The sequence below is a fragment of the Haliotis rufescens genome, unplaced genomic scaffold (assembly GCF_023055435.1).
Source record: "Haliotis rufescens isolate VD_foot unplaced genomic scaffold, xgHalRufe1.0.p SCAF_3, whole genome shotgun sequence".
Classification (NCBI taxonomy): Eukaryota; Metazoa; Mollusca; class Gastropoda; order Lepetellida; family Haliotidae; genus Haliotis; species Haliotis rufescens.
In genome coordinates, this window is record NW_025964001.1 from 282,052 (window position 1) to 403,947 (window position 121,896).

Consider the following 121,896-nt stretch of genomic DNA (forward strand, 5'->3'; position numbering starts at 1 on the left):
TATCCAACAACACATCACGTATTGATAGACAGACCCAACAACACATCAAGTATTGATAGACAGACCCAACAACACATCAAGTATTGATAGACAGACCCAACAACACATCAAGTATTGATAGACAGACCCAACAACACATCAAGTATTGATAGACAGACCCAACAACACATCAAGTATTGATAGACAGACCCAACAACACATCAAGTATTGATAGACAGACCCAACAACACATCAAATATTGATAGACAGACCCAACAACACATCAGGTATTGATAGACAGACCCAACAACACATCAGGTATTGATAGACAGACCCAACAACACATCAAGTATTGATAGACAGACCCAACAACACATCAAGTATTGATAGACAGACCAACCAACACATCAAGTATTGATAGACAGACCCAACAACACATCAAGTATTGATAGACAGAACCAACAATCATATATTTTGTGATCAACAAGCACACATCTAGTATTGATAGACAGAGTCAACAACCATATATTTTGTGATCAACAAGCACACATCTAGTATTGATAGACAGACCCAACAAACATATACTTTGTGATCAACAAGCACACATCAAGTATTGATAGACAGACCCAACAACGATATATTTTGTGATCAACAAGCACACATCTAGTATTGATAGACAGAGTCAACAACCATATATTTTGTGATCAACAAGCACACATCTAGTATTGATAGACAGAGTCAACAACCATATATTTTGTGATCAACAAGCACACATCTAGTATTGATAGACAGACCCAACAAACATATACTTTGTGATCAACAAGCACACATCAAGAATTGATAGATAGAACCAACAACGATATATTTTGTGATCAACAAGCACACATCTAGTATTGATAGACAGAGTCAACAACCATATATTTTGTGATCAACAAGCACACATCTAGTATTGATAGACAGAGTCAACAACCATATACTTTGTGATCAACAAACACACATCTAGTATTGATAGACAGACCCAACAAATATATACTTTGTGATCAACAAGCACACATCAAGTATTGATAGACAGAACCAACAACGATATATTTTGTGATCAACAAGCACACATCTAGTATTGATAGACAGAACCAACAACCATATATTTTGTGATCAACAAGCACACATCTAGTATTGATAGACAGGCCCAACAACCATATATTTTGTGATCAACAGGCACACGTCAAGTATTGATAGACAGACCCAACAAACATATACTTTCAGACGTTCAAAGTTATGACCGGAACTGTTTACGTCCATATTAATTTTGAATCACTGTGGCAGGTCACAGTGATCGTCTGCTGTCAGAGCGCTACCCACAACAGAACACAGTCTGTCTCAATGCTGCTCCATTGATAGTACAGCAGGACGCAAATGCTTGGGATACTTAATCGAAGTGTTAAATAATTCAAGCCAACACTATCGGTGAATATTGTTTGACAAATGTGTGATTTATAGTGGCATCTAGTGTATGCTGCATCGGCTAAGATCGGATAAACAGACAGTTGTGTATAGAAGTGGGGTATTGATCTGCGTTCAAAGGCATTTTGTCCTGCAGGGTGTCCCACAAACTCAATACCAGCCGGGGCTGACGCTGCTGAAAAGCTTTCGGGGCTTCCATGTCGACCTCACGAATATCATTCTGAAAATAATTTCCACAATGCACACCTCCTTCAGTGGTAACAATAAATCTTATTGTTTATACATGTGGGATAATGTTTATACGTTAATGCACGTGCATAACACACACACACACACACACACACACACACACACACGCACGCACGCACGCACGCACGCACGCACGCACGCACGCACGCACGCACGCACGCACACACGCACGCACGCACACACTCTATCTATGTCGCTTATTCACCAACACTCTCTCCTTCTACCTCCCCACTCGATCTCTCCTTCTACCACACAGCCTCTCTCCTTCTGCCACACAGCCTCTCTCCTTCTACCACACAGCCTCTCCCCTTCTACCACACACACCCTCTCTCCTTCTGCAACACATCTTCTCTCCTTCTACCACACACACCCTCTCTCCTTCTACCACACAGCCTCTCCCCTTCTACCACACACAGCCTCTCTCTTTCTACCACACATCCTCTACCCGGCAACGCAGCCTCACTCCTTCTACCACACAACCGCTCCTTCTACCACACAGCCTCTCTCCTTCTACCACACAGCCTCTCTCCTTCTGCAACGCAGCCTCACTCCTTCTACCACACAACCGCTCCTTCTACCACATATCCTTTCTCCTTCTGCCACACACCCTCTCTCCTACCACACAGCCTCTCACCTTCTACCATACAGCCTCTCTCCTCCTACCACACAGCCTCTCTCCTTCTGCCACAGAGCCTCTCTCCTTATACCACACAGTCTCTCACCTTCTACCACACAGCCTCTCTCCTTCTACCACACAGCCTCTCACCTTCTACCACACAGCCTCTATCCTTCTACCACACCACCGCTCCTTCTGCCACACAGCCTTTCTCCTACCACACAACCTCTCTCCTTCTACCACACAGCCTCTCTCCTTCTACCACACAACCTCTCACCTTCTACCACACAGCCTCTCTCCTTCCACCACACAACCGCTCCTTCTACCACAGACAACTTCTCTCCTTCTACCACACAGCCTCTCTCCTTCTATCACACAGCCTCTCACCTTCTACCACACAGCCTCTCTCCTTCTACCACACAACCGGTCCTTTTGCCACAGAGCCTCTCTCCTTCTACCACACAGCCTCTCTCCTTCTACCACACAGCCTCTCTCCTTCTGCCACACAGCCTCCCTCCTTCTACCACACAACCGCTCCTTCTGCCACACAGCCTCTCCTTCTACCACACAGCCTCTCCTTCTACCACTCAGCTTCTCTCCTTCTACCACACAGCCTCTCTCCTTCTGCCACAGAGCCTCTCTCCTTCTACCACACAGCCTCTCACCTTCTACCACACAGCTTCTCTCCTACCACACAGCTTCTCTCCTACCACACAGCCTCTCTCCTTCTACCACACAGCCTCTCCTTCTACCACTCAGCTTCTCTCCTTCTACCACACAGCCTCTCCTTCTACCACTCAGCTTCTCTCCTTCTACCACACAGCCTCTCTCCTTCTGCCACAGAGCCTCTCTCCTTCTACCACACAGCCTCTCACCTTCTACCACACAGCTTCTCTCCTACCACACAGCCTCTCTCCTTTTACCACACAGCCTCTCCTTCTACCACTCAGCTTCTCTCCTTCTACCACACAGCCTCTCTCCTTCTACCACACAGCGTCTCTCCTTCAATGGCACAGCCTCTCACCTTCTACCACACAGCCTCTCTCCTTCTACCGCACCACCGCTCCTTCTGCCACACAACCTTTCTCCTACCACACAGCCTCTCTCCTGCCTCAGAGCCTCTCTCCTTCTACCACACAGCCTCTCACCTTCTACCACACAGCCTCTCTCCTTCTACCACACAACCGCTCCTTCTACCACAGACAGCTTCTCTCCTTCTACCACACAGCCTCTCACCTTCTACCACACAGCCTCTCACCTTCTACCACACAGCCTCTCACCTTCTACCACACAGCCTCTCTCCTTCTACCACACAGCCTCTCTCCTTCTACCACACAGCCTCTCTCCTTCTACCACACGCAGCCACTCTCCTGCAATCCACACAGCCTCTCACCTTCTACCACACAGCCTCTCACCTTCTACCACACAGCCTCTCACCTTCTACCACACAGCCTCTCTCCTTCTACCACACAGCCTCTCTCCTTCTACCACACGCAGCCACTCTCCTGCAATCCACACAGCCTCTCTCCTTCTACCACACGCAGCCTCTCTCCTTCTACCACACAGCCTCTCTCCTTCTACCACACAGCCTCTCTCCTTCTACCACACAGCCTCTCTCCTTCTACCACACGCAGCCACTCTCCTGCAATCCACACAGCCTCTCTCCTTCTACCACACGCAGCCTCTCTCCTTCTACCACACAGCCTCTCTCCTTCTACCACACAGCCTCTCTCCTTCTACCACACAGCCTCTCTCCTTCTACCACACGCAGCCACTCTCCTGCAATCCACACAGCCTCTACCTTGCCACACAGCCTCTACCTTGCAATCCACACAGCCTCTACCTTGCCACACAGCCTCTTTCTTTCTACCACACAGCCTCTCTCGATCCTTCTATTTTCTGAACGCAGAGGACATGGACACAGTTGACACGTATATTCGTTGGTCTTTTATTTCACCGTCAAGTATCCTAAATCATCCCCCGCACACACATTGGAGGAAACACTCTCCCCTTACACGAGCTGCACATTTGGCTGGTGCAATGCCCCCGTGGCTGATGATAGCCATGTGCAGCAGGTTTGTTGTGACCTCTGACCTCCCTGTCGTCGCGCCTCGCGTCGAAACAGGGCGCAGCTTGTCGCCTGCAGTGGCAATTAGGAACTACCAACTTAATTAACAGTTCAACACCGGCCTAATGATTGATTTTAAACAATTCCATTGATGTACAAGGACAATGATCAAGTACCCTATAGTGCTTAGTGAGATTGATAACGGACAATGCTGATAGACTAATATATAGTCCCAGAAATAAAGTCATTTTATTTATTTTTTAAATAAAAAATATAAAATAAAATCCAAATGCAGACCTGAACAATGCTTAATTTGCCAAATCATTCCCATCTTGAGTTGGATTCATTTTGTAAGTTATCCCCTAGAGTCCGGGAAATAGTAGTGTGCAAGGCCAGTGACCCGTTATACCGTTATACTGTTTCCATTACCAGACCAGATACACTTATAACACTTCCACAATGAACACATAAAATGTGTCCAATGCTTCAGTCGTACAGTGAACTCTTGCCGCCATGCAGATGTGGCCCTCGTCCGCCATTACAAAGACTTCAGTGCAATGTGTGGTAAATGACAACGGTGGAAACCGATATACGCAGAAACATGTTACACGAATTGACAGCCAATGACAGTAGAACTGCATAACTTGAGCATGTAACGTTTCATAGGACTTTGACACAACAAACATACATAAACGGCAACAGTATGCAATGTACCTGTTGTTGATACATAGCCCCGTACGAGTGCTCTCTCTCTCTCTCTCTCTCTCTCTCTCTCTCTCTCTCTCTCTCTCTCTCTCTCTCTCTCTCTCTCTCTCTCTCTCTCACGCATGCACGAACACTGATGCGAACTCGAATTGAGATTATATGTAATTTTACCTTATTAGATACAATATGCTTTTTAGTTTTTACATTTGACCTGTCTCATGCGAAGATTCTGTGTTAGTGCCATTGATGATTGATGACATGGGATAAAAGAAGAAAATAATCAAATAATAAAGAAATGTGTGTTTCGGCCCACCCACCCTGAGAGTCGCTCCTGCGGGTCTGTTGTGGGTGGTTGGGGGTAGGAGTGGGTGGTGAGTTGGTTTCGGGCTTGGAGTGGGGGGGGGGGGGGGGGGGGGGTGACTTGATTCTTTTTTACATTCAACTTCAAAGTGAAAAAGGGACCTTGCTAATTGTTATTATGTTCAACTGTGTGTAACATCAGATGTTCTATATTGTCATTAATTTTGACATATTCAAATTACAAAGAGCAAACATTCCTTATTTGCTTTTTATCACCGTTCCATCTCTTAAATCTCAGTTGTAATTACCTGTAAACATTTGCAAGTTATATGTCCTTGTCATGGGGAGACTCCACGCTCCACGCTGTATTCAGTGAAAGCGCTGACGGGGATTATTTGTGTGAATTGGGAGGGACGGATTCAGTCGCCTTGTATGACACAATCTCGCCAGCTGCGCTCGCGACTTCCAAATGTCTACATTCACCCATGGCGTGACCCATGGCGCGACAGGGCATTACCCTTCCTTGCCCTTTGAAGCATCTGTAAGTCCTACAAGCACGACACAGAGACCCTGGCCCCCTCCAACACCCGCGTCTTTCCCCCGCGCGGCCCCTCTATTGTTACGTGACAGTCATTCAGATTTTAATCCCAGCCCTGAAGATATAAACCTAGCAGGAAGGGCCCTCTGTTGTTACCCTGTCCAACACACGTGATACTCTAGCAGGAAACTGTGGACACCAGACATACAGGCACGTACAGGCAGTCAGACAAGACAAACATCCAGTTTCTGAAATGAACATATTTTACAGAAATAAATTTGTTAAATTATAGCTATAAAATATAATAAAAAGGATCCCCAGAGACTTTCTTCATTTCAGCCTGATACTGCAGTAATCTAGACTTGCAAAACATTATAGACTCGCATGGGTTTTATTGGATATATTTGTTTCAGGGTCTGTCTGACAGAGATGTGTATTGAAACATACAGTTAGATAGATAAGATAAGATAAGATAAGAAAATATTTATTGCAGAAACGTTCCATTACGGGACAGATGCAATTTTAAAAGACAAGACATTATGATTTATATATACATATATACAGACAAACATAATCTACATTTCTGTAGACACATACAAAAACAAAATAATCAATATTACATATTTTATACATAAAATGTCGACGGTTGATTATGAGGGGGTATTTATTGTTTGAAATTATAGATGTGGAAACAAATGCAGTTGATATTGACTGCTTCATTATTTGACAGGATGTATTGAAATAATTTGTCTTCATGACTATGGACATTTACATTTACATTTTGTCTGGATAGTTTTTCAAATAGTATATTTCTTTCTCGAGTGTGTTTAATACAATGAAGTAAGTAATGTTTTTCGTTATCAATGATTGAACATGTAGAGCATAGCCTCTGATGTAGTGGGGTTGGTGGCTTTGTGTGTCTTCCAAGTTCAATATTTAATTTATGGTTACTTAATCTTAGTTTAGAAAAGTGAACTCGATATTTTTTTACTTTACAGTTGCTGAGATAGGGTTCTAATTTTATTTCATTTTTAACTAGCCTATATGTCCTAAGTTTGTTTCCTGTGCCTCTTGTTGTATTTACATCTTGAAGAGATTCCTTGAAGAGGGAGTTGAATTTAGATTTGATTGTCTCTTTGAATATTGGTGAAAGCAAAGCTGAAATACTCAAATTGTGTTTTCCTAAGAATATATTTAGCTGGTAAACCCATCCTAATCGTTTTTTCACCAAATATGTACTTTCTGTAAAAGCGTTCTGAAGTATTATGTTTTTGGAAGAACAGACATGGTGATAAAAAATTGCTATTTTGATTAATACTGTGTAGATAAGGGGGTAGAGTCCTAGTTCAGCTCGGCTTGCCCAGTTATGTGTTGTTTTGTTGACACCTAATATGGATTTACAAAATTTGAGCTGCAGTTTTTCGGGGATAAATGAATCAAAGTTGTTCAGGAGGATTGATTCTATACCCCAGATTTCACTATTATATAAAATTACTGGCTCGATTAATGTTTTAAATAGTTTGCAAGCAAGAGCTATTGGTATATCTTGGTTCAAAATGGTGGACTGAAGCTTGTGGTAGGCCCCTAGGCCTTTTTTCAAGAGAGGTTTAGCACTGTTTTTAAGTTTACCATTTGCTTCGAAGCGTATTCCTAAATAGTTATAACTATCTGTAACTAGTATTTTTGTATCACCTATGGTCCAAGTATTCTTTTCTTCTGTTTTAATTGATTGTCCAAACACTACAACATTTGTTTTGTCACTATTAATCTTTAGGTTATTTGTGGCACAAAATACCTTTAGTCCATCAAGTAACACTTGTAGCTTTTGGGGGGAATCGGCAAATAGAACTAAATCATCGGCAAACAACAAATGACAAATGTTTAAACCATTGAGTGTTATATTATTGCTATCAGATTTGATATAATGTGGAAGGTCATTAAGGAATATATTAAATAATGTGGGAGACAAAATGCACCCTTGTCGTACCCCAATGTTGGATTTAAAGGATTGTGAAATGCCCTTGTCAGTTTTCACTTTATAAGAGATATCACTGTATAGTGATGATATTATTTTAAATATGTTTCCTGAGATTTTATTTGATAATACCTTTGTTAGGAGTAGTGATCTGTCAACTGAATCAAAGGCCTTTTGAAAATCTACAAAGCAAGTGTATAGTTTTTTCTTTTTACTTTTTGTAGAATCTATTAATGTTTTAAGAACAAATACATTATCTGATGTTTGGTAGCCCTTCCTAAATCCAGACTGACAGTGGTCTTGTAATTGATTTTTGTCCATGTGTTCCATTATTCTTTCATTAATAACCTTACAGAATAGCTTACCTAAGCAGCTGCTTAGTGCAATCCCCCTGTAGTTGTTAGGGTCAGTCTTATCACCCTTCTTATGTAATGCGGTAACAACCGAGGCTGCCCAGCTCTGTGGAAAGTGACCACTATTTAATACGTCATTAAACAGTTTAACCAATTGGTCTATCAATGAACAAGATATTGATTTTAAAAGTTCGTTACTTATGTTATCTTCGCCAGGACTTTTGTTTGTTTTGAATTGTTTTATACAAGTGAGAATTTCATTAGCTGTTATTGGTTTATTAAGACCGTCACATATATGTATATCTCCATGTCTTGAAGAATTTTGTAGAGGATCCAGAGAAGATATTTTTGTTTTAGTGTTGTAAATATTCCTGAAGTGGTTTGTTAGCTCCTCAGGATCAGGATAAACAGATTCCTTTTGGGATGAGGTTCTAAGTTTATTTAATAGTTTCCAGAATTTTTTGGGTTCCTTTTTTGACAGGGTTTCCAGTTGTTCAATGTGATTTTGTTTATAGATACGTTGTTTTCTTCTGAGTAACTTCTTGTATTCTTTTTTGGATACAAGAGCCCTATTTTTAATTGATATATTGCTTTCTTTATTGAACTCTTGATATTTTTGTTCCATATTACGTTTTGCCGCTTTACATTCAGCATCATACCATTGGTTTTTTGGTACATTTGATTTATTTTTGCAAGGTTTTGTTGACAATTTGTTGACAGTTTGTAATATATCAGAGAAGGCATCAACAAGCGCTTCACATTCAGAACCATCTTTTGGACTGGAGGTTAACATAAAATTGTTTAAGGCAGTTTGAATATTGAAGTTTGAGGTAGCATCGTTAACACATGTGTGGCTGTTGGAATGCCAGCGTCTTCTACCCCTGTATTTAGTAAAGATTACATTTGTGGCCTTATTAATGTTTTTGTTCATTTTAGGGAGTTGATCTGTGGTTACTGAAAGTTTAAGGGATAGCTGGCAGTGATCTGATAGCCATGTTAATGGTTTTATGTTGAAATATGAAATATTTTGGTAGATTCCTTCTGTGACTAACGCGTAATCAACAACGCTATGACCATTATACGTGTGACATGTAAAGTTGCCAAGTCTGTCACCAATAGTTCGCCCGTTTAATATTATTAATTTACAGCATGTGGCTATATCAAGGAGCGATTTCCCATAATTATTGCTTTTAACATCAAGACTACATCTTGGGGTTTGTATGTCTGAGGCTATATCACTGGGTAGGTCTGGCAGGTGATCTATGTTTGTATTATCAATACATTCATCCTCGCACGCTGTACGGGCATTAAAGTCCCCCCCCAAAATGATCTCACCTAAATTAGAGAATTTGATTATTTCTTTAAGGAGGATGTCAAATGGATCAATATTGCATTTTGTCCAAAATGAGGACCCTTCTGGCGGTATGTAGATGGTACCTATATAAATATCTCTCTTGGTGCAACATAATGTTCTATCTATTTTCACCCAGAGAGAAAAAAGGCTAGATGAAATCACATTTACATGGTGTTTAAGGTCGTTTCTACAGAGGAAGGCTATTCCACCTCGACTACTGTTTCCAAAACTATGTTTTCTAGATACACTAATGGTATGAAATCCATGAAAGCAAACATCACTTTGGTTCTCCCAAGTCTCAGTTAAACCAAGAAAGTCATAGTTTTTCAGTTTGTCATACAAATCATTATCTTTTGTATGATGGAGTCCTTGTATGTTCCAAAATGAAAAGTTCATATCACACTGGGTATACATCATTCACAGAATAATAAAAACAAAGCAAAATATAGCCTAATGTGGCACAGGCAGGAAAAAGCACGGTTTGCTGAGCTGCCAGGTTGGTCCGGAGGAGAGTCATCATATATGCATTGTACAATCTTGTTTTGGTATTATTATGAATATAATCCACATGGAATTTGGCACTTGAGGATGGTATGATATAATCCTTGGATACATGAAAGTAAGGTGTGTTAATATAACACAGAAAGTTGATGGCACATCAAACCAATATGGAGAATAAATATACTCCATCACTCTTTTCAAATAACTCCAGAGAGGCACATACGGAGTTTGCGGATTATGTCCTGTGCTGAATCACTTGTTTGTAGTTGTGATGGTGGCGATGACCACCATATGGAGGCGGGGTCCATGGACGGGTTCAGTTGAGCGCTTGGTCCTATCTGTGGGGGGACAGGCCATGGGGGTGGTACCTGGTGCCCAGGAGGTGGAGGTGGTCTCAGTTGTCCATTCCTGCTGTCATGGGATGTATGATAAGGGGGCAGCAGCTGTATCTGCCAGGGTTGCTGTGATTCCTGGGGTTGATGTAACATTAGATCAGGATTTACATTTCCAAACTGGGAATGATGGTGATGTTTGTTGTTGTTGTCACTGATCTGATGCACTGGATGACTTGTAGGCTGAGGTCTGGATGCTTGTATATCTCTTAAGTTCGATGACAGAGGTGGAAAATTAGTACGATCAAGTTTTGGCGGTATCATCAACGAAATGTTGTCCGTAAAGGAATTGACGAAAAGATGGATTTTGTGTTTGCTTGGGTGGACCTTATCATGGTACATGTTTTTCTTAGGAGCTCCTGAGGCAGTAATGAACACACTGTCATGGTTAATAACGTTGTGTTTGTACTTCTGTCCAATACGTCTTATTGTATCGTTGCCTTTTGCAATGGACTGGAACAACATTCCACGTGTGGAGCTTGGCACCATCAGAGACAAGTGTATCTTTGCCCTGGGGAATGCATTTTGACATTTCATTATCAATTTTTCATATTTGTCTTGGTCCAGTGAGAAATGTGGTGGAAGCCAGCAGTCGTTTACACCAACATGAAGTACCAATGTCTCCACTGAATGGTTAACTTTGAACTTATTGAGTTCTTCGAGTAGTTGTTCAGTGGTTGTTCCAGAGAAACATACAAACATAGAGGCACGTGCAGAAAGTCAGACATACAAGCACGTAGCGACAGTCAGACATACAGGCACGTAGCGACAGTCAGACATACAGGCACGTAAAGAAAGTCAGACATGCAGACATACATGCATACAGACATGCAGTCAGAAAAGCAAACAGAAGGTCAGACAAGCAGACAGACATGCATACAAACATACAGACACGTACAGACATACAAACAAACATGCAGCCAAATACAGACAGACAGGCATACAGACACCTACAAACAGATACACATGTAAGTGACTGTCTAGAAGCTCTGTGCGTGTAGTGTGTGACATTATGTATAACTGGCTGCAGTAACTGTGCAGTATGCAGTATTGTGTATGGTTAGGTATCTGCATTACGATGCATTATGTGCAGCTGACTGTGTGCTGTATGCTACATACTGTGTACTATTGACCAGTATGGTGCAGCACGTATAGTTGGCTGTGTTTAAAGGACTGCATGTTATGTATGTATAACACGTTTATAGTACATAGTGTGGAACTGGCTTGTGTGCAATACGTTATAAGTTGTAGAATTGCTGTGTGTGCAGAATGGTACGCTATGGGCTAGAATGATTGTACTGTGCCATACAACATATATTTTATATTTTAATTAAGTTTTATTGTATAATTTAGTGTATCGTGGACCTGAAGGCCGGATAGTGCATGTATCTTATGACATCAAACACTGTTTGACTGTGTATAGCAATATGTGACACTAAAATGTCCAAATCACACGGACAAAACAGACACGCACAGACAGATATTCAGACAGGTACAAACATACATCGACACATACAGAGAGACAGACAGCCATAGGATTATAACATGTGACAGATTAACGATAGTCATATGATATATATCGGGTGTTCTTTAACTTCTTTTGAGTAGTATATACACACATACACGTACTAACATACATGCACACAAACACAGACGTGCAGCTAGACATACAGATTGACATACAGACACTTATATACGGACACACAGACACGAATACACTAGCCTTGCCCCAAGGCTGTACTGAAAGCAAAGTCCATGGATGTGTAGTAATTCTATCCTTCTAATATAGGCAAGTCTGAATACTCCAGTCTCTTGTAGGGGTAACTTGTTCTAATTAATTACATAATTTGGAATGATGATAACTATTAATCATTGGATACTTGTGCAAGTTTACGCATACACATACAGATACATACAAACACATAGACAGGAACAGACTTAAAGAATGATTACAAAACGGGATTTATTTTTAAAGGTGAAGAATAAAACGGTGTCATGATAGAGAGATGGACAAAAGCAAGATGCCCATACAACCCCCCTCCATCCCCTCCCTCGCCCAGGTGGGAGGGTAACAGCTGTCCCCGTATTCCGCCCTGGGGTCGGGGGAGTGCCCGGTAATACAGAGTCTGGGTCGCATAGCATGAAGTGCGGCTCGTGTCGCCCAGTATCGCGGCCTCGCTCGCCCGCTGACATAGGCTTCAGACGGTCCGTACGTGCTGCTATTCAGTTCAAAGTTATCTAGCAACAAACACACTCGTCTCGCGATTTTCAAGGATATTGATACTGAAAGTGAACTCTAAATGTGTAAATATGTAAACGAGCTCACAAGGAAAATTTGAGCAGTATTTCAGGAGGTTTCAATCGTAAAACCATTTACATGTATATCCAGCTGTCATTCTCACACACTGTATCGATATCAGACTATGAGGTAGGACAGGAAACGTGTTTTCCATTAAAAATATCTGTTTGATCCAGAATATCAATTTCCAGATCCAAAACCCTTAATGATAGATTTTTGTCAATTTCGAATTAATAGTACATGACTTTGACATTAATACATCATTGGTTGATATATAAATATATTAATGCATATACATTTATATTTACATTTACAAGACGACTGAGTATCACGTTGCCATCTACAAGTTGTAATTATGTCGCCTTACACCATGACTGTGGAATATATATATTTTATGGACCCAAACCAAACTAGATTATAAACAGCAAGACTAGCCAGATCTATTCTGTGTTTGTAACCAACATCAGGGAAATGAATTAGAGGAGAGACATGTATTGTGTAATAAAATATTTCATAAGCTGTACGTTATATGGTCTAGTAAACACGGTACACATCTCCCCTTCACTCGAAGGGCTCCTGGCAGACTTGCACATGTCTCTAAGGCAATATTTATCATAAGTTCTAGATTCTGTAAATAATTAGAACAAGTTGTCCCTATAAGAGACTGGAGTCCTTAGACTTGCCTATTATGAGGTTAGAATTACTACACATCCTTGGACTTTTAGGCAATATCTATCATAAGTTCTAGATTCTGTAAAAAAATTAGAACAAGTTGTCCCTATAAGAGACTGGAGTCCTGAGACTGTCCACATATCTAGACTTGCCTAGTATGAGGATAGAATTACTACACTTACTATACACATCCATGGACTTTTCTTTCAGTAGGATAAGATAAGATAATATTTATTGCAGAAACGTTCCATTACGGGACAGATGCAATTTTAAAAGACAAGACATTATGATTCATATATACAAATATACAGACATACATAATTTACATTCCTGTAGACACATACAAAAACAAAATTCAGTAAGGCCTTGGAGCAAGGCTAGTCTCATGGCTCTTCCTCAGCCTCCAAAGTGGATATGGACTCCTCGACCTTCCGTAGGGGAGGGCGTGGGATGTGGGGATGGGGGGGGGGGGGGGTGTTAGGATAAAGTTGTCACTCCCGATCTAACTGATATAGTCAGTCACGCAGGTACGGGACTGAGGTGTGTGTATTTGAATAATTGATTTACTATCAATATGCGCGTTTCTGTCCATCAACATGGCGCCGCCCAGGTACGCCGAGCGCGACGCGAGGGACACAGGCAGTTTACCTGTCAAGTCCAGGTGATCAAAACATATAAACAAAGGTGTAAGCAATCACAGACTGGCGAAACCGAGTTTCATCCATTTCTTTGTGGAGATCACCACAACATTGGCAAACAGGACGTACAACACCACTGTACCGGCATGGTCGTTGCGACGACGACGTTACATAGCGAATATTTTTGATTCCACGGTTCGCTCCGATTGAGTTTCTGGGTTTTGTTACAATACCCGTGATCGTGGATTACACCAAAGTGGTAAACGTCTGAGACCTGCATCACTTCAGGCTTTCCTCCCGACGCGCCGTGGTATAAATGGAATACTGTTCAGAGCGGTGTTAAACCCAATTCACTCACTCACTACTCTAATTCCCTCTTCGCTATCAAGCCTATGCTAGATGAGGACCCTGAAAGTTTTTTTGTTTGTTTGTTTTTTTTGTTTTGTTTTTAACGCCGCACTCAGCAATAGTCCAGCTATATGACGGCGATCTGTAAATAATCGAATCTGGACCAGACAATCGAGTGATTGACATGAGCATCGAACCACGCAGTTGGGATACGATGACATGCATCAACCACGTCAGCGAGTCTGACCACCCGATCCCGTTATTCGTCTCTTACGACAAGCATAGTCGCCTTTTACGGCAAGCATGGGTTGCTTAAGACTTATTCTTGTCCGGACCCTGAAAGATGAGAAGGAAGTATGTCAATGTCATATTTATTTGTATAGTTGGATGTCATGCATAACTGCACAAAGCAGTTCTTCCTTCAGTCCCACGTGACGCTGGGTGGTGCACCTGTGACGTGAACCCTGCCGATACACAAGTTATTGTCTCGGTGTTGGTGTTGTTCTAATCCCGCGGTCTGTTCTCTCGCCTCACCAGTGAGACGTGGACAACATTAAGATGGATGTGACCTATTTGTTCATTAGTGGCATTTCAATCTCCTGACAAGTACACAGCTGGGTCAAACGCAAGCGAATATGTTTTATCACCGTTTCAATTATTCAGATACGTGTTATAAGAGATCTTTGTGTGTGAAGCTTGATGTTCGGTCATTCACTGAGATGCATAAATGGCACGCACCTGCTCAGACTTGCCATGAAACGAGTCAGTGTTTTTTTACGAGATATCAGTATTGATACATTTATAATTCATAAATAAAACTACAACTGTAGGTCCAGTGGCGGTCATCCAACAAAGTGCTTGCCTGGCAAGTCAAAGGACTGGACTAGCAATGCTTGTTCAACCCAACACAATAACACTCATTAGGAATCGCGCTTCACTGGCGACCATTTGGAATAAGAGCGAAGGTCACGTGATTCAAGAGGGACACTTTTAACAATACACTCTTGTCTCAGACAAAAATCGATATCGTTTTGAATTGATCGGTGAAGCCATTACCCTGTTATTACAAACGAACGTGCGCCTGTCAACGTGAGCGCTGAAGACAAGCAGGAAGGTGGACCAAGTTCACGAGATGAATATAGACAGACAGAATTGCTTTATTTACAGCATACGTATGTGAAAATAATTTTCAAACAATAAAATCAAAGTTTGGATGATAAAATGTGATAGTCATAAAATCGGTATATACGCATGGAAATAGAGCGACAAAGTTGATGGCGTCTGTAAAACATATCTCTTATCATGAAACAGTCTTTTTCACGACTGCGGGATTTTTAATAGTAAATAAATTAGTTAGCGATGAAATGAAATTGGTATATAGGCACAGGATGACGCCAGATCTAAGATCGGCATAGCAATGACATTCTTGGGGAAAGTGTATTTAAAGATTCCATGTTCTTGCTGTTTGTTTGTTTGTTTGTTGTTTAACGCCGCACTCAGCAATTATTCCAGCTATATGACGGCGGTCTGTAAAATAATCGAGTCTGGATCAGACAATCCAGTGATTGACATCATGAGCATCGATCCACGCAATTGGAATCGATGACATGGATCAAGCAAGTCAGCGAGCCTGACCACCCGATCCCGTTAGTCGATTTTTACGATAAGCATAGTCGCCTTTTACTGCAAGTATGGGTTGCTGAAGGCCTATTCTACCCCGGAATCTTCACGGGTCCTAAGTTCTTGCAGAAGGGGCATAACGTTGTTTCAAGAGGGTTTGGAGGTCTGTTGTAAATATAAATTGATTCATTATAGTTTGCTAATTCCTACGTATGAAATAGCTTATATTGTACAGTGTGCAGCGCGAGACGAGAACATACACGAGACGTTTATGGGGAGTTGAGCACATGACATATACAGGGGTGGGTGGGGGGTGGGGGGTGGGGTGGAGGGACAGGTCTTGCTTTATATTTGTATTAACTACAAATGACAAACATATCTAAAGTACGCCATGACACACTATACTTTGTCTGTCATACCTGAAACAAGTATTTCCTATACAGCCCATGCAGGTCTATACCATTTGGCAAGTCTAGATTACTGCAAGTTAAGAATGTCTCTTGGCTCCTTTTTATTCTATTTTTAATAATAATTTAACAACTGTAAGTTTTTGTAAAATATGTTCATTTCAGAGACTAGATGTTAGTCTGACATTATATTTATAAGGAAGTTAGGGACCATGAATATTTTCTGGGATATATTTATGAAATTCTGTGCTGAGTCTACACTACAAAACATATCCCCCAAAACATTAATGAATCCTAACCTTTTTTGTTCGGTATCAATCGCACTCCTATTGTGGTGACGCCAGTGTTCGCTGAAAGAGTGTGTTCGCAATGTCTGGAACACTCAGCCTTGGCCATTCGCCGGTTCGCCATCAACAATGTACAACCGTCGGTGATAATGTGAAATATATTCAGTTCTAATAACATCAAGCTCATCTAAATGGATATATTGTATCTCAAAGTACGTGTTGTGCGTGTGCAACGTAATACAAAGGATATACAGCGAAAGGACAATGTTTTGGAGAGGCAAGGCGGACATATTGACGACCTTGTATTACACCACACCATGCACTAGCGTTCGACTTCAAGGAAGTCATCACGTGGACTCGCGTCCAAGGTCAATAACTCCGTCGTGCATCTGGTTGTCACTGAAAAGCTCGCGGGGTGTGATATTCCGTGGTCCTACGTGAGTTGGTTACGCCGACAACTGCTTGGAAGATTGACCTGGCCTGGGTCATGTGAATGGTCAGTCGCGGCTTTGCTCAATCTCTGTTACCACTTTGCTAGCTGTGAAAAGTCCGGCTCAAATAGGCGAGAGCCTATCCTCGAACACGTTCTCCGCTTGTTCGTCCGTGCGGGGAACCAAGAGCAAACGGTAGCTTTGTTTGTTTGAGACCCCAAAGGCAGGCAAACAGTTTCACACTAAAAGCTTTTAATGATATAAAGTTCTCTTTGACCGAAGTAAGACCTACGTTAGCCCTGGAATATTGCTGCGTGTAGGTAATGAATGTGTACACACGTGTAGTATTTCAACAGCACCTGAAAGCCTTGGGACTGATGGCCGGTTCGGCGGTATGCATGTGACGTCCGACCAGAGCAACTGATATATTTAAAATATTGGCGATGTTGACGCCAATGTATGAAGTATATAGACGTAAGGGGTGCTATAAGTGGATATGCACACGCATGCAAAACGCTGATGCTCTTGACAGATGGAAATCTGTGATTGACATTAATGTACGAGCAAGAATGCCGCCGTTTAGCTAGGCTGTTATAATCCGTGTTAGTCAATCCGTTCCCATGTGCCATTTCGGTCCCACGGTAAACGACTATCTCTTAAACCACCGTAGCTTGTAAATAGCCCATGGTAAAGTGAGTGAATTGGTTTTTACACCGTTTTCAGCAATATTCCAGCAATATAACGGCGGTGGACACCAAAAATTGACACACACATTGTACCCATGTGACGGGTCTTCCGTGTGACCAGCGAACGCTTTAACCACTAGGCTACCCCATGTTAAAGGATCACATTCTACGAGCTATAGTGTCTCTTTCTCTGTGCCAGACCAGACTTACAATTTACTGACGTTTGGTTTGGCAACAATAATCCCATTTGATAACGAGAAACATATTTCCGATCCTTGTTTTAAATCTAATTATTCTGATTAATTTGTTAAATGAACTGATCGAGTGAGTGTGTTGGGGTTAACGCCGCTTTATACATTGGATTATTTTACTGAATGAAGCAAGCCTTTTTTCATTATTATTGTTGTTGTTGTTGTTGTTATTATTATAATAATTATACTGCAGGTATCCAGGTACTAGTATCTGCTCAAATGCGGTTGTATTTGTTCCCCGATCAGTGGATCCGTTTGCATTCCAGTTATCATTCTCAACTCCCTTGGGAGTATATAACCCAAGCTGCTTACGGGCACAGGGAGGTATTCACACCTCCTCTGATGGTTTCTCGTCTTGGTGAACCCTACGCACAAGCAGGGGTATATGGTATATGCTTTCAGTCAGATCCAATTTCGCACCTACGATAAGTCTATCTAAGGGCCGTAACTTAAAGTCTGTCTCACAGTCCCTGAAGCATAATATTTTCCCTTCCGCCCAATCCTTTAAACTGTAATATATATATATATATATATATATATATATATATATATATATATATATATATATATATATATATGCTGCAGCCCTAAACGAATCAAGTCTAGATTGTATTCTCCCATTTCACTGTGGATCCTTTTAAATTTAAATGAGTATTTGCTTGTTTCTTATACATTTTCAGAGACTAAGTGTTAGTCTAGGTCGTAACGGTCTCAGAACAATTTGTTGCAAACACGTGCCGCCAGTGTGGTCGAGCCGTCTCTGCCAGCTTTTCAAACTTTTTTCGCTATATGGCTGAAATAATGCCGATGCGACAATAAATATTTACTTACTCACTTCAAACTTTGGGTTCCGAAGTGTCGCGTTGTCACGTCACGTGATCACATTCTGTTCATTGTTGTTTTTGTTGTAATGTTTAGTTGATACATATGATACTTCGAGTAGTGTTCATCAAACTGGACATTTTCAGTTTTGGTAACTCGAAGAAATTCGTCATTTTGATGAGTTTTCATTATCCTCCTTCAAACTATTGTTATATGGCAGTGTAATTTATTGTTAAACAATGTTGTAACTGCATTACGTTGTTTCTATTCAGATTCAGCAGAAGTCCATTGCATTGTATTTGGACAATGATCAGTTGTCAGGAAATTAGTACTATTTTATGTAAGCAGTGGCGATGAAGTTATTATGTTTTGATGCTCAAATTGTCTGTAAACGTCCGGAATAGAATGGATGGATGATATCCTGTGATGTTCTAATGACACAGGACTGGTCAAGCAATGCGTAAAAAGTTCTGGAAGCTGGTTAGACTATATAAGTGGAGTGAGTGCGTGCCTGTCATCTCATATCTCATCTCACATTTCATCTCACATTACATCAAGACTAGGTTTCGTGTTTCACTTACCACCCCGGATTCCTAGCCTGGCCTATCCCGGAAGCTTGACCACTGTTGCGGAAATGGTGAGTGAGTGAGTTAAAATTTAACCTCGCATGGACATTATTTCAGCCATATAGCGACGATGTTGCGGAAAGGTGAATTATTATCACTGAACATTTTTATATCACCACTGCCGTCATATTTGGTATTTTATTCTGCCATTGAATATTGTACTTCCGCTCTGTTGCATACTGTCATTGTAAGTGGTGTGCAGTAATTTGTAATGATTGGTAAGCCAATTTGTAATGATTGGTAAGCCAGTTAATTGTGTAATACAATTGTTGATTGTTGCCATTTGTTGGCTGTTTGTAGGTTTCACACTCAATTCATTTTCATACAGATTTCTGGTTTAACTAAATGTTTCAGTTTGGGAACCGACACGTAACACTATACATATATATATTCGACAGTTATGGCATTAACATGCGCTGTAAGTAAAGAGTAATAGAAGTATACCGTATTTCCTCAGACAGGCTCCGGCAACCAATAGGTGCCAGCTATAGGTTCTACTACACCAAATCAGTACCAGTTTGGAGAGTGCGGTTTTCGTAGGGAGCCTTCAGTGCAGATCGAGAGATATCTGCAGGCTGTGATTGGAGGATATTCTGTAAGATTTTTATGTCTTTCAAATGTACATCCATCCAGTTATTAAAACTGACCATGTTTTTCTATATTTAGTACTGTCTTTTTCAACATGATGACTTATGCTGAATGTGACCACAGCTATTTTCAAGTAGGTGACATTTGGTGCGAAACTGGGGGTGGTGTGTTTAGCTTCCGGTACTCGGAAAAGGAGCTGGCTAAGCTAGTCATTTTTATTTTTTTTATTGCTGCTCTAAGGCCAAACTGTGCACACACGTACAGGTAATAGCTGTTGAATGCTTAGTTATTTTAAAAAAAATCATAACGTTACTATAGAAGTCTATGGGAAAACATTTGGTTGTGTGTAACCTATAGGACGAAGCAGTGGGGTCTCGTATATGCGGCCGGTGTAGGTTAGAGCTGAATTACTTCTCCCCCGTGGAATCAATTCTATTGTATGTCAATCATATAGTGACTGTAGCTTTAATATGCAACACCGCAGTTGAAAATTTAAGCCCCTGGTCTACATAATGACCAGATTTCCGCCGGGCCGCCATTATAATTACCCTAGCTCCGGGATTGAAAACTTAAAAATAAACGCCGATCGATGCTCTTATTAGAGGAAATACGGGTATATATGCTCATCGTGCTTTGAAATAAGCGAAATACTGTTTCTTTTTCCCTTTTTATCGTTCTCTATTAAATGAAATACTGTCATAAAAAACAGTCCTTATATCTCCGGAAAATATACAACATTTAAAAAAATAGATTTATCAATCACGCGGTGCACGAACCTGGCTCCGATACATCAAGGAATTCCACAAATAAAAATCTGTATGACCCGCGAGTGACCGATAGCTCTTCTTGTGATATAAAGATATATAGTGACCCTCAACCAAGAAAAAATGTCGATCAGAAGATCTCTAAACTAGGAGAATCTTTGTTTTCCTCGTCACGCGCCAAGGCTTGGCTCGAGATTGGAAGCACCGCCAGTGTAATCATACTACTAAACAACAACACCTTTCAACAGAAACAGAGAATACAAGGAGCCGAATAAATTATCGATGTATAAAAGTTATTATCCTAAAGGTACTGTCTGCACAATGATAAACAGTATAAACATATAACACATCACCCCTCCACACTCTCACTGACTGAGCGTGTGTGATTGTGTCTAGTGTTAACACCTTGAAATCTCCACAGGCTGGCATGAGCGGGTCGTAGCCGTGATCGTCTAGTGGTTAGGACTTTGCGTTGTGGCCGCAAGAACCCCGGTTCGAATCCGGGTCACGGCAGCTCGCTCCTTTTTTTTCTTCTTTTTTTTTTTAAAAATATTTTCTTTTTAATTTTGTTCTGACAATTTAACCCATGCAAGATCCAACGCCGTCCCAGTACTAACAATACGCCTTCCTTTATTTAACTATTTTTAGATGTAACAAAGGCGTTTCAATTTTAAACAACATCTCTCTGGCGTCTATAAGTTAGTACTGTATGACCTGCGATCCTCAGATAGTATAGTCTTACAAACTATACGCGCTACTTGAATATATGGGACTAAAGTTTTGACAAAGTAAGCTTGGAAACTACTTAGCCATATATTGCAGGGTTGTCATCCACGTGTTTGGAGTCACATGCTTTACTAATAGTTGTTCCATCTTCTCTTCCATGACCTGGGTGATTAACATTCTAGAAGATTGCGACATCAATAATGTTTCATAGATGCAGGGCACTGTATAGACACATGTTGTTAATGTACATATCCTACTTTCGTTTCTCATTTTATAGAGGGGCCCGGGCCATTTTATATTAAATAAATAATTTCATGTGAGAGAATAATCTTTTTTTCCGTTAATAACAAAACTTATATAAGTTCGATGCATTGTTTGCGGAAGAGAGCACCATGCTATGATATCAGGGTGTCATGCTCTGGCAGCATTGATCACCGGAAGAACGTCGTGTTTCTGCTATAGACGGGATCTCGGTCTACACACAAACACTTTTTGTCACGTGTCAGGTGTAGCCGTATTGCCATGGTGAAATAGGAATGCCTATTTGTCTCGCCAAATCAAAAGAAACATTTATATTGGCAAAAAGCTATTATCGCAGCTGCCGCGCGGTAGACATGTGATGGCTGCACGGAAGTCGGCAATATGGTGGCACATCCACAGCGGAGGTAGCGACGTCAGCTTATAATGTTGATGACAACCTTGAAACAATAACAATTATAGCATGCTAAACCTACAGTCGTGTATATCAAATATGTAACTGTGATATATTACATGTTTATACAGCTTGTCATATCATGATATGGCGCACGGATTCCGCTGTCGATAAGGAACCGAATATGGCACACTTGTCGCTGGCTTTTATATCCTAGCAGGAAGTTTGAACACACTCGATGTCACCGTAGTTTGTTTGCGTCGTTAATGGGATGTGTTTTATATAAAATGCTGGCGTTGGTGGGCATGGTGTAACGACATTATGACATTCTTGATAAATTGAAACACTAATATCTTTTTTTATTCCCCTCTATAATTAAAAAAATCAAAACGTCTATCTTTATGAGACTAGGTCAATGGCGAAGTGTAATCACGGACTTGTTATATAGGTCCGTGGTGTAATTTACTGAAGAGATGATTGTCGTTGATTGAGCGAACTTCGGCAGTCTTTTTAAAACGACAAGTCGGTTGTATCTTTTTTAAGGCGGCTGTGTAGAATTCCCACCGCTCCCGTCAATTCGACTTATCCGCTGCCGACATAATACACTCCCGTCAATTCGACTTATCCGCTGCCGACATAATCAATACACTCGCGTGCATTCGACTTATCTCCACAGGCAGGCATGAGCGGGTCGTAGCCGTGATCGTCTAGTGGTTAGGACTTTGCGTTGTGGCCGCAAGAACCCCGGTTCGAATCCGGGTCACGGCAGCCCGCTCCTTCTTTTTTTATTTTGTAAAAAAATCCATATATTTTTTAATTTTGTACTGACAATTGTTTTCATTTTTCATTTTTTTTATAAACATTTTCTTGTAAGGTAAACATGTAATGCAAAATCCAAAGTCTCAGTATTGACAATAACACTAACATTAAGTTTAAGACATACATAAAGAATGTATTTGCATAACTATATTACGTGTTGCAGCATATCCCTTCCTTCATTTAACATTTTTAGATATGACAGAGGCGAAGAAGCTGGGTTTCAAATATTACAAAAATCTCTCGAACGTCTTTAAGTTACTGCTCTATGACTTTGATTGAACGAACTTCGGCTGTCTTTTTTAAACGACAAGTAGGTTGTATCTTATTTAAGGCGGTTGTGTAGAACTCACATCACTCCGGTCCCTTCGGCTTATTCAACGACTCGGGTCCATTCGACATATCTGCTACCTACATAATACACTCGGGTCCATTCGACATATCTGCTACCTACATACTGCACTCGGGTCCATTCGACGTATCCACTGCCTACAAATTACACGCGGGTTCGAATCCGGGTCACGGCAGCTCGCTCCTTCTTTTTTTATTTTGTAAAAAAAACATATTTTTTTAAATTTTGTACTGACAATTGTTTTCATTTTTCATTTTTTTATAAACATTTTCTTGTAAGGTAAACATGTAATGCAAAATCCAAAGTCTCAGTTTTTGCCAATAACACTAACATAAAGTTTAAGACATACATAAAGAATGTATTTGCATAACTTTATTACGTGTTACAGCATATCCCTTCCTTCATTTAACATTTTTAGATATGACAGAGGCGAAGAAGCTGGGTTTCAAATATTACAAAAATCTCTCGAACGTCTTTAAGTTACTGCTCTATGACTTTGATTGAACGAACTTCGGCTGTCTTTTTTAAACGACAAGTAGGTTGTATCTTATTTAAGGCGGTTGTGTAGAACTCACATCACTCCGGTCCCTTCGGCTTATTCAACGACTCGGGTCCATTCGACATATCTGCTACCTACATAATACACTCGGGTCCATTCGACATATCTGCTACCTACATAATACACTCGGGTCCATTCGACATATCTGCTACCTACATAATACACTCGGGTCCATTCGACATATCTGCTACCTACATACTGCACTCGGGTCCATTCGATATATCCACTGCCTACAAATTACACGCGGGTCCATTCGACATACCCGCTGCCTACATATTACACTCGGGTCCATTCGACATACCCGCTGCACACATATTACACGCGGGTCCATTTGACATATCCACTGCACACGTAATACAGCGGGTCCATTCGACATATCCACTGCCTAATTACTGCACTTGGGTCCATTCGATATATCCGCTGCCTACATAATACACTGGGGTCCATTCGACATATCCGCTGCCCACATAATACAATGGGGTCCATTCGACATATCCGCTGCCCACATAATACACTGGGGTCCATTCGACATATCCGCTGCCCACATAATACACTGGGGTCCATTCGACATATCCGCTGCCCACATAATACAATGGGGTCCATTCGACATATCCGCTGCCCACATAATGCACTCGGTTCCATTCGACATATCCGCTGCCCACATAATACACTCGGGTCCATTCAACATATCCGCTGCCCACATAATACACTGGGGTCCATTCGACATATCCGCTGCACACATAATACACTGGGGTCCATTCGACATATCCGCTGCCCACATAATACACTGGGGTCCATTCGACATATCCGCTGCCCACATAATACACTGGGGTCCATTCGACATATCCGCTGCCCACATAATACAATGGGGTCCATTCGACATATCCGCTGCCCACATAATGCACTCGGTTCCATTCGACATATCCACTGCCCACATAATACACTCGGGTCCATTCAACATATCCGCTGCCCACATAATACACTCGGGTCCATTCGATATATCCGCTGCCCACATATTACACTCGGGTCCATTCGACATATCCGCTGCCCACATATTACACTCGGGTCCATTCGACATATCCGCTGCCCACATATTACACTCGGGTCCTTTCGACATATCCGCTGCCTACATATTACACACGGGTCCTTTCGACATAGCCGCTACCTGCACACTACGCTCGTGTCCACTCTGTACGCTCGGGTCCATTCGACTTATCCTCTACCTACATACTACATTTTTTTCTATTTTCTAATGGGGATTTTATAGTGTTAATACTCAAGTTAGTGTTAGTGCCAGGTTATCGTTTGGGTTACGGTAAGGGTAGTGTTATGGTTATAAGTTGTGGAATAGAGCTTACTAGTGTAAGTTAGTGTTAGTGCCAGGTTAGCGTTTGGGTTACGGTAAGGGTAGTGTTATGGTTATAAGTTGTGGAATAGAGCTTACTAGTGTAAGTTAGTGTTAGTGCGAGGTACGTTAGTGCTAGGTTAGCGTTTGGGTTACGGTAAGGGTAGTGTTATGGTTATAAGTTGTGGAATAGAGCTTACTAGATTAATTTTGTTTAATAAGAATTTATAATCTCGTTTTGGTTTAATAAAATACATATATTCCACAGTGAGTTCTTAATGGAACCATTAAGTTACATCGTCTTAAACGACATATCAAGTTAGAGAGGTTCGCGTTGGCGCATTCCTACCCATGATTGAGAGAAGAGGAGCTGTTGAGTAAGTTCCTCTACCCTAATACTAAGCCTACCCTACCCTAAGATCTACACGTCGTGGAGCACCACCGGGGACGACGCCCAGCTCGCACAACGTGGTCAGTGTTCAACGTTACAATTAGGACCAACAGATCACGTTGACCGTCAGTTCTATTTCTTCATGTATATCTGGAAATGTAGTGCAGTAATATGTGCGTAACATTTTATTAACGCTATCTTTTCTAGTTCTAAGGTTGGCATGGGCGAATCAACCATAAATCGGAGATTTGTAGCCTCGTCCATTTACTTTTTGACTGTGTACACTAGGCTAATAAATAAGTTATGTGCATGTGTGTTTAATGAATATTAAATAAATATATCTATATTCTTTCAGCTTTAATTGGAACTCTAACATGTCTCAGTTACAAAGGTATTCTGTAATCGAACTGAATTTCTTTAATGAACGACCTTTTATATGATTCATGATATTTTTTTATAAATGTGCACCATATCGAATCACATATTTAACCAGCACCTGGTAAGCGCGCGCACACACACACACACACACACACACACACGCACACGGACGCACGCGCACAAATAAACATTGTCCTCTTCAAAGTTCCCAGCTGCATAAAACAGTGTAAATATGCGATTGTAAAGGTGTGAGTTGTTGAAAAGAGCATTAAATCAATCTCACCACTGTCATTCTTTTGTTTATTGAATAGCCCTTGCCTTGACATGGCGATGTGTCTGTCTGCAAACGGCGGCCATGTTGACACATCAGGGTCACGTGATGTAGGTGGGAGGCGGATGCACGCCTCAAATCTGACAGATAATCGAATATCCCGTCATGCACAGCGACCGTGCTTGCCAACTGCTACCTTAGAGGTGTATATAAGAATGGTGAGCAAACAGCCTTCGGCCGAATCAATGCGTGATCAGGTCTTGGCTAGACCGCACAATTTAGTTGGAATGGTTTGAGAGGTCACATAAAGTTGATCACGAACCCCAACAATGCAGCGATATATACCCAGAGAAAGCCATTATGGCCCTAATGTGTCTACCAGCAATGACGAGTCGTTCGGTCCATTCACCATTCTGACAGAGCAAACGACGATACTTTAACACTTGTACTTATTACATATTGACCGTAACAAGCCTGTATGACCGGTCGTGTGTTCTTATTGGACCCTTGTCTATACGAGTGGTATCCCCCGCAGTCTCTCCTCCTCCTCCTTCTCCCCCCCCCCCCCCCCCCCCCCCCGGTTTAGTACAATATTCACAATTATATCACGGCATGTAAGCCATGTCAGGTGAGTCCGAAATGATGCAGGTCTCATATGTTTACCACTGTGTTGACAAACGTAGAAACATACTCGGTGCGACACTTCGAACCCGCGATCATAATTTTGGGCTGCCCAAGGGACGCAACTCTGTACACAGAATTGCGGCGCCTTAGACGACTGGGCAATCCGTGCGTCACATGTGTTACTGATACGAATTCGAATGACTATATCTATTTTAAATTATTAAGGATGTTTCTAGCTAGAAGATAAAACAACATCGGTAGAATCTGGGTTGATAAATCATTTATTGCCTACACCTACTTCATGCGATGCGGTTCAATATCGCCCTGCCCGAAATCAACTGAAAGAAAATCTTTATGCGTTATTTGATTTATAGAATAGCGAGCTGTGAAGCAAATATCGCGGTGGCGTCTCGGCAGACAAAGATAAGAGCAGTACTTGTGACTTTGTGCCGCAGTAAATAAGAATCTGGGAAGTATTTAGGATAATGATTTAACTTTCTTAGCTACTGAACAGTATTTCATCTTGTATGAACAGAATTATCGCATTTTCTTACATTATACGATAGTCCTGTGTATAATCTTGTAGCTCACGTCGCCGATGGAACGGGTCATCTTGTATGGAGAATTAATAACATGAATAATTCAATGACATACTCATTTCATAAATTCAAAATTATTTCATCACTGTATTTTTAATTGATGTATTGATATAACTTATGGACACGAAGAAATTATGCTGATTACTAGTATCAAGCATTTGGTGTATGATGTATGATTTTCATTGATAATTCTCTTAAATTGGATGGGGGCACAGGCCTGCGCTCAGAGAAACAATATTCAATGTCGTCGTTGTTGGTGTCGTTGTTGGTGTCGTTGTTGTGTACCTAATCACTCGTTACATTTGCAGCAACTCAGTGGAACAAGTTTCTTTTTCTTTTGTGTCCTGTTTGTGGTCATTGTCATGGTCCACCATTCTCTGTAACGCCAATAATATTAAGATTGTAATAATCTTACTGAATTTAATTCTTTGTTTCCATTGAATTAATATCAAACGTCAGCACCAGAGAATAACCAGTATCGGTCATCTGATATTGGGCGAAAAGGCAAAATATTTGTTTTTGCCATCTCATCTTTCAACTCAATTTGAAGGATAAAACAGAAGGCTAATCCTGTAAATTAGTACTTTAAACTGAAGTAATAGATACTTATCCAATCCAGCATATACAACTGTATTCCAACGATCTCCCGTAAGGGAGAGGAAGCGTTCTTTAGCTGTAGTTTACATCTCCAGAAACTGAGTAAATTGGGTCGTTAATCCGAAAAGTAGTTTTACCGATTGATTTTCTATATCAACTGACCAGTATAAGGGTGACCATCGGTCAGTGCGAGAAGCCTCATTCTGGGGGGCTTCGGGGTTTTGTAACCAGGAATCAACTTGTGATGTACGTCTTCATTTCAAGGCTTAAAACCACCTCCGGCCATAAAATGCACTTCCAAGTTTGTAATGTGACTGAAGAGACCTACCAGCTTGAGTTTAAGAATCAATATGCTATGTTCTTCCGAACCGGAAATAAGACACGTGATTGTCCATCAGGCATCTCGGACAACCGGAAAAGGAAATCAATGGCATCCATTTTGACCAATAGTAACTATGACCATGGTCAGTAGCCTGCTTTGTCGACTGAGTGACCGGCGCGGAGCGGTAGTTGGAGGAATTAGGGTAAGGAAATTTGTAGTTTGATTGAGGCCTGATCTCTCCAGTTTGACAGATGAAGATCGCAGGACAGGAGCTTGAACTGACCTCCTACAATTAAGCCCCAACTCGGGCACTTCCGGTCACTGGTCCGCACACGCGAAGAGAGATTTACTCCGCCATAACAATACACAGTGAGAGAGAGGAGGGGGTTGTGAGTGTGTGTGGTGGGGGGGGGGGGGGGGGGTGTTGAGGGGAGAAAGAGTAGGAGAAAAAGTGAGATGTAGAGAGTAGTGGGGAAGGGGAGGGGGAGGAGAGAGGAGCGGAGAAGGAGTATGTGTGTGAGAGAGAGAGAGAGAGAGAGATTCGTGCAGTCTCCCTGTCTGCCCCTATCCCTCTTTGTCCTCACTCTCCCTGTCCTCCCCCGTCTAAACGTGTTATCTAAACTTACAGTTTTAACATCAGTATGAAATCAGCATATAATTCATTTGTCTCTTTTATTTAACATCACCTGCTCTTATGTCATGTGTTGCATTTTCTGTTTTTAAAGTTTGATATTTTTACTAGAAACGTAAAGTATTTTACATTGTTTAGCTTGACAAACAATTCCCCGACCGTACATGTACGTCTCTTTCACCTCGGATTACCGATAAACCTGGTTGAGCATGAGTAGATACGCCAACCAATCAGCTACCTGATTATGTCATTGCCAGAGCCAATATTTGCGGCCATGTTGGCATCGTCGTATACGGCCATGGCGCGCCCCTGTGCTCTGGGCGCAATGTCTGGTATGCAAAGTGTTAATAACTACCTTGAGATAAAATCAGGACGGTGGCTACATTGGCAAATTGATGACACCCCAGTTGGACGAGTGCCTTGGGTCTGGTCCCAGACACATTGCAGAACGCAAAAAGCACCTCCCAGCCCTGCCTCATCAAAAGTGGCCAGTTTTACACAGGACTTGGGATTTGCTCGTGTAAATTGGTCCAGACGCCTCAGTAATATTTATAAAAACAAATTAAATCCTTATTGGTTTCTCTCCGGCGAGACATTAGTGAGTCTGTCTAGACCGGTCAGAACTGCATCCTCCGCTGGCCAATTGACCCCCTCATCTGTCCGGCGAGTGAGGGAGTTGGGTTTAACGCCGTTTTAAACAGTATTCCTGTTCCTCGTATATCACGGCGTATCAGCCTAATGTGGGAGGGAAGCCTGACGTGATGCAGGTCTCAGACGTTTACCACTTTGGTGAAACCCACGAGCACGGGTATGGTACTGACTAACCTAGAAACATCATCGGGGTGAACCGGGATTCGAACCCACTGTCATGGTGTCTGGCGTGCCCAAGGGACGCAGCTCTGCACAGACGACTGGGCCACCCTTGCTCCACTTTCCGGTGAGACATTAGTGAGTCTATCAATCAAAAATGATCAGAGCTGCTTCCTCCGATGGCCAATTGACGCCCTCACCATCTCTCGGTCTGGGGGGTCAAGATCTCCACAGCCAGGGTTGTTCACTTTAAGCATACTTGGAATCCCCCATCTTTTCATGACAGTGTATATCAGACACAGACTATCGCCGTGTTACGACAAAAACTTGTAAGCTCCCAGACAGCGAATCTACATATATAACGCCAGGTTCCACAACTATGTAAACCCTGCCGCAGACTGTTCCAAATAAACGCCTTTGTTAAATGTCTCCCATACATAAAACATTCATACTTGTTGATGAAACAGATCTCAGAACCACATCGTGCTTTCTTATTTTTCAGTCATGTCGAGCCTTTATGACTTTAACCAGAAACGGGGCGGTGTGGTAGCCTAGTGGTTAAAGCGTTCGCTCGTTGCTCTGAAGGCCCTGGGAAGATTCCACACATGGGTACACTGTGTGAAGCCCATTTGTGGTGTCCCCTGTCCTGATATTGTTGGGATATTGCTAAAAGCGGCTTAAAGCCATACTCACTCACTCTGTTAAAGCCGGTCACTGCAGAAGGTACAATCGGAATGTTCAAATGAAGAGCCATCATCTATGAGACTAAAGCTAATCAGTGATCAGACAAGTGTAATAAACATCCTGTATTTTATAAAATCACAAAATATTTTTTGAATCATAGGAATTGTTTATCATGCACGACCTGTACCCGCCCCTCATCCTCACCATTGTACGCGCTGTTGGCTGTTAGGGTCACTTAGTGTCATCACAGAAATGTCATCTGTCTTGTAGAATAGTGTGGGACTAAGAACGATTCCTTGACCTGCTCACGTTTGTAAGGAAATTATTATTAGTTTTATACCAATTAATTACATTCAGAAAACAATGTCTACAATGCTACTCCTACATTATTCAATACGAATACAAACAACTCTACTTATGTTAATGAACAATCTAGTGGGGAATTATTATAGCTGTGTTACCAATCTCATTTGACTACTTCCACACTCAAGGTTTCAAAGAATTTGATTTCCTTTCTACTACAGTAAGGAGCGATGACGCAACTCACTCACTCACTCATGGCTTCTGCTGTGATACTGGTAATATGTCTCCTAGACCCCAGAGAATAAACAGAAAAAGGAGTCCAACTCAGGTCTAGAATGAAGTCCTGAAATTAAAGATTGCTCTGGGCTCCATATGGATTTTATTTATTTTGTAGATATAGATTTTTAAATAAGATAACTTATTCCGGGACTCAGTGTCAGTCTACGACACTGGCAGTAACGGCCGACGTGTTTATATTCTATCAGGTGTCACGGCAGTCTACGACACTGGCAGTAACGGCCGACGTGTTTATATTCTATCAGGTGTCACGGCAGTCTACGACACTGGCAGTAACGGCCGACGTGTTTATATTCTATCAGGTGTCACGTCAGTCTACGACACTGGCAGTAACGGCCGACGTGTTTATATTCTATCAGGTGTCACGTCAGTCTACGACACTGGCAGTAACGGCCGACGTGTTTATATTCTATCAGGTGTCACGTCAGTCTACGACACTGGCAGTAACGGCCGACGTGTTTATATTCTATCAGGTGTCACGTCAGTCTACGACACTGGCAGTAACGGCCGACGTGTTTATATTCTATCAGGTGTCACGTCAGTCTACGGCACTGGCAGTAACGGCCGACGTGTTTATATTCTATCAGGTGTCACGTCAGTCTACGACACTGGCAGTAACGGCCGACGTGTTTATATTCTATCAGGTGTCATGTCAGTCTACGACACTGGCAGTAACGGCCGACGTGTTTATATTCTATCAGGTGTCACGGCAGTCTACGACACTGGCAGTAACGGCCGACGTGTTTATATTCTATCAGGTGTCACGTCAGTCTACGACACTGGCAGTAACGGCCGACGTGTTTATATTCTATCAGGTGTCACGTCAGTCTACGACACTGGCAGTAACGGCCGACGTGTTTATATTCTATCAGGTGTCATGTCAGTCTACGACACTGGCAGTAACGGCCGACGTGTTTATATTCTATCAGGTGTCACGTCAGTCTACGACACTGGCAGTAACGGCCGACGTGTTTATATTCTATCAGGTGTCACGGCAGTCTACGACACTGGCAGTAACGGCCGACGTGTTTATATTCTATCAGGTGTCATGTCAGCCTACGACACTGGCAGTAACGGCCGACGTGTTTATATTCTATCAGGTGTCACGTCAGTCTACGACACTGGCAGTAACGGCCGACGTGTTTATATTCTATCAGGTGTCACGTCAGTCTACGACACTGGCAGTAACGGCCGACGTGTTTATATTCTATCAGGTGTCACGTCAGTCTACGACACTGGCAGTAACGGCCGACGTGTTTATATTCTATCAGGTGTCACGTCAGTCTACGACACTGGCAGTAACGGCCGACGTGTTTATATTCTATCAGGTGTCACGTCAGTCTACGACACTGGCAGTAACGGCCGACGTGTTTATATTCTATCAGGTGTCATGTCAGTCTACGACACTGGCAGTAACGGCCGACGTGTTTATATTCTATCAGGTGTCACGGCAGTCTACGACACTGGCAGTAACGGCCGACGTGTTTATATTCTATCAGGTGTCACGGCAGTCTACGACACTGGCAGTAACGGCCGACGTGTATATATTCTATCAGGTGTCACGGCAGTCCGTGGAAGTGTGCAGTGCAGCTGTTTTAGCTCCTGCTGTTAACACACTGCTTGTGACATATGTTTGCATGCGTAGCCTATAGGTAGTGCAGGATGTACTGTGTTCTCTGCTGTGCCACATGTACAGGTATTAAACAACGTATGTAATATGTAAAATATTGCCAGCATCCAGATGACAGAATGTCAGAAGACTCGGGGGGTCGATTTAGAGACTGCTGTAACATAAAATATCATGTACAAAGAGCCTCAAAATAATGGTGTGAAACAAAAGTTAATAACTTATGCCAATAAAATATGTCGTGGGGTCTATGTCATGGTGTCTATGGCATATTCCGGGTATTCGTAAGAATTGTATTGTTTGTTTGTTTGTTTGTTTGTTTGTTTGTTGTTTAACGCCACACTCAGCAATATTCCAGCGATATGACGGCGGTCTGTAAATAATGGACCAGACAATCCAGTGATTGACACCATGAGCATCGATCCACGCAATTGGGATACGACGACATGCATCAACCAAATCCCGTTAGTCGCCATTCCCGACAAGCACCGTCGCCTTTTACGGCAAGCATGGGTTGCTGAAGACCTCTTCTACCCCGGATCTTCACGGGTATGAAGTCATCAATGATACAATGACCTTCAGTACACCTGTGTATGATAGCCAGTACTACAGTACACGTGTGTGTATGATAGCCAGTACTACAGTATACGTGTGTGTATGATAGCCAGTACTACAGTACACGTGTGTGTATGATAGCCAGTACTACAGTATACGTGTGTGTATGATAGCCAGTACTACAGTACACGTGTGTGTATGATAGCCAGTACTACAGTATACGTGTGTGTATGATAGCCAGTACTACAGTACACGTGTGTGTATGATAGCCAGTACTACAGTATACGTGTGTGTATGATAGCCAGTACTACAGTACGAGTGTGTGTACGATAGCCAGTACTACAGTACGGGCTAGTGTATGATAGCCAGTACTACAGTACACGTGTGTGTATGATAGCCAGTACTACAGTACGAGTGTGTGTATGATAGCCAGTACTACAGTATACGTGTGTGTATGATAGCCAGTACTACAGTACGAGTGTGTGTATGATAGCCAGTACTACAGTACGAGTGTGTGTATGATAGCCAGTACTACAGTACGGGCTAGTGTATGATAGCCAGTACGTGTGTGTATGATAGCCAGTACTACAGTTCACGTGTGTGTATGATAGCCAGTACTACAGTACACGTGTGTGTATGATAGCCAGTACTACAGTACACGTGTGTGTATGATAGCCAGTACTACAGTACACGTGTGTTAATGATAGCCAGTACTACAGTACACGTGTGTGTATGATAGCCAGTACTACAGTACACGTGTGTGTATGATAGCCAGTACTACAGTACACGTGTGTGTATGATAGCCAGTACTACAGTTCACGTGTGTGTATGATAGCCAGTACTACAGTACACGTGTGTGTATGATAGCCAGTACTACAGTACACGTGTGTGAATGATAGCCAGTACTACAGTACACGTGTGTGTATGATAGCCAGTACTACAGTTCACGTGTGTGTATGATAGCCAGTACTACAGTTCACGTGTGTGTATGATAGCCAGTACTACAGTACACGTGTGTGTATGATAGCCAGTACTACAGTACACGTGTGTGTATGATAGCCAGTACTACAGTACACGTGTGTGAATGATAGCCAGTACTACAGTACACGTGTGTGTATGATAGCCAGTACTACAGTACACGTGTGTGTATGACAGCCAGTACTACAGTTCACGTGTGTGAATGATAGCCAGTACTACAGTACACGTGTGTGAATGATAGCCAGTACTACAGTACGAGTGTGTGTATGATAGCCAGTACTACAGTACGGGCTAGTGTATGATAGCCAGTACTACAGTACACGTGTGTGTATGATAGCCAGTACTACAGTACACGTGTGTGTATGATAGCCAGTACTACAGTACACGTGTGTGTATGATAGCCAGTACTACAGTACACGTGTGTGTATGATAGCCAGTACTACAGTACGAGTGTGTGTATGATAGCCAGTACATGTGTGTATGATAGCCAGTACTACAGTTCACGTGTGTGTATGATAGCCAGTACTACAGTACACGTGTGTGTATGATAGCCAGTACTACAGTACACGTGTGTGAATGATAGCCAGTACTACAGTACACGTGTGTGTATGATAGCCAGTACTACAGTACGAGTGTGTGAATGATAGCCAGTACTACAGTAAACGTGTGTGAATGATAGCCAGTACTACAGTACGGGCTAGTGTATGATAGCCAGTACTACAGTACACGTGTGTATGATAGCCAGTACTACAGTACACGTGTGTGTATGTTAGCCAGTACTACAGTACACGTGTGTGTATGATAGCCAGTACTACAGTACACGTGTGTGTGTGTGTGTGTGTGTGTGTGTGTGTGTGTGTGTGTGTGTGTGTGTGTGTGTGTGTGTGTGTGTGTGTGTGTGTGTGAATATTCAGCACACGGTGTGTATGAGAGAGAGAGAGAGAGAGAGAGAGATTTAACACACGGGTATACCAAGGACGTCAAGCTTTTATGCTTTAGGTATCCTGAAAACAGAATACTGAAAATAGACATTTGTTTGATCTTTTCTATGTACCAATCAGCGTACAGCTAACGATGAATCAGCACCTATACACACGGCTTGCTGTGTTGTAACCCAGAGGTGTCAGTGCTGTTTAAACACGCAGGGTTACGGGCATGTAAGTAATGCTAACACACATTCATGGCCTTGTTCCAGAGAGAGTGAGTGAATATGGTTTAATGCTGATTTTAGCAATATTCCAGAAATATCACGGCGTGGGCCACCAGAAATGGGCTTCACATATTGTACTCATGTGGGGAATCGAACCCAGGTCTTCGGCGTGATAAACGAACGCTATAACCACTAGGCTACCCCACCGCCCCCGTAATTCTAGACACATCGATATATGCAAACCCACGTGCGTCAACAAAATAGAATAATCCATTTCATTTTTCACAGCTGACTACTATCTTAACGGATCATTCTCAATCAGGAAACATCGACTGGTTCGAATCAGGAGGGTCTGTGGCCAGAGGTCAGAAGGTTATTGCGGGGGCGAGACATTGGTGTCTTATTCTGACACCCCAACAAGTGCCAGGCATCTTGCATAATCTCCCCCTTGTGTGTTGACTTAGTGTCTATCTTCCCCAGCACGGGTTGCAGCGTGCTGGTGTATCTCGTGCCCACCACATGTAGATACCAGCTCGCCCGTGGGAAAAATGTTCCTGAAAAAGAGACAAATAGAAAACCTCACTGAATGGCTTCCGAGATCAAGTATATCAAGACGAATTGATAAAGGTTACAAATACCCGATGCTTGCTGAGGATGTTTTCACTTTTATCACCGAATCTTCGTATATTTGTACTTTGAATACTAGAGGGCGATACTCTATTTATCATCCGAAATCATTCTTCAAACCTTTTCTGTTTGTCTTGAGTGAATAGTCAAGCTACAAGTTCATGGGGGGTAGAGATTAGTCATGTCATTTTATTGTGACGTCATGGCAACCGATGACGTCACAATGGTCAAGCAAAGATATCTCACCCAAGCTTGACCTCGCCCAAGCGATATCTCCCGTCGAAGTCAGATTGGGATGATAAAATGTTTTAACTAAAATACCTATATTCCATACAGACAAGGCAGCAAGTGACATTCGATTTCTTTGTGGTTTGCTTGAACTCAGCTGTTGCGAACTATCTGGACGGGGTCCCACGTGGCCTAATCGCCCAAGGTGCCACAATTCGCTGTGCCAAACTGACTCCCTTTAGGGGCGTCCGGACCCCATGATCATGGGTTCGAATCCCGGATTCGATCTGATGATGTTTCTTAGTTTGCCGGCACCATTCTTCTGCTGCCATGTTTCACCAAAGTTGTAAACTGGTAATGTCTCCATCACTTAAGCGTTCCTTCCACACTGAGCTTACACGCAGTGATTTAAGGGACGCCAAGCAGTCTTAAACCCATCTCAGTGCCACCGGTACCTTCGACTGGCGATTGTCATGGTAGTTGTAGTTGTTTAACACCGCACTCAGCAATATTCCAGCTATATGACAGCGGTCTGTAAATAATCGAGTCTGGACCTGACAATCCAGTGATTGACATCGTGGACATCGATGTACACAATTTACGAGGCTGCAGCAACCATTTCAGCGAATCAGACCACCTGATCCCGTTAGTCGCCTTTTACGACAATGCTTCCTCGCATCTTGATAACGTAACGTGGCCACGGTAATCAGCTGCACTCAATGTATCTACTACTGTTTTGCATCGTGCTGTAATCTCAACGTACTGCGACGGTAAAAGTTTTAGTCAATGGTGCCTGTAAGGTCGTATATTATAGTTTATCATCCAAAACTGGCTCCCACAGGAGATATCGCTTGGGTGAGATCATTGTGACATCATTGGTTACCATGACGTCACAATCATGTGACATCTCTAATAGCTCTGCTACTGAAGCTGTAAGCAGTACTTTTTACGCTTAAGACACTGCTAATTACTGTCTACAAACTGAAAAAGTTGGAAGAATGATGTTGGATGATAAATAAAATCTCACCCTCGTGTCTTTTGATATCAAATATATCAACACTCGTTGATATATTTGATATCAAAAGACACGAGGGTGAGATTCTCTGTGAAACTCCATTTGGAAATCCCCACTTCTGGACGCTTAGTGTCGAGAATGTATATTTCTTACACATCTGTGGGGGAGAATAACCTGGCTGAGACTGGTATCAAACATATGTGTGAGACCGAATTCCAGCGCCGTGATTGGCAACTTCAAGTGATGACCGGAGGTCAGATTATGACGGACTACTTTCCTGATGGTTATTCACTGATATGTTACTCGTGCTGCAGTCGAATACCACTCGGTCTGTGTCGAAACGCTATGGTTAAAGAATGTTTGATACAGGTATTTGTTTATCTTATGTAGTTTGCATTAGCATCATCATCTAGATAATCCACAGATATAGCTGAAACTATTGTTTGTTGAAGGTCGCACTAATTATGAGAAGTAAGCGGTAAGCCGAATGACGTTACTCATGAGGGTTGTGTTATGTATTAATGCGCCACGGCGATCATAAGAATAGACAAAATAAGAATCGATACAATGCTAAAATGGTGCGATTTTAGGGTGTTTAAGAAACATATTGCTGCAGTCGTGACCGACATATACCATGTGTCGTACAACTCGTAAGATAAATGGTATCTGACAGAATCTCGTGTCGCTATCTCCATTTATTTACATATGTCACCAAGCCGCTTCCACACTTCCACGGGAGATATCGCTTGGGTGAGATCAAACGATATCTCCTTGGCGATATATCTACAGTGAAATTGCATCACTATATTTTGCAAACCATTGTGACGTCGTGGGTTACCATGACTTCACAATCAAATGCTAACACTAATCTCTGACCCCCTGATGCGGCAGCTTCAGTTATTGTGGATGATAAATAGAATCTCACCACGCGTCTTCCAAGCTCATATATATCAAGACTCGTTTAAAACAGTAAATTCACCCTCAGCAAGCCTCGTCTTGTTATAATTGATCTCGGAAGACAGTCCGGTGAGATTTAGACTCGGCTCCTGTGTACCTAAACTAGTAAGCTAAAAGCTCAAAGCTTGCGACGCATACCAACAGTATAACCAGTTTTTTTCTGTATATTCACATATGATTAGCTTCTCATTCAGACGAGATTTCGAGAGAAACAGTAGTGTTCATATTAACGGGGTTTGGCTGCATATACTATATGAACTGTCGTCATACGTTTTCACTACAATGAAAAATACATTATAAATCATCCGTGTTCTGGCTTGAGCCAGACTGATTCTGATAAGCCACAGTGATGGAGTTCCCCGTTCTTGTCCAGAAGCACACCGTCAATACGTCCGGACGAGACGTCATTCACTCACAAAAGCGTATTTAAAGGGTTAACATAAAAACAAGGATCGTATGTTAGGGAGGATTAAATGAGTTTACACCGGTCAGACGATTCCTTTGCGATAAACCTGGGATTTGTCGAGTTGATTTGCATCCGACAATAAACCTGCCACGGGGGATGTAATGCGTTTATTTATTGTAATAAAAGAGAAATTTATTCATAAAACGTTCAGACATCGGGTCATCATGTTCAATGAAAGCGCTCGTCTTTCCCACGCCATCTTGTATACTTTACCCACTGATGCTGATCGCAGATACCACCACTTTCTCATCTCCTCGGTGTCCTTATAGCGGGGACTCCGACGTGGTTCCCACATCGATGTACAGAACGACATTGGCATTTCTATACAAACAAATCTATAATTAATCATGTTTTTTTGTAATTTAAAAATGTCTTAAAGTTTTTTTCAACCTGACATTTGTGACAGTGTCGTCATACAACACTGCTTTGTTTTACGCCGCACTCAGCAATATTCCAGCTATATGACGGCGGGCTGTAAATAATCGAGTCTGGACCAGACAATCAAGTGATCGATATTGTGAGCAACGATTATGATCCTTGGTCGGTCAGCACCTCTGCTTCTTGGTCTAACCAACCGACATTGACGCACTCACTCACTCATTGCCAATACATTACTGGAGCTGCCTGGTACTTGTCTCATATTTCAATAACAATTGAGAGCTGTCGCGAGTGCTCATACCAAGGAATATGACCCATATATTTCAACCACATAAAACTACATAAAACTTGGGTAAAAGGCTTTGTAAATGTATGCTATAGGCAAAGGCATAGCCATCAGTTTATTTGCATGACGCTTTATGTCAGGGCCGTATGCAATATCTGATTTGATAAGCGCTGTATGAGACGAGGTTTTAATCGTCTATTTGTATAAACACCTAAAAAGGAACGTTTTTTCGCCGCCATTAAATTTGAGAACTATACAAAGTGAGCCGTTTTATTGAGAACGATTATATCTCCCAGAAAAGACATCCTGTCGTAGAAAAACCTGACAAAATAGGCGCTCACACTGTTTACATTGTTTGGGTGAATATTACATTGACGTCGCCTGCCTCCCCGGTTGTCGCCGTCGTAGTTTGCTCTCGTACAGACCCATTAGCTTATAGTTAATTAAACACTTACCTCCATTCCGTACTGACCCCTTCTCAACTTCTCAACTCTAGGGGTTGTCCCCTTTTCAGCTCAAGAACGTTGAAAGATTTGAGGGTTCCTTAGGAGGTAGCAGTGAGGCTTTAATCAATCGCTTTCTGTCTCCTGTTAAAGCACCACATTGCCAGTCAAGTCCCATGACACAGTTTCAGCTTGACAAGGCAACAGTATCACGTCATGTTTAATGGTATACCAGAGAGTTGACAAGGTGACGGTATCACGTCATGTTAAATGGTATACCAGAGAGTTGACAAGGTGAAGGTATCACGTCATGTTTAATGGTATACCAGAGAGTTGACAAGGTGACGGTATCACGTCATGTTTAATGGTATACCAGAGAGTTGACAAGGTGAAGGTATCACGTCATGTTTAATGGTATACCAGAGAGTTGACAAGGTGACAGTATCACGTAATGTTTAATTTGTAAACCAGAGAGTTGACAAGGTGAAGGTATCACGTCATGGTTATTGGTATACCAGTGAGTTGGCAAGGTGACGGTATCACGTCATGTTTAATGGTATACCAGAGAGTTGACAAGGTGACAGTATCACGTCATGTTTAATGGTATACCAGAGAGATGACAAGGTGACAGTATCACGTTATGGTTATTGGTATCCCAGAGAGTTGACAAGGTGACGGTATCACGTCATGTTTAATGGTATACCAGAGAGTTGACAAGGTGACAGTATCACGTCTTGTTTAATGGTATACCAGAGAGATGACAAGGTGACAGTATCACGTCTTGTTTAATGGTATACCAGAGAGATGACAAGGTGACAGTATCACGTCATGTTTAATGGTATACCAGTGAGTTGACAAGGTGACGGTATCACGTCATGTTTAATGGTATACCAGAGAGTTGACAAGGCGACGGTATCACGTCATGTTTAATGGTATACCAGAGAGTTGACAAGGTGACGGTATCACGTCATGTTTAATGGTATACCAGAGAGTTGACAAGGTGACAGTATCACTTCATGTTTAATGGTATACCAGAGAGTTGACAAGGTGACGGTATCACGTCATGTTTATTGGTATACCAGAGAGTTGACAAGGTGAAGGTATCACGTCATGTTTAATGGTATACCAGGGAGTTGACAAGGTGACAGTATCACGTCATGTTTAATGGTATACCAGAGAGATGACAAGGTGACAGTATCACGTCATGTTTAATGGTATACCAGAGAGTTGACAAGGTGAAGGTATCACGTCATGTTTAATGGTATACCAGAGAGTTGACAAGGCAACGGTAATAGTCATGTTTAAAGGTATACCAGAGAGTTGACAAGGTGACAGTATCACGTCATGTTTAATGGTATACCAGAGAGATGACAAGGTGACAGTATCACGTCATGTTTAATGGTATACCAGAGAGATGATAAGGTGACAGTATCACGTCATGTTTAATGGTATACCAGAGAGATGACAAGGTGACAGTATTACGTCATGTTTAATGGTATACCAGAGAGATGACAAGGTGACAGTATCACGTCATGTTTAATGGTATACCAGAGAGATGACAAGGTGACAGTATCACGTCATGGTTATTGGTATACCAGAGAATTGACAAGGTGACGGTATCACGTCATGTTTAATGGTATACCAGAGAGATGACAAGGTGACAGTATCACGTCATGTTTATTGGTATACCAGAGAGATGACAAGGTGACAGTATCATGTCATGGTTATTGGTATACCAGAGAGTTGACAAGGTGACGGTATCACGTCATGTTTAATGGTATACCAGAGAGTTGACAAGGTGACAGTATCACGTCATGTTAATGGTATACCAGAGAGTTGACAAGGTGACAGTATCACGTCATGTTTAATGGTATACCAGAGAGATGACAAGGTGACAGTATCACGTCATGTTTAATGGTATACCAGGGAGTTGACAAGGTGACGGTATCACGTCATGTTTAATGGTATACCAGAGAGATGACAAGGTGACGGTATCACGTCATGTTTAATCGTATACCAGAGAGTTAACAAGGTGATAGTATCACGTTATGTTTAATGGTATACCAGAGAGTTGACAAGGTGAAGGTATCACGTCATGTTTAATGGTATACCAGAGAGATGACAAGGTGACAGTATCACGTCATGTTTAATGGTATACCAGAGAGTTGACAAGGTGACGGTATCACGTCATGTTTAATGGTATACCAGAGAGATGACAAGGTGACGGTATCACGTCATGTTTAATGGTATACCAGTGAGTTAACAAGGTGATAGTATCACGTTATGTTTAATGGTATACCAGTGAGTTGACAAGGTGACAGTATCACGTCAACATTCTCTATGTAGGTTGTCTCTCCTGAACATTCTCTGTGTAGGTTGCCGCTCCTGAACATTCTCTATATAGGTTGTCTCTCCTGAACATTCTCTGTGTAGGTTGTCTCTCCTGAACATTCTCTATATAGGTCGTCTCTCCTGAACATTCTCTGTGTAGGTTGTCTCTCCTGAACATTCTCTATGTAGACTGTCTCTCCTGAACATTCTCTATATAGGTTGTCTCTCCTGAACATTCTCTGTGTAGGTTGTCTCTCCTGAACATTCTCTATATAGGTTGTCTCTCCTGAACATTTTCTGTGTAGGTTGTCTCTCCTGAACATTCTCTGAGTAGGTTGTCTCTCCTGAACATTCTCTGTATAGGTTGTCTCTCCTGAACATTCTCTGTGTAGGTTGTCTCTCCTGAACATTCTCTGTGTAGGTTGTCTCTCCTGAACATTCTCTGTGTAGGTTGTCTCTCCTGAACATACTCTGTATAGGTTGTCTCTCCTGAACATTCTCTGTATAGGTTGTCTCTCCTGAACATTCTCTGTGTAGGTTGTCTCTCCTGAACATTCTCTGTGTAGGTTGTCTCTCCTGAACATTCTCTATGTAGGATGTCTCTCCTGAACATTCTCTGTGTAGGTTGTCTCTCCTGAACATTCTCTGTGTAGGTTGTCTCTCCTGAACATTCTCTATATAGGTTGTCTCTCCTGAACATTCTCTATAAAGGTTGTCTCGCCTGAACATTCTCTGTGTAGGTTGTCTCTCCTGAACATTCTCTATGTAGGTTGTCTCTCCTGAACATTCTCTATATAGGTTGTCTCTCCTGAACATTCTCTATATAGATTGTCTCGCCTGAACATTCTCTGTGTAGGTTGTCTCTCCTGAACATTCTCTATGTAGGTTGTCTCTCCTGAACATTCTCTATGTAGGTTGTCTCTCCTGAACATTCTCTGTGTAGGTTGTCTCTCCTGAACATTCTCTGTATAGGTTGTCTCTCCTGAACATTCTCTATATAGGTTGTCTCTCCTGAACATTCTCTATGTAGGTTGTCTCTCCTGAACATTCTCTATGTAGGTTGTCTCTCCTGAACATTCTCTATATAGGTCGTCTCTCCTGAACATTCTCTGTGTAGGTTGTCTCTCCTGAACATTCTCTATGTAGGTTGTCTCTCCTGAACATTCTCTATATAGGTCGTCTCTCCTGGACATTCTCTATGTAGGTTGTCTCTCCTGAACATTCTCTATGTAGGTTGTCTCTCCTGAACATTCTCTGTGTAGGTTGTCTCTCCTGAACATTCTCTGTATAGGTTGTCTCTCCTGAACATTCTCTATATAGGTTGTCTCTCCTGAACATTCTCTATATAGGTTGTCTCTCCTGAACATTCTCTATGTAGGTTGTCTCTCCTGAACATTCTCTGTGTAGGTTGTCTCTCCTGAACATTCTCTATATAGGTCGTCTCTCCTGAACATTATCTGTTTAGGTTGTCTCTCCTGAACATTCTCTATGTAGGTTGTCTCTCCTGAACATTCTTTATATAGGTCGTCTCTCCTGGACATTCTCTATGTAGGTTGTCTCTCCTGAACATTCTCTATGTAGGTTGTCTCTCCTGAACATTCTCTGTGTAGGTTGTCTCTCCTGAACATTCTCTGTATAGGTTGTCTCTCCTGAACATTCTCTATATAGGTTGTCTCTCCTGAACATTCTCTATGTAGGTTGTCTCTCCTGAACATTCTCTATATAGGTCGTCTCTCCTGAACATTCTCTATGTAGGTTGTCTCTCCTGAACATTCTCTATGTAGGTTGTCTCTCCTGAACATTCTCTATGTAGGTTGTCTCTCCTGAACATTCTCTATATAGGTTGTCTCTCCTGAACATTCTCTATATAGGTCGTCTCTCCTGAACATTCTCTGTATAGGTTGTCTCTCCTGAACATTCTCTTTGTAGGTTGTCTCTCCTGAACATTCTCTGTGTAGGTTGTCTCTCCTGAACATTCTCTGTGTAGGTTGTCTCTCCTGAACATACTCTGTATAGGTTGTCTCTCCTGAACATTCTCTGTATAGGTTGTCTCTCCTGGACATTCTCTATGTAGATTGTCTCTCCTGAACATTCTCTATATAGGTCGTCTCTCCTGAACATTCTCTATATAGGTTGTCTCTCCTGAACATTCTCTATGTAGGTTGTCTCTCCTGAACATTCTCTATATAGGTTGTCTCTCCTGAACATTCTCTATATAGGTTGTCTCTCCTGAACATTCTCTATGTAGGTTGTCTCTCCTGAACATTCTCTATATAGGTCGTCTCTCCTGAACATTCTCTATGTAGGTTGTCTCTCCTGAACATTCTCTATGTAGGTTGTCTCTCCTGAACATTCTCTATGTAGGTTGTCTCTCCTGAACATTCTCTGTGTAGGTTGTCTCTCCTGAACATTCTCTATGTAGGTTGTCTCTCCTGAACATTCTCTGTGTAGGTTGTCTCTCCTGAACATTCTCTGTGTAGGTTGTCTCTCCTGAACATTCTCTATATAGGTTGTCTCTCCTGAACATTCTCTATATAGGTTGTCTCTCCTGAACATTCTCTATGTAGGTTGTCTCTCCTGAACATTCTCTATATAGGTTGTCTCTCCTGAACATTCTCTATGTAGGTTGTCTCTCCTGAACATTCTCTATATAGGTTGTCTCTCCTGAACATTCTCTATATAGGTTGTCTCTCCTGAACATTCTCTGTATAGGTTGTCTCTCCTGAACATTCTCTATGTAGATTGTCTCTTCAGTATGTGGTCTGTAGGACCGTGTTCCGTTGGTAATCAATACTTCACAGTTTTTTCCATTTCATTTTTTATGCATCCCGGGAAACAGACAAGTGTTCATCGAGATTATGTCGAGTCTTACAGCGAGCTGAGTTACACACAAATACCATTACAGTGAGTGTGACCTCACGACGCGAAGCATTTATAACAGCATTTCTATAGTCAAGTCACATGCATCCGGAGATTTTAGTTTTTTTATGTATATTCCATTTCCTGACTGGTCCTTCATAGACTGTAAGCTGCATACTTCACACCCCAGGCAGGTGCTCTCTGTTCTGTCAAAGTACTGTTCTGTTTGTTCCTGAAACTGCAGAAAGCGAAACGGATTTTGTGTGCACAAAGTCCACTTTTCGTACGCGGTTGTAGTTAAATATGTTTACTCTTAGTTAAATTATTTTCCTTGGAGTTTGTTATGAGAGTTATAGTTCAGGAAGGTCACACAAGGAAGCACTTTATTATCCTGCTCAAAACTGGAATAGAACAAACGAACAATTCTGAGAACAGTCTTCTTTTATCGTCTTCCCACCGAATCTGTTCTCTAATCTGTGTAATGCAAACTTAAATAATCTGTCTATTTTGTTGTTATCTCGACCACCTACACCTCAGAAACAGATCATTGTACGCGCAGTACAGTGATTCGGGGTAACGTGCTGAAAAACGTGTCTACCCTTCACCTACATGTACTCTATCTTACCACTGTTGTCACCTACACGAACTACCTACACGAGTCGATCCTCTAGGTCGGTGTTAACTGAGTCGATCCTCTAGGTCGGTGTTAACTGAGTCGGTCCTCTAGGTCGGTGTTAACGGAGTCGATCCTCTAGGTCGGTGTTAACTGGCTCGGTCCTCTTGGTCGGTGTTAACTGAGTCAGTCCTCTAGGTCGGTGTTAACTGAGTCCGTCCTCTAGGTCGGTGTTAACTGAGTCAGTCCATCTAGATCGGTGTTAACTGAGTCAGTCCTCTAGATCGGTGTTAACTGAGTCAGTCCTCCAGGTTGGTGTTAACTGAGTCAGTCTTCCATGTTGGTGTTAACTGAGTCAGTCCACCAGGTCGGTGTTAACTGTGTCAGTCCTCTAGATCGGTGTTAACTGAGTCCGTCCTCTAGATCGGTGTTAACTGAGTCAGTCCTCCAGGTTGCCGTTAACTGAGTCAGTCCTCCAGGTCGATGTTAACTGAGTCAGTCCTCCAGGTCGATGTTAACTGAGTCAGTCCTCCAGGTAAGTGACACCACGACACCAGTGAGGCATCTTTAATGTTCAACACACACGAGGCGGCGGTTAAACACAACACTTATTTCACGAGACCCGTGAAGATCCGGGGTAGAATAGGTCTTCAGCAAGCGATGCTTGTCTCCCCGTGAAGATCCGGGATAGAATAGGTCTTCAGCAACCCATGCTTGTCTCCCCGTGAAGATCCGGGATAGAATAGGTCTTCAACAAACCATGCTTGCCGTAACCGGCGACTAGGCTTGTAGTAAGAGGCGACTAACGGGATCGGGTGGTCAGGCACGCTGACTTGGTTGGTGCATGTCATCGTATCCCAATTATTTACAGACCGCCGTCATATAGTTGGAATATTGCTGAGTGCGGCGTTAAAAAACAAACAAACAATTTATTTCACGTCTTTATCAGCGTGTATGATGCGACCTTTTAGCTGCGAGTCTGATACCTGCCATTGATGTACATTGAATGGCTCTCAGTTGTAACGTGCTTCTTACTTCGTTCCCGGGTCAGGCACGGAACTGTGTGGACGTGCTGCAGCACAGAGACCACAGCACAGGTGTTACGGAGTCTTGTTGTGATGTCAGCTGATCCAGGAATACACGCCAGCAGCGTTTGGGAAACAGTACTGTATTGTTGATTTTATATTAACTTCATTACGCGAATGTGAGACGCTGTCATATTGCCTAGCACGACATTCGATTCGTATTGACTTAAAAGTCGTTGCCTGAAAGGGTAACACCCGCCTTTGTAACACAGAATACAATGTCGATACCGTCAAAAGCATGCGTGTATGCATGCCTGCTATCATACGTTTACAGGTGAGTCAGTGAGTGAGTGAGTGAGTGAGTGAGTGAGTGAGTCAGACCACGCATGTCGTTGATGTTTACATTATCACTATGAAGAATCTCATGAGCACTGGTATGCAGCGGTCAAACAGGCTTCACAATGACGATTTAACGAGCGCTTCAGTGAATATATTGTAGTATCGTGTTCTTTTGTTCGTTGCCTAACGCAACACTCAGCAATATTCCAGCTATATGACGACAGTCTGTAAATAATCGAGTCTGGACCAGTCAATTCAGTGATTGACATCCTGAGCATCGATCCACCAGCCGATCCCGTTTGTCGCCTCTTACGACAAGCATGAGTTGCCATTTACTGACCATCAATACCTTCACTTGATATATTGATGAGACTCACAGTCACACCCGGCGAGAGACTGGTATGATGATATCGCAAGGTAAACAGGTAAACAGGTAAACAGGTAAACTGAATGCTTCCAATACAACCGACCTTTTGTCACAACCGTTTCTTCCAAAGAACATAACTCCAAGACCGTGTCTCTCTATATAACATGACTCCAAGACTGTGTCTCTCTATAGAACATGACTCCAAGACTGTGTCTCTTTATAGAACATGACTCCAAGACTGTGTCTCTTTATAGAACATGACTCCAAGACTGTGTTTCTCTAGAACAGTACTCCAAGACCGTGTCTCTCAATAGAACTTTACTCCAAGACTGTGTCTCTCTAGGACATTATTCCAAGACTGCGTCTCTCTATAGAACTTTACTCCAAGGCTGTGTCCCGCTATAGGACATTATTCCAAGGCTGTGTCCTGCTATAGGACATTATTCCAAGTATGTGTCCTGCTATAGGACATTATTCCAAGTCTGTGTCTCGCTAAAAGAGATTATTCCAAGGTTGTGTCCCGCTATAGGACATTATTCAAAGGCTGTGTTCCTCTAAAGAACATTATTCCAAGGCTGTGTCCCTCTATAGGACATTATTCCAAGGCTGTGTACCGCTAAAGGACATTATTCCAAAGCTGTGTCCCGATATAGGATATTATTCCAAGGCTGTGTCCCGCTATAGGACATTACTCCAAGAATGTATCTCTCTGGAGTACGTTACTATAAACAAAAGAAACGAAGTCCTCATTTGTATAGCTCCTCGTTATCTAAATATATCTAAATGTCTGAAATATGTCGTTTGTTTTTTAAGGTATGACACAAAAACTTTATCTTCAGATACAAAAGGAGTTGAGAGCCCGCCTGGAATTACTTTTGAAGCTCTGCTGGGAAATCACCGACAGGGTCGAAAGCATTTAAGGTCAAAGGGAAGCAACTCCAATTCAGAGTAGTTTCAGGTGATGTATTGAAACGCTTCTATAAAAGTTTTCTACAGTTCTCTCCCTTGGATTAGAGAAATCAAGTTTGACATGTGTTATCTGAATTGATATGTGGTTTTCTGTGAAATAATTTACTGACAGATTAATAGTGACAGTATTGGATGTTTCAGGTGGAATAGATCAGCCGTACAGTGATCTACTGCAAACCGTACAGTGACCTGAATGTAGCACTATACTGGGTTTCAACATGGAGGACATACCTGGGAATTTCGGACCCTGACTCAAAGGATCTAAGCGGTTAAACAGCTGTTTATAACTGACTTATGTTTTTACTGTTGTTGCCATAAAGATTGTGATGCTGTTGATCACGGGTATGGCGTCGACATCCCAAGGATCACAATCAGGCCAAGCTGGTATTCGAACCTACGATCGGTAGATCCTGACACGGCTATGGGTCGTTCCTCTGCACGGCGAATTAATGCAACTCCACAAGACCACTGGATATCTGGGACCTGAGGTCACGTTGAATCGAGAACAAGTCATAGTTCATTAGTAATAACAGCTATAGTTTATTTCATAAATGTATCAACCGTGAACCTTGAACACGTCTATGACACTCCATCATTGTGACAACGTTAACAGAACAACACTCTCCTAGGTTCTAGTCTCTAACAACATAACGTGTTCTACTCTGCCCGGTGGCGTCTCCCGTGACGCGACACGACGTCACACCCTGTGCGACGTCAACCTTCACGACGTCAACCTGCACGACGTCACCCTGTACAACGTCACACTGTACGACATCATCCTCGTAGTAGCTGCCTTTATCGTGTACCATGTACGGAAGATGTCAAAACTTCATAATGCCATTTACAAAATTTCAAATATGTAAGTATGATTGCCAAAATATGCGAATGTAGAACGAGTTGGGTTGTACATAAAATAGAGTCATAATCAATAAGATTGTATTTGGCACAGACATTCCGTTGACCACATGTTTTAAAGTGGCACTTATAGGGTTTTTTCAACAACGTTTGAATTAATGCTGGTAAATCGGACAGGGTCAAATGTTATAATCGCACAGGTAAAAGTCATGAAAAGTGATTTGATCTAGAATCAATGATTTAATACAGTGTGTCTCGGCGTGTTTCCAAGGTGATCGTGCATGATAATTCTCATGATTTGACATTTTTCTTAAACTTGACCCTGAATAAGAGCAACCTTGAATAGGGTGACTGAGTATTGTTTTACGCCGCCTTTTGCAATATTCCAGCAATATCATGGCGGGGAACACCAGAAATGGGCTTCACACATTGTACCCATATGGGAAATCGAACCCGGGTCTTCGGCGGGACGAGCGAACGCTTTAACCACTAGGCTACCCCACAGCCCCTTTGAACAGAGACATATCACGTTGGTGCAAATAGACAATCTACCCGCACAAAAAAGTTGAGTAATCTTTAACATCACACAAACCTGTATTACCGTGACCTTGAGGAATACATCCTCTACGCTAATATCAATAACTATAAATAATAAGAAAGGAACCTTAGAGTAGTAATCTGATGTCCGACCATTATATACAATCCCCTTTCAGCATATTGACAGTGGACTTCTTTGCTTCGCGTCATTCATTGGAGAAGAGTCTCAAGAGAACAAGGAAGAAGACTACATGTCAATTGCTAGGTATTAAACAAGAAATATCAATAAGTAGATCGATGAAATAACAAAACAATTCTATAAAACCAAATTGGTTGTCATAAAACGCTTAAACTACAATGAAAACATTTCGGTTATCGATTTAACACGCGTATATTGTTTCGGCGAATAAAGAACGTGCAGATTAATTTACACTTTCTGTGATATTCATGAACGTCATGTATAACATTGAAACAGTTTTTTTAAATTAAAGTTAAAACAGAAATGTACATCAGATAACAAACACACTGTTATTAATACACAGGTGGGTATCTATCTCACCTGACAACTGCTCAACGGTAAAAGTTACAATACAAACTATGTAACCAAGGTAACGGGAAGGGATGTTTGTACAGCTGTGGTTTCCCTTGCACATATCGTTGCAGGGTGTCAATACAGCTCCGTTCGAAATGACTGGGCAAGTCTTTGTAAGAATATAGAACGTAAGACATGTAACTTATCTCGGAGATTTACTGTCAAAGAGAAAGCTAAAATGGCCGTTGTTTTCCATAAAGAGCTTTCATTATGTATTAAGAATTTTATTTAATATCGATTTTTTAAGGTTTGTGTGACATCCTTCTTGTTTTGTCTACGGATTTTGATAGTGGATGATTTGATCGGTATCTAAAAGAAATTAAAAAGTAAAAAATCATGCTTGATTTTTTTAATCATCTTAAAGTTTGATTTAGTTCGATGGTTCTAAAAAAAGAATAAAATACCTTGGCCTGGTTTGGGTCTTTGTATTATAAATCTAAAATCTGACAGCGACATTTCATTGTCATTTTTTTATCAAAGCAATCTTTACCGTTGGCGATAGTATAAAAAATACTTGCCATTCTGCTTCTTTTTTTGTTTTTTTTCCCAAATTTTCGACTTTTCAGGTGGGCTTACCGTAAACCAAGTACCAACATTTGAGGCCTGTCGTGGGAGGGTACTGCTGTGTACCATCATGTGAGGCCTGATGTGGGAGGGTACTGCTGTGTACCAACATGTGAGGCCTGATGTGGGAGGGTACTGCTGTGTACCAACATGTGAGGCCTGATGTTGGAGGGTACTGCTGTGTACCAACATGTGAGGCCTGATGTGGGAGGGTACTGCTGTGTACCAACATGTGAGGCCTGTCGTGGGAGGGTACTGCTGTGTACCAACACAGGCATGGACTATGTTCATCACTTAACAAAGCAGCGCCCAGACATTTGAACCGGACCTATACTCCGCCCTGTTGTTTACAGTCATGACAACGTACCAGTTCACTTTCACGCACGATGAATGTGAATTATGGACAAAATGGCGATGATGAATTGATTTTTTTCTCCAATATCAGGTCACACTACAGTCATTAAACTCACGTGACAATAACCACAGGATCAGACACACTGGACTTTTCATCCGTTCAGACCTGTGACGTACGTTTAGACCAATGACGTTCAGACCTGTGACGTACGTTTAGACCTATGACATTCAGAGCAGTGACGTACACTCTGTACGTTCAGACCTGTGACGTACGCTCTGTACGTTCAGACCTGTGACGTTCACACTGTACGTTCAGACCTGTGACGTACACACTGTACGTTCAGACCTGTGACGTTCACAATGTACGTTCAGACCTGTGACGTACACACTGTACGTTCAGACCTGTGACGTTCAGACCTGTGATGATTATTCTGTACGTTCAGGCCTGTGACGTACGCTCTGTACGTTCAGACCTGTGACGTTCAGACCTGTGACGCACAAACTGTACATTGAGACCTGTGACGTACTCTCTGTACGTTCAGACCTGTGACGTACACACTGTACGTTCAGACCTGTGACGTACACACTGTACGTTCAGACCTGTGGCGTACACTCTGTACGTTCAGACCTGTGACGTACACTCTGTACATTCAGACCTGTGACGTACACTCTGTACGTTCAGATGTGTGACGTTCAGACGTCCCGCCAGTCATGTAATGTTCTAACAATGGCGTCATTGTGATAGCAGGCCGTCTACAGAGGGTTAAAATATCATATATTTAAAAGGTGAAAAAGAAATCATTATATTTCACGTCAATTACATATATAACAAGAATACAGATTTAATAAAAAGATAATAAACACGGGATGTTAACGTTATGTGGCCATGTTAACATGCAGTGATTGGAAGAAGAAGACTGTGGTTGCCCTGAACAGTAACATCGGTGAAACTTGATGACATAGGAGAGACGGGTGATATTATACTGGCTGCCATTGGTCGAAAGGTGTCATATTTATAGACATCCCGTACTCCTACAAGGAGATGTCCTAACAGTACGATTATCGTAAAGACAGCTTGACGCTGCATCAGTGGATGGTGTCGCTTCAATCAACATGATCCGCAATCATGACACACACTGTGTCGAATGAATAACAACAATTAAAATTTGGAAATGGAAACAGTTTTTGGCAATTCTCCATCCTGATAGTCCCTGCAGACTAAGATATGTAAGTGTATACTAAAGTATATTTCACTGCCCAAATTTGCATATGGTGGCAAGCTGGTATAATACTGACTTGAGTGGTTAAAGCACCTATAACATCCCTGAAAGGTAACGGTATACCGTGGCAGGTGCACGCTCTTCTGATTTCGTCAGAAGTCATAGCAACTATTTGACTTGAACGGCAAGCTACTGTTAAACTGTTTATGTTGCAATATTTGGCACTGGTGTCGCGATAACATTTAAGCCCATATTAAATTTTGCAAAATTTAAATTAATCTTAAGCATCACTGCGAATTAAATTAACATTGCTTTCAAGCCGAGCTGCTGTTCAGTTTAGTGTCATTGAATTGTTAAAGTTTAAATGCTGTCCCTGATAAGGTCATAGTATGACAGTTCGTACGGGATAAATATTGAGAAATGGTTTTGAGACGGAGTCACATTTAAAGTTAATATGACACGTGAGAACCCAAGACAATAATCTGCCGCGAGAGGCGTGATTGCTATTCTCCAGTGAGTTGACTTGGCAGTAGACTTGACCTACTTTCATCACAGCGACTCGACTCGGTAAGATATCATCGCGGATTTATTGAGCAGAAATCATGGAGGATTCACCGGTCATAGGCGATTAAACGGACGACCGAAAGGACTGAGAAAGATCAAATTTACGCATGATTACATTTCAATTAAAGTCTATTGGCAATGACAGGAATCAAGTCACCAAGTTGTCACGTTACCATGGTTACGTATATATCTCATCAAGTGCATGAGGCAGAAATATTGTCAAGAGAGCCCATCTAAGCTTATTAATGGACCGGAAATAACGCGGCCGCCATCTTGACTGGTGACGGCTTCTCTGATACGCACCGCAGGGGCAGATGCAGTCGGTTCTTTTCAATACCGATATTAAAGATACTTAGATCATTGATATTTATAAACGAAAGTTGTTATTTTAGCCAATAAGAGAACAAGTTCAACAAAAAACACACACACACATCTATTGAAGACTAGTTAACTGCAACACGAAGGCAGGGTCACTGTGACGTAACACTGATATGAGCTAATGTCTAGATGATGCAACAGTATTGACTTTAAGGACGAACTATAAACACATCTATGCGAGAGAGGACTTGCTGACAAGACTTGTAATAATCGGAGTTAAGGTGAGCTATTTGTATGTCACACTATGTACAACCTCACAATGAGAGCAGCGCGTTCCTCGTACAGTCCGTCAAACATTGGACATACTGTACACACAGCGTAACCTAGGCCACGCGGTGCTCTCATCGTCAGTAGGTGGCGAAGTTTGGAATTTTTGGAATTTGTCACTTCCAACATGCAGCTGTGTCACGGTTTCTGTAAAGTGTCTACGTTTATCGATATAATATTTAATAATTTTATTTACCTGTGTTGATGCTAATCCTCACTATAAAGGCTGTGAAGACGTTATAGAGAGCCTACGGTGGGACGGTCTCGCGTCTGTTTTAAGCATTAACATTGTGAACAGTTGGTGTCATCACTGATTTTCAGAGGTCCTTTCATATATTTTCCACAGCTATTTGCCCTTTAGGCTAAGTGGAATCTGTTTAGGCAGACAATCTAGGCTGGTTATTCTCTTGCATTGACAATTTATATTTCTATGAGCTTAGTGATATCTCATTTTAGCTAGATTCAATTACATAAACAAGGAAGTGAATTGTGTTCACATTCTATCAACGTTTGACTGTCTTTCAAAGCATGGCCGTTAACCATAAGTATGTTCAAGAGTATAGGGCCAGTAACACGTGCCAACGGTGTTACACAGATTATTGTCATATGGTTGTGAGAGTGGACGAGACCACTATGCTCTGGTATTGTTGTGGTGTGATACCAAATATATTATGTTGTGTGCCGCTGCAGCTGGTATTGTTGTGGTGTGATACAAATTATATTATGTTGTGTGACGCTGCAGCTGGTATTGGTGTGGTGTGATACAAGATATATTATGTTGTATCACCCTGCAGCTGGTATTGGTGTGGTGTGAAACAGAATATATTATGTTGTGTCACGCTGCAGCTGGTATTGGTGTGGTGTGAAACAGAATATATTATGTTGTGTCACCCTGCAGCTGGTATTGGTGTGGTGTGAAACAGAATATATTATGTTGTGTGACGCTGCAGCTGCCATTGGTGTGGTGTGAAACAGAATATATTATGTTGTGTCACGCTGCAGCTGGTATTGGTGTGGTGTGAAACAGAATATATTATGTTGTGTCACGCTGCAGCTGGCATTGGTGTGGTGTGAAACAGAATATATTGTTGTGTGACAATGGACATCGGGAACTATACACTGGATATTTCTTTCATCTCCTGGATACAAAAACAAAATGTATATGTCGATATTTGTAAAAAGTAAATGAACACTATCTGTAGAAAACCACGGACAATTCTACAGACGTGGGATCGGCCGTGGAGGCTTGTCTGTCACTGGTTCTGACAGTGTATAGACGGCACTATAGCTAGGTAGAGGTCTGAACGTGTATCTCGTTTGTCTTCATGACCAGGGGATTTCATTACTCAGCAAGGAGTAGACACAGACATGAAGCTGGCTGTATTGGAAGAAAGAGTCTCGACCATGCATTGTTAATTTAAACACGTTAACTGGAACCTCTGTGTCACGCTTCCTTTACATCTTTATACATGACAATATGTCCTCGTTATATAAATCAAAGAGTTTTGACTTTTGAGAATACAGCCATTCCTGAACTCTCATTCTGACCTCAGCATTAAATATGTTTAGTTTTAATTTTTTGTTTTGAGGAAACACTGCTTCTTGGGACCTAATTATACATGATAAGTTGGATTTGGCCAGATTTATACATATGATCTGGAATATTATAAGAACTATTTTGGTGTGATATAACATGATAAGTTCCATTACCATTTTATCCAAACGCATTGAGCAAGCAAATGGATAGAAACCTCTCCAAGACCATTTGAACCACTTCAGTTACACTTTGTATTATTAACCTATTGACTGTCATATTGACAGAGAATGTACCGAATATCCTAGTCCAAACAGTTGTAGTTAAAACTTATTGTATAAATCTATTGTTAAACCTTATTGTATAACGTTACACTTTGTCATATATATCCACTGACTGTTATAAAGCCAGTGGGTTGACGGCGGATGTAACTATTGCCCAGGGGGCTAGGTGTGACAGTTGGCCCGTGACCCCCTCCGTGGGGACCCCTTCCAGCAGTTGTAGTTGACGGACTCCTCGGACAGACACCTGTTGCCTCTGTATGCCTGGCTGAACAGGTGGATCTTCCCCTCGTGTTGGTCCAGGTAGTTGTACAAGTAGTCGTCGGCAAACCGCAGCATCTGCCTCAGACTGAGCAGCGCGGGAATGTCCACGTTCTGGTCCAGCTCCATCTCCTTCTCGTAGTTCTTCACGGGAAGCACGTGCGCACGTGGCAGGCCGACCAACTGCGCCACCTGGTCCACTAGTTCCCCGACTGTTGCGCTGCGGAAGATCTGGGAGAGGTCGCTCTCTACCAACAAACAGGCGCGGTCTACCTTCGTCAGGAGAACAACCTGGGGAATACCTGAAATGAAATTAGAATCCACATCCAGAACATTTAAAAAGCCACGCGATATACCATGGTCAGATTGAGACCAGGACCCCATTGCACAAAGCGGTCTTCGGGCTACGACTCATAAAGAGCATGAGAGTTACGATCGCCTTAGTGCTAAGATCCCTTTGTGCAACGGGGCCCAGATATATTAGTCATTTCCAAGCCTCCTCTGTTGCTGGTCTTAAGACGGGACTTAAGGGATCGGGTGGTAAGGTGACTTTATTGATTGCGTGGTATCGTACCCCGAGTGGGTCCAATACCTCAACACTCGAGTTCTTACAGGCCGCTGAGACATATCTGGAATATTACTGACGCGACAGAATTTATCTTACAATATCTCCCCAAATGTCACAAAATGATTCGTGCTTTTTGACATCCTACATTGTTGACCAAACCAGACGTCTTTACTTCAGTAATGATGAAAGGTACGTCCATCAATGACTGTCCAAAGTCTACGTACCTCTCTGGTTGGCTCGCTGCTGTATTGACTTGATGGTTTGTAGAATCTTGTCAGGGAAGACATCCACGGTACAGCCGTCGAGGACGAAGGCGATGCAATGGATCTTGTCGGCTAGGATCGGGCTTTTCTTGTAGCCGGCCGAGTCCGGGGAAATGGGCACTGCAGGGTTGAACTGAGGAAGGAACACAACATGAACAGACTGAGTTCGACGATGCAGGTGTCATGGTAGAACTGGTTTGTTGGATGATTGGTTGGTTGAGTGAGTGATAGGATGGTGAAATGGGTGAGTGAAAGGTTGGGTGAGCGGTTGAGTGAGTGAGTTAGTTTCTACTCCGCTTTTAGGATTATTCCAGAAGTATCCCGGCGATGATATCTCACAAAGCAGAGGCTTAACGTTGTTTTCCCATAAAGGGAAACGAGCCGGTTCTTCAATGTGACGAACGAATGCTTTAACCACCAAATAACACTCAACCGCCCGTTTTAAACGAAGAAAATATCCGCATGTTGAAATGGGGACGTGGTCCCATGTGGCAGTCTCCCTTAATGGGAGTAAAGACACTTTGGCACCTTTCCATCAATACAAACGATCGGAGACTAGTTTGTCTATTGATCCAGGTGTAGATGTATTTGGAACCTTTTCTTGTACAATATTGACCATTAACCTCACATGGTCGTCAATACGTCATTACCACAAACAATTAATCTGAAGTAACATGAATCACTAAAAAGGCTTACAATATTACTAAAACATTTACAGCAAAACATTTATCGAAAACGTGAGACAGTGTATACACGGATCAGGTGTTGTATTGAGATTGCATGGACTTTGTTCTTGGCCTCATCACGAGTTGCACTGACCTGGTATCTGAGTTGCACTGACCTGGTATCTGAGTTGCACTGACCTGGTATCTATCTGGCAGATGTCCGTCCAAGATGGCGACAAGGTCACTGTCGTCCATGCCCTGCCCTTCTTCCAGTCCACGTGTATCACACAGCCGGAACTTGAGGGGCATGCACGACTCCGAGGACCGCACCTTGTACATGCGGAACTAGAACAGACAAGTGCCTCGTTACAGTTAACACTTCATCCACCTGACCTGTTACCATAGCAACTGTTCGTATGCGTACAACCTTTCCATGGCGTATGCAAAAGCATTGATATATTATTCTAAAAAAAAATTTAAAAAGTAAAATAAATAGTGTAAATAAATCATGTATTGTTTCAATTAATATTCAATGAAACCTTCAAGCCACACAACCGTATGTGCATTATAAACATAAACAACGATTCATATAATATTTACACTAAACGTATACATATTTAATTGCATTGGCCTTTTACTTGCGCGAATGCTCTATGAATCTATGGAATATTCAACAGATTCAATATCTAAATTGTCGCAAAGTATAATTAGGTTTGGCAAAAAGATTATAAACGCTATAAAACGTCACGGGGCTGAAAACAGTCGTGGAAACACTGCAAGCCTGAGGTCCAAAGCACAACTGTGATACCCGTATCAAATACAGCACCGTCGAATAATCATTTCTTGTTTCTTTCAGTTAAAGCCACCATCCAACAGGGTGTATACTTTCTTTCCATCGACAGTTTATTAGAATATAGCCAAAACAAGAGAGACCGTAATATTTGTGTTACTACGCCCACTTTGAGATTTACGGTATCAAGCCCGTAGTAGCGTTTCTTACAGTGTGGAAGTAGGACCTAAACATACACTTTTGTCGCGTAGCCCGTTATCCCATGTCATCAATGGCTCTGATTCAGAGGGGCGGTCGGGTAGCCTAGTGGTTAAAGCGTTCGCTCGTCACGCCGAAGACCCCGGTTCGATTCCCGACATGGGTACAATGTGTGAAGCCCATTTCTGGTGTCCCCCGCCGTGATATTGCTGGAATATTGCTAAAAGCGGCGTAAAACCATACTCACTCACTCACTCTGATTCAGAACCTCCACGGGAGCCATACCAAGGACAACACTAAAAAGCATGTCGTGCATATGGAATTGCATTGAGTCTAAATTTGGTTTTGCAGCACACACAGATAAAAAAATCGTTGGAAAAAGGTGGTGGTTGGACGGACCTGCCGCTGGGGCCTGGGTCCGTATTGCCTCACCACGACTACTACACCACGCCAAGCAATATCAGAGCCGACACTTCCATGGAAATGTTGCTCATCGTCCATCTTGTTCTGTTGTCCTTCCACTCTACATCTCCTCCAGGACCCCGACAACAATCCCGCCATCATTCAGTAGTGCCATTGATCAACTCTCAACACTCACGCTGCTCTTTTATATGTTACGTTCACCAAGACTTCTTTCCCCACTGCCGACACCGAGGTTTGGTTTTATAGCAAATTACATGAAACCAATCCAGAATGATGTATGAAAGCGTGCATGGTTTCTGGTAAAGCCCGATTAGACTGCTGCTATTGATTGTAGCTGTTTCCACCTCCAGGGGCGCTGGACATCGCCATCAGATGGAATATACTTCATGGGCAATGTTCCCGACGGGAATCAATGAGTACATGGCCTGCTATTATCACGGCTAACTGACAGTCCTCCCGGTTAACTCCTACAAACAACAGATATGTCGGTAGAACATACACTGTAGAATATGCTATGCCGCGTACGGATCTGTTACTGCAAGCGGCTCAAGGCTTTATTGCAGAAATACTTAAATGTCACAGGCCTATACACATCTGTATGGGTAGCAGATGTACACAAATAATGTTGAATGTTTATTTCACTTGGCTTATCATTTGTTAATTTCACTGCAGGTAATATATAAGCTGTTAAGGACATTAATACATTGATATTTACAGACGACATTAATTCAATAAACGTTAATATATTTGAATGGAGCTTGGTATTACAGAGAAGACTTTGATGAAACGGATACATGAGTACAAAGTGGTATTTGTCATATCTGAATTGTAAATTACATATTTTACACAGTCTGAATTCCTTCGGGATTTTGATAGATCTTCCTGTTTCAATATTTGAGGCCTAGTGTTTAAAGCGTTCGCTCGTCACGCCGAAGACCTGGCCCATTTCTGGTGTCCCCCGCAGTGATATTACTGGAATCTTGCTAAAAGTGGCGTAAAACCATCCTCGCTCACTAACTCACTAAATCTGGAAAATGCAGTTCTATTCTGAGTCTATATTGAGTCGCATTATTTACTTGGAGTCAGCAGTCGTATTAATTTGGAGACCCCTTAATTTTAAGGTTTACGGTATTTATTAGCTAAGCTACACGGTGGGATTACATCCATTTTTGTAAGAAACTGACCCACTTGATGTACGACATGTGTACCGTCTCAAAAGCAACATTGCCACTGTGAGTTACATGTGTTACCCAAGGTCGAGGGATGTACAAGAACGCCCGTAAAATCCCGTACCCCGCAACTCACACATGTAACGAATTTATCACAGCGAGTTCACAAGGAACAAATATGAAATGATAGCTATCTTGAATGGCAATTCAAAGTACGAAGATGACCAATAATGACGAAGTGAGGTCATCAGTACATGCTGGCCAGTCGAATGGTTCTTTACAAAACGGCGACTTGCCAATCAGATTGCTTGATTCTGTTTCGAACAAGGAGTGAGTGAGTTGGGTTTAACGCCGCTTTTAACAGTATTCCAGTTATATCACGGCGTGTCAGCTTTATGTGGGAGGAAAGCCCGAAGTGATGCAGGTCTCAGACGTTTACCACTCCAGTGAAACGCACGAGCACGGGTATGGTGCTGACAAACATAATCGGTTCGAACCGGGATTCGAACCCACAATCATAGGTTTCTGGCGTGCCCAAGGGACGCAACTCTGCACAGCGAATCGCGGCGCCTTGGACGACTGGGCCACCCGTGCCCCCTCGAATAAGGATACCATTACAGGCGGGATCTGTGTGGTGAGGTATCGTACAGAAATGTGTGGATTGAAGGTTACTGAGTATACATATTTGTAACATTCAGGCATACTTCATGAAATAGATACAAGATACCTAGTTCCTGGGAGAGAACGGACGACGACTACTACGTCTGTACGACGTTTGGCGGCTTCCTTCTCCTTGTGGAGACATGACATAAAGTAGACAGATAATTTGCCACTTTGTCATCCCGAGGTCTTCTAGTCTCCCAATAGCATGTGGGTGTCTATCAGTCCTGTTTTTGCTCTCGGACCCATGAAGATCCGGGTTGACATAGGTCTTCAGCACCCCATGCTTCCCGTAAGAGACGATTATGCTTGTCGTAAGAGGCGACCAACGGGATCGGGTAGTCAGGCTCGCTGTCTTGGTTGATGCTTGTCATAGATCCCAATTGCGTGGACCGCCGTCATATAGCTGGAATATTGCTGCGTATGGCGTTAAAAAACCAACCAACCGCCCAACTTAACCTATAATCATCTTGATCTCTCTCTTGAATGCAATTTTTTTATACTGTTAATCTTCCACCTGCCATATATATTCTGAACCATGTTCATCACTCAGATAAGTCCCAAAGAGGGACAGGACAGCCGAAATTGCTAAGGCGACCTCTTAAGCACTAAAGCAACAAACGTCGCCTCTACAGTAAAATACAGAAGGTGTTATCCATAAATTGTCTACTTATTTCTCAACTGCTAAGACATTCCTACCAAACAAGACATAGTATCAGTCAGTGTACGTGGTGTGGCATTGCTCTCATATCAACCCTTCATTTCGTTCACAGTTTCTATATTGCGTCAATCATCACACTGTCCAATCCCCTACTCCTACTCTGCTAGCTAATCCCGGAAGTGTCATGCCGACTCACACCAGAGTGACATCCGTACCGCCACAGTGTCAGTGTTCCGGGGTAATGTATCTGGCGGTAATCTCTCAAACAGATAAAAACGTACAAGATAAATAAGCAACACAGAGAAAAATATAACTGTGATACGTTATTATTTAATCGATGCTCCAATCAGCGTGTCTCATTACCACCGCCGGCCGCCAGGCCCCATGGTGGGAAACAGCGTGCAGTCAAACAAACAGGTTAATCATTATCCAGTGATAGCGTTTATGCCTCTTTTCCCCATGTCCCCAATGTTAGCGATAACCACGTCAATAAACTCTGGCTGTCGGCCTTTCTGCAGAGTGTACTGGAATTTAAGGGAAGGAAAACCTAAAGCAAATATATATGATATACTGGTGATCAGCTGGAGATAATTGTGAGACGATTCCTCTTGAGAACTCGAACTCAAGTTCACAAAACCAGAAAAATAATTCTGAGGCAAACGATTTGTAAATGATAGTCGCCAAAGCATGCGGTAAGATACTCTATTTCAGAAACGTGTCCTAATAACTTTTAAAAGCCTTCTAATTTCATCTTTTTCTGAAATCCAGAACCAGTTCCCGACTGACATGGACAGCCTCCACGACCGGGAGCTAGACACCCACCCTTCTGTTAATGCCCTGCTCGTAAAAATGTTGAATTCCTGTTTCCGGTGTTTTCCAACTTACCATGGTAGTTAGGCTATGTTCGGCACTTCCGCTGCAGGCCTGACTCGTCACGTGACCTCTAAATATGGAGTTAATGGTGTTGAAGTAGCTGGACTTGCCGGCCCCGACGGCCCCGATCATCAGGATGTTGACATTGTTCACCTTAAGGCCTCCGAGCGGTGCATACAGGTCAATGTAGGACTTGAGTGCCTGGAAACACACAGATTATGCCCATAAATATCGTTGAAAGGGATAAAAAAAACTACATCGTGTGGACCGCCAGCGCAAACCAATACACTTACATGTATATGTATCCATTGTGTGACTCTTTGTTAAACTGACCCGTGAAGATCCAGGTAGAATAGTTCGTCAGCAACCCATTCTTGCCGTAAAAGGCGACTAGGCTTGTCGTAAAAGGCGACTATGCTTGTCGTAAGAGGTGACTAAGGGGATCGGGTGGCCAGGTTCGATGACTTGGTTGATGAATGTCATCATATTCCAATTGCGCGGATCGATGCTCATGATGACAATCACTGGATTGTCTGAACCAGACTCGATTATTTCCAGTGTGCTACTGTCAGTCAATGTATGAACCATTCATTACCACTGTCTGAACCGTCGTGTGTACCATTGTCAAACCATTGTGCGTTTTCTTTATGTGAAGGTGACGAGTATTCTTAATTGTTCAGTCCATGTAATACTGTCTTCGCAGGGTATGGGTTTTTCTTCCATCAACACTCAGACTACGTATGTATGCATGCGAAGCATCTGATAGCGCATGACATAGTGTAACGTGTACGTTTGTCATGCATCTATGCACATATGAGGAAGATGTGTAGTGTTTACAAATATGGAAGAAAATCGATGAAGGACTTGAATGGTCCTTTATGGGATTGATGCTTTCATTGTGTTTCTTTGTATGATGCAAAGGCCAAGTGAAACATCCACTGTTGATTTAAGCAAGCGCAGTTAACATGAAGTAGGAGAAGTATTGATATAGAACTTATCTCTGGAAACAGATACATTAGAAAGAATAAGTGGAAGTGGTCTGAGGAAAGTAAGACGCCGTCGGAATGATCTGTGTCAGAAATTGCCCCATATACAACATAAGCAAGATTGACCAACTCGTATCACTACAAAGCCCCGAGGCCTGCGCCCGGTACCTGCTCTGACAGACTGGATCGTATATCGTCTGACAGACTGGATTGTATATCGTCTGACAGCCTGGATCGTATATCGTCTGACAGCCTGGATCGTATATCGTCTGACAGACTGGATGGTATATCGTCTGACAGACTGGATGGTATATCGTCTGACAGCCTGGATGGTATATCGTCTGACAGACTGGATGGTATATCATCTGACAGACTGGATGATATATCGTCTGACAGACTGGATGATATATCGTCTGACAGACTGGATTGTATATCGTCTGACAGACTGGATGGTACATCGTCTGACAGACTGGATGGTACATCGTCTGACAGACAGGATTGTATATCGTCTGGCAAAATGGATCGTTCATCGTCAAACAAACTGAAATGGTTCATCTGAATGATACATTTTCTGACAAGCTGGATGGAACATCGTCTGAAAAACTGAAATGGTTCACCGTCAGGCAGACTGAAGGCCACTTCGTTTGAATGGTTCACCCCGTCTGACAGACTGAAGGATACATCGACTGAGGTTTTCGGTTTAATGGCTAGGATACATCAATAAAGTAAACCGCTGTCTAAAAAGTGGCACGGCACATCGATTTGTAACGTGCTTGAGGAGCGAGATAGACAATCACTGACCTATTCATTGGGTCGGTGAGCACGTTTCAATGATTAGCAGCATACGCACTGGTGGCTCCATCAACTCCACTGGCTCCACAGAGACTGAGTGCCATGGATAGGTGGAACATCGCATTTAGTTTTGTCTGAACAACTAGGGGATATTGTCGAACGTGTAATCATATCGTGGTGTCGGCAGTTGCAATGCTATAAGATGAAAGTAAGTCCACCTGGCAAGTTCCATCTGTTGCAACATCAACTGATCTCACTGATATCGAGTCCAGGTGTTGCAACACCGTCGGATCTGACTGATAGCAAGTCGCCCCGTAAAGATCCGGGGTAGAATAGGTCTTCAGCAACCCATGCTTGTCGTAAGAGGTGAATGACGGGATCGGGTGGTCAGGCTCGCTGACTTGGTTGATGCATCTCATAGTATCCCAATTGACTAGATCGATGATCATGATATCAATCACTGGTTGGTCTGGTCCAGACTCGATTATTTACAGACTGCCGTCATAAGCTGGACTATTGCTGAGTGCGGCATTAAACAACAAATAAACAAACAAATAATAGCAAGTCCACGTGTTGTACCACCATCTGATCTCACTGATAGCAAGTCCACGTGTTGTACCACCGTCTGGTCTCACTGATAGCAAGTCCACGAGTTGTACCACCATCTGATCTCACTGATAGCAAGTCCACGTGTTGTACCATCATTTGGTCTCACTGACAGCAAGTCCACGTGTTGTACCACCATCTGGTCTCACTAATAGCAAGTCTACGTGTTGAACCACCATCTGGTCTCACTGATAGCAAGTCCACGTGTTGTACCACCATCTGGTCTCACTCATAGCAAGTCCACGTGTTGTACCACCATCTGGTCTCGCTGATAGCAAGTCCACGTGTTGTACCATCATTTGGTCTCACTGACAGCAAGTCCACGTGTTGTGCCACCATCTGGTCTCACTAATAGCAAGTCTACGTGTTGAACCACCATCTGGTCTCACTGATAGCAAGTCCACGTGTTGTACCACCATCTGGTCTCACTCATAGCAAGTCCACGTGTTGTACCACCGTCTGGTCTCACTGATAGCAAGTCCACGTGTTGTACCACCATCTGGTCTCACTGATAGCAAGTCCACGTGTTGTACCACCATTTGGTCTCACTGATAGCAAGTCCACGTATTGTGCCACCATCTGGTCTCACTAATAGCAAGTCTACGTGTTGAACCACCATCTGGTCTCACTGATAGCAAGTCCACGTGTTGTACCACCATCCGATCTCACTGATAGCAAGTCCACGTGTTCTACAACCATCTAGTCTCACTAATAGCAAGTCTACATGTTGAACCACCATCTGGTCTCACTGATAGCAAGTCTACGTGTTGAACCACCATCTGGTCTCACTGATAGCAAGTCCACGTGTTGTACCACCATCTGATCTCACTGATAGCAAGTCCACGTGTTCTACAACCATCTGGTCTCACTAATAGCAAGTCCACGTGTTGTACCACCATTTGGTCTCACTGATAGCAAGTCCACGTGTTGTGCCACCATCTGGTCTCACTAATAGCAAGTCTACGTGTTGAACCACCACCTGTTCTCACCGATAGCAAGTCCACGTGTTGTACCACCATATGGTCTCACTGATAGCAAGTCCACGTGTTGTACCACCATCCGATCACGCTTCATATTGTCAAGTCCACGGGCTGCAATACTAGTATGAATCTGATCTCACTGATATCAAGGCTACGTCTGATCTCACAACCACTAGCCAGGTCCACGTGTTCTAACACAGTTGATCTCACTACTTGTCGTGAATAGTCAGTTGGTCACCAGCGGAAAAGAGGCTTAGTTTAGATTTTCGTTCCCACATTTTCCTGTATACCCCAAACCTTTTCTATTGCAGAAAGGAGGTATCTGTACCCAATTCTCATGGGGTAGTAAACTTGCAAGTGTGTGCGTGAATGTTCAGGGGGTCAAAATTGCATTAATTGAAGGGAAAATGCATAATTTGACAACATTGGCTGTAACATTTTTATTAAGTCATTAAACTATCTAAATTATGTCTTTGATTACAGGTACTATGTTCGGTTATCTGAATTTGGCAAACATTTTGTTTCATATAACTGTTATTCTAATTCGAATTGGGACAATAAAACCACTATAACTGGGTATTAAAATCTGCCTGAACCATTGTACTATCCTATACAGAAACCAAAATGAAAATATATTACATAGGGGCTGAGATATTGTATACAATGTTTACCCACCCCCAAAAACCAATCTTGACGAAAACTGCTTATTGAGATATGGCGGTAGATTATGTTGATGTAGTGGATGAGTGGAATAATTAGTAAACTCATAAAGAAAAATGATGTTTCAAGTTTTTCTGTGAACATCTACGGTGGCCATCTTCACGTTCTTCCCGCTGCTCTTACTATGAGACTATTTGGACAATTCTACATTTCTCCAAATAGCCATCTGCGATAACGCATCAGTCACATCCTGTTTTAAATTAGACCTTTGTCTTTCCAACCATAATTACATTATTTACGCGTCAGTGATCAGTCAACTATTCCATAAAACATTCCAACCGCTGAAAGAAAAATCTAATGTTGCTGCTCTTTCGAGGATGATAAATCAGCAATTTCACGACCCAATTAATATCCTCGTTAAGGGTCTACATTATCACGTCATGGCCCCAATCGGTCATATTTAGCATATATGATATTTGAGCTACATAACACTTGCCCTAATGGAGGCGTCGGGTGACATTTATACGCTGTTGCAGTGCCATTAAGCGTAGCAGCCATTTGCACATACACACAAGGCTGAGTTATATTGCAAAGAATTATGGCTTGCACATGAAAGTCGATTCATTCGGAAGAGGAGCGAAAGCATTACGATGCTTGGGAGATTAAATGCACCCAGCCCGGTCAAACATCAAACCGGATCCCTTGCAGCTCACAGACCCGGCATATTACAGAGGACGTTACGCAAACAGGAACGCTTTCCTGGAATATTTATCGACCGTTTTATCCCCAATTTAGAACTTAGGGATTTATTCAATTATCAATGAGAATATTTATGGCTAATTTCAAAACTCATAATCAGACATACCAATTATTTAGATTATCTGTTTATTAATCGATGCATTCTGGGAACGTTATATTCGATTGAGAGGGGAAGTGGTCAGCTAAAGGTCGGCGTTATATGTTGACTGCAGTGTGTTCTATCATGTCGTTCAAGTCATTTTGTATACTCATTATAGTTGCTGCTTGCCACAACGAGTTGATTATTGTTTTCTGTGAAGGAAATATATTACATTATCGTCGCAAACAGGCAATTTCCCGGTAATGATCCCAGAGACTGGCTATACTCGCTCTATGTATTAGAATGTGAGTTAAGGCTACCCAGTCAATAACAACCAGCTTTGTCCGCCACGTATTTCGATCATGCTATAATACAGCTTGTTACAGACGCGGTGTTCAGGTGGAGCGAGGGATGAACCATTGGCGATATATCAGAGTATATCACACAACAGATATATCTTCAACAGATCATTAATGACGGAATGCTCCTGGATATCTCCAGCAACGTGAAGGGCGGCACGACAGATCGTCATGAACCGGATTTACCGTACCACACGCCAAAGTATTATTGTTCTATATGTGGACGCAATGGACGCGTTTGATTGTTTGTTTGTTTGTTGTTTAACGCCGCAGTCTGTTTGTTGTTTAACGCTGCACTCAGCAATATTCCAGCTATTTGACGGCGGTCTGTAAATAATCGAGTCTGAACCAGACAATCCAGTGATTAACATCATGAGCATCGATCCACGCAGTTGGGATACGAATTGAGATGCATCAACCAAGTCAGCGAGCCTGACCACCCGATCCCGTTAGTCACCTCCCGCGAAAAGCCTAGTCCCATCTAACGGCAAGAATAGGTTTACAAACATGATTCGAGGTGAGGTCAAATGAAACGTCGCGTTATATAGCGACGTGCACGTGTGTGTCTGAGTGGCTGTCTGTCTGTCTGCTTGTGCGGATTACTGCCGGTTTTAGAGCCAGCCCACTGAGACACCATGCCACAGTGTAACTTGGATACCCTACTCAGCCACCGTATGCTAAGTCCGAGCGTCAGGCAGGGTAACAACAAATGCCATCTTTTAACGTCTTTAGGTATGACGTTGTAAGGAGAATATACCGCCGACTTTCCGTTCTAAATTTATAATGAGCCAAATATCATTCAGTGATTGTTCATGCACTCTATTATTAATACACCGATCAATGGACCAGTATGCACACGACTTTCACTCTCAACTCCCTGAGGAGAATACCACTAGATGACTACTATCTGAGACAGAGAGTTCGCCTACCTTGGTGTTCAGTTCAGGTAACTTCCGCCACGGCTCCTCGCTCAAGTCATTGCTGTCTGAAATAGAAGAACAAGACGTCATTGCCGGCAGCAACATCGCCTACGCAGCAAAACCCACGGAGATACGTCAATACAGTCAACAAAAGGTCGAAGTTGCGTTTAGGTTTGCTGCAATTTCAGAGCAAATCAACTCAATGAATCTACTCAGTGAAACGTTTCAACGAAACTACTCCATGAAGTTGAAGCGAACCAATCGACCTCCGACATGCTTTTAAATGAAAAAAAGCTAATTTCATGTCTTCCTTTAAACGCGATCAAGGAACATATTAGGAAAACAAGTGTTATAATGTATGAGTTGGCCAAGCAATGGCCAAGGGACAGCAACACAACCGTGTATGGTCTATATCCATGGTGTTTGATCCAAAAGCCATACTTCCATCGATGCTCCCGAACTTGTCAAACATTTGCTAAACGCAACCAAAGAACGATGCCATGTCGAAACATTGCTCATACTTCGAAATCAAGATCCCTGTCAGGATAAGCACGAATCGGGGCAGCCACTAGATCAGGGTAGTCTCTAGTTCAGGGTAGTCGCAAGTTCAGGATAGTCTCTAGTTCAGGGTAGTCGCTAGTTCAGGGTAGTCTCTAGTTCAGGGTAGTCTCTAGTTCAGGGTAGTCGCTAGTTCAGGGTAGTCTCTTGTTCAGGGTAGTCGCTAGTTCAGGGTAGTCTCTAGTTCAGGGTAGTCCCTGGTGCAGGGTAGTCGCTTGTTCAGGGTAGTCGCTAGTTCAGGGTAGTCTCTAGTTCAGGGTAGTCTCTAGTTCAGGGTAGTTGCTAGTTCAGGGTAGTCTCTAGTTCAGGGTAGTCTCTAGTTCAGGGTAGTCGCAAGTTCAGGATAGTCTCTAGTTCAGGGTAGTCGCTAGTTCAGGGTAGTCTCTAGTTCAGGGTAGTCGCTAGTTCAGGGTAGTCTCTAGTTCAGGATAGTCTCTAGTTCAGGGTAGTCGCTAGTTCAGGAGAGTCTCTAGTTCAGGATAGTCGCTGGTTCTGGGTAAGCACAATTAATATCATTCCCCTCTTCCAACGAGAGGCACGACAAGCACACTAAGACGATCCCTGCCTGGTGAAGCGACTCACAGATCGGGACGTAATGTTCAGTGCTGATCAAAGCCCATGGCTCACATTGATGAAAGGTTTTATTCGGTTTTCTATATATAGACCCATCTTCATGTAGGTTCCGTGTACTTAAAGCACTGGGAATCACTGAAGACGGCCCTTTTATCTAATCACATAGCGGATCTGCCCTCAACATAGAACTGAGAGAAACGAGAACTAGCAAGTCATTTTACTGAGTGTAATTGGTATACCAAACTGTATGTTTGTTGGTTGGTTGTTTAACGCCAGACTCAGCAATATTCCAGATACAATACGGCGGTCTGTAAATATTCTAGTCAGGCCAGACAATCCAGTAATTGACATCATGAGCATCGATCTAGGGCAACTGGGATACGATGACATGCATCATCCAAGTCAGCGAGACTGACCACCCGATCCTGTTAGTCGCCTCTTGCTACTGATCTTCACGGGTCCACGGCTGCAAGTGTAAGTGGTTTGTAGAGATGATTCCCTATATCTGTACCAATGTCCAGGGAAACCAGCAGACCCCACTGAACCTTAGTGCGGACTCAAACCCGGACCATCGTCATAACAGACTGACACCCTGACCATTCGACCACCCAGCCAATATACATTTACCGCATATTCCCAACACCACGATACAGAATGAATTAATAATTGACAACAGCATACGTGAGGACAATTCCAGCAATTGTGCTCATTGCGTCCCAAGAGAGGGAACTATTATTTCTCTTTTACGTTTTTAAGAATGGACTGAATAACTTTCCCTCGCGGCTCCACGGCTCACAATGGCGCACGCGAAACCGGGGAATGGTTTGCAGCGTTTCTTGCATTAACTAATTCTGCAGGCAATTATTCCACGGAATAATATAGGCCGTTTGTCCCCGAAGACAAGCCAACAAATGTATTACCTCATCTGAATATTCTCCGCGCGCCGTTAGCCTCACCTCCAACTATGAAATCCGTCCACGGCATACTAATGTAAGACTCTGTCATAGTAATGCACGGTGGAGACACATTGGTTATCGCCTAGAGGATATAGAAAAGTTAATGTGAGTAATGACACATGACTCGTATGATAATAACCAGCTGTATATAACGCCAAGGCGGCGTACCTTCCGCTGTAACAGGAGGATATAATGTAGGGCGCCCAACCACACCTCATCCTGCCCGCGTCATCCATCCCCGCCGATACCAACTAATTCAACATGACATTTAACAAGAGGATTAATGCCCTTTTCTGAATACCCGTATTAAGTCACTTATATTTGCCTACAGGGGAAATGCCCATATTCAACAGCATGGCTTTTGTAATTACAGTTCCTGTGTTTTTTTATATATAAGATTTGCTGACTACGGACAGAGTTCTGTTGGAGACAGTTTTGGTAATCTGGAACAGAGCCACGCCCTCCACTGCCCCGGGGGACGGGCTTCTGGTGATAAATCTCCCGTATGGTACCAGACTTGATCGACGGCAGGCTGAAGCCATAAAAAGCTCCATAGTATGATTACATTGCTTTGGTATGGGCAGGTTGAGTTCCGTTGATGGCAGCTAATACCTCAGTTCAGAGGTATTATCTGAGTTGGTTAATATGAAGAGGTTTCCTGTGTTGGATGCAGTAGTTTATTCTGAAGCCATCTGACGCCGTGGTTTATGCCTCTAATTCGGTTAGGCTAATATTTGTTATGGGGCTATACGTTACTTTAGTTATGTCTGTTCTTTACCATACCGACCCCTAGCAACTGTCGAGGTGAATATCAGAGTACCCACGTCAGACCCTGAATGTCACAGTTTAATAAAAGTGTCAGATTCTTTATTGAGTCATATCCTCAACGTATAGAACATTGGATGCTGATCCTACACATAAGACAACCATTCCGCCACAAAATAAAAATCCAATTCGAATTGTTTTCTTCTGATTGAAAAGAATCTATCCACGCATTGATTAACCTAGGGATGCTTTAGCCATCAATCTACATGATGCGTCTACTCTGTCAGACCCCATCCTTTCAGTGTAGGGGTGCATGTCTGCCTTACTGTCAGTATAGTATCGCTGGCTGGTCTGGGGGGCTTGTTGCGCTGGGCTGGTATCGACAGTGAATGTCAGTGTCCACTTAACCTGATTGAACCGCCGTACTCTGCATGTCGGACACTAGTTTTGAAGGTGGGGTTAAGGTTGAGGGGTTGGTTAGGGAAGGAGTTTGGTTAGGGCAGAAGAAGGGGTTAACAATTGGAGTGGAGTCTAGGGTTGGGTGATGTAAGGAGTTGGGATCCGGGTAGGGTGGGACGGGTTGAGGATGGGAATGTGGCTGGGAGTGGGTTCCGAACTGGGAGGTTGGGCTAGGGCTGGGGTGCCGAAATGGGTTAGAGGCAGGGTCAGGGCTGAGGGTTGGGCTAGGACAGGGGTGTGGAGATGAGGCTAGAGGAGGGGTAAGGCTTGGGTGAGCGCGCGTCATATCGATCTCGACACGGGTCAGGAATGTAGCCACAGGTCGGGAGGCTGACAGGAGATGGAAAGATTCAGTGTACGAATTGGACACCAACCTCTACATACATAGATCAACACGACGGCGCTGTGAGCAAACAAACACCAACCTCTACACACATGGAGAGGATGTTCTGTTTCAAGGTTACGGGCGTTGGAGTTTCAAGAAATGACCATGATGGCAGATTGACGAAGAGTTAAGCATTGAAAAACGAGAATCCTACGTACTGATTGAATCTATTTGAAAGTTTCATCTTTGCATGCGTATTGAGGTGTTTTATGTACTCCCTATGTATTCCAGTCAGGTCAGTTTGGGCATGAATGTAATAACGTGTCTTGTCAGTAGGACGCAGATCTATTGGCGTCACGTTAACTCATGGCTTTCGACCAGGACACCGTTCCACGAAGCGATCTTAGCGCTACGACTATCGTAAGCCAGTGTTAAAGTATGGGAGTTACGATCACCTTAGCGGTAAGATTACTTTGTGGAACGGGGCCAGGAGAATAATTCAACACTGATACGTGAAAGTCGGGATCTCTACAGAAAATGGTTGAAGTGATCTCGTATTACATAATATACTTATCCATTATCAATGTCAGTTTGTGACAGTTTGCGCTAAAGTGGTCGAGATGCCAAACCATCCCTAAGATCCTACATACCTATACATGACAACTACTTTATTGTTTGTGTGCAAACGTAGCGAAGGTTCCCTCGACGAAAGTGCTATCATATATATGAACGATCAGGAATGTTGGTATATTCACTAATAGAAATAATCAAAAATATATTGAAATCAATGGTTGCACTTTCAGATATATTCAGACCTTGCCGTATACACGCCACCGGCATGCGGTCAGTGAGAAGTGCAAGAAGCCGGAGTTGTGTACCTGTGACAAACCACAAAATAGCAGCTACAAGATATAGGGTCACACCCAGTGTCAGTACACTACAGTAAACTACGTTTATAACGAACACACTTATAATGAACTGACCGATTTAACGAAGTTATGTTTTAGTCCCGGCCATTTGTTGTACATTTGTATATATGCTGTATATATGTGTGCGTTTGTGTGTGTGTGTGTGTGCCTTTGTGTGTGTGTGTGTGTTTTGTTTGTTTGTTTGTTTGTTTTTGTGTGTGTGTGTGTGTGTGTGTGTGTGTGTGTGTGTGTGTGTGTGTGTGTGTGTGTGTGTGTGTGTGTGTGTGTGTGTGTGTGTGTGTGTGTGTGTGTGTGTGTGCTGTATATATGTGCGTGTGTGTTACAGGGAATATGTATAATCCCTGAAATTTTCAGTGAATATATTTAATGTCTGATTCACTCAGGGAATTTACATAATCCCTAAAAACTTTCAGGTATTATACATAAAAAAGTTCGTTCGAGGAAGAATTCAACAATGTCCACTGTAAATACCCGTATAAAACTATACACACATTTCAAGCCAATACATGTAGCTACACATTGAAGTAAAGATGAAGAAAATCGAAGCCGTTCTTATGGAGCTAGCGTCTTCAGAAGCTCAAATTATCGTTTTTCGATTCCTAGCCAAAATCCCTGCTCAGAATTTGTACCGCCCCTGTGTGTCAGACGTTTTGTTCTGACGTCTGCACGAAATGAATCGGCCCAAATGCCTGATACAGGCTGATCACTGAGGGGATCTCTCTCGACAGACCTGCTCACACTGAAACAGCAGAAATACGTCTCACTGTCGACAGACGGGATTCTAAACACACTTGTGAGCATTTTATTAACACAGCATACACTAATTACAGTAATGGAATATCTACATCGAATTGGCTCCGTCTCCATTGATCGCATCATTTACGCTGGCTGCAGTACAGTAGGAACAGCGTGCTAGAACCAGTCTTGTCAGACAGGCAGACAGGCATCCAAACACAGAGTTCCGGGAACAGAGAAATACATTCACACTGGAGAGAACAAGGGGTTTCATGAGGATGTGATGTGGGTGGGGAGTCGGGTGTTACTGGTTGACGAGGCCATGTACAGACTAGGAGGGTAAAGAACACGACAATAGAGGATACACTACTTACCGGGAGTGTAATAAAGACAACGTACACTACTTCAGGGTATACACAGGGCATACACAGGGTATACACATGACATACACAGGACATACACTGGACATACACAGGACATACACAGGACATACACTGGACATACACAGGACATACACTGGACATACACTGGACATACACTGGACATACACTGGACATACACAGGACATACACAGGACATACACTGGACATACACAGGACATACACAGGACATACACAGGACATACACTGGACATACACAGGACATACACTGGACATACACAGGACATACACTGGACATATACAGGACATACACAGGACATACACAGGACATACACAGGACATACACTGGACATACACAGGACATACACTGGACATACACTGGACATACACAGGACATACACAGGACATACACTGGACATACACAGGACATACACAGGACATACACTCGACATACACAGGGTACGGGTATATGTATACACATGTGAGGAAGCAGGGGAAACGGTGAAGTGTTGGAAAGGAAGACAACGATAATACGCCAGGAATGAGGAAGCGGAGAGGATACCCATATGAAAGGGAGGTGCTCCGTCATACATACCACCATGGAGACGATCCATGACAATTGCCATCATAAAAGCCAGCACGTAAATGTGTTCATTGATCGCGCAGAGTCTGTGACACTGGGGATTAGGATATGCTTTCTGTCAGGCCTCGGTACTCGCCGGAAGGTCCCGTGAAGAAAACACCTGGATCGAAACACGGCCAAATGCCATAGCAACCGAGCCCATGGCAGCCGAGGCGACAAACTGTCCGTGTTGACACAAGGATTTGTATTATTAGGAGATGTCCAAGCGTCCATTGTTATCGGCTCAGTCCTGTTTATTGGATTGTTTATTCGACCACGTTAATGACAATTAACAGTTGCTAGCCTTAAATGACTACGTACAGGCGTAACTCTGAACACCAATAGTGTGCACAACGTGAGGTGAGGTGAGGTGTGTGTGTCTGTGTGTGTGTGTGTGTGTGTGCGTGCGTGCGTGCGTGCGTGCGTGCGTGCGTGCGTGCGTGCGTGCGTGCGTGTGTGTGTGTGTCTGCTTGTACATCACCGGGCTAATGCCAGTTTTATAGCTATCCCACTGAGATACCATGCCGCAGTTTAACATGGACACCCAATTCAGCACACATTCCTTGTTTTAGCCCTTTAATGCCGACGAGCACCAGAGAAGGTAACAACAAGTACCATCTTGTAACGTATTTGGGTATGACGTGGCCGGGGATCGAACCACCGTCTTTAGACTCTCAGGGCAGACGCTCAATCCACTGGACCACAGAGGCGGTGCGTTGAAACATATTGGGAGCAGAGAGCAGCTAGTGCTGTATTCTTGTGCAGGAGGATCAGACATCCAATATAATGTGAATACGTATTTGAATTATTATTTTCTGTTTAACGTGACACAGTTTTTATATGTTTCATACAATACGTCACGGCGAACACATATCGGGAGAGTATGGTGTATTAGTGATAAGTGAACTCGTCATTGAAGTTTTAATTCTACACACACGCACATCTTCAACAGGTGATATTGTTCGTCAAGGTGGATTATCACTTGAGAACATAGTGTGACGCTAACAATGAGAGCTACGTTTCAGTGAGACCCGTGAAGATTCGGGATAGAATAGGTCTTCAGCAACCCATGCTTGCCGTAAAAGGCGATTATGCTTGTCGTAAGAGGCGACTAACGAGATCTGGTGGTCAGGCTCGCTGACTTGTTTGTTGCACGTCATCGTATCCCAATTGTGTAGATCTCATGATATCAATCGCTGGATTGGCTGGTCCAGACTCGATTATTTACAGACCGAAGTCATATAGCTGGAATATTGCTGAGTGCGGCAAACAAACAAACAAACAAAACGTTTCAGTGAGTGAGTTGAGACGAACTCCATGCGGAACAGTACTTCAGTCATATCACGGTGACTCAGTTTGGTCTGGGAGGATCTCAAGTGACAGGTTTTATACGTTGTTTTAACTCACGAGCAGGGCAGGGCGCTGACAAATCATTAAGAGGGCGAGTCCTGGATTCCAACCCTCGATCCTAGAACGGGGTCCAACCCCACGAGTGTTGAGATATGATGTGTTCAAGCCCAGACGTGATGCGTGGATTCAGGAGGCAGCGATGGATGAGGAAGATTATGCGGAATAATAGAGTCGGAAATTCAAACATGGCGGCGCCACGATTCGCAATCAGAACCATTGAGCAAAACCGTCACGTAAACATTTGCCGCGGAGATTTCCACTACTTCCAAGTCTGTTTGATGTTCCCCGTGGAATTAAATCTCTTGGAAGCAAATTTACTTGTTTACATTGATGCTTGACAGTGAAGCAATTGATAGTTTTGAAACATTAGAATACTTTGCCTGTTGCTTGTTAAACGCGGATCTTGACTTCACAAATGAAGTTTAGCTGAAATAAATGAGATTCGCCTGCTATCTAAAAGCCAGGCCATTAAATGAGCTCCGATCAAATTCACCTTCTCATCCCCACAGCAGTTACAAGGAAGTGTCAAAGCAAACTGTTTTTCATTTTCTCGAAAGTTCCGATCGCTCGATTTACCGCTCTCCATTGATTCCCGTTCCGTTTTTGTGTTCCCAGTTGGAGGTTCTGTGATTGGCGAGTTACCCGTCATTAGCAGTGGACATGGCCACTCTCCCCATCTCAAGCCCCCTCCGTGTCCTCATGGCGTAGCCTGGCAGAAATACTGCAATTATTGTGGCCGCCATGACCGAGCATTAGGCCCAGCGCAACTGAAGGCTATATCAATATACTGTGGTATTAAGGATAGTCGTTAGGAAACTAACACGTGTTTCCCATTCTTCCTTCTTCAAAAGATCATTACATCAAAACGGGCATCTTCATTATATAGCATCAAGGAAGTGAGATTTCATAGTAATGCTTGGAGAAAACAGCTGACTTACGGCCCTGGATCAATATGACGACGCGAAGATCAAATGTCGCCATTACGTATGATACGAGATGATAAATAGTAAATGGAAAGATCTTGAGAGAAATTAAGGATAAAATCAATATGTTCTGTCTCAGCTTTGAAATCTCTGAAACCCTGTATTCATTGACATACGTATATCAGCCGGCAAGAATAATCCAGTGCATCAACAACCGAAGTAAATGTGTTTGAGACAGCAAGCACCTGCGCATAGTCGTGCCACCCACAATCACATGTGTCTCACTCACATCCCCCCCCCCCCCCCCCCCCCCCCAACACACACACACACACACACTAGCGTAGAGCTACACGTGGGAGGAGGGGGAGGAGGAGGGGAAGAAGGGGTGGGGTACAGAAGCATTCGAACCATCTTACTTGGATGAGTCACGACACACGGTTGATCTATAACCCGGGTTTACATGGTTTTGAAGGAGCTCACACTGCACACATAGTGCCACAAAGATGTAACCATAGCTTGTCTCTTCTGTATTGGGTTTTGCAGATTTGGTATCGATCGTTTAGACAAGCGCCTGCATCTGGTTAGTATCAGTCTAACATATTCTTGAAACACGTTTTGCAAAGAAGTGAGACTAGTTATTAAGATACATGTTTTGCATGGGTGATCGTATTGTGAATAGAATTGGTTTCTTGGGAATAAAACATTGAAATGAGAAGAGAATGAAAAAAGAATTTTGATCGTTAAGATTAACGCCTGCTCCAGGAGGATCATTCAGCAGCGTCAGTTCCAGAACGGCAGTTCGGAATTACCAGCCATATCTTTGCCATTATTGATGACATAATAGGGAGGAAAGCAGACCATGAATTTAAATGGACCTGATTTCAAAGTGAAAGGCATACGTTTTAGAGTGAAGGCAAGCTGGCTGATGCAGACGTTAAGATAGGAAGATTTACTACACCGTATTGACGAGTAGTCCCCGTGAGTCCTGCTTGACGGCAAGAGTGAGTGTGATAACGTGGCGGAGACCCTCCCCGCCGCTCCAGCCTTACTGGGCGTTATATAAGCAGCGAGCTCCGCCATTACCTAGCGTGAGTCACCGTGTGGTCAATACACAATCTGTATGAGTTATTGTGAATCTGGAAGATGTGATTGAATAAGGAAGGAGAAGTCCTTAATGGTAAATTAATCAAGAAGCGAGGCCATATTGATTGGTAGAGTTGTGCCTCTGTTGACCTTTTCAATTCTCCGGCCTGTGATGAACAGTGACCAGATATGGAATACAAGTCCGAAAGAGATGATTGTTTGAGAGAATATCTCGAGATGCGTCCGTTTGTCGATAACAGTAGAAAGGAAATGGCAGTGACCTGAATAGTACATTCTATCCCCAGGTCAAGTACCTGCCCTGTATGGCCTATCTGGGAGCAGGGGCTCAAGCTGGTGACAGACACTGTGGCTAACCCCAGTCGTGAGCTAATTCTACTGATTTGGTTTGCAATGACTTTGATAATGATGAATGGGTACTGATGAACGTCCTTCACGCTTGCATGTGGACACACACCTCTGTCCCCGGAGTCTGGAGTGAAGCCACAGTCACACCCTAAAGGGCAGGGTGTGACGAGAATCTCACAGTGCCTCGGCTGACTATAGGTCAGCAAAACAGATGGTAGCAGTTTATCAAATATTGACTTTCTGAAACAGTAATTGTTAATGATAGAAAGTAGCATGCGACAGGGAGAGTGTGTGTCGTCGGACTGTTTGTCTCTGTGTCGTGTCAGTATCAAGAACTGCTTCACAAACGGTCCTTGTCTCCACCTTCAATGAAAGCCCACAGTAGCGGTCCACCTTGAGAAACTGAAATAAGGCAGTCTATGTTGAAAATACACCTACACCGTACTGGTATCAATGTAAGACAGTATGCACGTAGACATCTTTATGTAATTTATGACTACACTACACTGGGTGTAAGCTGTGTTAATGTATTAACAAATATGTTACCCTGTAGAATGTTGTGAATACAAACACGGCTGGAATCCCTAACAAAGACAGGAACAGAGAAGCAGGTCAAAATCTGACACAAATCTCATATCCTGTAGTATCTGTATGCATAGAATCATGTTAATCATGGCACCTCCATAATCGTGATTTCGGTTTTGGTTGATATCCCTGGCAAAGATTGAGTGACATAGCTGTAGGAATCAGCAGTTAAGCCTTGTAGAGCCTTGGCATGACGACTGTGAACAGAAGCACACTCCGACCCAGGACGGGATGCAGCAATGTGTGTCTAATCATCTCCTGACATTAAGCCTTTGATTGAATAAAGTCTTTAATGAATAAAGTCTTCATTTCCGATAACTGAACGAACGTTCTGCTGGCACCAGAAAGACAGATATTTTTTGCAAGAAGTCTCTGGTCATATCCTATTTCCTAGTCGTGAAATTTGCAAGGAAACGTGTTTCATCTGACAACGCTGAGAACATGAAAGAGTAATCAGTTAATATTTTATTGCCACTCCGGGTTTGGCTTGTCCAGCGTCCAGATCAGAGCTTCAGTCTGCTATTTACAAGTGGAACTCCAGATCATGCTCATCCCTGTTGAAGATGTTTGCTCTGTACAAGAGGTTTGCACACAATTAGAACAAAAATATGTCCATTGATAAATCAATCGGCTTCAAATAACTGTATTTGTTTTATGGAAAGATGATAAATTCATGTTTAAACTGTAATTGATTTGTGAGTTAAAAAAACATACACGTTATAAGACGTGTCAGTTTAATCCATCCAAACGCCAAACGGTATTGAAAAATCGTTGACAACGTTTTCCAACCGTGAAAACATATGCTTGTGTGAGAGAATGGTACAGGCCTATGTGAAGGTTAGGAGGAATATTATACCCGTGTACATATTGAAGATTTGTGTTTGTTTGTCCTTGCATTTCCTTTTCGCAAACTCTGATTTTCTGTGATCCATTCATATAGTTTTCAGCTCTATTTTGCCTTTTACGCTATAAGGAATCTTTTTCGGCGAATACTCAAATTTGGTAATTGTCTGGCGTTGACGTTTATATCTAACAGCCGATGTAGATTAACTGATGAAAATACACTGTTCAGTTTTGCGTCTCCTTAACCAACTCATTCATCCCCTCCAACAACAGAAGCACTGAAAAATACAATAATGGTTCATCTGTCTTTGAATCGATGACTCAAGCATGTCGTTTAGACTCATGTTGTCAAGACGCAGGCTGCTCACGATGGTGACACAAGGGGCACTGGACAATGGCGTCATCTGGTGGCGCGTGGAGTGTTTGGGTGGTCAGCGAGAGTGGACATGGTCGATACCTCATCATGGACTGTACACAACGTCCTCTTCATCCCCCATCAACATCCGTTGTGTACTGGGACACGCTCCTCCGGATCTGTACATGGCTGAATGTGCGAGAATAGTGGTGCACAGACTTGTAGAGGATGTTAGACAAATACGTTGACAATGACGCCGTATTTAGCAAGCTTCCAGCATCTTGACGACGGGAACGCCAAGAATAGTAATCTGTGGACTTTGGTGATGGTTCAAAAGAGCAATAAAGATAAGAAATTATTTTGGAGAAATGGCCACATCAACTCCTGAAAACTGTTTTCTAAAATATTGACATTCTTAAAAAGATAACTTTGTTTAGCGATTCCAGCTTTGTAATGTTTCAAAAAGGGGGTAATGCAGCCGACAGTTAGAGTATGTCAGGGGGCACGGGTGGCCCAGTCGTCTAAGGCGCCGCGATTCGTTGTGTAGAGTTGCCTCCCTTGGGCACGTGAGAAACCTGGGATCGTGGGTTTCACCAAAGTGGGACACGTCTGAGACCTGCATCTCTTTGGGCTTTCCTTCCGCAATAAGTAGACATGCCGTGATATAACTGAAATTCTTTTCAAAGCAGCGTTCAACCCAATAAAGGGTAAAATATGAAGAATGAGCTGTGATTTATTGACATGAACTGTCAATCCCCTAACAATTTTATTTTGTCGGCTGGAAACATTGTAGACTGTCAACCGCCCGTCAGCTAACTAAATCACGATTTTTATCCAATTTCGAACTTTTGAACCGCCCCCTCGCTGTATCAAACAAACGGGACTCTCACGTAAATCTCATTTACGTTCACAATGAAGTTGACGTTACAGCGGGACTATGCTCACCAGTCTGCGGGCGTTCAGAAGCTAATTCCCTGTGTGAAACCGATGCTTTGTTTTCATGTAATTAGGGTAACGATTTGCTGTTAGATTGATTTACGTCATATAAGTGACAGCTGGCAAACAGAGTGGTGGGTAAAGAACTGGATTCAAATTTGTTGGGACTACCACTATAGCCCAGGCCAGTTGTCTTTAATATATACCTCGACATAACTGCAACAAGGAGTGAGTGAGTGAGTTGGGTTTTACACGGCTTTTAACAGTATTCCAGTTATATCGCGGCGTGTCAGCTTAATGTGGGAGGAAAGCCCGAAGTGATGCAGGTCTCAGACGTTTACCACTTCGGTGAAACCCACGAGCACGGGTATGGTGCTGACAAACCTAGAAACATAATTGGGGCGAACCGGGATTCGAACCCACAATCATAGGTTTCTGGCGTGCCCAAGGGATGCAACTCTGCACAGCGAATCGCGGCGCCTTAGACGACTGGGCCACCCGTGCCGCCTGCAACAAGGATTATTCATAATATAATGGTGTTTCCGATTAACAGGCCAACGTTATCACGATCCGATAAATTTGCAAATGAGGCCATATAGAAGGATCTACTTTTAAAAAGCCCCATGCATCGATGTGACGTTTACATGCTAAAACATATTGTTAGACAAGGGCCTCCCGATGTGTGTGTAATTGCAAATTCTAATAATAAATAGGGCAGTTTGTATAGAGACGGGAACTGAATGTTACCTTGACCTTTGCTAAACCTAGTTTTGTATTCATACGCGGGTGCTAAAGTTAATTCAGTGAGTGCAAATATTTTATGCAAGACAAAAATCAAATGATGACGATTGAAGTTATGCTGACGATTGTGTGTTTACTTATCGAAAATATATTATACTAGGCAAAGATTCGCATAAAACAACTTTAATAAATCTTATTAATGATATTAAGTGTACAGAAACACAAACATTTAATAATATCAATCATTCGATCATTAATATCATCCAGGATATCTGATCCCAGTTATAGCTTCCCAAGAGATAACTTTCAGTTCTCTCCAGAAGTTGCGTCCAAATCATTCTGTGCAGGTAACAATACATCAATTCAGACATCAAGAGAAACACATTTGCAGCCTTTTGCAATACTATCCCGTTGAAAAATGTCAGATTGGGTTGATGTGTGACTTTCACCATCCACAATCAAGCTTAAGCCGAGTATCGCCTTCAGAGATTTATCGACTAGTATAGACTCGTTGATTTTGCCTTGAGAGGCTTGTTACTCTCGAGACCAGATGGGTCAGAGTTGGAGAATCACTCTGTCAAAAACGAGTTTCAAAACACATGGATTCCCCTCATGGTAATGGCTTTGTCTGCGAGGTCGATAATCCGAAGGAAAGAGGATAATGGTTTCCAATTGACAGGAACGTTAAGAGGAAGCAATATTTTATTTAAGTTATTTCTACCATTAAAAACCCGCCATACGGTGCTAGAATTGTGAGATGATCTCTGGAGACAGCTACGCACAATGGGTTTTAATCAGCCACTTTAGGTTAAAGTGACGTTATTCCGTTTATTCACAATATTAGCACTAAAGGATGCTTGAGACCTATGACATTTAAGCTCTGGAAACAGAGACTTAAAAACGTTGACTGGGGCTATGTCTTTCTCGTAAATCTAAAACATAAAACAGTTGCCGATGAAATAATTTCAAGTGATTTAGATCAGCCATGTGCGGATTTCGTTCAAACATAATTATGAAGGTTTTTTGCAATTAATCAACACGCTTTATAAAATGGTGCAATCATCGGTGAAAGGTACGTGCTGGGAATTGGTTATGCGCGTTCTTTATAAAGGTAGGGTCAGAGTGATACTGCAGATTGTGCATGTCACCACAAGCCCGGGAGTGGAGGGGGGAGGGGGGGGGGGGGGGGGGGGGTGGAAGGGGGGCGACACTACTTTCTTGTTCCCAGCTCGACAAACGCAAGTCGACAATCACGTCACAATTAGATTTTAAGATCATCCGATTTATCACGCCAAAGACAGTAATTGCAAAGATTTCCCGAAGGCGTTGGTGTTCTTCACCCAATGCGAAACATCCATGAAACTGCGACTGTGGTAGAGATAACATGTTTTCACTCGAACGGTTTGTTTGTTTGTTTGTTTGTTTGTTTAACGCCGCAGTATGCATTATTCCATCTATATCACTACGTTTTTAAAATTCTCGTGATTGGACCAGACATACCAGTGATTGATGTGGTCGTCTTATCATCTGGGGATGATGACATGAAATCAACTGACTGCTATCAACTGAATGCTATCAACTGACTCCTATCAACTGATTCCAATCAGCCGATTTCATTGTAGTTGTCAGGTTTTAGAGTCAATTCAAAAGTTGACAGTACTGATGCATGGTTCTGGCAGATGACTACCTCAGTTAACATCCTGACCTTGTTTGCCATGTCTCATATACTAAGTACTCTGATCAAACAATCAATGGTTAATCTTTGACACAGGGACCTGTGGTAAATGTGCTGCATCCAGCAATATATCTCTTTTTGTACATAGTTTTATGGAGCTTTGGAATCTGGACCAAAAGAGGAATGGACATGTCTCCAGGTTATAGAGTCAAGCCAAAGGTCGATGGTACTGATGCGTAGACTTTGGCAGATCAGTTAACGTATTAGCGTTATATGTGGCGCTTAAACGGACCCAAACAACAAAGGGAGATAGCTGATAGCCCTGAAGACAAGACAGAACGATGCAACAACACGCACCATAAAGATGTCACACCTAGTCGTGCTGCCAGTAGCACTGTAGCGCACCCTCACGTGCCGACCCCGCATCTATAACCACCTGCCTGTACTCCTGACAGTGACGACTCGAGTAGGAAGCTTTACTTTACACAGTGTACGGGCAGGGTGACAGTGTGATGAAGAGCGCACAGCCACGCTCCACACAGCCTCTACAAGTAAAGCCCCTGGAACAATCCACAGTACATACACTGTTCTGGAGTTTGGAGATATTTGACGTGTTATTCTGTTACCAAACAGTGCCGATGTAATGTAACAATGTTATGTAACAGTGTCATGAAGGTCTTGATAACACATGTAACACATGTAACACACATGTAACACACATGTAACACACATGTAATACATCTCTTTAATTACGATAAACAAACAAGAAACGGTTATTCGATGGTCATGTACCTGAAATCATAGGTATCAGTTGTGTTTTTGATGTTTTGTGTTTTCATCCTCGTGACGTTTTGAAAACGTTTGTATTGTTTTCGTCAAATCCATTTTTGATGTGCATACTTTCTTTTGCAAGGCAGTTTAAACTGAAAATGGTTATTTTCCTGACAATTAATCAGCTGTTTTCACTTGAGTTATCGCCATTATTACATATGTCATCTTACGTAGTTTCGTCATCTTGTTAGCACTACCTTGATTAATGACTTACTCTGTGTAAGAAGGAAATCAGTAGCTACCTAATATACACCCGGTATAGGATATCACCGAACAACATCATAGCCATCTGGAACGTCACAGCCATCTTGAACGTCACAGCCATGTGGAACGTCACAGGCATGTGGAACGTCACAGCCATGTGGAACGTCACAGCCTTGTGGAACGTCACAGTCGTGTGGAACGTCACAGCCATGTGGAACGTCACAGCCATGTGGAACGTCACAGCAATGTGGAACGTCACAGCTATCTGGAACGTCACAGCCATGTGGAACGTCACAGCAATGTGGAACGTCACAGGCATGTGGAACGTCACAGCCATGTGGAACGTCACAGCCTTGTGGAACGTCACAGTCGTGTGGAACGTCACAGCCATGTGGAACGTCACAGCCATGTGGAACGTCACAGCAATGTGGAACGTCACAGCCATCTGGAACGTCACAGCCATGTGGAACGTCACAGCAATGTGGAACGTCACAGGCATGTGGAACGTCACAGCCATGTGGAACGTCACAGCCTTGTGGAACGTCACAGTCGTGTGGAACGTCACAGTCGTGTGGAACGTCACAGGCATGTGGAACGTCACATCCATGTTTACATATTCGTATCCAAAGAACACACAAAAGGCGAATTCCCAACACCCACCAATAAGTGTAAAACTGCCGGTAGCACAATTGTAAGTGAAGGCCAAGGTCACAATGTTGGCCCTAGCATCCATTCTGTTATTGACTACTAAATCGAGCGTGACATTTGTGTCAAAGTAAGGCAAGCCATAACCTTGTTTAGTCATAAAATTACAGTCGACGTCCATTATCCCGAATATTAAACGTCAACGCCAGAGAATAGCCAGTCTCGCTTATCCGCCGAGACAGATTCCATTGAGCATAAAAGGGAAATTAGTGGTGAAAAGAATATGAATGGATCACTGAAAACCATATCGCCCCTTTACATTGTCTAAGCTTTGAAAAGCTGTTTTGAAATAAACTCCGAGTATTGAGTAAAAACTCGTTTGAACTTTGTACTTGAAGTTCAACATCAAGTAAAAAGTTGTGTCCAAATGCACAAAAAAGCGACGAGAAAAGCTAATAACGAGGAAGCTCCAAGCCAAACACAATACGTCAGCAAATATACGCACTGCTGTAATATAAATCTCGTAAAGAGATCGGATTGGGTCATGGACTTGCTCATGTTGAATATAAAAATAGAACTCCTTTAAAAAGAACCCTCTTATCCAATCAGAATCACACAATTCAATCATACCAGTACTTGATGTTGCCTAAAAACCCAAAACCAGAAGTCTTAAGAAGGAAAAAGGTGCTTCTTGTCAATCATATAAACTCTTCTAATGATTTTCAAGAAAGTTTTTTTAAACTTGAAAATTTGGCGGCTTTATTTGGTCAAAAAGGGCCATAATCATACGCTTCAAGCATCACAGGGATAAAGTCATATATATTGAAACCTGATAATTCAGACACCTCATTCCTCCAAAACCGTACATATCCACGATCCATTTAACAGTTTAATGGAACGATAAAAATATCGTTTCTGACTTAAAGGGTGTCTTTCCGGAATCACAATGAATCCGGTTTAAGGAGTGTCAATTGTTTTGAGAGAAATATTGCCTACCTGTAATCTGGTACACTTCCACGTCGACAAGCTGGAGGTTATCCGCCGTCACCGTCGTGGCGGTATCTCCCTGCATGTGGAAACTTGTGCCGAAGTTGGTACTCCCGTTCACCTGGAAATATTGGCCGTTCTTAGGAACTGACCCACTGAATGCGAACAAGTCGTGGCCACCTCCGAACGTAGGGCCGTACGAGCCGAGACAGTATATTGCATTGGACCCGTTCTTGGCCGGGTACTTTTGGGGATCGAACTTCCCTTTGAAGTACAACCTGAATAGGAACGCACTCTGATCGGTCAGCCACATGCCGTTGACGTTGGAGGTCCAGTTCAGGGCGGTGTAGCCCCCGAAGACGCAGTCCAGGGAGTTGTACAGCACTGTGACTGTGGGGCCCTTGTTGTCGCACTTCTGATGGAACACTTGAGCACTGCAGCCATCTCTCGAGGCTTTGTACAACAGGTTGAAACTCTTGTTGTCGCCTAGCCACGCCGTCAGCTGCTTCTTGTCACTCTTCTGAAGCACCTTGGGCACCTTGCTGCTGCTTGACGTCTTCATCGCACTCTTCTTCTTCGGGCTAGCAGCACATCTGTAACACAGCGGGACATGGATTACACGGGACTTGTACAGCGGGACATGGCTTACACGGGACTTGTACAGCGGGACATGGCTTACACGGGAGACGTGTAGAGGGACATGGATTACACGGGACTTGTACAGCGGGACATGGATTACACGGGAGACGTGTAGCGGGACATGGATTACACGGGAGACGTGTAGCGGGACATGGATTACACGGGAGACGTGTAGCGGGACATGGATTACACGGGAGACGTGTAGAGGGACATGGATTACACGGGAGACGTGTAGCGGGACATGGATTACACGGGAGACGTGTAGAGGGACATGGATTACACGGGAGACGTGTAGCGGGACATGGATTACACGGGAGACGTGTAGAGGGACATGGATTACACGGGAGACGTGTAGCGGGACATCGATTACACGGGAGACGTGTAGCGGGACATGGATTACACGGGAGACGTGTAGCGGGACATCGATTACACGGGAGACGTGTAGCGGGACATCGATTACACGGGAGACGTGTAGAGGGACATCGATTACACGGGAGACGTGTAGCGGGACATGGATTACACGGGAGACGTGTAGAGGGACATGGATTATACGGGAGACGTGTAGCGGGACATGGATTACACGGGAGACGTGTAGCGGGACATGGATTACACGGGAGACGTGTAGCGGGACATGGATTACACGGGAGACGTGTAGCGGGACATGGATTATACGGGAGACGTGTAGCGGGACATGGATTACACGGGAGACGTGTCACGAGTGACCATCCCACTGCCTTCTGTACGTCTCATGGTTAAATGGATATAAACACGTAGTTTGTTTGTTGTTTAACGCCGCACTCAGCAACATATCAGCTATATGACGACAGTCTGTAAATAATTGAGTCTGGAGCAGACAATCCAGTGATTGACATCATAAACATCGATCAACGCAAATGGGATACTATGACAAGCATCAACCAAGTCAGCGAGCATGACCACCCGATACCGTTAGTCGCCTCTTACGACAAGCATAGTCGCCTTTTACGGCGAGCATGAGTTGCTGAAAACCTATTCTACCCCGGATCTTCACGGATCAAGCACGTTGTAACACTAACTGAGTAGTATTATGAGTTCAAGGATAAATTACTATATTTATCTTAAAACATAAAATCGATATTTCACTGGTGTGAAGCAACGTGTTGTAACTCGAGTAAAATAACACCTTCCGCCGGAACTACTTTCAGTAGTAAATGACACAGTGGTCTGCAGAGTAGGATCGTGAAGGCCATTAAGAAAATAAAACATTTGTCTTGTCTTGTCATACAACATTTTCATCTCACCCGGGGCCAGAAAGAAAGTCACATTTTCACTCATGTCTGCGCCATTCGTGAAAATATCAACTTGGTCAGCTTAGGCCATGAGATCAACAAGAGTGAGTGAGTGAGTATGGTTTTACGCCGTTTTTAGCAATATTCCAGCAATATCACGGCGGGGAACACCAGAAATGGGCCTCACACATTGTACCCATGGCGGGAATCGAACCCGGGTCTTCGGCGTGACGAGCGAACGCTTTAACCACTAGGCTACCCGATCAACAAGACAAAGCATCTTCCATGCCTCTGTTGCTGCACCTGAACAGAAAGTACAGCCGAGGCGCCTTTATTCAGTTTACTCTGGGTGTTCCTCAACCGGTCTTTATGTTCAATAACACACCCTTGGAAGGTAATATGGCATGTGAATTTAGGACAGACAGATAGACACAGTATATTTAGTGCCCCAGGCATAATACAAACAAGATGGGAAGATATAATTCAATTTAGTTCAAGGCCACATGAGCTAAACGTTATTGATGAAATATTGTTTTGATGGCGTTTGACATTTCTTGAAATAAGCAGACTTAACCGAAGTATCAAAATATCCTCGTCAATATGTGCTGAATATGCTACAAATCATGAGGAAATAAGGTTGATAACATTTCATAGAAAATAATGACATAGTGTCAAAATCTTTATTCTCAGGTCAACAACTTCAGAGAAAAGGCGATTGTAGTTCATCCTCTGGAGATTTAGATTCAAAGCATCGTGGCAAATGCTGTAAATAACCACATACAATAGCCCACTTGGTATGGAACACTCGTCATCATTTACTTTGAAAGCCCCAAGTTATTACCTAACTGACATCCACTGGCCTCAATAGTTTATTATGAACGTGCCAGGAATGTTTTCAGCATCTCCCTGTCTTGATCTTAAGATTTGTAGAAATAGAATTGCCCATCTGGGATGAGATCGTGCACCTCCTGCCTCAGTGAAGACTCATTCCACTGATTACCTACATTACCGGGAGTGGGGATGTAAGTGGCCATCTCCCCTCACGGAACGTTCTGGAATAGCGCTCAAAGAAGTCCTGTAAATGTCACACCGCTTTGTGATGAAGACGAAGAAGACTGTGGATAACAGCTGACTAGACATAATCCGTATTGAGTGTTCTGAGCTACCGAAGTCTCATTAATGTATTATTTGTGTTTAAACGTGAGTATATGATTCCATTTAAATGATTCCTCACCTGCCATCAATAGTGCACTAAATACAAAACGATGATGGACTAAAACGAGATTCCCTTGGGATATTCGTGAAAAACTGAAATGAAATTTGGAACCTTCCGGAAGAACATGTTCTGACTTCCGGTAGCGCCCATGAGCGAAGTTCAAGGTCATTGTGTAGTTGGCAAGGGACCAAGAGGTATCGTTTCAAGGTTTGCAGGACAGTAATAATTCTAACCTCTGAATAGCAGGAGAGATTGGGTGGGCTATACGCCGTTTTTAGCAATATTCTAGCAATATGACGGGGGACACATAGAGAATCTCACCCGAGTGTCTTTTAATATCAAATATATCAACAGTTGATAAAAGTGGAAAAATTCCGAGGCTTGCCGAGGATATTTGCCACTTTTATCAACGAGTGTTGATATTTTTTATATCAAAAGACACGAGGGTGAGATTATATTTATCATCCAACATCATTCTTCCAACTTTTTCAATTTGTAGACAGTAATTAGCAGTGTCTTCAATGTAAAAAGTACTGCTAACAGCTTCAGTAGCAGAGCCATTAGTGATGTCATTTGATTGTGACGTCATGGTAACCAGTGATGTCACAATCGTCTGTAATTTCATTGCAGCGATATCTACAGTGTAGATATTGCTTGATCTCATCAAAGCGATGTCTCCTGTGGGAGCCAGTTTTGGATGATAAATGAGTTTCACACTAGATTGCAGGGAGATCATGGCGTTACACTGTATGTAAAGTAGGACACCGTCCTAGAATTCTTAGAATATGTATGTGCCTTTGGTGATAAGTACATACGATGCACGTTTTTAATGAGACACTTTATCTTTCAAGTCATGGAATCAACAGCCCTTGACCTATTCGTTTAAAATACCAGACAATTACTTACTTTAAAATAGTCCCCCGGTAAGCCGATACATGAGCACTCCATTAAATGCTTTAATAAAGTCTTTAAAAAAATACCTTTAATTTAATTAAACGAGACAAGGAGACATTTTATTGACATTGACGCAAAAGTTAAGCCGTATCAAGTTTAAGACCGTCATAAATAACGCTGACATGTGAGAGGCCGTCATCCATCTACCCACGTTATTGTGAACACGTCAAACAGAGCAGCAAACAGAACACAGTTGAATGTGATGATGAGCTTGGTCTGTATTTTCACACAGAGACAAGCGATGTAAACGACGTCATGATGGGCCTCCAGATCGTGTGACAGGTCAATTAGCCAATTAGAACGCCTCATCAAACCCTCAATAACGTAACACTGTCGGGAGACGTGCCGATGTGGCTACAAACCAGCGATGACGGGATGTACGAAAACAACCATTACACATGCCACTCCATCGTTAACATACGTGGTTTCCATCAGATTTGGATGATGATGGTGAGTTTTTGCTCGGAGATATTTTCCTGAAACATTTCATATTCAAAAATCTCAAGACCCCTCCAGCTATAACAGAGATCAGGGACAGAAAGATATCTACCACTCTGACTCCCAACAGCACCCATGGATTTGTTTCCAAGCAGTTTCTTTCAGAAGTTGTATTCGTGTGAAGGTTTGGGCGTGGGATAAGATGCCACCAAGACCTAGTTCATGATGGACGTTTAAATTGGATTTGGTTGTTCAATCGGTTCAACGTGACAGGAATACGCACAGCGTATTTTCCTAATGGTATTTAAATGTACCACTGACCATGACAGATGGTAGAATAATTCACGACAATAGACGCGGACATTAACACGTACCGCTCCTTCCATAACGGGTTACAACAGGATTTTAATTACAGAATCTATCAAAATTCAACGCAATTAAACAAGTGACCTGTCCTTTAATAAAATCGTTATAAGAGATCTTCTGGAATCGGCAAAACTTTGGCTACAGGTAAGGTGGGTAACGAAATGACATGTGCAATTGGGTTTAATGGTGTAATCCTGGCAGCATGTAATAGCAGGACTAAGTAAGGGTAAACAGCGTTAGAAAGGCGAAACCATAACATAGCTCGTTACAATATTTGTCTTCTTGATCCAGCAGCAGGGACGGCTTACTGGGTTCACACATCTCCGTCTTCGTGGAGGAGCGACCTTTGATGAAGTGAAGGTGGTGTTTGGGAAGCTAATCGCTCTCAAGTCCACCAAGCCGGGATCTCCTGCTCGAGGACGGATCAATGGCGCTGACATTTCATGTCCTTTGATACCACAGCTGGCTCATCTCCAAGGGCATATAACATGTTTTAGATATTGAGTCACTATGGGTCATCAGAACCGATAAAGCTGATAGGGAGAATTTGGCCAAAAGAAAGGTCAGATATGACGAGCTGACGTCCAAAGCTGCATTTTTAGAACGCAATGAAAGTTTCTCGGAGCATGACGCACAGCGATACAATTGCCCGTGCCGGATCTCTACTTTGCTATCCTGGGTTATACAGGTAGTATCGTTCAATATCAACAAGGGCTAGCTGACCAGTCATACTTGTCCAATTTCCAGTGAGCGCATCTAATTACCGCTGACGGTGCCGTGGGCGACGTGGCTATTGACCCTTGCACAGCATCGCCTTCGATATCGGTAAATCAAATCATATGGTATTGGCCCTGTGTTAACGACTTGTCAAATATTAGTCCAGGAATCAGATATTTTACATAAATAAAGGCAAGCTGACATCTCCATATTGCAAAATGTCAAACTGTCGCATTAATTACTTTACAGCTTTTCTCGTAAACACACGCTTTAGGTGATTAACGCATATAGCTCTACCTTCCTCGAAGGAATTGTCAATTACAGCGCTGTGCCATCATTTTGTCGGAGTGTGCACGTAGACTAGACATCTGTGTTGTATGTTATTCTACTGTGGGGTTCGAGGCTTGAAGGCTGGATAAGCCGGGATAGAACCTGCCAGTAAAGCCTCCCTATTCGTTACAGGGCCCTCAATGTATTCAGAATGACATGAGACACAACCAGGTGTGCTTCAATATATACAGAATGACATGAGACACAACCAGGTGTGCTTCAATATATACAGAATGACATGAGACACAACCAGGTGTGCTTCAATATATACAGAATGACATGAGACACAACCAGGTGTGCTTCAATATATACAGAATGACATGAGACACAACCAGGTGTGCTTCAATATATACAGAGTGAAATGAGACACAACCAGGTGTGCTTCAATATATACAGAATGACATGAGACACAACCAGGTGTGCTTCAATATATACAGAGTGAAATGAGACACAACCAGGTGTGCTTCAATATATACAGAGTGAAATGAGACACAACCAGGTGTGCTTCAATATATACAGAGTGAAATGAGACACAACCAGGTGTGTGGTGCATGAACTACATCCCTGCGGCTGAATCAAACACCCAGGAACAACCCTAACCGTATCCCTGCGGCTGAATCAAACACCCAGGAACAACCCTAACCGTATCCCTGCGGCTGAATCAAACACCCAGGAACAACCCTAACCGTATCCCTGCGGCTGAATCAAACACCCAGGAACAACCCTAACCGTATCCCTGCGGCTGAATCAAACACCTGTGCACGTCGAGGACGTGAATTGCCTTGCGCTGACACGCCGTGACATAACAGAAGGCTGAAATGCCATGACGTAACAGTAGCCTGAAATACCGTGAGATAACAGTGGGTTGAAATACCGTGACATAACAGAGAGTGGAAATGCCATGACGTAACAGGAGGCTGAAACACCGTGACGTCACAATCGGCTGAAATACCATGACATAACAGTGAGCTGAAATAACGTGACGTAACAGTAGGCTGAAATACCGTAACGTAACAGTAGGCTGACATACCGTGACATAATAGTTGGCTGAAATACCGTGACATAACAGTGAGCTGAAATAACGTGACGTAACAGTAGGCTGACATACCGTGACATAACAGTGAGCTGAAATACCGTGACATAACAGTGAGCTGAAATAACGTGACGTAACAGTAGGCTGAAATACCTAGACGTAACAGTAGGCTGAAATACCGTAACGTAACAGTCGGCTGAAATAACGTGACATAACAGTAGGCTGAAATATCGCGACTTGAATGTGGGGTTATATCCAAACACACTGGTCGTACTGGTCACGACTGACCACGGGGCCTTTATATGACTACACACGGTAACAAAGCGGTAAATCGAGTTCATTAAGTCAAACCAACAAGCTATGGGAGTATTATGTGTTACAATCTAATTAGGATCTGAAACAAGACCATGTCCTGAAAACACTTCTGGGCTTAGCAAAAAGGTAGGTGAAACAGGATGTCTCGCGAGAGTCTCGTCAGAGTGTATCCAGCTGAGGCAAATAGACGAGACCCACTAATAACCGGGACTGCAGGGCATTCTGGGAAGGAGTGGTTTCTGCGCGCACGAATACTTCAGCCGGTCCAGTCAGGCCTGAACTCAAGGACATTATATTCAATGGGGATGTTTTATACCAACGGCAAGAACCAAATCATTGCTTTCTGCTACGTGAGTATTAACAGAGGCCATATACGGATAAGGTACCTGGTATTACGAAGCTGAATGAGGGAACATCTTTGTAAATAACTTCATCCCAGTTTCCAAGAAGTAAAACAACCAAAGTGTTTGTATTTGGGGAGAACATCTTGCTTCAGACAATGGAGACGTTCTTGTTGTGTGATTTCTGTTTGAAACAAAATCAATTGTGTTCCAAGCACTTAAAACTAACTTGAACACCACTATGATATGACAAACTGTATCTGAATCGCGAACACCTGGTGTCATCACTAAAGATTTATAGGGAGTCGTGAGAGACGTTTCTTGATTATGGCGCTTCCATTTGTTTTCCTTCTGTGACAGACACGTTTCCAATCATAAATCGGGATGTACTGAGGTCTTGGGCGCTTCCACCCACTGAGTAGCCTCCCCTGGATGCCAGGATATCGGGCTCAAGTCTCCAGGATATTGCGATCGTCGGTCAGTATTGGTCCCTGTGCTATTCCCTGCAAACCTCTGTCACCACCAGTTGACACGCTGTGATATAACTGAAATACTTTTCAAAGTGGGATTGAACCAAGTTTTCTTATAAATAATGTTAAAGTATAATTAAAAAATGTCGTAGGTTAAAATAAAAATAGTATGTTAGTTGTTTAACACCACACTCAGCAAGATTTCAGCTATATAACGGGAAAGAATCGAGTCGTCAGCATCCCAATAGTAGTGCAACATATCCAAACCAAAGCTGTCTACTGTTCATTGAGTCAGTCGTCTCCAAGTTATCACATCCCTTGGGCTACAACGTCACAGACACCGGTCCTCCGGTCCCCCTACGCGTCCAAATACGGTCACCATGCTGTTGGCAGCGGGCAATAGTTTTATCGTAGGTGAAAAATTGACTTCAAAATGTGACAAATTATTTTCACTGATTGGAATCCTATATTATTGTATTCACCTTTCGTCTTCCCTAATTATAGTCTATTCAAGAAATTCTGACATTTTAATCTTCCACCGACAAAAAATACTTCCAATTAAGATTTTCTTTGATAGCGCGTTTTCCTCACGTATTCCTCTTTCTAAAGCATACTGAATAAAAAAAACCTTGATAATAAGCTGATTAGGTTCGTCTAAGCCCTGTGACATTTCCACAAGGGTTTGGTTCATCCCAACAGCGACTGGCAAGTAACGTTTTGGGGCAAAACGACCTGAAACTTCTAATTACACAAACACAATATGTTTGTCGGCTGGATCCCTATACCACGCCACAGATCACCAAAGCAGCTGGGGTGATGCCGCCGTTGGCTACTGTTGATCCCGGCTGCTTCAGCGACATCAGAAGACGAAGTGGATTGATGATGTCGAGTCACCACCCCCTAAAGGGTCTCCTCTCCCAGCATGCACCTCGGTACTTAGACATCCGGTCCTACAAGTGTCTGCCCCTGATCGTCTCTGCTCAAGTCTTTCGGCCGAATGCAACCAGACATCATAGCTCTATAAACACTCCACCGGAGGAGCGTCCTTAAAATACATTGCCCAACCGAAAACAGCATCCTACAATGCTGCACAGGGAAACATCTCTGTCCTCCAGGATGCAGCCTGGCCTAATGGAATCGCCAGAGCATCATTGTGAAAACACTCTAAGCTTCCAGATACCAAGCAATTTAGAGCAATCAAAGTCGGGGGTTAGTTTGAAGCTATTGTGTATGTAGTGCATTATGGCTTGGACGGTGGACCAGCAGGGAGGGCCGGAGAGGCTGGAGAAGCGTGTTATCTGCTGAGACTGACCTGATTAAGCAGGCAGACCCAGTGATCTCTGAAAATCTCAGTTTGCCCCTGTAATCACTGTCCTCCCGTCTTAATCAAGCACTAGAGTGAGAAACCAAACCGTCTGTAATCAATAGAACAACAGTGTTCAGTGATAGACACCATTGCGGAAGTCAATCTCAAGCCAGCAGCCTATCGTCTCACTGTGCACACTTTACCTCGCCAATATAACAGTAATGGCTTGGGAATGGAAATGGGATTTGACACTTTCATCTCAACACTGAAGAACCAATTGATAGTTTTCATCCAAGTGTTATGGAGATAATGAGCGTATTCACGTTGTTACGAAACGTGCCTTCCATTTGCCTTTATCAGCTGATTGCCCGTATATTACGGTCTAGGCTTCTCAGTGGGACTTATTACACGACAGTAAGTGGGAGAGTGGGTGAGTGGTTTTACGCTACACTACGGCAACCTGTACACACTAGAGAAACCAGGGATTGGTAGCACCACGACGGAACGACGGAATCAGCCAGGTCAAACATTGTAACCATCTGATCCTCACTTGAGTTGCCTCTTACAACAAGCGTGGGGTACTGATTGGAGGCCGGAAATCCCGAGGACATCAATGTATGTGAAGAACAAGTTGCTGAGGTCTTCACGGACAGCATTCTGCGTGAAGAACAGTAAAGCTGTCGAGGTATCCGCGGACATCAATGTATGTGAAGACCAAACTGCTGAGGTCTTCACGGACAGCACTATGCGTGAAGAACAGTAAAGCTGTCGAGGTATCCGCGGACATCAACGTATGTGAAGAACAAACTGCTGAGGTCTTCACGGACAGCATTCTGCGTGAAGAACAGTCAAGCTGTCGAGGTATCCGCGGACATCATTGTATGTTGGGAACAGGCTGATGGGTCTTCCACAGACATCACTGTATGTGAAGAACAAACTGCTGATGGGAAACGCCTTTCAACCGTCTATCAAAACGAATATTCTCCTTCACGGGACTGAAACCCACGACAGAATGTTCGACTGTTCGAAATTTTGATCCTTGACAACTTGAAAATATTTTTTTCGTGCAAATTTACATGGTAAATGAATACAGGCTCCTTCATATGCAAATCATGGCGTTATGTGTGTTCTGCTAGAAGGATGTAAACGTATTCCTTCAAAACTTCCTTGCAGCTCAGCCAACACGGAAGTGTTTCTATCAGGAGAAATTCTGGAATCCGATTAAATACATGTCTCTTTTGTACATTTATTCATTTTTACAAATTAATTCATGCTAACATCGCCCTGCAATTTGTTTTTGTAATTCATTTATCGATTATAAAGATCACCTGACACGAGCAGTAGGTTTCAGAAGATTTCATGGTAATCCATTCCCAGCCAACAATTTCTCATCCAAAATTGACATTTCCTTTCATTTCCTCAAGAAATGCTTCTTAAATATCTGACAAAACCACGCAAAATGATTCGGTTCGGCAACAAATTCATCCTAGAACGCAATCTTCCGACAGAACATTTTTAAAAAAAAAACTTTGTTCAATAACATTTCACGGGCAATTGTCGACGGACTCCTGTCCACTTTGGCCAAGAGAAGTACTCAAAGTGATCGCTAGTTTATCATCATTTTCTAGATGGGCAGAGAGACTTGAAGTCCCCAAGCCTGAGTATAGATTGACGCCATTGTGTTGTAGCGAGGGTAGGGAAAGGAAGAAGACAGCTAGAGAAGAATTCCTTCTTTTTATATTAATTTTCTTCGTAGCTCCCTGACACCGTTGAGGCTTGTCAGCGCAGCACTGAACAAAAACCCAATAAGCGAAAAGCAGTTGCCTGTTTACTGTTAGAACGAAGACTTTTTGAGTTTGTGGAGGAAGAATTTCGACGATTCGAGTCTGGTTAATCAATCCGGATAGCAGAATCATTTCCTTCCTCAGGGATGTCAGCAGACGTATTTATCAAAATGATTTATTAAATATTGCAAGGATCTGTGACTTGTAGCTACGCATTTCAAAGAGATGTGATCCTATTTTATGAAAACTTCCTGCTCCTGCTCCTGCTTCCTGTGTCGACAGCCATTCTCCGATAGGGGGCGCGACCATCTGAAACACTGACAGGGGCCAGGGGCATTCTGTCATCGATCCGGAGAAACTTTCAGTCACTGATTATGTAATTTGTCTAGTGATAATCATAATAGATTAGCTTTCAACGTGTCTTGGGGTTGTAATAAGCCTGTCTTTTGTCAAGAATGTAAATGAGATGATTCCAGTCGCAACATGCATCTCAACGTTGTCGATATCCTTTATCAAGGTAGCTTCTGCAGCTATACGCTCTAGGATTGTATTGTAATTCTATAATATGTGATATATTACACATTGGCGTCATTAGTTGGATCACGATGCTCGTTAGGATTGAAACCCAGGTCATATTTTGGGAAGTATTTCATCATGAAATTGAAATTTACATTAGGTTAGGGGGGTCTTACAAATTTTAAAATTCCTTTATAAAAAATCAATATATTGACATTCGAAAAGGATGCATTGACATTCTACACATGGTATAAGAGACGTTATCATTAGTCGTTATGATTTTAGCTACATGTATCTGGCCAGCAGCCGTCTTGTGGAAACCCATATAAGTCAGTTCACAACCCTGTACGGACGTCACGACGTCGTAATGTTGGATGTGACGCTGCTTTGTGTCTAAATTCCACAACATTTGAGATACAATCGAGCATGCTCTTTCCACCAAGGTTTCACAGAGCGTTATACGACTCTTGCTCAGAAGTTGTTTGATCAAGGTTACAACATTTAAGGCTCCGGGGATACTTTCTAAACGTTTCATGGTAGACATGTGGATAGCATTTCAAAATTTACGCATCAGAGACAGATGTCGGATACAATTCTTTATTTCGACTTGTACCATATGTCCCCTATTCTAGATGAACAATTGACTTGCCTTTGCATGTATTTGTAACGGGTACACCGGTGGGGCAGGATACGCTCATTTTTCCGCGAACACCTGGTATCATTGCTATTTGATAGTGATTCATAGCCACATGCTGATGATACATTATCGAAATCGTACAATAGACTCTGCTCTTAGCAGAGATATCTTATGAAGATGGAAAAGGTTATGCCAACTGTCATGTCGGACCTAACTGCCATGCCCAATTCACCAAAGTTACATTCGTTACATGTGTCAGTTGAGGGGTTACACGAACATTAACAAGTCGCGTATCCCTGCCATCAAACTCCTTTACCATCTGTGTATATTCAATGACAATGCCCTCATGGGGATTCCGGGTTAGAACTTCTCCAAAGCAACCGATGCTGGCAGTAAAAGGCGACCAAATGGCTCGGATGGTCACCCTCGGTGATTTGGTGGATTTCGTGCCATCGAACTTGACGGCGTAGATCATTGCTCACAATATCAGTCAGACTCGGTGATTTGGTGGATTTCGTGTCATGGAACTAGACGGCGTAGATCATTGCTCACAATATCAGTCAGACTCGGTGATTTGGTTGATTTCGTGTCATGGAACTTGACGGCGTAGATCATTGCTCACAATATCAGTCAGACTCGGTGATTTGGTTGATTTCGTGTCATGGAACTTGACGGCGTAGATCATTGCTCACAATATCAGTCAGACTCGGTGATTTGGTGGATTTCGTGTCATCGAACTAGACGGCGTAGATCATTGCTCACAATATCAGTCAGACTCGGTGATTTGGTGGATTTCGTGTCATGGAACTTGACGGCGTAGATCATTGCTCACAATATCAGTCAGACTCGGTGATTTGGTTGATTTCGTGTCATGGAACTTGACGGCGTAGATCATTGCCGACAATATCAGTCAGACTCGGTGATTTGGTGGATTTCGTGTCATGGAACTTGACGGCGTAGATCATTGCTCACAATATCAGTCAGACTCGGTGATTTGGTGGATTTCGTGTCATCGAACTAGACGGCGTAGATCATTGCTCACAATATCAGTCAGACTCGGTGATTTGGTGGATTTCGTGTCATCGAACTAGACGGCGTAGATCATTGCTCACAATATCAGTCAGACTCGGTGATTTGGTGGATTTCGTGTCATGGAACTTGACGGCGTAGATCATTGCTCACAATATCAGTCAGACTCGGTGATTTGGTTGATTTCGTGTCATGGAACTAGACGGCGTAGATCATTGCTCACAATATCAGTCAGACTCGGTGATTTGGTGGATTTCGTGTCATGGAACTAGACGGCGTAGATCATTGCCGACAATATCAGTCAGACTCGGTGATTTGGTGGATTTCGTGTCATGGAACTAGACGGCGTAGATCATTGCTCACAATATCAGTCAGACTCGGTGATTTGGTGGATTTCGTGTCATGGAACTTGACGGCGTAGATCATTGCTCACAATATCAGTCAGACTCGGTGATTTGGTTGATTTCGTGTCATGGAACTTGACGGCGTAGATCATTGCTCACAATATCAGTCAGACTCGGTGATTTGGTTGATTTCGTGTCATCGAACTAGACGGCGTAGATCATTGCTCACAATATCAGTCAGACTCGGTGATTTGGTTGATTTCGTGTCATCGAACTAGACGGCGTAGATCATTGCTCACAATATCAGTCAGACTCGGTGATTTGGTTGATTTCGTGTCATCGAACTTGACGGCGTAGATCATTGCTCACAATATCAGTCAGACTCGGTGATTTGGTTGATTTCGTGTCATGGAACTTGACGGCGTAGATCATTGCTCACAATATCAGTCAGACTCGGTGATTTGGTGGATTTCGTGTCATCGAACTTGACGGCGTAGATCATTGCTCACAATATCAGTCAGACTCGGTGATTTGGTGGATTTCGTGTCATGGAACTTGACGGCGTAGATCATTGCTCACAATATCAGTCAGACTCGGTGATTTGGTTGATTTCGTGTCATCGAACTAGACGGCGTAGATCATTGCTCACAATATCAGTCAGACTCGGTGATTTGGTTGATTTCGTGTCATCGAACTTGACGGCGTAGATCATTGCCGACAATATCAGTCAGACTCGGTGATTTGGTTGATTTCGTGTCATCGAACTTGACGGCGTAGATCATTGCTCACAATATCAGTCAGACTCGGTGATTTGGTGGATTTCGTGTCATCGAACTTGACGGCGTAGATCATTGCTCACAATATCAGTCAGACTCGGTGATTTGGTTGATTTCGTGTCATCGAACTTGACGGCGTAGATCATTGCTCACAATATCAGTCAGACTCGGTGATTTGGTGGATTTCGTGTCATCGAACTTGACGGCGTAGATCATTGCCGACAATATCAGTCAGACTCGGTGATTTGGTTGATTTCGTGTCATCGAACTAGACGGCGTAGATCATTGCTCACAATATCAGTCAGACTCGGTGATTTGGTTGATTTCGTGTCATGGAACGTGACGGCGTAGATCATTGCCGACAATATCAGTCAGACTCGGTGATTTGGTGGATTTCGTGTCATCGAACTTGACGGCGTAGATCATTGCCGACAATATCAGTCAGACTCGGTGATTTGGTGGATTTCGTGTCATGGAACTTGACGGCGTAGATCATTGCTCACAATATCAGTCAGACTCGGTGATTTGGTTGATTTCGTGTCATCGAACTAGACGGCGTAGATCATTGCTCACAATATCAGTCAGACTCGGTGATTTGGTTGATTTCGTGTCATGGAACTTGACGGCGTAGATCATTGCTCACAATATCAGTCAGACTCGGTGATTTGGTGGATTTCGTGTCATGGAACTTGACGGCGTAGATCATTGCCGACAATATCAGTCAGACTCGGTGATTTGGTTGATTTCGTGTCATGGAACTTGACGGCGTAGATCATTGCTCACAATATCAGTCAGACTCGGTGATTTGGTTGATTTCGTGTCATCGAACTAGACGGCGTAGATCATTGCTCACAATATCAGTCAGACTCGGTGATTTGGTTGATTTCGTGTCATCGAACTAGACGGCGTAGATCATTGCTCACAATATCAGTCAGACTCGGTGATTTGGTTGATTTCGTGTCATGGAACTTGACGGCGTAGATCATTGCCGACAATATCAGTCAGACTCGGTGATTTGGTGGATTTCGTGTCATGGAACTTGACGGCGTAGATCGTTGCTCACAATATCAGTCAGACTCGGTGATTTGGTTGATTTCGTGTCATCGAACTAGACGGCGTAGATCATTGCTCACAATATCAGTCAGACTCGGTGATTTGGTGGATTTCGTGTCATGGAACTTGACGGCGTAGATCATTGCTCACAATATCAGTCAGACTCGGTGATTTGGTTGATTTCGTGTCATCGAACTTGACGGCGTAGATCATTGCTCACAATATCAGTCAGACTCGGTGATTTGGTTGATTTCGTGTCATGGAACTTGACGGCGTAGATCATTGCCGACAATATCAGTCAGACTCGGTGATTTGGTTGATTTCGTGTCATGGAACTAGACGGCGTAGATCATTGCTCACAATATCAGTCAGACTCGGTGATTTGGTGGATTTCGTGTCATGGAACTTGACGGCGTAGATCATTGCCGACAATATCAGTCAGACTCGGTGATTTGGTGGATTTCGTGTCATGGAACTTGACGGCGTAGATCATTGCTCACAATATCAGTCAGACTCGGTGATTTGGTTGATTTCGTGTCATCGAACTAGACGGCGTAGATCATTGCTCACAATATCAGTCAGACTCGGTGATTTGGTTGATTTCGTGTCATCGAACTAGACGGCGTAGATCATTGCTCACAATATCAGTCAGACTCGGTGATTTGGTTGATTTCGTGTCATCGAACTTGACGGCGTAGATCATTGCTCACAATATCAGTCAGACTCGGTGATTTGGTTGATTTCGTGTCATGGAACTTGACGGCGTAGATCATTGCTCACAATATCAGTCAGACTCGGTGATTTGGTGGATTTCGTGTCATCGAACTTGACGGCGTAGATCATTGCTCACAATATCAGTCAGACTCGGTGATTTGGTGGATTTCGTGTCATGGAACTTGACGGCGTAGATCATTGCTCACAATATCAGTCAGACTCGGTGATTTGGTTGATTTCGTGTCATCGAACTAGACGGCGTAGATCATTGCTCACAATATCAGTCAGACTCGGTGATTTGGTTGATTTCGTGTCATCGAACTTGACGGCGTAGATCATTGCCGACAATATCAGTCAGACTCGGTGATTTGGTTGATTTCGTGTCATCGAACTTGACGGCGTAGATCATTGCTCACAATATCAGTCAGACTCGGTGATTTGGTGGATTTCGTGTCATCGAACTTGACGGCGTAGATCATTGCTCACAATATCAGTCAGACTCGGTGATTTGGTTGATTTCGTGTCATCGAACTTGACGGCGTAGATCATTGCTCACAATATCAGTCAGACTCGGTGATTTGGTGGATTTCGTGTCATCGAACTTGACGGCGTAGATCATTGCCGACAATATCAGTCAGACTCGGTGATTTGGTTGATTTCGTGTCATCGAACTAGACGGCGTAGATCATTGCTCACAATATCAGTCAGACTCGGTGATTTGGTTGATTTCGTGTCATGGAACGTGACGGCGTAGATCATTGCCGACAATATCAGTCAGACTCGGTGATTTGGTGGATTTCGTGTCATCGAACTTGACGGCGTAGATCATTGCCGACAATATCAGTCAGACTCGGTGATTTGGTGGATTTCGTGTCATGGAACTTGACGGCGTAGATCATTGCTCACAATATCAGTCAGACTCGGTGATTTGGTTGATTTCGTGTCATCGAACTAGACGGCGTAGATCATTGCTCACAATATCAGTCAGACTCGGTGATTTGGTTGATTTCGTGTCATGGAACTTGACGGCGTAGATCATTGCTCACAATATCAGTCAGACTCGGTGATTTGGTGGATTTCGTGTCATGGAACTTGACGGCGTAGATCATTGCCGACAATATCAGTCAGACTCGGTGATTTGGTTGATTTCGTGTCATGGAACTTGACGGCGTAGATCATTGCTCACAATATCAGTCAGACTCGGTGATTTGGTTGATTTCGTGTCATCGAACTAGACGGCGTAGATCATTGCTCACAATATCAGTCAGACTCGGTGATTTGGTTGATTTCGTGTCATCGAACTAGACGGCGTAGATCATTGCTCACAATATCAGTCAGACTCGGTGATTTGGTTGATTTCGTGTCATGGAACTTGACGGCGTAGATCATTGCCGACAATATCAGTCAGACTCGGTGATTTGGTGGATTTCGTGTCATGGAACTTGACGGCGTAGATCGTTGCTCACAATATCAGTCAGACTCGGTGATTTGGTTGATTTCGTGTCATCGAACTAGACGGCGTAGATCATTGCTCACAATATCAGTCAGACTCGGTGATTTGGTGGATTTCGTGTCATGGAACTTGACGGCGTAGATCATTGCTCACAATATCAGTCAGACTCGGTGATTTGGTTGATTTCGTGTCATCGAACTTGACGGCGTAGATCATTGCTCACAATATCAGTCAGACTCGGTGATTTGGTTGATTTCGTGTCATGGAACTTGACGGCGTAGATCATTGCCGACAATATCAGTCAGACTCGGTGATTTGGTTGATTTCGTGTCATGGAACTAGACGGCGTAGATCATTGCTCACAATATCAGTCAGACTCGGTGATTTGGTGGATTTCGTGTCATGGAACTTGACGGCGTAGATCATTGCCGACAATATCAGTCAGACTCGGTGATTTGGTGGATTTCGTGTCATGGAACTTGACGGCGTAGATCATTGCTCACAATATCAGTCAGACTCGGTGATTTGGTTGATTTCGTGTCATCGAACTTGACGGCGTAGATCATTGCTCACAATATCAGTCAGACTCGGTGATTTGGTTGATTTCGTGTCATCGAACTAGACGGCGTAGATCATTGCTCACAATATCAGTCAGACTCGGTGATTTGGTGGATTTCGTGTCATCGAACTTGACGGCGTAGATCATTGCTCACAATATCAGTCAGACTCGGTGATTTGGTGGATTTCGTGTCATGGAACTAGACGGCGTAGATCATTGCCGACAATATCAGTCAGACTCGGTGATTTGGTGGATTTCGTGTCATGGAACTAGACGGCGTAGATCATTGCTCACAATATCAGTCAGACTCGGTGATTTGGTGGATTTCGTGTCATGGAACTTGACGGCGTAGATCATTGCTCACAATATCAGTCAGACTCGGTGATTTGGTGGATTTCGTGTCATGGAACTTGACGGCGTAGATCATTGCCGACAATATCAGTCAGACTCGGTGATTTGGTTGATTTCGTGTCATGGAACTTGACGGCGTAGATCATTGCTCACAATATCAGTCAGACTCGGTGATTTGGTGGATTTCGTGTCATGGAACTTGACGGCGTAGATCATTGCCGACAATATCAGTCAGACTCGGTGATTTGGTTGATTTCGTGTCATCGAACTAGACGGCGTAGATCATTGCTCACAATATCAGTCAGACTCGGTGATTTGGTTGATTTCGTGTCATGGAACTTGACGGCGTAGATCATTGCCGACAATATCAGTCAGACTCGGTGATTTGGTTGATTTCGTGTCATCGAACTAGACGGCGTAGATCATTGCTCACAATATCAGTCAGACTCGGTGATTTGGTGGATTTCGTGTCATGGAACTTGACGGCGTAGATCATTGCCGACAATATCAGTCAGACTCGGTGATTTGGTTGATTTCGTGTCATCGAACTAGACGGCGTAGATCATTGCTCACAATATCAGTCAGACTCGGTGATTTGGTTGATTTCGTGTCATCGAACTTGACGGCGTAGATCATTGCCGACAATATCAGTCAGACTCGGTGATTTGGTGGATTTCGTGTCATGGAACTTGACGGCGTAGATCATTGCTCACAATATCAGTCAGACTCGGTGATTTGGTGGATTTCGTGTCATGGAACTTGACGGCGTAGATCATTGCCGACAATATCAGTCAGACTCGGTGATTTGGTGGATTTCGTGTCATGGAACTTGACGGCGTAGATCATTGCTCACAACACCAACCACCAGGGTCGGTTGTTTACAGGCTGCTGTCATATAGCTAGAATACTGACGTTAGAGAGTGCAACGTCAGACAACAAACAAGGATAATGCTTTCCTTAAAACATTCTTGGGTAGTAAGATCAAGACACACACATCAACCTCGAGAGATACTCCCGCGTGGAACTATTTCCCAGTATTTAAGATACCTAACGGCATGAACTAAATCAGTTTGTTTGACCAAAAACATCTTGCTTTGACCCATATGTACCGTGTATGTTCCAACATAACTCATTTCAAAGGTCCAGCTACATATCGAATTCACTGACCTTGCTGACCTTGTTGATGAAGGCCATCGGCACTTGAGCCCACACTCTGAGGAACGCCTGACGCAGTTCAGCTGCAGTTGTCGGCCTTGGTCGGACATCATTCAGCCGTCTTTGAATTTAGTCCCACAGGTGCTCAATGGTATTTAAATTGGGACTCAGGGCAGGCCACTGCATGGTTCTGATGCCATTCTGCTGGAGGAAGTCTCTTGTTGCTCTCGCAGTATGGGCACGGGCGTTATCATGCTGAAACTCGTGGTTGCGGCGACGTGCCAAATGAGGTATGGCGTGTGGTCTCAAGACTTGATCAATGTTCCGAGCTGCTGTGACACCATTGCCTCTCCCTGGACCGATGTTCTGGAAGACCACAGGGCCGACCCATGTGCAAGACCAATTCCACCCGACACCATGATGTTCGGACGACCCCACGAGTCTTTCTCAACAACACAAGCATCCGAATAACGTTCCCCATGGCGTCGCCAGACTCATCATCGACGCACGGTGTCCGCACTAATGTGTCGCTGGTGTGTCCCCTTGGTCTGTCGAGCAGTTTCCGCAGCAGTAACGAAGCGATTTTGAAGATGCTCTCGCAAAATCTGACCATCCTGACGTCGGGTGGTGACCCCTGGTCTTTCACTGCGTGGTCGGTCATCTGTAGTGTTTGAGGTCTGGTACCGTTGATGGAGTCTGTATATGGTCCTTACGTGGACTTGAATTGCATTGGCTACTTGCCGGGCGGTTTGTCCAGCTTGCAAATCGTCCAAGGGCTTGGTGTCGCTGATTTCGTGCAATCTTGGCATGTGGTAGCAATTCAATAACGAATGAATGTTATCCGATCTGGGTGGATTTTTATAGGGCAAGAAATGGGGGAACGCGTGTGCATTTCAATTTGCACGGAACTCACGTGCATTGGGTTACCATGGCCGTTGCCGTAATGCGTTTGGGTGATCAGTTTTTTATCATCAAACTCATTATTCCGGACAAGGTAATGTTAAATTTTAGAAACTTTGACAAAAAATACTCAGATATATAAATGACAACGTTTGATACAATGTTACTTGGGGTGACGTTTCTTTTGCCGTTCAGTATATTACGAATGCATTATCAACCTTTTTATTTACCTATTGGTATTTTTATTATTAAAGAGTTCAAGTTGAATTAAATTATTATATACGTCTGCCAATTCTGAAATGATGTCAGTATAATCACTGCCAGGATGTGATGTTCCGGCGTGGCTTGGCTGTCGTCGTTGTAGACAGTCAGACCGCTCCCAGAGCGGAGATCTATCCGCTATGTCCAACTGTCAATCTGCCCTCGTAAACTGAGGCATCACAGGAGATGGGTTATCTGGTGGCACGTTCTCGTCAGAAGTCATAACAGTGCAACAGCCAGATGAAGAGGCCCGAGCTTATGTTCGCATTAGTCTGATGTTCCCGAGAATACTGTTATGACACCCAAGTATACTTAAGGTTCCAATAGCGGACGTATTTGGCTTCTTTCTTCAGTGGTGATACAACCAGTGTTCTTTTATAATGGCAGACATGATTTTATGTGACCTATATTCCTATATTATACTGTACTGATCAAGAACTTATTTTTCTTTGTATTATCAATCCACGCGTCTCTTCTGACAAGGCCTTCTGTCACGTCGTTCTGATGACCACAATGACATGTAACCGGGCGTGCAATGCTTACCACAATGGAAGGTTGCATCGCTGAAGGGTGGTATTTTGTCGTGGATTTTATGAGGTGGTGTCAATGTTGTATCCCTATTAACCTCGCTTGAAGTTTTCGTTGTGTATATGGGGCTGACGTCTATTCTACACCATGAAGTAACATTCTCCGGTCGGTCTCCTTGGCAACAGCTACCTACACCCCCGTCGCTCTTCCAATAGGACTGTCCTCCGACATCAACCTGACACGCCGTGTATAACTGATATAATGTTGAAAGCTCCAGCTCCACTTCAGATGGAAACTCTTACACTCCCCGCAACTCCTCTGGTGAATTATCTGTAGAACCTAAAGCGCTAAGGTTATTTACTTCCGGTTTCTTTTCCTCAAGAAGTGGTTTCCCTTTAAGTCCCCGGAGTATCCCTATTGTCGTCTTTACAGAACAGTCATCAACCTCCATCATCTTCACCGGCCTGTAGCTCCTCCCATCAGCCCCAAACTGTAGGCTCCATCCCTTCCTCCCATAAGCCCCAAACTGTAGGCTCCATCTCTTCCTCCCATCAGCCCCAAACTGTAGGCTCCATATCTTCCCCCTCCCAAACTGTAGGCTCCATATCTTCCCCCTCCCAAACTGTAGGCTCCATCTCTTCCTCCCATCAGCCCCAAACTGTAGGCTCCATCTCTTCCCCCTCCCAAACTTGTAGGCTCCATCCCTTCCTTCCTCTCAAACTGTAGGCCCCATCCCTTCCCCCCTCCCCCGAAACTGTAGGCTCCGTCTCTTCCTCCCTCCCAAACTGTAGGCTCCACTTCTTCCTCACTCCCAAAATGTAGGCTCCACATCTTCCTCCCTCCCAAACTGTAGGCTCCATCTACCTCTTCCTCCCTTTCCCAAACTGTAGGCTCCATCCATCTCTTCCTCCGTCCCAAACTGTAGGCTCCGTTCTTCCTCCGTCCCAAAACGTAGGCTCCATCTCTTCCTCCCTCCCAAAATGTAGGTTCCTCTCTTCCTTCCTCTCAAACTGTAGGCTCCATCTCGTCCTTCTCCCAAAATGTAGGCTCCATCTCTTCCTCCCTCCTAAACTGTAGGCTCCACCTCTTCCTCCCCGTCAAACTGTAGGTTCCATCCATCTCTTCTTCCGTCCTAAACTGTAGGCTCCACCTCTTCCTCCCTACCCCCTCACCCCCTAACTGTACGTTCCCTCCTCCCTTGACGTGTAGGCTCCTTCGTACCCCTCCCCTCAACCCCGACCTGCAGGCTAAATCGCCCCAACCCCCCTCAAGCCCTGCTTGTAGGCTTCCTGCACCCCCGACATGTAGGCCTCCCACACCCCACTGAATTGTTTAGAAAAGGGAGAGGGTTTGTGGGGACAGGAGGATGATGGATGGGTGTATTGATCTCAAAGTTCCCGTCTTGGCCGCAGCTGGCTACGTTCGCCCAATTGGGAGTGTAACTCACCCGTCTCTGACAGTCTAGTCTCCATCTAGTTGAGGATTTAAATCGATACTTTGTGAAACTGTATTGTGTGGGGTACGTCTTTATCAGCAGGTGATCGTGTGAGTAATATGGATGTCTCGACAATGAGACTGTTGGCAGCGTGGTGTGAAGATGGATGACACAGGCGATGTGCTGTAAATTTACATATGTATATCCTGTATGTATACTGGGAGTTGGATGTTTAGACACACACAGGCGCGTTTCTTGTGCACACGGACCAATAATTCCATTTCTTCTTCAAAATGATTTTGTCATCTATTGGTCCACATAGGGTTCGGACCTCAAACATCAAGCCGCTACTCTAAGTACTCTTCATGTTCTCGACATATATAGGCCATGAGGGTAATAGTAAAGCTAGGGAAAAGCGATAATGAAACTTAATGAATATGCAAATGAATGTTAATACATATTCAACATTTAAATAATAGTGGCAAAACCCTTTCCATATCCATAAGAAATTTCGGCCAAAAGCAGAGTCGTTTGTACGATTCTGACTATAACATGTGTTTTTTTATGAATCACTATCAAATAGTGATGTTACCAGACGAAGATGTGAGCGTATTCCGCCCCACCGGTGCATCCGTCACAAACACACGCAAAGGCAAGTCAATTGTTCACCTTAAATAAAACGGGAACATAGTGTACAAGTCAAAATAGAGAACCTCATTTTTGTCACTGATGCGTCAATTTGGAAATGCATTCATGTCTACAATAACACGTTTTGAAAGCTTTACTTGATCAAACAGATGACACTCTTTGAAATCATCGTACAAAGGAATTCTTAACAAGTAATGTATGGGTTTCCACAAGCCGGCCAACACGGGGTATCATCACTATGTGCTAGTGATTATGGTATAGTCGAAATCCTACAATAGACATCTGAAATTGAAAGAGGGCAATCAGATGAAGCTACACCGGCAGTATTTCTGCCATACTGTGAACTCGTGGACGACTTTTGTCCTTGTTTAATCATTTTGAAATACCGAAGAAAACACTTCAATGTGAGCAACTGTTGAACAATCGATGTGCACGGAATATAATGGTGAATATCGCTATAGTGGTTTTTCATCTGAAGTATCAACAAAGACAGGGTTGACTCATGGATTTCAACTTGTGTATTCCTTCAATGCCACGTTTGGATACAGGAACTAGCATCTGCACCCGGCGTCACATTGAAAGAATGAAGTTACAAGCCATGCGTCAGCTTCATGATGGTGTGAGAAAACTGAGAAAGGTTGGTTTTACCCCGGGTTCGTGTCAGCGGTTTTCGAGCAATTGTTGACCTTTGCCGGACTCTGCATGGCGTATGTGTGTCCTCCTCGCCGACATATCTTTAGCTTACCATTGTGAGGCAAGCAACACAGCAGGCTGCAACATACAACACAATCAGTACCTTGCCACATACAAATGTCACAGTGTCAGACAGGCAGATGTATATACTCATAGATACAAACAGATGTGAGAGAGAGAGAGAGAGAGGGAGAGAGAGAGAGAGAGAGAGAGAGAGAGAGAGAGAGAGAGAGAGAGAGAGAGAGAGAGAGAGAGAGAGAGAGAGAGCGAGAGAGAGAGAGAGAGAGAGAGAAAGAGAGAGAGACTACAGTGTTCTGGAACTTTTCAAATGGTCTCTACCAGGAGTTTAGAACTATATATATAAATGTAAATTACAGCTAAATGATATGTTTTTCAAATGAAACATCGTCATTTATGCACATGGAGTACAATTATTTGTAAAGATGAAATGTTCGTGTCATTTTATGAACCATATTATGTGCGTTCATGTAAATATGTAATCTAGTCTGGATCAAACAATCCGGTGATTGACATCGTGAGCATCAATCCACGCAATTGGAATACGATTACATGTTGTCCCCCAAGTCCCGGAGACTGACCATCACCCACCACCCACTACCATCCCCACCCACCACCCACCCCATCCAATAACTCGCCTCCTACAAGCATATAGATGTCTTTACCCAGAATCCCCGTGGATGTGAGACGGTTTGATGGCGTATTAATGTGTAACGAAAACATGTTGTTTTCGCTTGTTCTCAATCAATTACTTAACTGGCCTGAGGAGATAAGAACCAAACATAGAAACGACCACTGAGTCGCGGTATTGATTAAACCCCTAAAGGGGTTGTTGAAATATATATTGACGCATTGCTATAAATTCATCGAGACTGTGTCAATTTGCGTTCCCAATCTGGTAGATCAAATCAATATCATCAAAGTAGTGACATAGAAATAGCTAGAATAATATTCATCTTGAAAGTATATGTCAGATGTCAGTTATTAATATCCGTTCTCTGAAACCTCATATCTGTCTGACAGAAATACCATATAATATTTTCTAGCTCTATTCAAGCGGGCTGTGTTATTTATTGAAACTACGACACACGAATCCATTTACAATCACAATACGAAACACAATATGGAGACGTGTCGGATACAAGGTCAGACTACATTAATCCTAGAAGGCCAATCCAATACAATCCCCAGCCTTGGATAAATGGATTTATGGAGGCCGTGTAATGAGGTTAATCTAACACAACCATTAGCATTCGATTGATGACCAATGTAAATGAGAAGACCAGGTAAGTGTTTATAAGCCTTGGTGAACTGGTCACAGAGATGGGATATTAGAGAGGAATAGAAAGCTTACTTTACTAAGACGGTCTTGAGAGTATTTCTGTTCCACATTCTATCTTGGCAATAGAGACGCAAGACTCAATGTAGTATCAAAGGGTATATTTAGATCTGGGACAAAGGATTGTGAAACTATATGCTGGTGTGACGCTTCACTCTTAACAAGGAACACCTTTCCCTTTGATCAGAGTGTGTGTGTGTGTGTTGGGGGTGGGTGGGGGGTGGTGGGGGGTGGGGGGGGATATATACCTTTAGATTAGCAACAATACGGTATATATACACATTTAAATATAAAATAACGCCAGAGAATAATCAGTCTCGATTATCTGGCGAAACAAATTCCATTGGGCGAAAAAGGCAAAAAAAAGCGATGAAAAACCTATTGCCATCTTACAAAAGAATATCTATCTATCTGTTACCGAAATCAGTGTCAGCTGGACCTGACATCATTTTATATGTACCCATCACCTCACAATGATCACTCTGCAACTGTCCCCTTGCAATACACACACAACAAACATCAGCCATAATCACCACCGTACACTTGCTTGAGTAATATACCTTTAACATCATCACCACCTTACACTCGCCTTAGTAACATATCTTTAACATCATCACCACCTTACACTCGCCTTCATAACATACCTTTAACATCATCACCACCTTACACTCGCTTTAATAATATACCTTCAACATCATCACCACCTTACACTCGCCTTAATAACATACTTTTAACATCATCACCACCTTACACTCGCCTTCATAACATACCTTCAACATCATCACCACCTTACACTCGCCTTAATAACATACCTTTAACATCATCACCACCTTACACTCGCCTTAATAACATACCTTCAACATCATCACCACCTTACACACGCCTTAGTAACATATCTTCAACATCATCACCATCTTACACTCGCCTTAATAACATACCTTCAACATCATCACCACCTTACACTCGCCTTAATAACATACCTTCAACATCATCACCACCTTACACTCGCCTTCATAACATACCTGCAACATCATCACCACCTTACACTAGCCTTAGTAACATATCTTTAACATGAAGACCACCTTACGCTCGCATTAATAGCCTGAAATTGCTTTGTAAACATCACCTCATAAGTATCGCCCTCAAGCATAGCCTTACTAACATCACTTGTAAGTTACGCACCCAATCTTTGCCGTACAAAAGTCACTTATAAGTATCGCTCTCAATCCTTTCCTTCCCACTAAGGTCATACATGTATAATGGTGAATATAGCAAGGACGGCTGTGATGTTAATGTTCAAGAGTTCGGAATCAGTTTACCAACATGACCCTCCTGCTATACCCATGAAATTCTCCTTTAAAGGGCGCTGACACATCAATTATTCATCAACTTTTATTTAGATCCGATTGTGAACTTCTCCAGTATTGAAACTGTGAGTACCATCTGCCGAGTACTGGAACTAACGTGTACGATCGTGTCACTCCTCTGTCCCGAACTGACAGATATTTTCTATTAAGTCCGTCGCCCCGTGTAACGTCAAATCGTGTCATAAATCGACCAAAATATAATCTATTTGTCACGATAATCATAACGAATATTCTGCAACCAATTTATCGTTCATTTAATGCGTCTTTTAAAGCGAGGTTTGTGATCTGCTAATTACGTGCGAGTTCAATTCGGGCATCTCTCAGCCTTTTATTAGCAAAGTTGACGTTCATCGGAAGCTATAATTGAACGCTGGTTATACGAAAGCTAAAGGATGTGTTCCCAGTCAAATATGCTTCCATTGATTGTAGGTCAGCAACAGGTCACTTTTCAAATACGACCCATACAACCTTCCTATTTGCTGTGATAATACGGAGGGTATCGTTGTGACTCATCCTGCACACAGGCATAGCCGCAGGTACCGCGAGCTTACAATCAATACCACAATTATTTTTCTGGGGATCTAGTGTTTTTTTAGAAACATAATTCAAGACAAAAAATACATTGAATTAGAGGTCTTCAGAAGGTTGCATTACGGCTTCGGTGAGAATTTCAAGCCTCAGAGGCCAAAATTTAAGATGGCTGCTGTCAAAGTGCAGCAGACGACCAATCGGTCAGATACTAAGCTAGTGGCACAGATGTCCAAGTTGGAGGATTGAGGCCATTTGTTAACATACTGCAGCATAACGTTATTACAAAATGTCTGATATTTTATTTTCAATACGGAGGGCCGTGAAAACAAACCGGAAGAATTATACCAAAGCCATTGTTTAGATGGGCGATCCTTACCAATTCACAAATTATTGTTAAGCTTAAAGCTACGTAATTTTGTCAATGCTGTGTGAGTTCAGGTGAAAATCGTACGTTTACTAACACTGAACCTATTGCCAGCAGCTACGAAGGGTAAGATACCATTGCACAGGTTAAAAGATTCATCACAGGCAAACATAACGGGGGTGAGGTGGTGGTGCGGGGAGGGTGATGGGAAGGAGCGGGTGGTGATATATATGGTGGACGAGCAGTGTAACAGCCATATGTCGGCGGGAGGCTTCATATAGTCACCGATAGGGAAATACTACCCAGATATTCGACACGACGACTGAAGGGGAAAGCCACTAGCGCACGCCTCGGGATGGTTATAATAGCTGTCATGACTCTCCAGCTTCTTCAGTCACTTTTCCAAACCGACATATAACGTACACTGAACATTTGCAATGCATTATAAATAGAAAGCGGTATAATAACACTTTCCGTCATGCAATATGCATTAAGGTCAGAGGGGTTCAGTTATTCAGAAATAGATAATAATATTTTTTCAGCTACAGATGAAAAACCAGATATTTAAAAACAATTAAAACTATGGGCCTATTGTTTCAGTTCTAAATACCTTGCAGCAGTGTATTTTTGTATCAGAATTATGAAGAGTAATTATTGTAATTATTTTTCAAGCATATTGAAGAACAATTGATTGATTCCCTCGTTGAATAAGATGCTTCTAATATATGTATACATTTAAATACTACTGACCAGTGAGTTTACAATACTGTTTTGTACATAAAATTGATTTTTATTTACGTATATATTAGTAGATAAACAAACAAACCATCAACTGTTGAAACATGCGAGCTCTCTGCACCTCTGGCAGTTAAATGATGACGACAAAACGTATCTGCAAAACGTCTTCCCTCGGGTGTCCAAGCAGATTCGAACTGTGTCTCCTCGTTTCTCTGATTCGGCAAGATTATGTAAATCCTACCTTTGAAGACCGCTGTTTTACGCGGATTAGTTACCAATGGTTTCTCAAAAAATGTTTTTGAAACACGAAAGAGTTAGACAAAAACGGACAAATCTTTAAATTTTGTCCATGTCAATATTGAAGCTGCACTGGATACGCCGTCACCCCAGCTCCAGAGGCCACAAACGTAATGAACACGTTTTTTAACTCATTGAGAGTCAGTGAGATGCTCGCTAAATCCACGATGTCTGTTGAAGCAGGTCACGTGATAAGTTTCACATGATTCAATAACACCTATAAAATTTTTTTCTATCTGATTCTTTTCAGCACTGAAAGCACCCTCCCGCCTTAAGGCCAAATTGAAACCATAGAAATCAGAAGTTGGATAAGATTAACTTTCGATACAGACTTAGGACGTTATCACTGTGTTGAGTTCCATGTTAAGATGGCTAAGAAAGATTCGATTGGAATAAATAACATTGGGTTTATCAAGTTCGTTTAGCTCAGGCCTTCTTGAAGCTAATTGAGACAGAACCAAAGAAGTTTGAATGGTGTTGTCTTTTAGGACAGAAGTCATCAAACATCCTTGGTCTCAAATTACAATTCATGCAGTGCCTGCAACAGCCATTATTAATCACACTGAACGGGTTGGGTTTTTGTGGTGTTTGGAAATGAAGCGCTTGGCGGCAATCACAGGGATGGAAGCGGGACGATATGACAGACATAGAAGAGATACAGGGAATAATTACAGGATCATTTCTTGTATAGGTATTGATCGTCTCAGCGTATATCTGACATCACACGTTACTGCAACTGATCCCTCTACAGCGGGGACGGCATGCGACTGCCACTACGCTGCTCGGGCGTGGCAGGGACGTGATGTGATGTACAATTATTGATGCTGCACAGAACTCTATAATGACGCTCGCACGTGCTCTAAAAGATTACCCTGCACGGATCCATCATGCATGTAGCATTGTGACAGATGGCCTTCCATAGATCGCGTTGTTTGAACCCTTTTATCTTGAATGTCAGGTATGGGATGCATGCTATATTGGATGCCTACTGAAGTTTGTGAATCCACATAGATTCACAGAACCGCTAACGATCCTGAAGCTGTAATAACATCATGTCTTATGAATCTATTTCCGTCATGTGCATGTGTATCAGCACATGATCGAGCACCGTCTCAAGTACAACACATTCTAAATTACAGCACAGTCTGTATTAAGTCTGAATATAAATACAATAAATAACACGCACACGCACACGCACACGCACACGCACACGCATACAGTTTACAGTCACATTATTTCCACGTTCCACGTGAACAGTAACTGTATCAACGGTTGTTTGAAAATGAGTCTGTTTGTTGTTTAACGCCGCACTCAGCAATATCCAAGCTGTATGGCGGCGGCCAGGTAAATAATCGAATCTGGACCAGAGAATCCAGTGATTGATATTATAAGCATCGATCCATGCTGGATGGTTACGATGACACGCAATCAGCCAAGTTATCAACTACTCGATCCAACTGGGTACCTCTTACGACCAGCATCTGTTGCCGGGAACCAATTCTAACCCGGTTCTATACCGCCGTGGTCTTGTGGTAGAGCGTCCGCCCGGAGAACGGAAGGTCCGGGGTTCGATCCCCGGCCGCGTCATACAAAAAGACGTTAAAAGATTGTACTTGTTGTTACCCTGTCTGGCGCTCGGCATTAAGGGGCTAAAACAAGGACTGGTCGGCTCGGAGTCAGTATACTGTGTCTGAGTGGGGTATTCATGTTAAACTGCGGCATGGTATCTCAGTGAACTAGCACTATAAATCGGCATCAGTCCGGACTAGTACAAGCAGCCACACACACACACACACACATACACGTGCATGCACGTCGCTATATAAGTGCAATAATCTTGGACGCGACGTTAAACCCAATTTCACCTCACCTCACCTCACCTCACCTCACCTCACCTAACCCGGTTCTACACAGGGGTGGTACAAAAAGAATGGATCCTGCGTCGGTGGAAACTTGTGATAATTGCTGATTCTTAATATGTACAGATAGCCACCGACCCACTGAGAGTTGGAATCGTTATGAAAGTCAAGTGGACTCTTGTTAAGGACTCCACACAACACAACACAGTTAAACCTAACAGTAACTTTGTATTGCAAACAGGAATCGAAGATCGGCGTAATGGCCGCCTTTATTATATCCGAGATTCAAATGCAGGAAGTGGCGTTTGCTGATTGGATGATAGAACGAGTCACGAACACAAGGCGATATGGAAAATTGGAAGAGTTGGTAGTTTGCAATTAGATTGATGACATTATGAATTTGTTGCATGAGAAAGGAACATTATTGTAGGCACTGCAGGTCCCCTGATGAGGCTGTGTGCGTTTGTTGGCTGTACTGACTGGCGAGGCCCACCACTAACGAGCGAGAGATTAACAGCTGTTTTCCGATGCTTGGCATATCATCTGCTTTGTCAGACATTTCTGCTATAATAAAAGGTTTATTTTCAAAATACTTTTGTCATATAGTTTATTAATTTAGTAATAAAGAATTGTCCTTTTAAGGGGGATCTCACATCTGCATCACTGTGTTGATGTTTACGGATGCAGACTGTCATACGTTTAACGTGGGTTGATTGCATCTTGAAGTTAAGAACGTTAAGAACTCATTATGGCTATAGATTTAGTAATTAGTGGCAGTGCCGTTTTTTATTTGTTCAACTTTTTGAAAACACAATTGTTGTGATTTCTTTTAACAAACTTTGACTTATACTTTAAAAGACAACAGAGAAGTTTGGTAGCGTTGACTGAATTCACACAAGGGACAATGACTCAAAATACGGGGCTCCAACAAAGACGTTTATTTGAATTCTACTTGTTAGGTATTCTTCAAGCAGTAGAAGATGAACTTCACTTTTAATTAAGATGTTTCACTTCTGGCCATGTCATGTTATTACTTGAATTAAATAGTTAAATATAAAATTAAATATTATTTATTATTTGAATTATTGCAAAAATAATATTCACATTAAGCGAACAATCATGTGCCATTCGAGGGGAAGGACCGGGGTTGCTCTTTGTTAAAAACAAGACTATGTTCGGTCAATCCTTCAAGATAAATTATTATAAAAAAATATAAATATATTTAGCCGAAAAATATTTTCACAACACATGTCTCAAACGTAATGGCCAGCTGTTCAGTGGGATCAAAGTGTCAAGCAAGCGCCCTTAATTTGGAATACAATGCTGAGACAAAGTGTCCATCTTTCACGATGAATTTAAATACATACAATGTACTAAATGTATTCCAGCAAAAGTAAACACTAGTTACCTATGGAACCCCATGGACGGCCTCTGTGGACTGACGCGGTGTGCGAGGAACAGGGACCTAGCCTATAAGACAAGAACAGCATTGTAAGATGCGGAGCCACTGCTGCCATGAATATGGGCGCGAGTCAGGAAAAGAAATAAGTCCTGCCTTCTTTTGAATGCCACGGACAATGACGATTATAACCGAGTACTAGCGATAGGGACCAAGCTCCTCCCCAGCGCGTGACACCTTCGTTACACCCTCGGTAACACCGCTGCCACCATGCAGTGTGGGCGCGACCATTACAAGATCCTTAAAATTTGCCCTCTAACCCCAAATGTAGTAACGTTTATACTTTTTGTCTATGTCTTTGGGAATGCCATCATAGTGAATTTTGAAAAGGTATACGACTGACCATATTCCCTAGATGAATTTACCTTTTTGTTTGTTTAAGTAGAATGGTTCGAGATTGCAGACAAACGGAAAATCAACCAACTTCCCCTTTACATCCATACTATACTAATCACATGATAGTTGTAATGAAACAGAGAGTCAAATTGACAAACAAAGAAAGTAATTTGGCAGGGGTAAGAGTATTCGGCGTCACGGCAGTCATCACTTGTTTGCGAACACAACGGTCAGTCGCCATGGCTGTAGCCACCTATCATTTGGTAGCTTTGACTGGTGGCAGCGAGAGTATAGAGAGTCCCACGAACAGGATATCGCTGTGAGGAGCTTGGATAGTGACATGCACACGCACAACATGGCGACAGTCCAAGATTTCGTGCAGCAGGCTGCCCTTCTATGACAATGACTCAACTACACTGCCGGTCAAAAGAAAGAATACCCACGTGTGATGGTGACTAAAATGAAACAAACAAGGAATGGGTAGTCGACGGTGATGTATTTGATACGGTTATCACAGTTGTGTTTTGGACGCATTCCTATTTTCAAGCGTATAGTTCCATTTGCAGGGCAGTTTATCATGTTTGTGTTACACCGAACAGTCGTGGTGCAGACACACTGAGACACACCAGCACAATATCACAGTATGGAGATTTATGGGTAAGTATTTCGACTCCACCTCAGTAACAACAGTTGGTGGTATTAGCGAGTCTCAACCCGGAGTCCAGCGAGATACTGCTCTGATATATAACAGTACAGGGATGCAAACACAACCATGAAACGCCGTCGGTGCCATTGCTGGTACTCCAGCAGTGCCAAAGTGAGTGAGTGAGTTAAAATTTAACTTCGCATCGGCATTATTTAAGCCATAGAGCGACTAGAACAAGTTATCATATACACCAGTGAAGCAGTGCCAGAACGATCGTAGCATAGACGGACATATCCAGCACGATCGTAGCATAGACGGACATATCCAGCACGATCGTAGCATAGACGGTCTTATCCAAAACGATCGTAGCATAGAATGACATATCCAAAACGATCGTAGCATAGACGGACATATCCAGAACGATCGTAGCATAGAGTGACATATCCAGAACGATCGTAGCATAGACTGACATATCCAGAACGATCGTAGCATAGACGGACTTATCCAAAACGATCGTACCATAGAACGATACATCCAAAACGATCGTAGCATAGACGGACATATCCAGAACGATCGTAGCATAGACGGTCTTATCCAAAACGATCGTTGCATAGAATGACATATCCAGCACGATCGTAGCATAGACGGACTTATCCAAAACGATCGTTGCATAGAAGGACATATCCAGCACGATCGTAGCATAGAAGGACATATCCAGAACGATCGTAGCATAGAAGGACATATCCAAAACGATCGTAGCATAGAAGGACATATCCAGCACGATCGTAACATAGACTGACATATCCAGAACGATCGTTGCATAGACTGACATATCCAGAACGATCGTAGCATAGACAGACATACAGTTGTAGCTTAACAATGGCTGCCCGTCATTTTCAACCCTGCCTTAGGGGTGCTATAAGCAGTAGAGAAGCCCCCGCACCAGACAATGGCGAGGATAATCATATTGGGGCCATGTCTCCTGTGTCTGTCTCGACTGACAGAATAAAGCCATCACGACCAAAACTAGTCATTGTTTACAAATGTTACTCAAAACTCAATAATCGGACAAAGCCGTGTGTCGGCTTCATGTCACAATGATACATCGCCTATTCCGCTCATTTTGCATCACTTTCGATTAAAGAGGGTAAATGGCCCAATTCCTGTAATGAAGCGTCTGGAGTGGCATTTATATCACAACTCCAAAGACAACTATGGGAACATCAATTGATCACAGTACAAGCTGAGCAAGGAATTGCCCTACCATCGTCACCAAAACCAATTTTCTCCTCCCCTGGAATCACCTCGCTCCATGGACTCTTGGAGAAACCATTTCCGTCATTTATAACACCGCGCGCTCTACACGAGAAGCCAAAGCAATAAAACAAACGAAGCATCCCTTAACCACAATGCCAGGAAATTGAGAGCACGTCCTTACAACCTGTAGAGCGGAGGGACTACAACGGAATGTCCGGGCTAGGCAACCTACGCAGTTCTATGGGGGAGGGGGGGGGGGGGGGGGGGAAGTGAATGGAAGCCTTCCGTCAATACATCAGGAGACAGTCTCACTTCCAGGTTATAAGCAAGCGCACATCACATGAAGCCGAATTAGTCAGCATTAAGTACTTCGCTCGCATGCTTGACCAAACACGTTGAAATGTCCAGGGATCAATACATTCATAGGTTAGCTCCCTTGGGTATGTCATCCAAGGTTAGTGGGAATGGACATTACTTGATAGTAAAGGAATGCAGAAGACGAAATGAAGAGTATACACACACACGGTTCTGTCGTTCACATGTTATTTACTTACCTTCAATAAATCAGGCTGAAAAATAGAAATTGAACTTAGAAACATCTCCATCATCGTCTTGAACTCCATAAGAGCTCATCACTGACCATTCTCGAATACAACATCAACTCCTATAAATATGAGAGACTTGAATGAGGACGGCAGTTGAAACCACACTTGACAGGCTTCAGTCACAGGATATATCAGCAGAAATATGTAGTTGAGAAAACAGCTGCACTTACCCTGTGTTTTGACGGTCAGTTATGGGAGATGTTTTGATCACTTCTACAGGTCAGTCCTTTCCATGTAAATACGCGGTTAGAATAGCAGTACCAGGGTCACGTGACTCGATGGACCCGGAATTATCGATTTCTAACAATTCTCTGACATACATTCATTCCGATGGCAGTTACCTCCCTTACGTCCTTGGCGCCGATCGTGGGATTTATTGATCTGGTAATCAGAGCGAGTATCCAGGTTTTGTAGTAAAGCGTTTACGCCGAGAATTTATGAGCATTTGATTAAGAGATCGAACAGGGTTTTTTTATTTGTTTCATACGTAATGTCCTCAGCCTTGGCAGTGAGGCACACGTCCTGGCAATTTTATGGTTTTTCACCCATTTGGGGTACTGTCGTACTTTATACAATAAGTGTTTACGTCTTCGAGAAGCGGCGAACCTGTGTGTAAAAACCAGTTATCGACCGGCCACGTGAAAGCA

General features: G+C 43.0%; 1 protein-coding gene and 2 non-coding genes across 5 annotated transcripts; 2 read left to right on the forward strand and 1 right to left on the reverse strand.

The window, feature by feature from the left end:
- Positions 1 to 21,371: 21,371 nt before the first annotated feature.
- On the forward strand, positions 21,372 to 21,443 carry Trnah-gug. The gene has a single exon. It is a non-coding gene; the product is annotated as a tRNA-His (tRNA).
- Positions 21,444 to 23,004: 1,561 nt separating this feature from the next.
- On the forward strand, positions 23,005 to 23,076 carry Trnah-gug. The gene has a single exon. It is a non-coding gene; the product is annotated as a tRNA-His (tRNA).
- Positions 23,077 to 49,016: 25,940 nt separating this feature from the next.
- On the reverse strand, positions 49,017 to 121,527 carry LOC124140704 (interferon-induced protein 44-like). 3 transcript variants are annotated; one of them, XM_046508398.2, is made up of 9 exons: positions 121,420 to 121,527; positions 118,355 to 118,416; positions 110,389 to 110,511; positions 86,214 to 86,797; positions 68,328 to 68,383; positions 62,190 to 62,378; positions 57,602 to 57,748; positions 56,700 to 56,871; positions 49,017 to 56,209 (listed from the first exon to the last, which is right to left on the reverse strand). In XM_046508398.2, the coding sequence occupies exons 2-9, from the start codon at positions 118,366 to 118,368 to the stop codon at positions 55,812 to 55,814; spliced, it is 1,683 nt and encodes a 560-aa protein (XP_046364354.1). In that variant the 5' UTR covers positions 118,369 to 118,416; positions 121,420 to 121,527; the 3' UTR covers positions 49,017 to 55,811. The 3 variants fall into 3 exon arrangements, with proteins under 3 accessions (XP_046364354.1, XP_046364356.1, XP_046364355.1); XM_046508400.2 differs by lacking the exon at positions 118,355 to 118,416 and adding an exon at positions 121,199 to 121,213; XM_046508399.2 differs by lacking the exon at positions 118,355 to 118,416.
- Between the last annotated feature and the right edge of the window lie 369 nt (positions 121,528 to 121,896).

Excerpts from the sequence above, each read along its gene's own strand:
- LOC124140704 (XM_046508398.2), bottom strand. Across the intron at positions 57,749-62,189 it reads AACATAGCCTAACTACCATG|TTCCGCATGTACAAGGTGCG; the intron begins GTAAGTTGGAAA and ends TGTCTGTTCTAG. Across the intron at positions 56,210-56,699 it reads GCAGCGAGCCAACCAGAGAG|GTATTCCCCAGGTTGTTCTC; the intron begins GTACGTAGACTT and ends ATTTCATTTCAG.